The sequence below is a fragment of the Haemaphysalis longicornis genome, unplaced genomic scaffold (assembly GCF_048455015.1).
Source record: "Haemaphysalis longicornis isolate Haplotype H1 unplaced genomic scaffold, Haemaphysalis longicornis Haplotype H1 scaffold_7, whole genome shotgun sequence".
Classification (NCBI taxonomy): Eukaryota; Metazoa; Arthropoda; class Arachnida; order Ixodida; family Ixodidae; genus Haemaphysalis; species Haemaphysalis longicornis.
In genome coordinates, this window is record NW_027526422.1 from 191,838,594 (window position 1) to 191,961,591 (window position 122,998).

A 122,998-nucleotide genomic window follows, 5' to 3' on the forward strand; every position below is an offset into this window, starting at 1 on the left:
AAATAAAAGACAACACCCACATAAAAAACAGATGCGTAAAAATGAACAAAGATGACAAAAAAGTGTACATAAAATGAGCGAAGGTGACATATGCGGCAATAAAAAATATTATTTCCCTTACGAGTTTAGCGCACTTGGTAGAATGTGCATTATATTTGCAACCGTAGTTGGTACGTGTTCGGGCATTTTTCAATTATATTTATTTAGTGTAGTGTAGGCTTTATTTAAGGGTGTAAGGGTCATCAATTCCTGTAGGTACCGATCATTTCTTTTTATACCGGCTGGATAAGGTGGCATGACTATTGTTTGGTACACTTTGTGCACAGGCAACAGTCCAAGTTGATCAAAAATAAACCCAGTGTGGGTGTCATAAAGCGAAGCTGATGTTATGCGACTAGCCTTTTTTGTAGTCAACTAAGGTTTGTAAGGTTAACGACAGTACTGTTTCCCCATACCAAAAATGCATAGATGAGAGTGGAGTGAAAACGGGAGTTATAAATGAGCAATTTATTGTTTTGTGGAAAAACGCTTGCACGGAATAGAATGCTGACATTTCTGAACAGTTTAGTTATAACTAGCGCAGTGTGCTCATTCTAAAGTATAGTTTCACGAAAAAGAACATCAAGGCTTTTGACTACTCCAGCCACTTCCACGCAAAAAAGTACCGAGAATAAGGCGTACGTCCACGTGTATTGATTTGTTTTTTGGCCTAAATAACACTGCCTTAGTCTTTGAAGCATTTATAATAAATGACTTTGTTGTAGTCCAGTTGTTCAGTTGTGCAAGTGCACTGTTTGCTGTATTTATAAGCCATCTTAAGTCCTGTAAGGAAAAAGATGGGCTGGTGCCATCACCATATACAATAAGCTTAGTGTTTTCTGCAATAGTAACAATGCCATTATTGTATATGTTAAAGAGCAGCGGCCCCAGAACGCTTTCCTGAGGAACACCACCCTGGAGTCTTTTAAAATTGAACTGAAACCAATCATTATTACGTATTGCTTCCGGTTCTCGAGATGACTTTGTTACAGAGCTAGAAATATACTGTGGAAACCGTAATGAGCGAATTTATTTAATGAGAGTTGTGTGGTTTATTCTGTCGAATGCTTTTAAGTAGTCGATAAATATTCCAAGTGTGTACTGCTCACGTTCAAAAGACTAAAATTATTTCGTTTTGTAATAGAAGTGCACCTTACGTTCAACGGCCCTTGGTAAATCCAAATTGAAAAGGTGTTATAATCGTCTGTTTTCTTAAGAAGCTTGAATATTACAGATGAATATAAAGCTAGAATATAACACATGGCCTGCCAGACGGTCAAAAGCATTTGCTGCCCTAATAAAGCTTTATTGTGTACTGTTCAGATTTGCTTAAGGTCTCGCCATTCACACTGCAGGCGTTATCGTTGGAAACAATGCTACTGCACTCCGAAGGAAACCGACGATTGACTGAAACGCACCGGGACTGAAGGTCAATGTGCAGTGACAGCGCAGTCGTTATGGCTATTAGGAGGCCATTAACAGTGTCACTAAAAATGTTCCTTTCAAGTAGGGATACAGAAGCATGAATTCATGAATTCTTAGTGAATTCTTGTGTTTTTTGAATGGTTGTGTTTTGATGATTTGGCGTGTTGTTGTTGAATGTTTTCAATAATGTTGTATTTATTAGTTATGGAAGTTGCACAAACTGAGAAACGAATTTTCATATAACTGTATTCGCAGTCTTTATAAGTAATGCTGCTTAAAACCAACAGCATAATTGAAAATTCCTACACCATGGAAGAAAATGGAGGAATAACAACTCATTTCTACTCCTCTAGCAAGCAAGACGCGAGGTCTAGTAACTATTATGGCGTTCTTCAAGGCTCCATTCTTGGGCCTATACTTTAAACATTTCCTATGAACCCTGTTTCCCGAACGCTAGAAGTGAATGTGCTGCCCATTTCGCTTGACATCTGAATGATGTAGTCGCGTGGACTGAGGCTGCTGACTACGCATGGAAACAAGCTATGCAGGTTATTGTAAGGCTCGCCTTTTCAGCAGCTTAGAGCGCACGCTCTTCGGCTTGATTTCGTAATGGTCTGAACGCAATGCTTCATTTACTGGACAATAACAAAGTATCTCGACAGCCAATTATATTTTCCGCAAATCAGATTGCTTTTGGGAAAATAAATGAACCGAGTTTGCTTTAATTGCAATGAAAGATAAAATAGCCGATACTATTGAAAAGAAAGTTTTTACAGTGGCCATTTTCCTGGCCACTTATTCATACTCCCAAAACGTTCTTCATGCTGACCGTCACCACATTTGGTTAAGGGAGCCTGATGTATACGCATACAGAGTACATATTATTACGTCACTGAAACGTTTTTTTATGTAATGGGAGGCAACTTATGGAATTTCGCTCATGTCTATTTTGACCCTGAACCATCGATAGAGATCTCACAGATCGCTCTACTCTAGGGTCACATCTATTATTCCTCTAAATGAACGAGATCTGTAATTTTGCTCTCCCTCAATATATTCTAATATGTGGGGACAATACGAACGTGTTTTTTACAGTATTCAGGATAGACAAACTAGAATTTACTTCAAATATTTGGCTGATGCAACTATCTAACTGGTTATTTGCAAATTATTTGCTAATCAACACAATGAAAATAAAATATCTAAAGTTTATAGCTAGAAATACCCTTTTAGACAATGATATAGCCACGGTGAAGTTTCTTGTCGTGTATGTTGAAGAATGTGTGTGTCGGAATAAGCCTGTAACATCTGTGACTCTCTGTGAAGCATGTAACTTATGTAAATGAGCCTGTGACTTTCCGTATATAAAGCCTTTAAAGCGGCATTGCTCGAACTTTGTTCTTTTAAAAGGACCCTGCAACACTCTTTGAGCAGTGCAAGTACACCTGCCCGACGTTTAGATTACACTGCCAGGAATACCTGAGCCAAATATTACACGTGCACGTGAAGCGGTGAGCGTGCAAATCAAGGTGAAAGACGTGGAAAAACCAACCGCTCTCTCTTCAGTTGTCCTCATTATGCAACCCCTGGCATGGCCTAAGGGACGTCACATAGGCCATGGTTGCCCAATCGGCTGTCACTGGTCAACTTCGCGGCTCGATTCTCCAATTTCCGTCGTCGTCATCGCTGTGTACGAACCTGTTCTATGCCTGAACCTGCAGACACAGTTTTGCCGTTTCTTTTGTGTTTTGAGTGCGCGCTGAGTTTGAGTGATGAGCGCAATACTTCCCTTTCAACGGGACTACTCGACTACAAATGTTTATTGCTTCAAAAACGCCCTACCAGCCCGAGCGCGCACTTGCGAGCAGGCACCCATGTCTGCTTTTTTGTGGCACCAGACCGGAAATAGGCCCCTCCGCGTTGCGGAGAAAAGGAGAAAACTACCCGGCATGGGATATATCCAAGCCCGCCGAAGAGAACGCCGCGAGCCGCTCCCCTCTCCGGGAGAAAAATTGTGAACGGATTTTCATAATTTTTACGAAAGGGGATTTCTGGGACAATAGACTTCATCCCAAAACACATTACTAGTAGTCGATGGCAAAGTGTTGCAGGGTCCCTTTAAGAAATGCGTAACTAATCACAGCGTGAAACACAGAAGAGACAGAAAAATAACCAGAGGACAGGCGCTGACTGACCAAACTTGAAACTGTCCTATATTTAAGAAATATTGGTGTGTTCTTTTTGAGGCTGTAGTTGGTCATGCACTTATCTCCAAGCTCTTGTGTTCTTTTAGTGTCTTTTTGTGTCGCTTAATGTTGTTTTAGTGTCGCCTAATGTGTTCTTTTAGTGTCCCGGCTCTACGAGTGTTGTGTATGTATCTATTGTAGTTTTCTACAGGACTTAATATTACGTCACTCACAATATCATATTGTTTTATATCTTAGTAATTCTGCGTTAGGTTGCAATAATTCAGCAATGGTCTTCATGTGACATTGATGGTGTTATTTTTCACAATAATTTTATGCACGGTTACAACCCAATGTTGGAGAAATGCTGCTGGTATGTCCTCCTGCTAACGCTTGTATAGGGTTTTGAAACCTAGCCATGTACTGGTGTGTATCTTTTCGTTCGCTTCCGTTGGGTTCCGTTCGTCAAAAAAAATGAAATTATTTTGAATTCAATTCAATTCAGTGGGTGCGGTTTATTCTCACACTGTGGAGAGTGTGTGACCAACCCTTTCAAATTATCTAACTTCAAGTGGACAATACTAAAAACGGTATTACAATGATCCCATGAAGCACCTATAGTAGTACCACTGCAGTATCCGCCATGCAATACTTCATTTTCACCCCAGAATACATTTTAAAACTCGCATTCTTAGTAAATATAGGGGATGATGAAGAACGCCAGCCCTATGCTTTCCCGGCCTGTTGTGCGCGAATGGCTGACTCACAGGTTCCCATTTTATGAATTGCGCCCATTTTATGCCAATAAAGTTGACATAATGAACACACCTCTAATCCGTTCGCTGACGGCACTTCTACACCACGCCAAAGCCGACGTACTGAGGGAAGAAGTCTCGCTTCCTACAATCGATAACCTTTTAGGGAAGCCAACACCTACGTTTGAAGAAGAAGAAGAACAAGAAGAAGAAGAAGAAGAGGAAGAAGAAGAGGAGAGGAGGAGGAAGACGAAGAACGGAGAAGATGAAGAAGAAGAAGAAGAAGAAGAAGAAGAAGAAGAAAAAGGTTTTTATTTTTGACAAATTTTGTTGTTAGTACAATCTGGATCTATAGCCACAAGGCTAGTTTTAGATCCATACATAAAATTCACATTTCTTTCATCCAAGTCAAGAACAAGGACATGTCAGGGAATAAACATCTTCAGTGCGTACCTCAAGTTCAATTTATACTAAATTTGGATCCATTAGGCAGTGCCTATATTCGAGTGTCTATTCCACCCGGAGAGCGAGCTATGCTGCATCATCTCAGATGGCGACCCAGATCTCGCCGTAACCGTCCCGCGCGGAAACAACATTTTCGCACTCTGGCAAAAGACTAGGCTTCTGTTCAAATCTACATTTCACCGACGCAGAAACAAATGGTACAACCTCAGCGTTTGACTGGACATGCACGGAAATCCCGAAGCTTGATGGCTCTTGCACCATCATTAGCCCATATGGTCTCACCGAATAATTCAACCTCTGAAATATTCGGCCCCGTTCACAGCAAGCAAAACGTGTCCACATCTATGGACGCCCAAACGTCCCGAGTTGTCACTGATTCCCAGGTCACTCTTCGGGCACTAAGTAGAGTCTTGTGGCCTAATGCTAAAGCTCACCACATTGTTCCAAAATTTAGAATGAATGAAGAAAAGCTTTCTTTTGTGATCTCATTTGGGTAGAGGTAGCGTCGGTTAAAGACGCGCCACGGTTTCTTGTAGGGGGGGGGGGGGGGGGGGGCGGTAGGTGGCGTCTCAGTCCTGTGTCACCTTGGTTGTGTCAAAGTCGCATTCTTTAGACTTCACTCACAATTGGTTCAAAATAGGCTGGTGTGGACTGCGGTTTAAAGAAGTGTAATGTACGAAAACGAATGCATCATGGGGGCCAGAATATTTTTCAGAATTCTACCACTGTTACCGCGTTAACCTGCGAACAGCCGAGCCACAACACGCATGTGAATTGCAGTGGCCTCTACAGGAGGCCCAGCTATTCGTGTGTTGGGCCTTGATGTTTCCTCGTCTGGGTCCGCGGCTCCATGGGTGAAGAGTGCGAAGGATCGTGCCGCAAGGACAATACACCTGATACCTCGAATAACGGCGAAGGCTGGGGGGTCGCGCACAAGCGTTGCTCGCCTCCTTGTGCGGTAAGTGTTGCACCCCAGACTCGTGTAACAGGCTCAATTCCACCATCTCATGATGAGGGACTGGGATCGCCTCGAAACCATCAACCGGGATGCCATGCGGGCCATTACTGGACTACCCAGAGTGACCCCGATAACAACTCTGATGGGGGAGGCCCAACTCAATACCATTGATGAGCTGGTGCACCAACGCCGCTCTGCCCGGGCCTGTAAAATCTCGATGAGCGGTGCCGCCGCTGCGCTAGTCCGTTACATAGGGTACGTTGTACCAAGTACCACTGTGAAAGGTTCAAACCTTCCTCCGTGGCAGCGAGTACAATTAACAGACAACATACTAATCGATCATCTCCGTCACCCGGTACCTCGCCAGGCCACGGCCCAAGTCTCTCGCCTACATAGCCCAGACGCAGAGACAGCAATTGCCTATGTAGACGCAAGCGTCAAAAACGGCATGGTGCACACTGCACTCATCTGCCCCAGCTACCAGAGGTAGACCAATATTGCTCTTATGAAGCTAACCCGATGCCACGAGCGTATCTTGCTGAAATAGCCGCAATACACGATGGGATGACCGCAATACTGCCTATTGTGCAGGCAGGGCCATACTGTCGACTAATAATACGCACAGACTCTACGCAAGCCATCCACGACATTCGCCGCGTAACACAAGCTGCAGCGTTCGCAGATGCCATTCACCACTTAGCACGAAGCAGTCTACTGCAGATCCGTATAGAATGGGTACCCCGTTCAGCTGTACCCGGCAGTAGGGAGGCAGACATGGCTAGTCACCAGCATACCTTGATGCGACCACTACCACTTTTCCACGAAGATCCAAGTGGAAACCTGGCACAAGAGAAGGAAAATCTCCGCCGCACCGCACGAGCCCTTATACCCCCGTGTGGTTCAAACCTCCCTGGTGACTTAACTCGCCGAGAGGAGGTTGCGCTGCGGAGAATACGCGTTGGGACGGCCCTTACGCCGTCTGTGACTGCATCTTGGCCATCGCAGTACGGCTGCCCATACGACTCTACCTGCCCATTCTCCGACTCCGCCGTACAAAATTCGAATGTGCAGCATCTGCTGTGGACCTGCCCCGAACTGCATCAGATCCGATTACGGCACCTTCGTGCAACCGGCCTCCACCCTGGCCGCCTCCAGACCTGCAGCGCTGGGTTCACGGACCACCTCATAGGCACCTTCTAAACTTTATACGAGAAGCAAAGTTGTTCGTGTACCTGTGAATCATGCATCGTTATGCCGCAGGACAAACATTCGAATAAAAAAAAAAGTCGAAACGCCACTAAAGCCATTGGATTACTTTCTCATCTCCAGCTCCAAGCAAGAATAAGAGAAATCTTTGCAAACGAAATGCACTCGAACCCTGCCTAATCTCCCGACGTCGCCTGCATGTGGTTAACTCTGAGGCACCCTGCTGGCCCTCCGTTCGCGTACACGGGCACTCCGAACCATTTGCTTCATGTCTGGGTGTGTCCCGTGGCCAGTTCTTTACAACCCAACCGCTCTCAACCACGTCTGAAGGACACATCCAATGTATCAAGCACAATGAAATATTACAAAAAAACAAAGTTTTCTATAAAAACGGGTGTCCATAAACTAGTAACTTGGCGCTTCGGCACCCCTTCTCTATATGACATATGACAAGAGCATCCTGTTTGGCTCCCGAATGACTTCCTGTGGATTGCGCACAGTTATCTCAGGGAGTCTACTCTAATTCTACCAGCTTGCTTGTGGTACGCCTATCGGTGTACCCAAACCTGTTGCAAATAAATGAACACTGTAAGCACCATGACTGAACTATATTTTGACCAACTGTCGCTGCCCTTTCTTTGAAAATTCCGCAGCGAGTACCCTTGTCCTCCTCAGTAGGGTAGTTACCAACTCCATTTACAGCTTACATTATAAGGTTAATTGTTGAAAAGCACTTGAAAGCCCCTATCATTCGTAAGTTTACAGTAAGCTATAAAAATATCCGTGCAGAAAGAAAATAATAAACCGAGGTCACACGCTCCCTGCGCAAACCCTTTAACCGCGCTAGCTTTTAAATCTAAGCTTAATTTGGCTCAGTTATCAGTCTGGCTTTGTATCGTACCCCGGCCGAACAATTCCCTTCAAGGCAAGGCTGATTTGCTTGCGAATTCTCGGCAGTTCTTACTAATGTGCATACCACGAAAAACGTCACAGTTCAGTTCTTCAGTAAAACAACTCTGTTATTACGCCACGTTTCACCCACTTGTCATAATTAGTTGAATCAGCATGGAGTTGTGAACCGCTCGGAGCTCCACTCTTCAGTTAATACATGTGCTTGTAACAATTCACGGTGCTGTAGAAGAAAGGTGGAACAAGCGGTAAATATAGATATTCTGAAACAAATTATAAACCCATGTAACTAATGTATAACCGAGGAAAGGTATATCCGAGCAGGTACGCTGAAAGAGTGTCGAGGCTGGTGAGATAAATATAGACATGACGAATGTGTTAGTACATCGTCTGTCCTGGTAATTTTTATTTCCTCTGGCGTTTGCTACTCCCGCTGCAGTTTATCGGCTCTCGTGGACCAACATATGCTGACCATCATCCGAGCACCTTCCCAAAACACATATACACTGCATCTACCTCTTGTTGGTGTGAGTCCAATCAAATTAGACAATTATTTCGGGGAGCCATCGACAGAAAGGACGACACGCACAATAATTTCGTACCTAGCCTAGTTTTCATTTTTTGGAGTATCATTTAGTTAGCTTGACTCATTTGTTCATTAAAAGAACATTCATACTAAGGGTTGGTTAACTTTGACATCTGTGAAGATCGAGCGAATTTTAACACAATTTTTGGAGCTCACACTCTTCTCGTGAGCTTCATTTGCTCAATAAGTATATGCGTGTTGATGCCCACGTACGTAATGAGTCTGTTCTTTTAGTGTCATCGCTTTTAGTCTGAACATTTTATCCGCGCTCATGGTACGCGCCTTCAGCTTATTCTGGAGGTTTACGCGCCTCCCTCTGCCGCGCCCCCCACCCCCCCCTCGTGCGGTCTCCAAGAGCTGGAACGCAAAATAAGATTGGGAAAACGTTTCTCGTCAGAAAATGCAGAACGACGCAGGGGCCAGGTACAGTTGATGTCTTGTTTCAGTTATTTGGAATAACCAGGTCTAGGATTCCCTCATGTTTCTTTTTTAGGGGGGGTTCTACATTTAGATGCATGCTCTAGTGGCCATGTTTCGCTAAATCGAATGCGCTCAAAGTTGAGCACTCGCATAAAATGGTTTAAGCATGGCGAATTTTATTGTTTGTCATACTGTATCAGTTTGCTTTATATTTTAGAAAGAAAAAAAGGCATAGCAGTCAGGGGAAGAAGACAGGTAAATGAATGAAAAAAACAAAAGCAATTCGGTTTCCTTGCCTATTCTTTAAATCTACGGAAAACAGAAAACAGGAGAATATCAATGTAGTTCATGTAAAAATCTGGCATAAGAAACGGAAAGGTGCAGGTCTCGACCTAGTGTCTTGTGCAACAGCACTCTCAATTGCTGCCAATAGTTATCTCCATAAAAAAAAAACTACGTTGCTAAAATGTAATTTCGGCGTCATAACAAAAAGATCCGATTGCACAGTGTTTGAAAGTGACCAATGAGCTTCGCGGGCATATTTAGACGTGGGTATCGTGCACGAGCAGTATTCCATAGCCAGCTCGTAGCTGAGGGAAGCGACGCCAGAGGACGCGAATACCGGGAAACGTGTTTCAGTAACCGATAATATAGGCGCACCTAGTTTTATTTCGTTGAAAAGCGAGCGTGAGCTTTGTTTTGTTACAAATATACTAAGACACAACAGCATTTATCTCACGCCAATTTTAAAGCTGTGGTAGAATCAGTGCATGCATCTCACAACTACTTTATTTGACAGGGCTAGCACAACCATGTTTTCTCTACATACCTTGAGAAATGTTTACACGAACGACAAAGTTAACATGACATACCAGCCGGCCCTTCTACTTACGGCATGAACGTTTCTGATCAACATTTCAAATTACCAGGTGCAATTCAGTGCAAATAAACTTGGTGCTTTAAAGTACGCCCTTTTGTGGTTAGACAAGCGGAATATAAAATTTGCTGCTTTTACCCGAACGGAACGTGGAGCAGAACTTTCCCTCCAAGGGCGTCGCAAGCAACTCGGTGCGGCTGAAATAAAGAAGAAGTGGTTTGCTAGATGCACTGCTATAATTGCGGCAGCGAATTCGCGTAAGCGTGAACGTTAAAGCGGGTTCAGATGTGTTAAAATCGTTTAAACCTGGCCGCATCTCGGCACAAACTATGACGATTTGTTGAAGAAATAGCAAGAAAACTGCAACCGACAGAAATTTACGAGAGACGCAAAGCTTCTATCACCAAGAAGGGGACGCTATTTTATTGTCTGCAGATTTTGCTGCTTCTACAGCACAATTGCTAGGTTACACGATTTTAAAGCTGAGAATAGACAAAGACAGCAATATAAGAAGAGTATTTTTTAAATATTTGGAGTAACTTCCAGCAAACTACTCTCGCGCTTTTAGGTGCGGAGTACCTAAAGACCGCACAATGCCAGTCCGAGTCCGTGCGCATAGCATTTACAATCGCGAAAAATCACACATGCACCAGCAGGATTCGACCCTGTGTCTGGTAGACCAGACAAAGTTAGTGTCACTCGTCTTACCCATTGGGCTACGACCATGAGTAATTACCGCAGATTCAAACGGCTCCGTGTAACGGTGCGGAGTACCTTAGGACCTCCAATTTTCCGTCCGCGCCCTTCCGTGCCCACATTACCATCAAGCGAATATCAACCAAAATTTGATTTGAGCCGTGAGTTGCAGTTTCATTTAGAGAATAATGAAGGAGCAACTCCCGACGGCTCAAATCGAATGACGGTCGGGCACAACTTGGATGTCATTTCGGGACCCCGTACACCGCACCCTCGCCATCATCCACGGCGTGGAGAATATGCCGTTTTTTCAATTAACAATTACTTGATGCAAGTTTTATAGTTTGATTTGTATTGTGTCTTCTTACCACATGCTGCGCACTTTAATACCGATCATTAACTACTGCATCGACGTAAAAGATCTTTTGCATAAACCGTGCCAGGACAAAGTTATCTGAGTGAAAAGTGTTTTCCACACCGTACGCACTCTTCCTGAGGGTCTTAAAGTTCACTCTTGCCCCCAGGAAGCGTATTTCTTGACGGGGTGCCCTAGTCCGGTTTCCGTTTGAATGATAAAACATCATTGTACAATTGAAGGCAGAAATACTCAGACGACACCCATTCTTTTAATAGGTTTTGAATGGAGACGTCACCACTTACGGTTATTGCGAGTTCATGAGGCTTTCAACTCCTTAGCAGGCAGGCCGATTTGAGTTTGCGTCAAAAGCTGTGTTTCGTATGACTTCGCGTTCTGTATCGATTGATTCACTTGTCTCTCATCACAAATTGTTAGGTATGACTCCCGTTTCTGCCGTTCACGGGAGCTGTCATCGTGTGGTAGGTGTGCGACCTGGTCGGAAGACCATTCCGACCTTTGTGCTGAAAAGCTACGGATCTTTTGTCCTACTTTCGTGAAACCACCATAACACTCGAGCTTTAGCTAGAATTATCAACCAAGGAAACTATGTGGTTTACGCATTCAATGTTCGGGAGCAGCAATAAGTGTTCCTCAAAAGCTGTGTTTAGAAGCGTCGAGGACTGGGCCAGGTGGTACAGATTCAAAATAGCGGAACAGCACGAACAGCGCGAAAGAGAATAATACAACTAGACTGCTGGTGCTAATTTATCGTCCTTTTTGTCCAATTGGGTCGTCCTGCTGCCCCACTGCGACGGTGTGTTAACGCCACCGGCCCAGCCCGTTGCATGGCTATGGAACCAGTTTCAAGACCGGCCTTGACTTCGTAGAAAGAGGTTACTAATCTGTATTGTGGTAGCTTCGCGCAACCAGCATGACATAGATATTATGTAGCACTACGGTATTGTCAGTTAAGCCACGTTGTGTTCGAATTCAAAGCCCGTCAGCAGACCTAACTACACCTAAGAAACCGTGTTTTCCTGTAGAGTAAGTGAAGAGTATTAGCTAATGCCTTGACCGGTCCGCCAAAAGCGACACAGAAAACCGTTGGAAGGGGCCGAGTAGGCAGAGTAGTATTTTGTTTACTTGAAAAACTACCCTATGTCAATCCTCTGGACTCTATTTGAGCTACGAAATGCGTTGATTAGGTGAAAATATGCAAAACGTAGCGAACAATGTTCTAATTCTACTCTACCAGACGTCAAAAAGGACTCAATAGATGAAATAAAAAACTATAGTTTTAGGAATGTCAACTGCGTGGTAGTATGTAAGCCGTACGAAGAAAAAGAATTTGAAACCCCAGTAAAATCATAAAGTCATGTTCGTTGGTAGCGGCATTAGTTAGGGGCGGCCTACCTTACGAACCAGTTCCTGTAACGCCATCAAGAACCTACGGGAAGGTGGCTGATCAGTTGCACGGTTTTATTTCCTGCCCTTATTGGCCCGCATATCTGTTGAAACTTTGCTACAATATCTGTATGCTTGTGAATTGCACCAAGCAGTCTTTCCAAGCGAAGCGTTGCGTGGCAATGCAAAGGAAAAATCCGGCGGTCCAATGTAGTGCAGAAAACTCCTCTGGCGCAGCCCAATGCCCCTCCGCAAAAAAACAACCAGTTTGATGACGAATTTTAAGTAACGAGAGAGAGATTGGCTGGATTGTTAGGTGACATGGGTACAGTGTGGTATCTGCGGACATTGGTGAGCCGGAGCGGCTATTCGCAAAAAGAGAAAGAGCTCCCTTCGCAGCAGAGCACGCCAGCAGCAATCTACTAAGTGAAGCGAAGCTCAAACGATAGCGGCCAATGCGGGCAGAGCAGAGCCAACGAGGCAATGGAAAACACCGGCTGCAGGTTACTTAGAAAATGGGTAGGCCGTGCGTAATGCGTACAACCCTGGCCGAACTTTACAGCCTCACTGGTTAACCAAATGCACCGATTCGATGGGCCAATTTTTATTCATCCGATGCTGTATTCTGTCTTCACGGTTGTTTTGGGAATTGTTAGGTCTCTTCTTTTTTTAGTTTATTTATATAGCTTAAGGGAAGATCGTGTGAATTTTCTAACCGGGTTAGAAATACTTTTTCAGTGTAAAAAACACAATAAAGGCATACACACTTTAAAGAAGTAAAAATTTGAAAAACATGCAGTACATTCAAAAAGAAATGCCGAAGAGTACATTAAAAGGGCTGGGAGAGAGAGAGAGACAGAGAGAGAGAGAGAGGGAGAGAGAGAGAGAGAATGTAGCTTAGTAATACTGACAAGGTTTGTCCAGCAAAGAGCCTAACATGCTACGTTAGAGGAAAAGTGAAACTACTGACAAAACAACGAAAAAGAAGAAAAGCAAAATGGAAAGAACACATGAAGAAAAAAAAAACAAGAGAAAAAGGACGGAGGAGCATCGGAGTCTCAACCGATTTCAGTAGTTCCGTATGAAAAGAAATGTCGAAGTATACCGGAGGAAATGTTCGCTTCAAATTGAACAAAAATCTGAAACCGCGGAGTAACCACATGCGAGCACGGATCATTTACCGCTAGCATAGCAGCTATGGTGAACACACAAACAGACACTAAATGTTCACTTTGACGGCCCACGGAGGTGAAGAGTGTAAAGATGAGGAACGTGGTCCTACAGCACAAGTATCATCGATGTTCAGCACTGTTAAAGCATGTTTCCTATTCCTGAACAGCTCAAAAAGCTGTGAAAGGCTTTCGGTTCATGTGAGGCCACTGTAGTAACATGGCCAGGGGCTAAGCACTTCATGCAACGTAACACGATTATGGTAGTTTGCCCAAAGTCACCGTCAAGGAGAGTCTGCGTCACCATATCTGACACACTCACAAGACATGCTGGCTATCTTCTGGACAGTTGCAGTCTGCGCAGGGGTGAGCTAATCTGCTGAAGCGTGGAACAGAAAAGACTTGTGTAGGCGACGTTCAGGCGTATGTAGTGTATCACAGCTGCGTCATGCTTGTTTAGAGCCGGCGGCAACCTGAAGCTACATTCTGGGTCGATGGAGTAGGGTGGTGCTAAGCGACGTGATGGATCAGCCTATATGGAAAGCTGTACTTGCCGGGCAACACGAGACGGCTATGCGGCCGCATCTTTCCTGGAGAACGGTGTGGCCGCAATACGAACTTGGTATTTGGGAGCCTGGGATGCTATAGCCTGTGCTATAAAATTGCCCGATCCACCGAAATAGGCGGAAATCCAGTGGAGTTCGATGATGTGGTGAGCACTGAAGGATTTGTAACGTAAAAACCGATTGCCCTAGACTAGCTCTTGATTAAGAAAAGACGGAAGGCATTGAGGGGTCGTGCGCGAGTCTGTAAAATTAGCCGATTGGCTGGCTGACTAGGTGGTAATGTATTGAAGAGCCGCACGCTGGGCGGCAAGCTCAGTCGTGGTAGATGAGATTCCGTGATTGGGTTTATTGGTGAGCGACACCGGAATAAAAACTCCAATTCTGTAGGAACCTTCGGTGACGGAGCCATCGGTATTTATGTGGGTATGGCCGGTGTATTTGGAGTGTAGTAGTTGCGGAGTAAAAACTTTAAAGCTGGAGGGGGAAAGACTGCCTCTCGCGTGATTTTTCGTCCGGTTGCGTAAATACGTATCGGCGGGTACACCCATAGCGGGTACGAAGGCACAGATGGGACCGGGTAATGTTGCGGTAAGAGGTCTTATGTATCTGGAGCAGAGGTCTCATCCAATGGGTAGTTTTGATGTCTCGTCACAATACGTAAACGCGCACGAAGGAGTTCCTCTTTACGCGGCGCTATCGGCATCAAACCTTGACATTCAATGATAGTCGCCACAGTGGATGTCGCTTTTGGCATTCATATACACACCCGTATTATACACGCCTCCATGCTTTCTAACGCCTTTAGATTTCGTGCTGAAAGAGGAAACAACGCAGGAAGGCTGCAGCGTAGAAGATCTTCGCAGAGAGCGTCATAGAGACGAAGAAGCAATTAAACCGCTGAGCCACCAGTGTTTCTAGAAAGGATTCGAAAAATCTTAAAAAATGATAAAAATTTCCTTCAAATTTCAGAGGTGTGGTGCCCATGTCAATAATCGGTCAAATGTGACGCAGAGAAATTCGTGGTTTGCGACCTACAGTACCGGGATTCCCATTAGCGTGAGCGCCCGCCCTGTAACGTCTGGCTTCGTGAAATCGATGGCTCCTATATTTGTTGCGGAGATTATCAGGCCGCGAGGAGTGAGGAACACTGAGATCGAATCCATTCCACGCTGAAGCCTCAAACATGGAACACGTCATTTGCGCCCGGAGCACCATTTGCAAATATCATCAGCGCATAGGTAAGTAGCGACAAGTGGTGGCAAACACATTTCAATGAAGGTCCGGGAAATAATAAAATGTGCCGGACTCAGTACTCCAGCTTTTGTAACGCCGCGAGTTACACTTGACTTTGTGGCATCACCGTCTGAGGTGATCACAATGATGGTTCTGTCGCAGAGACAGTTCGACAGTCAATCATACATACGGCGTCCAATCCCTAACAACTTCACTCGAAAGCGGATAGCGTCATGCGTGAGAGAGCCCTACGCAGCACTGGCATCCAAAAACACCGCTATGACGGTGTTACGGGTTGCTTTGTCGCGCTTAACACAAGTTGCAAGAGTGATAAAATTGTCGACACTGCTTTTGTCTTTTCGGAAACCGGTAATCTATGGTGGGTAAACATTATGGTGGTGAGATCCTAATCTAGTCGAAGCAGCACATTTTTTCCCATGAGCTTGCCTACGCAGCTCGAAAGTGCAATAGGTTGGTAGGACTGAATAGGGGTATTGTGAAAAAATTGTGTCCTTTAGGGGTATTCTCAATAAATAAATAAAAAAACATCTTCTAATGTTACGGCAACAAGCACTGTCTTGATTCGATACCTCTTTCACTGCACTCATCAATCGTAAACAGATATTGTACGTTCTTCCTGAGTTTTTGACCTCTTTCACAGACTTACCCACCACAGTTTATTCCTATTTACTCCCACCTGGCAGCGCTATTTCACTACACAAAAGTTGGTATGCGACCGGGTATTTTCTTGATGTGGATCATTCCGGATTGCCAGAAAACAATTTACAACTAACCTCCAGGAAAGGGCAAGTCCTTACGCACATTTTTTCCACTTCGATGAATGGTGCACAGAGCTTCAGTGCAAGGCGCCAACTAGTGCTTTCGAGAGGGCTCATGTTAGCCAACGATTGTAACGCTGTCATAGGGGCGTTATAAGGCGCAGCATGTTCCAATCGTACTGTGTTAATCGTGCTCCCGTCATGTGCTTACTATGCGCCAGCAAACATAATGTCTTTGCAGGTCCATTTTGTTGAGAGCTGTTGACAACTCCTTAAAATTCACATGATCTATAATTTTTGGTAGCGCGAATGAAAAGGAGGACCAGCTGGTAGAATGTCCGAACAATTGCGAATCTCGATTTTTTCACGCAACATGAACTATGACTGACTGCGAGACAAACGCTGTCCGCACATGCATCAATGGGCACTGTTTTTATTATGATGTTCTTCTGACAGCAGCACCTATAAAACTAGCGTTCGACAAGTCACGCTCCTGGTAAGATACACAAATGGTTTATTCCTAGCTTGATGTGAGGAGACATAAAGGAAGCCCACAGCGCACTTTAATGGGCTACACAGGTGTGAATTCTATCTGTACAGGAGGTTCATAAAGATACGTTTCTTATTGGTGGACACCAGAGTTTGTATTCAGCAGAAAGACAGCAAAATACTTCTTTTCATCCAGAGGAAAATGCCTTGTTTCCGCTGTACCCGTGAGTCCGCCTTCAACTCAGCACATGTGTTTCCACTTATTTTAAAGATGTTCATACGCTCATAGCTTTGCCTATTGCCATTGTACGTATTCCTTTCATCTTACATCCAAAAGAAGAACAAACAGCAACCGTAGCATTGAACTAACAAAAACAGGCAGAAAGAAAAATCTTTCTAAACCGACGCACTCACCTGTCACGAGTGACGTAGTCAACGACACAACCACGACAAATTGTGACAACATTGCATAAACAATGCTTTTTTCTGTGGGTTTCAAATAGCTAAGCCTAAACGCTTAGCAGGAGAAAATGTTGGAATGTCTCTGCTTTGCCGTTATATTTACTCCACGTGCTTCCAAAACACTAAGCGCCAACTTTGGCAACTGTTCGTACTGCATGAAGGTCGTTCATCGTGCGGGGTCCCTGGAGAGACAGGAACAACGACGCCACTTCGGTGTGCTCAATTTGCTTCTCAATTCGTTGTTGCTAAAAGTGGAGGAAAGTAGAGGCATGTGCAGTGTTTTTTTTTAAAGACCGGAAAGAAGCCAGAACCTCGAGATAACTTCTAATTGTTGAAAGGATGTGAACTATGCAAAATATCTGCTGCAAGAAGAGCACCAAAGCAGCGCTTCTGGCATGAAAACAGAACTGTATTAAGCAATTGCTCAACTGCTACTTCTTGAACATGTGACTTGATTAAGCAAAAGGTTAATTTGAAACATCATGCGGATGCGTGCGCGGGTATTCTTGTCATTCACGAAGGGTCGTCGAATGAAACAGTTTCTAGAAAACAATAACAACTTCCAACTTCCAAATCTGACGTCGTGTCCTCTGTGGAAAGTCTATAAACATAGATAAGTTTGTGCCACCGAGAAAAAGGCAAACACAGCCTAAAACCTTTCCCGTCATTACATCCCCGTGCTACCGTATATTGTTCTTGTGGATCAATCTTAGCCACAACCTAAGACTACTCAGAGAGATTGTGTAAAGCAGCACTTTAGAGTGTCTGGCCAGTACAATGGTTACTCATAAAAGGTTCTACTGAAGGGGTTCTGCAATTTAGCCGGAACTGTCCAGTGTACCATGGAGGTAAGCTGAATAAAAGCATGCAGGAAAGTCGTCATATGCTGTTTAATGCAATATTTGTAAGTGAAACAGATTTAAGACCCTGTTCGAATATCCTTTGCAGTTTTGTTGTTGTTATACTAATCTCCTATTTAGTTGAGCTTTAATGATATGGGTAGAGTGACTCCAACCAGTTTAAGCTTAGTCCCACTAGTTTTATTTTCCAAATGATTAGCCATGTGATCGTTCGATATAGCAGCAGTGGATTATGCTAATGCTTAGTATCCAAAAACATTTGTGGGAGTAGGTTTGAAACCGGAAATTTTTCCGGCAAAGTTATGGAAATATCGGCTGCCGGCGAAATCAGGGCAATCGTGCTTCCTGCTTATACTTTGTAGAATGTAAGATTTAAAATTCTGCGATTTCTACGATGTTTGTACAAGCAATTCTCACACGCAGAAATAGGTTCGATTGCCATTTACGTTTTTCGGTGCAGGGCAACCTGCAATAACACGTTGAATTGTGTTACACTTTTTGTACTTCGCAATCGGGTGATTACTAAAAATCAAAAAGGTTCTTTAGTGTCACTTTTATCAGTATGTCTAGGCGCAATAAAGAATCAGATAATTTTCAAGAACTCGGGTGTGCATAGGGCCATCTTTTATTCGTTGTCTTTGATATTGATAAAAGCATGCAGACATCATTGGGAATTATTTTTTAACGCATAAACATGTTTAACTATTTCACCTCTCTAAATTGTCCTTCGGGGACATTTTGCGAGACAGTTAATTTCCACATTTCTCAGAGCACTTTCTTAAACGCTCCGCACGATACATGGGGGTACACCATTACAACTAAGAAAGGTGCGGATGTACATAACGCTGCACAGGAACACCAGCTTAACCTCTGGACCAACCCCACACTGGCCACTCGCATCGGTAACAGCGTTTCCCGTGACACAACACCCGACCTTACCTTCTCCAACAATATCAAGAACATCCCATGGACAAGACTGGACGAAACCATGAGAAGCGACCATAACATCCTTAAAATCCTACTAACACATCATCGGACCCCCAGAGAATCGGGATAGCGAAGATCACGAACTGGACCGCATTCGTGAGTACGGGCCACCCACAATTCTGAATCATATCGAGGAATGAACTAATAATGGCTAGATTTTCTGAACAAGCGCACTAAAACAGTTCAACTTACGTTGGACAACCCAGCGGTGGACGCGTATCTGCTTCATACCAGGGAAGCCCGGCATAATTCGATACGTCGCTGGAAAAAAACAAAAACACAAACTCAAGCTCAAACTGCGAATAGCACAGCTGGCTGTTGAAGCTGAGGAATATGCAGACACCCTCAGCCGACAAAAGTGGAACCAGGATTGCGACCAATAACAAGGTACCTTAGGTTATCGCCGCACCTGGCTCATTCTCCGGTTCCTACTCCGACGCACTAAAAGCAAATAAACTACAGGACAACACCTCTAGCGGCTCGTCCACAACTGTCTCGTCACAGATGAAGAACTCCTCCGCGACCTCACTGCCCACCATATCGGCATCTATTTAACGCTCCTTTCCCGACCACGGGCCTAACCGATTACGCTGGAATACATAATTTGGACCTAAGTGCCCCTGTCACAACGATATAAATTATCGCTGCTATCGGCAAACTGAACCGGGGTACGGCGCCAGGACACGATCGCATCAACAATGAAAACTCCGAAACCTTGACTACAAAATCACTAACAGCCTCCTCCAATACATCAATAAAAGCTGGAAGCGAGGACAATAACTGACGCGTAGGGAACACGCACACATCACCGTGGTTCCTAAGCCAGAAAAACCAATTAACCTCCGCAACTTGCTCCCCATTTCTCCTACCTCTTGCGTGGGCAACCTCTACGAACATATGGTGCACAACAGACTATCACCGTACATAAACAAGGAGTACATCGCGCAAACAATGTTTGGCTTTCGTCCCGGGCTTTACACACAGGACATCCTTCTTAACATTAAAGAAGACGTATTGGATAAACTCAGCAGCCAAAAAAAGAGCGCCATCCTCGCACTTGATGTCAAAAGCGTGTCTGACAATGTCACCCATCAAGCTTTTCTCGAAGGCCTGCAATCCACCCACTGCGGAGACAGCGTCTATGGTTATGTGCGCGACTCGCTCACCGGCCGCACGCCCACGATTGGCGTGGGACAGCTCCGCATGGCACCTCTACCCGCCCCCCCCCCCCTCCCACCCAAAGGTACCCCCAATGTTCTGTCATTTCTCCACTGCTTTTTAACCTAGCAATGCGAGGGCTACCGTTACTGCTGAACAAAATACCAAGAATCAGCCATGCGCTGTACGCAGACAAAATCACTATATGGACGCATACAGGATCAGTAGGCGAACAAAAAGACGAACTCCAAATAGCAATAAACATAACGGAAGAATACCTCCGGGCTGGCGGGCTTTCCTGCGCCCCTGGCAAATCTGAACTTTTACTGTTCAAAAAACGCAGCACAGGTCGCTCACCCTCCTTCATACTCGACCGAGAACTCTCAATCAATGGTAAATCCATACCCCTGGGTAATACCGTACAGATTCACGGCTTAACCTTACAGAGAGACGGAGCAGGCGTTGCATCGATACCAAAAGTTCACGAAACCGTACTTAAAGCCACCCATATCATTCGCCGCGTAAGCAACAGACGCCATGGTCTCAAAGAGCACGACACTGTACGCTTGATCCAAGCTCTCATCATCAGTAGGATTACATTCAGCACTCCATACCTCAGTCTCAAGAATAGCGAGCCCGACAAACTGAACATCCTTATCTGGAAGGCCTAGAAGCTTGTACTTGGTGTACCTCGGAGAACTTCCACCGACAAGCTAATAAAAGTTGGTCTGCACAACACCTGGGAGAAACTCGCTCAAGCTCACAAAAGCCGCCTACTCGAAAGACAACTCACCGAAACGGGTCACCATACACTATGTCGCCTTGGATACGCACAAGAGACCTCATATATTTAACAGCGCATCCCCATAGCTCTATACCAACTTATCACCGTTGTACCCATACCCAGAAATCTGCATCCCCTTTTCAAAGCATACTGAAGAATAGCCAGAGTCATCACCCTCAGAAGATCCTGCGGAGACAAGAAACCAGCGGTCCGCTACACAGATGCTACCCTGTACCCTCGAAAGTATGCGCATGCCATCATCGTTGTCAACAACCATGGCACAGAACTCACGCCGGCCACAATCCCAATCCTGGACACAGAGTCAGCAAAGGAAATCACCATCGCTCTCGCTGCCACCACGGGCTCAGACTGCCTCAGTGGCATTTCAGACTCGAAAACCGCCAGTCGCAATTACCAACTAGGTCGTGTTTCTCGTCAAGCCATTCAAATCCAGAGCACTCTACAATGCCTCACCCCCGAACTCTACACAGTATGGACCCTAGGTCACGCATCCATGGAGGGGAATGAAGCGGCCCATGCCGCTGCCCGCGAGCATATCTTCCGGGCCTTCCCCTGTTGGCATACCGATCGTTGACCTCCAGCGATGATATTCCAAGAAGATACACGGACGTCGTCGCCCATTTCCACGTGCAGCGTCACGTTTACCCCCCCCCCCCCCCCCCCCCCCACGCCCAAAGATGACCAGAGAGGACGTCATAAACCTCAGACAGGCTAAAAACAGGCAGCTACGCCCACGGAACACTACTCCGTGCCATCTACCCAACAATATAACCATTGGCTTGTGAACACTGCCCCACACCCAAAACTATCTACCATATCGACTGGCAGTGAAGAGTTCCACCATCATTAGCACCCCAACCAAATCCCACCCAGGTGCAGTGGGAGGACCAGCTGACCAGATCACGCCCTCGAGACCAGTAACGATTGGGGGACAGGGCCTGCCGGGCAGCCAAGTACCAAGGCTTCCAGGACTGAGGAGGCCTTCTACAACGGCAATCATACAGTTGAATAAATGTTTATTCCTCCTCCCGCAACTCTCCAATTAGTTCGGTAATTGTGTAAGAATAATCATAGATAGCCAAAAATGATTGCTGGACTTTTCAGACCTTGGATGTATGTATTGCATTTGTTGGACTTCAATCCATACTTTTAAAACGGTAGCTGTGAAGATTCGCTTAGCACCATGCAGGTGAGTGACGCGTAGAAACAAAAATCGGATTGAAAAAATGAAAATTCGTTGTAGTTCAAGCGCGGCAAAATTAAAAAAAAACGAAACTACAGAGCAAAACAGAAAACAACGGCCAATGGTAAAGTGCTCTGCTGCAAGTTGAAATGAGAGGCAAACACAAACGTTCTCAGTCACGTTGTTGTAGTCGCGGCTCAGCGATGTGTGAGGCGGACCGTCGTTGGTCCAGGTTGCGTGAGCGCGTCGGCCTCCGCGAAGTAGGAGAATCTGCTCCCTGCTGGTCGCCGCTGCTTCAGCGGAGTACGCAACGGCAAATGTATTGCCGTATTCCTGAAATACATTGAGCGTTTAGGAATCGAATTACATCATACCCGTCTTGGCTGCGAAATGCAAACGACGTGCGCCCACAACGTGCATTCACACGCTACCGCGGAGCGGCCCACCCGCGGGTGCTTCCCTAATTCCAGCGCGACGCCTCTGCCACTAATTGGCCCATCTCGCGCTGAATGCAAAAGGGGTATGTGAACCTGCGATGCAACAGTCACGGAGAAAACACGACCCATTCACCGAAAAAATAAAAACCAAGGTCGTTCAAACATGACTAAACATTCACTCCTACTATCCCCCAACCGTCAATGCGCTAAGATGCTGCTTTAAAGATTTTAAAAAATTATAGAGAAGACAAAAGCAGTGCCAGTGAAATACGCAACCAAGATTACTCAAAACATCCTAAAAACCGACTCGTACCTTCCAAAAATTGTCAATACCCCGGCACTCTAAACACTTCAAATATTAAACAAGAAGAGTAGATGTATTAGTAAACAACAATACCTCCTTTAACGTATTCTTAAAACACTGAAAAACAAATTCTCGTGCACTGATTTTGTAGCACCACCAAATTCCTTTAGACGAGAATGCCCGTTGTTCACGGTGTAAAGTAGTAACACTCGTTAATCTTAAACTCGAGATGTTCGGTGCGCTATCTTCCTGTGTTTCAGGAGGAATTAGTTATGGGAACAATATTTGGGCTCCCTCTTAGGCGTCGTTTGAATGCTTTGCACAATACCTTGTATTATTCGTAATGTATTGTATTATATAAAATGGATTATTTGTTTTATTTCCGTGTTAATTTAGGAGTGTTTGTTTCGCATTGCACAGGTGTAAGCCGTGATAGAGACATTATAGGCAATCTAGATGAGCCTTGGTACTAGTCTTTGGCAGGAAAATGCTGTTCTTTGCCCTGCAACGGATGTTGAATTCATTGAAGTTCAAAAGCGCTTAAGCAAGCAGTAAACAATCGTCGCTGAAGTGAGTGATAAAACGTGCGTTCAAAGCGCATATAAGACACAAAAATGGTGCGCAGTTGCGCACAGATGCAAACGTGTTATTCTCCGGTGTCTTAATATTATATCGCTCTTAAATTTTCACACCTTGCCAGAAGCGAACTGAGAATATGTGGCAGTTCAACGCAGAAATCGGAAGCTATAAACTGTACGATTGCACTCTACACAGTTTCAGGCGTATGTGTTTCAGTTCTCTAATTATGTGATCATTCTTTTTCGTGCAGTTTAGTACAAACCTATCTGAAAGAATTCAAATGGAAAGCTTTATGCCCTATTATTTAAAGATTTTTGCAGTTTCTATATCTCGCTGTCAAAACAGGCCGTAAGCGAAGAGATGTTTGGCCGGTTTCTGTGGCGATCGGGTCAGAGAGGTCCAAATAGTCTGGGCGCCGGCCCACTGCGGTCTCCCGGGGAACGAGAACGCGCACGCCGCGGCTCGAGGTCTAACCAACCGAGCCGACGCCGACGATTCCACCGTCGACGCGCACTCGTTTCGCCGGTCGGGGCGGGACAGGCTGGTATCTTATCGGGAAATACTAGATCATTACAGCCTTGAAAGAGCGAGATACCCTGCGCCACACAGAACTTTAACTAAGTGGCAATCGGTGGCTTGGCGTTTGCTCCAGACCAACACGTTCCCCAACCCTGTAGCCTACAGCCGCTGTTACCCGGGGCTGTACACAGCTGAATGCAAAATTTGTAAAGGCAGAGCGGACCTCCAGCACATGGTTTGGTCGTGTCCCATCAAGAGTCAACAGGTACAGCAGAAAGGACGCCCTTTCTTAGAAATTAGAACCGTGGAGCAGTGGGAGACCGCGCTGCTCAGCTCCGATCCCGAAGTTCAAGTCGAACTCGTCCGGATGGCTGAAGACGCCGCCGGGGTCCAAGGACTCCTGGCTGCCGCCTAAAAAGGGGAAGAGGACCGCGGAGGATCTCCAACCTCTTCCTTTTCCCACCGGGCACACAATAAAGTTATTCTCTCTCTCTTGCAGGCATTATTCTCCATATGTACAAATATGAGTCCCTGTCTCCTTGGGAATAACGTTTCTTCAGGTTATGCCTAACTCCAGTAGACAGTCACACAAAACAGTTCGAATTTTCTACAAACCGACGTACTCTCATTCCTTAGCTGACATCATTAGCCGGGAATAACGTGTACAGCTACTTTTCACCATTCTCCTAGATAATTTTCATGCAGTTCTATGCGAAATAAGTATCCTTCATTGTGAGTTATCCCATGGACCCAAAAAGCAACAAAATTGTTCAGGTAGGATTCTGTCGAACAATTATTCGTTCTAGTTACTTCATTTGCATTGTTCGCTCAATTGCAGCCCACGGTGACGCTACGCTTTCGTTGACCTCACTTCCTCGAACAAAGCAGCAATAAACAGCCTCATGCACGCAAGATATAACCAAGGAGCGTGTGTGTTCTGCTACGCTCCCTGCATACAAACGCCCTTGAAATGTCCAAGGAACTGAGCCTTTCCAAAAAAAGCCAAATGCGGAACGAGCCATATATGTGTATACAATAATGGGAGCTAAGCTCAATCAAAGCGTAGGTCACGCCTGTATAAGCGGGGTCCTCGCGTTCATTTAGGGTTTTTCCAAAGGTGACAAGCTGCGAAAGTTTCCAAGTGAATATTACCCACGGCAGAGGAAGAGGCCGCACTTCGAGGGGCTTGGCGTGCAAAGCATCCGCTAGAGACGATAAGTCGCGCTAGCATAGTGGCGTATAAGAATGTCTACCAAAACGATGAGCTCACTCGGGCCTTGCTCAACATGAGGTACTTGAAATGACATGCCGCCGTCGGCAACCACGACAACACAAGGATACGAAAACTCAAAGTTCTGTTCATCAGTGATCACCAACAACATCTTCGACCGTGAAGCCTTGAGCCCGAGCGCAAGCTTCCCTGAAGTTTTTTCGGCACTTTCAGTTGCGCATTGTATCTATGGAACAAATATTTATTCCACTTTATAATCAGGAAAACGTTTGAGAAAACACTCTTCATTTCTCAAGTATGTAGTGAATATGAAACATTTATCATTGATGTCATTTATCATTTATCATTTATCAGATATCATTTATCATTCATGTCAATTCTTTTTATATATATCTCCGTGCTCCGCACTTACTACATGTCCTGGGGCCGAATTCTCTAAAAAAACGGGCGTCGCTTTGAAACGACGCGGTCAAGCCATGCAAATGCATGTGTTCTGGGGTTGGGGCCGTCGCTTTGAGTGCAGAAGAGGAAGCAGATCCGCCATGAAATGCACTGTGGCAAGGGCACAAAGGGACGGACACTGTCCCCCGTCATTTTGCTTGTCGCTTTGTGCCCTTGCCACAGCGCTTTTCTTGGCTGATCTACTGCCTCTTCTGCCCTCAAAGCGACGGCCCCAACCCCAGAACACATGCATCTGCATGGCGCGACCGCGTCGTTTCAAAGCGACGCCCCGTCGTTTTAGAGAATTCGGCCCCTGGCTTACGTAACACCCACGTGTTAGGACAACACATGAATTTCTACCTCCTGCCAGAGTCCTGAGCTGCACCGTTACAATACGTTGACAGCATAAATTCTATTAACCGGGTTATTTGACGTTAGCTTTTATTATGTTCCTATAAATAGCTCTTTGGATGACTTTTCTACTCTCCGTTACACTGTTCCCTGATAACTTCAGCACACAACGGACTTACAAAAGAGGCAACAGCTTTTTAATGTCGAGCTCGGTTAATGTATACTGTTGTATCGCCAGACAAGGGACGAGTACATCAAAGGGTAATGGCTGTGCCGTTTTAACCCTGGGACGTGCTGCTACTTTCAGATCACGTTTATAAACTAAAATTGCCGTGCCTCGTAACCTGTATTTGCCTTCTTTTACAACTAATACCGAATAAGACTCATCATTCTTAGCGTTAAACTATGGCTTCAAAATGATATTTTTAAACCCAGTTGCCACCTTGGTCGTTGCATCAAGGTTTCAAAATATTACACCACGAGTTTGCTTTTTTTTTGGGGGGGGGGGGGGGGGGAACTGAACTTTTACGAGGCACGGTGGTCACCACAGGTAAAAACCTTTTCCTGATTTTTTGCTGCATAAAGTATGGCCCTTGCTCAGTTGATAGCATGGGATAACATGTTGTATCTATAACTAATACTAAGCAAGCTAGAAAGGAAGTGCTACAATGAATTAGCAGTGAGAGTGGTGCCACTGAAGTTGGTGACCACCATCAATCTGCGCATGTGCAGTATGAGAAATTGCGATATGTGCAGTACAAAATCTCAGCCATTCGAGGACGACATCGATGCGTGAAACATGCAATGTGTGTACATGCGGGGAAACAAGGACTCTTTTGCGGCTTTCTATTGAAAGTGACTGGGGCGCCCCTTCCTGCATTGTGGTCACCTCAGGAGACCTGCTCATGTTTTCTGAACCAAAAGGGCCAAGTTTTTTTATTGTACGCCAATCATTTTTTCGCCAACATTTTACTCTTTTTTCGTTAAAAAAACGCTTCGCTCCCATAATGAAGTTCTGTGCATAAAAGACTTAAACGACATGATTTGCGATGGTGCCGACTATGTTGGAAATAGTTTTCTGCTGGTGCCGAATGCGCAGGACAGAGGCAGTGAAGTGCGCACATCCTGTTTACGCTGAATGCACGCTAATAGGTGGAAGTGGCCGCGAAAGTCACAGCGTCATTGGGTGCCTCAACGTTTCACGTGAAATTCGGGCAATTTGCGTGGTCGGCGCTTCTCTATACATCACGTGCAGACTGGTGCATGCCTGCCACCCCATTTCATTGTTTTCTGTGGGCACGCTCTGCAGCTGTACGAGAAGGGGCACGACACGTGTACAGAGTAATCCCATGCCTGCACCTGCTTCATATTTTCCTCTTTCGCTGGAGCGTTATAGAGCTCAACTGTGCTACTTTATTTAAAACACACATGGACGAAATGACAGCAGCACTATTTGAGCAGAAACTTGGAAATGGAAATATTCCCGAGGGCTGTAAACTTGTGTGCCAAGGACTGAATCGTTGTTTCCTGCCTTTTATAATTTAATTGTGACCAATGCGTTAACGCGAAGGGACCAAATTAAATTCACTATTTTTTGTATTTATTGACAAGCTTCTTCACTAACTATTTTTTTATATAACTGGAAGATTTAACATCACAGTCAACGGGCATTCACAGCAGGGCACGTTTTATTGATGAAATGAGCTATATCTGCCCAACAAGCAAGGGTCTCTATAGAGGGGCGACTTTGGTAGGTTCATCCCAATACGGTATGACGAGTGCTTCAAAAAAGCCCTTTTCAATCAGACACCATTTTCATTTTAATAATTGCAGCTCACCGAAGATTGATTGATTGATTGTAGGGTTTAACGCACCGACGCCAGGCAGGCGATGAGGTGCGCCGTAGTGGAGGGCTCCGGATGAAAATTTGACCACCTGGGGATATTTAATGTGCGCAGAAATCTCGTACACATGGGCGTTTTCCTTTTCGCCTGCATCACAAAAGCGGCCGCCGTGGCCGATAATCGAACCCGCGTCCGTGTACTCAGCATCCCAACTCCTTAGCCACTGAGCCACTGCTGCGGGTCCCACCGAAAATTCAGCGAACTACCCGGTTTTTATTAACTGGCTTTCATGCACAGTTTTGTATGCTTAAAAATTGGTAACTGTACTCGGTGTCACACGTTACATTTTATACACCGGTATTAAGGTGCGCTTTCATATTCGTATGACGAAACGTTTTCGTCCTCGCATTCAGGTGCGCGTTGTAATCAACATAGAACGGTAAAGTAAAATATTTGGCAACCCAACTTTCCTAAATAAGATCGTCTTCTATCTTGTAACCTGAAACTTTATCAGGCTCGGTGCCCAAGAATGACTGGTCCAGATTGTAAAGCCTGTTTTTTTCACAAATTCCCAAGAAGCGAAAGCTGCAGTGAGTCGGCAGTTGCGGTGGATGAGGCAAGGGAGGTAGCAGGCTGGGCCTCGTGCATGTGGAAGGTGAGTGGCGGAGAAAAACATTGCCTTCAATCAATGCTGGGAATTTGGTTGGACTACGAAACTGTAAAGGACGCCAATAAGTATTACCCATGCGGCGTCACTTGGATTCACACACGTGGCAACCGTTTTCTGCTACACGCATCACGCTCTTCGTGCCCAGTCTCACTCCTCTCTTGGTGAATTGAACAGGGCTTATGGAGGGCAATTCAAATTTCTCGCCTTCGGAATGCCCACGCGTTCCCTGGCTGGAACAGCCTGAGAGGTAGTTGTGTTCTTTTTCGCTTACTTTTATGCCGCACGTGCCAGTACCTTCCTGCACAGTGTGAAACGCGCGGTTTATAGTGGCCACTTTTAGCGTGTTTCGAAAGTGTAGGAGGGGGGCTACGTGGGCGTCTTTTGAGGCAACTCTTTCCCTGCTTCCCCCTCACTAGTTTAATACGTCGCGGACAAAGAGGCCCTCCCTCTCCCCAAACGCTGACGCAGAACATCCCTCTGCATCTTCAGTCTCCACGTGTGAGCTGGCTTAGTCGGCAATAATGCGGGGTCTCGCTCGTCTTCTCTATGCAGGCCCAGGTTCGATGCCTGGCGGTGCGAGTAATTAATTTGTTTGTGTAGCCAGTAGCCTGGGGTTTTCTGCTGGTGTGGAAACGAAAACTTCCTTGGCTGGTTAAAGGTATACTGATGCGCAGTAAAAATGGCCTCTGTGAGAACGGGATGCAGACAACAGTTCTCACACGGAATGCGCGTGTTGCCATAGTTTATAGGCCGATCACCGCTAGCATAGCATCCTGTAGTCGCAGTAATGTTCAGGTATGCTAAATGAGTGGCGTAGAAAAACCGCCAGGTTAATCGACCTCCAAACGCCAGCCCGCCCCCCTCCCCGCCCACCCTCCCCCAGCCAATAACGTTACTATATATTTTTTGGTTGGCAGGTTTTAATCCAACTCTGCTGAGGAGACCTCCCCCCCCCCCCCCCCAATAAAACATATGTTACATTCTTCGCTTGCCTGAGTACTTTGTACATTTGAAATTTGCGATACACCGGTAACCACAAGTTATTTATTCATTTATTTCTTTGCAATACAGTGTCTGCATTTATACATGACGTAAAGCATGAGACCAACGTGATGGACGTGTAAGAGCGTTGTAGACCAACAATTGCGCCGATATTTTGTCTCCTTTACTGGAGCGTCAACTTAACGCACAAAGGTAAAACAGCAGCGTAAGAAAGTGCTGTGCTTCGCGCAGGTACTACCGGCGGTACAAAATTTTGTTAAGTTACCTTTGGTTTTTTAAACATTGTAGTGTGGACGTCCCGTAACCGGTTTCTTCCCCCGTCGGTGACTCACAGGTCCAGTTCGATAGCAGAGAATTACTTCAAACAAAAGTGGAATGAATCAAGTCTTCACCAAACAACTTCCTTTCAAAGGCGAATGAAATAAATGATTCAGAAAGCTTGAACTCGAGCGCAAGGCTTGAATGGCGAAGCTGTTGTAGGTGACCATTCACGAACACACACTTAGTGTTCACGAACACATACTTAGATTTAGTATCCTTGTGGTGCCGTGGTTGACGACGGCGGCATTCCATTTCAATCAACTCATGTTGAGCAAGGCCAGAGTGAGCTCAACGTTTTGGTCGACGTTCTCGTGCGCCACTCGGCAAGCGCAACTTATCGTCTCTAGCAGATGCTTTGCACACCAAGCCTCCCGAAGCTTGGCCTCCATCTCGGCCGTGCATACTATCCGTGGCCGGGCCATGTGTAGTCAATGATCAGCTACAGCAGTTCCGACATTCGATTCGCGGCTCTTCTGCGGTACCGCTTGCATACGCGCGACGACACGAGGACGAATAAACCAAGTTCGTTATCTATAACGTGTCTTTCTTTTTCCGAGCAAGTGTGCCAATGATACGGCGAACGCTGGAGCTTTTTTGTGGCCAATATTGGCCAATCTCCCTAAGTGGGTATGCTGGACCGGATGACAGTGACCTCGAAGCACACGTGCACGTGCGCTCGGCAGTTTTAGGTATTTTTAACTGCGAACACAATACAGAAACGACTTTCTCAACAGGTGCGCTGTTAATGATAACCAAAGCCTTAATGGCCAGTGTTCAACGCATTTTTTTGTTCCGGGAAACGAAAACTCTTGAACTCCGCGTGATTTTGAAGCTGGAGGGGTTCTACAGCGCGAGGAGTTTAGAGCTAGTGTTCGAGTGTGTGCGCTATTAGCAAGCGTTCTTCACCAAAGTGGCACGCCCTTGATGGCATGATTGCGGCCTTAAGCTGATACATCTCACCAATTTGAAATGATGCTTCAGTAGATTCGTTCAATATTCACCAGTTTATATATCTTCTCTACAAATAGGGGAAGAGCGCAACACAAACCAAACACATCAAGAAGAAAGTCACAACCACGACCGCTGACAACGCCTTTTGTCACGAGTGGCAGCGTCTTTTCTCTTGGATATGCATTTTGATCACACAAGTTATCCATAGGCGATTTTTTCAAGAAAGGTATCAAAATGTACGCGTGCGTGTGCAGGTAAGGGCCTTCCTTAGGAATAAGCACTCTGCCGCGTCCACACAAGACAGAAATGAAATGTGTTCGTACCTTTCACCTGAATGCGGGGAACTTCAGTGCCGTGTGCTAACAGCTTAGCTGGTCATGCGTGTTCACAGAGTAGAATGACTCATGAAATTTTTGAGGATGAGGTCGAGGGGGTCGTTAGCCCTCCTTCCTTCCTGACGAGCCAAGCAATTCGTAGGAGGGGCCGCGGTACCCACGCAACCTCAATTCCTGCGTACAACACTACTGCTATGCCTTAGAATAAAGCTACTCTTCATATTACTTAAACAATGGGTTTGTTATTTTTTTGGCTATTAGAATGTTGTGTCAGAAGGAAACTTTTCACTGAGTTTGTGGGAAACTTTGGGTGCATACATATTTTTTAGTGAGCATGTTTAAGGCGTACTGCATGTGCTTTCGACAACGAACTCAGGAAACGATTTGAATAATGGCTGTATGAATAATGAGATCTTCTCGAGGCTGAAGGAAGGATGGTTTGGCTTTAAAACAACCGAAAGTAGAATAAACATTCCTATATGTAACAGAATGAGCTTTTTGAGGTAGACACGAGGTTGGGTCACAGGAGAAGTTAAGGAGGTAAGGTCTACGGTGCCTATAGGGTGCTCGGGTTATCTTCCCTACTCACCGACCATCTCAGCGCTCATGTAGAGGCTGAGGTGAACTCGAGAAAGCAGAAATGTGTTTGTGGTCAGATCAAAGCCTCTTTGGTTATTCGCCCACATCTGCCTACCATTCACAGCGTGTTTCGTATGCCTCTTCTAAGGTTATCTTATTTAAAGGAGGCAGGTATGGCGTGGCTGGTATTTAAAGGAGGCAGGTATAGGTTCGCTGGCGTGGCTGCCTAGCTTGTCTTGTATCCGTACAAAAGGATCACAAAGCTTACACCGTAAAAAGCGCCCACCGCAGTGCCTCAGTTCAGACGGCGTTGTATTGTTGACCTTAATTAGGCGTTTTAAATGTTAGCTGCGGTGGCTGTTTCTCTTGTGAGGCGAAAAACGAAAGCTCCCCTGTTCCGAGACTTTGGCGCAAGGCCATGATACAAACGTTTTCGAACTTTTCCCTGAGCCCTCCGCGTCAGTGCTCCTGACGTGTATTTCTCCACAGAAATTCTCATAAATTAGGTTTGTAACAGAAAACAATCGGTGCTGCTGTTCCTCGAATTTTGCTTTTTCCTTCCAGATAACAATATAACTGGGTGCGGTGGATGGTGAAGCCTTGCTTTTTCAGTTTGACGCGAAGCCTGCAAGTAACAGTAACATAGTAATGCTCTTGTGGAGTTTATTACAAAACATAAGGCTTGCGTACACTGCACGTAATGCAGGGACCTTCCATAATCCAGGGGCTCAGCAAGAGTCCTCATTATTCTCGTATCGGGAACAGCGATATTTAGCCTTGTCATCATAACCGAATGAATGAATGAATGACTGAATTTATTGTAAACAAGGAAAGGAAAGACCACCAGCAGGCGTAGTTTGTCTCACGTAAGGGTGGACACCGGAACGCCTGCTGGTGTGGGGTGTGTGGGGAATGGGGAAAACAGTTGTACAGAGAAGGGAGGATAGAGAGAAGAAGAGGTTACATATATACAAATATACAGGTCTAACAGGACATATATGTACAGTATATACAAGGTAAACACTTTTTTAAAACACGAAGACAAAAAAAACACAAGAAAAAAACGAAGCACCCACACACACACACCGTTTAGTTTATGTGGGCAGAATGCGGAGAGCCGGGAGGACTCCTGAGGCATCCAGGTGCGACCCCAGGGCCTCATGGACTCCGTCCCGCTCTCTGGCACTGCATGGCGGCCACAGAAATTCTTCGAGGGGCCGAGCCCCTCCACCGAAGGCGGCCAACAGTTCGGTCCTCCCTGCCACAAACTGGGGGCACTCCAGGACCAGATGTGGCAGGGTCTGGACAGCCGCCCGGCAGTGCTGGCACGACGGGTCATTGATGAGTGCCAGGCGGTGTTTTTGCTCGGCTGTCCACACGCACCCCACGCGTAGGCGCAGGACAGCCGAGCGTTGATGTATCAGCATCCGTGTGGCCCGGACGGGTGGTGGGGCCTCTCCAGCTGCCAACCTCGGGTCCGGATGCTGAGCCCGTACATGTCGCTGTATCAGCAGGCGAGCGTCATCCGCAGCTGCGTGGGCTGCCGTGGGCTAAGGGGGCAGCTCGTGGGCGTCGGCGCCCAGTTCGTCTGCCCTCTCATTGCCCTCCAGCCCAATGTGGCCTGGCACCCACTGCAGCCGCAGGCGAGTCCACCGCTTGGCCAGCCGTGCCACCTTGTCCCGCAAGGCCCGCACCAGGAGGGAGCGCGGGTCGCCCTCCTGGATCCGGAGTAGGGCCACTCGAGAGTCACACAGCAGGGGGGCGGTTCCAGGTGTAAAACGTGTTTTGGTGCGCGGAAATGTACCCCTGAAAGCATAAACACAAAAATGAAAAAGCATCCGTACTACCAGCAGCAATGAGAACCTAAGCGTTGGGAAAACTGCTGCAAACATTTCAGTATACATAGATACTACGTTCAGACACCTTACATCCTTCATGTAATCTCTCTACCCGCACACACTTTTACAACGCGCTAATTGGGCTACTGGTCCCATGTTCACTATCTTGGGAGATATCGTTTGCAATAAAGCTTCACACACAGCGGAACACTTTTTTCAAACTGCTGTGAGAATGAAAATCTTCTAATTATTGCTGGTAAGCCTTCCGTACGGCGACTACATTGAGGCGGAAAGATATATCGCCAACCTCCAGGAACCCTGGATAGAAATTTGTTTCCTAGGTAAGTTCATGGTCGGAAATGGCAACGATACGCTCCCGTTGTGGTGGAACGTTTGACTGTAATACATAAAGCGAAACGAAACAGTCGCGTGTACAGCAAGTATTCATTATTCACTGCAACACCCTAACCAAGAACGCAGATCCGTAAGTACTTTCTTAAGACCTTAGTTCATGATTTTGGTATACAACACTGGACCTCCGCGTTCAATCGCGTATGTTGCCGCAGTGCCGTGCTTTTAACCTCCGACGCAGTCTAGGAGGCACAAAAAGTGCATCGTCTGTTTCGTCACTTTATTTCTGGTGCTGTTTTCATGAATATTTCCTGCTTGTATGCTATTTTAAAAGAAAATTTAATAGGAGTCTGCAACGCTTCCGATAAACGCTTTCAGTCTTTCTTCACGTATGACTCCCTGCGAAAGCTATAGCTATTGCCCGCATGGAACGGCACTGCGTGATTTGCTCCTAGAAGCAGAAATGCCTTCCTTCTCTACTTCACTGTTGTGCCTATGTTTTAAAGTGTCCACGTAATTCGTTTATTGCTGCAATTGAGGAAAAGCTGGCCAATGGCCTCTACACCACTGTAATGACGTAATTCCAGTTTTCGAAGGACACCAATACATTGAAAATGATAAAAGTTTTTTATGAATTTCCTAAGCTATCTGCGTGACATAAAGCAGTAATTTTTGGATGAGGTATTTTTGAACCTCTATTTTAACTGCTGGATGTGTTGGGTGACTACGTTTTGCAAGAATGCACCCTCTTGGCTCTACAAAGAGTGAAACCGGAGATTCAGCCAGCCCTTACCTGGAATGCGCTGGGGCGGCGTCCCGAACACAGCAGCGTCGGTCTCAGCTGGGCTAGAGCTGTGCACACGCCGCCGTATACGGGCCGTGCGTCGGCAGGAAGAAAACAGAGAGGAGCGTCTTTCGAAGGGTGACTCGCATCCCACCCAGGGGATCGAGTCGCAAGAAGCAAACCATTCGAGACTGCGACAAAATCCGCATACGAACGCAAGGGGGGCACATCATCCCCGAGGTAACCAAGATTAGAGTTCTGGGCATGATCGTCGAGCGCAGCAAAGTCAACGGGGCAACGGTCTCCAAGCTCGAAGCTAAGACTGGCACGGCACTGCGTCTCATACGCCGCCTCGCCAATAGAAGAAGCGGGATGAAGGAAGCACGACTCGTCAGGCTGGTTCAAGCCTTCGTGATCAGCCATATCACCTACGTCGCCGCCTTCCATAATTGGCGGCAGTGCGAGCGGAAGAAGATCGATGCGATGATCCGCAAAGCTTACAAATCAGCATTAGGGCTCCTAGGGTGCACGAGCACGCAGAAGCTCGAAGCCCTGGGACTCCACAACAGCCTCGAAGAGATCGCCGAGGCACAGCAGACGGCGCAGCTCACCAGACTGTCGGAAACCAGGACCGGCAGATCTATCCTCAAACAACTAGGCATCGGAGCCAAGGTTGACGACCACCGCATGCAGGAGCAGATACCGCGGGAGCTCGGCAAGCGCATCGTCGTGAGCCCGATCCCGCGGAACATGACTCCGACGTTCCACCAAGAAAGAAAGAGAGGCGAGAGCCAAGGCGCTGATCGCGCTACACGCCAGCGATGAAGAAGCCGTGTTCGTGGATGCGGCCAGTTACAAGAACATCGGCGACGCCTTCAGCGTCAGCGTGATCGGAGCCAAAACGGGTGAGACCAGGCAGGCGGCAAGCGTACGAACCGCGGTGCCCAGCCAGGCAGAAGAAGTGGCGATGGCCCTCGCCATCGCGGACCCCAGAACGAAGACGGTGTTGTGCGACTCGCGAACGGCAGTGCGCAACTTTGCGAAACACCGAGTGTGCAGTGCGGCCGCGCGCATCGTGCGCAAGGCCGAAGCCAACGGAGTCATCACCAGTGCAGTGATAAAGTGGTTTCCCGCACAAGCGGGCGAAGGAGTGGCGAGCTCGCTGGGGCTCGCCAACCACAACGAGACGGCCAACGCCGTGGCGCGTTGACTCGCCGGCCGTGCCCCGGTAACGGCCGCCGCCGAAGTGGTGGATCACCCCCAGAAGGACATCATGGACTCTTACAGCGAGGTAACCCTGCGGTACCGGTTAGCCAGAAGAATGATGGCGCTGCCCCACCCTCGTCTGACGCGGGAGGAGGCGGTGGTATTACGCCAATTGCAGACTAATTCCGTGATAACCCCAGTGTTAGCAAAGCACCTGTGGCCAGAGGTATACGTAAGAGACTTGTGCAGACTGTGCGGGAGGGAGAGGGCCACGTTGGCCCACATCCTGAAAGACTGCGAGTGCGCGAACGCAGACAACAGTGCAGACGTTCTCCCGCCCCTCATGGAGGAGGCGAAGAGATCCAAAGACTACCGCGTCCAACACACGGCCATCCAGCAGATCCTAGCGGCGCTCGAGAAGCAGCGACGGGATGGGATGGAAGCAGAAAGGGTTAACCCGAGTACGCTGAAGCCCGCCGCGAGCGGCTCTCCCCGCTAAGAAGGCGTCCGGCCACGTCGCCCCAAGAACCCGCCTAAGAGGGTGGGATGATAGGGGTTACTGCAGGAGACCCATTAAAGTTGCTCTCTCTCTCTCTCTCGAAGGGTGAGACAGCGGAACCTATCCACCCTGATGTGCTAACTCGTGGCTACACCACCACGCGACATAGGCGCAGACACTGAAACAATTTGGCATCTGAGCTTAGTGATTCCCATTTATACCGATTTAATCTAGTTAGTTTAGTAAGTTTGAGAATTGCGAGAAAGCGCTATTTATCAGATAAAGTTGCTCCTCTCGCATTTTGCAATACCTCTTAAACCACAACCGAATTTCTATTCACCAATTTAGAAAACGGAATCGCATTCGTGGCAAGCAGTCTGCAAAAGGTAGCGTTTATCTAGCGGCTTCATGCCTGTATGTGGTCTCTACATTTTGTTTTCCCGCCCTGCAAACAAACCATTAAGGTATTTTTCCTGTATGCTCATTTAATTCCGTTGGGTCCAGCAGGTGCCGTCGAAAGAATTAATCAAGCCGTACCAGGCAAGCGCGTAATGGACGCGAAGTAGCGCCAAAACAGGCCCAAAACGACTGCCGCTTAGCAAACGACAAACCCGTCCGCCGACGCGCCCGGTGGTGCGAGCAGTCACCTGCGTGCGGGGAACGCTGGGTAATAGCGCCATATCGCCCGCCATCTACACTGTGCTCCGTAAGTGAAAAGCACCCTCCGCATTCCCAGACACCTTGGGAGTTTCTTGTCCCTCACGCCACGAAAGAACCCTCGGCAAGTAGAGGTAGAAAGCTTTGCTTTAAACGTTTAAAATGCCTTGCAGGGTCCCTTGAAGGTTCTCCCATAATCTAGAAATCTAGCCTGTCTTTTGTCAGTGTTGCGGAGCACATAAAAACTCATGATAAGAAAATGAAGCAGTTTCCTACTATGCTTCGATCGTTTTTGTACGGCCATTGCGTCAAGCAATGCGGCCCACACACTGTTTGTAAAGCTTGTGTTAGTAAATCCGAACTGTGGAACCCTGTGTACGGAAGGTTGGTAGTTCACAAAGATCATTTTTTGACGTGTAGTAGGTTGGAGACATATGTTCTGTAAGGGAGAAAATGGGATGCTTGCTTTGAATTGAAATGCCGAATCATGAAGAAGGACAAAATGTGCATTCAGGCAATGCAAGTGAGGGCGAGCGCACGCTGCAAACGAAATATTTGCTCTCTTTGCTGTTGTTAAGGGATCGCAGGTTATAACAATACTGCAGCTTTGGCCATGCAGACGGAATAAATCATCTGCCGTCTGTCACTTTTGTTTGGGTTCCATTTGTGGAAACAGGGCTAACCGCCGTAATTGAATGTAAAAATTGTTGAATGTAAGAGTTTTCATAGATGCAAAGTAAATTATATTCGAATAGCGTCGCCCAATAAAGGCGTAGCAAAATTTCCGAGTAACAATTGCCTGGCTTGGTGCACTCTGGAGCCATGCCATAACAATGACAACTGAATGCTTGTCCTGTTCTATCACTTTAAATTGCGCTTTTCACTCACCGAGTACAGTGTAGATGGCGCAGTGATAGGCTGCGCCATCTACACAGTGTTCCCCGCCAGCAGGTGACTGCTCGCACCGGCGGGCGGGCAGGCAGGACGGTTCTGCCGTCTGCTTTAGCAACAGTTCGTTTGGGGCTGTTTTAGCGATGTTTCACAGCCATTGCGCGGTTTCTTTGCATGGCTTGATTCACATTTTCGACAGCACCTGCTGGGTAACCCAGACCAGACGGAATTAAGAGAGCGTACGGCAAGGATACGGAAAGGATTGGTTTGCAGGGCAAGAAAACAAAATGCAGTGACGACATGAAGCCATCTGGTCTCTAGGAAAACACTATATTTGGTGCCCTGCTTGCCACCAAAAGGGACTAGGTTTTCTAAATTGGTGAATACCAATTCGGGTGTGTTTTAAGAGATATTACAAACTGCGAAAGGAGCAACTGTATCTGATAAATAGCTATTGTAAAAGTTCCCTCAACTTTCTCGCAATTCTCAAACATACTAAACTGAATGGTTGAAATCAGTATATAAGTGAATCACTAACCTAACATGCCAAATTGTTTCGGTTCCTGCGCTTATGTCGCGCGGTGGTGTAGCCACGAGCTAGCACAAATGGATGGCCAGGTTCCGCTGTCTCACTCTTCGAAAGACAGTCTTCTCTGTTTTCTTTCCGGCGACGCACGGCCGGGCTACAGCGGCGGAGTTCGCCGCTGTAGCCTGGCCGTGCCCGACGCTGCAGCGTTCGGAACGCCGCCAGCGAATTCCAGGTAACAGCTGGCAGAATCTCTGGAGTCACTCTTTGTACAGCCACGTGTGTGTATTCAACGGATGGCCTTGGAAATTGTGTTGGGTGTCGTTTAAAGCTTTCTTTAAAAACCAGCTTCACGGCGTGGATTGGAGCCAATTTTTTAGTTCCTCCCTGTGATAGAGTTTATGGATTTCTGTGCACCTAAAATGCCTCCTAACCCTATCACTTCTACGGATGACATTTTGTGGCTGACGAGTATCACGTAACCGAAAAGTCAATCGCTAATACTCTATAAATATACTTTATTTTATTTCACGATTCTGCCAATACTGCCCTGCCAGATGGCGTTTCATAACACAGCAACTGTTCTGGTTGGGTATTTGCGCTGTTACCCAGTGTGGCTATGCGTAGTTCCTGACCACATTTAGTCATTTTGCGCACGCGCGCACATTAACGCAGTCTGGAAATCTACATCCTGAAAATGCGGGAAACTAAAACTCTTTCCGCTCTTTTTCAACGTTTTGCAATCATACTGCTCCACAACCGAGGCCAACCTCAAGCAGAACTGTTTGCTGTTCACATTACTTCTACTCTCCATGATGAAGGCACCCACAAGCTTGTAGGGATAAACTCGCGCAGTGGTTGCTTTTTTCTTGAGGCTTTTGTATTCTTCAAATTCTATCTAGCTACCAGTTCAAACTTTGGCGTGCACGCCACCACACTGGCAGGCTCCACCCTATTTCCTTGAAAGCAAGTCAAGAGAGAATGCATAAAAAAAGCTAAGCAGGTGAGTGTACTACTCTCACAAGAAATGCGAATTTGACACGGCTGATTTGCTGCACGCGAAATATCGCAACCGCTCTTTTCTTCAAATACGCGGGAGATCTCTTGTTTTCATGTCGTAAAGAATTGAATTACTCGTTACCAAAACACCGGTTTTAACCGCCGAAGTGCCCCTACACAAGTTCTTCTCTTCATACTGCTGTTTCATCCTTGCATTCGCATCACCCCTGCAAAAGTACTCTATCAGCTGCTCGTTTGCTAGTAATTATTTCTGTTTTTACCACCGGAAGTTTTGCGTTTATGCTTTGTAAAGAAGAGTAACTGTAACAACCGCATTTGTGCCCCTACAGAGTTGTAAAATGCCAGTGGTATGTAAATGAGTACATGATTGCTAGCGTGTGCACACTTTAAAATTTGTAATACTATTAGAGCAGCGACGACCGTTTCGCCTGTCAGTGCCTTATAACGGTATCCAGCGGCAAAATAGGCAAGAGTACGCGCGCGCGCCGAACGCTCTTCCTTGTATGAGCATTGTCTGCTACGCTGTTAACTTGAGAGCGTATGGCTGGGTTCAGACTCTTGCCGCAACTCTCGTAATAACTTTAAAGAATGACGTCATGTTACGTCTCAGCCAACCGAACTGCGTGATATGCCGTTTCTTTTTAAGTCCATAGATCATGATATGGCTTTTGCTTCGGTAATCTGAAGCTATGTTCAGATTACCGATGCAAATGCGGTATTGCTATCTATGGAAGTTAAAAAACGGCATGTCACGCAGTTCGTTTGCCTGAGACGTAACATGACGTCATTTTTAAAGTTATTACGACAGTTGCGGCAAAGGTCTGAACCAAGCCTAATACACCCGTCACGGTATCTCCATAATTTGGTTACGTGGAAGAAGGGGTTGTTTAAAGCGCATGAGCATCTTCATTTGGTGCTTGATTTTTATTGCATCAAATTCAACAGCGCAGCCCGTTCGTCATGAACGTTTACGCTGCGTAGCTACTTTTTGCGACTACCGAGAGGGCTTTCGGCGATAAGAAAGGGGGGGGGGTGATGTAAGGATAACCGCGTAGCATACGACACTCATGCAGCAGATAATCAGTTCCTGTTTCCTGTTTCGCCGCTTGACACCGTGCTTAGGTGCTGATATTCCGATTGGTCATCGCTCCCGTGATATTACTAAACATTGTGGAGGCTGTACAAGACAAGAAAAGGCACAACTAACGCACGCTTACATAATGTTTCATTGCAGAGATGCACTAATACGTATTCCTACGGCGACTACAGCAGAGGGGCACAGTTAAGACCGCTTGTTACCAAAAGGTTGGTTAGCATCGATCTTTGTAATGTGGTTGCAAATCAGAATGAACAGACCCCTGATCGCGGGGTCCAAGGACTTAGCGGATAGAGGGACAAATAAACGAGAGGGAGGGAGGGAGGAAGGCAGATAGGGAGGGAAGTAGGGAGGGAGGAAGAACAAACAAGTATATCACCAAAACGCATGGAGAAAGGTTTATCAGTGGGGTTAAATGTGGTGAGAGTTGTTACCTAAAGATTATAAGACCATCGAAAGAATTCTGCCAATATGGCAGCGCGTGTTCGCTGCCTTCTACTATATCAAAGAGAGGACTCGGAACTCCACAGAAGCGGTATAGCGCTGAATATAACGTGGGGTTTAACATATGGGCTTTAAATGGAGAGGTAGTGCACTGTTCTGAAACACACGAAGCGGCAGTGCCTGTTTCGATAGGTGTTGATGGTTGGTAGGTACGTTTGACGCCCTAGTTTAAAATGCTTTGTTAGCTCATCATATGTGATGTAATGGCTCAGCTTCTCCTGCTAGCTTAGCGGAAATGTGTCGTAATAACTCTTCGGTCAACAGGAGGGGTATTTAGTTTCCCGGGATGGGAAATTGCGCGGGTGGCCGCATATTCATGGCGTATCTGTCCGGTTCGCGTTGGCCAATTTGTCCGCACTGGAAGTTAGGGCATGCTTGCTGCGAATCAGTGATGATGCCTCCTCTTTTGCGTTACGGCATCGGCGATGGCCTCTCATTCCGCTCGTAAGCGATCGTATTTGGGTATCGTTATGCTACTGACGTTTTTAGTTCTTATAGGGCTGGAGGAACATGGGCGCCAGTGCTGTTGTGCCGGGACGCGTGTTTCCAAACGCTTCGCTGCACACCGTCCACGTGACAGGTGTCATGTCACTGCCCGTGCTAATCTACCGAGCAGCGGCTGTAACGGTCCCACCGCTGGGGTTCTGTGGCCGCGTGGTACAGTTCTGAGTTCTTCCCCAGACTGCGTGGGTTCTACCCCTAATTTTTTCACATTTTTTTTTTCTAAGCTCAATTCTTTTCTATTGTGGAAGAACTCAATTTTTCATGTTGTTTTTGTTATATATTAAGTTTTATATATTTTAGTTCGCTCGAGGTGCGGAGCCCACTCTAGGACGACGTTTAATTAACGTTCTCTGTCGCGCGCCGTCACGTGTTACTTGGGGCGCTGTGCAGCGAAGCGTTCGTAAATATGCTGCTCGGCGTCCGTGTAAGCGGTTCTTGGTTTCTTCCTACAGCATGTGTAGGCAGCATTGGCTCTCCCTTCCATGTACTCAGTGTGATGCACGTGGCGAATTTTTAGTCTGTGGTGAAATGAGGAGTTGTCACGTAACGTGAGGGAGACTTCAGATTTCCGATGGGTAATGCTGTGGAGGTGTTGTCAGCCCCAGACCAAGGAGGAAAATGCTACCTGCCCTCTTGACTTCCAGCGGAAATCTTTGGCTGAAAAGATGTGCTTCTATGAGCTCGTCGGACTTGTTGTGAAGGCCGAGCTTTAGAAGCGTTGCGGTGGCCGTGCTCACGGGAAGTGCGATGGCCTGTTTGTAGGCATGCCTGAATACGGTAACCGAGACCATAAAACAAACGATAAATTTTATCAAGGGTATAGACTAGTTCAATTCTCTATATGTGAGAAATTGCACAAGTTGGGCAAATGGCTATTCAGAAAAAGACGGTGAAACGAACAAAAGGCAGAGAGGAGGGCATAGCATCAACGGGGCTCTCAATATGGTTCTGAAGGCTACGATTTTTACGCGCCGTCGTAGGAGTAGTGTTCAAGTATTTGTTCACCCATGCCCCCCCGCCGTCTGGTGCAGCGGTGGCGTAGTGGTAGAGCACCTTTAGACCTTGCGTGCAGAAGGACGGTGGTTAAATCCCGATGCCACAGAATTCCCGCCGGAAAAAAATCCGTGCGGTGATAGAAGTGCACAAGGAGGCTTTAAGTACGGCCTGATCTCGGCGACCATCCCCGGTAAAGCACTCCCTCACCAGAGCAGGATTGGCCGCCCTGGTGTAGTAACGGCCAGAACCTTCCACGGTTACGCCTATCAACCCTCGGCCTTCAGTCTTCAGCGGCTGTGAAACAAGTGACCACGGCAGCGGTCAGACCTGCGACGCAGCAGAGGGTCTACGAATCTCTGGATCAGGAACTTTATTTATTGAGGAGGCGAGTCTGGAGGTGTTGATAAAGGAATCAGAGGCCATTAAACGAGATGTTATAGGGCTTAGCTAGGTTAGGGGGACAGGTGAAGCCTTTAAACTGATGAAAAATGGACAAGTCCTATGTTACCGTGGTCTAGTAGAGAGAAAAGGACTGGTAGGGGTATTTCTAGTGAATAAAAGCATAGCTGGCCACATTGAGAAATACTACAGCATTAACGAATGGGTAGCCGGTATTGTAATTAGGCTTAATAAAAGGTACAAACTCAAGGTGGTACAGGGCTTCGCGGCTACATTCAGCCATGACGACCAGCTAATTGAAGGCTTCTATGAAGATATGGAATCGGCAATGTGGAAAGCAAAAACACAGTATACCGAAGTTATGGGAGACTTTGATGCCAAAGTAGGCAACAAGCAGTCTGGAGACAAGGCAGTTGGGGCATATGGTCTGGGCTGTAAGAAGGGACTCATAAGCAGAATCCGCAGAACGGAATAATCTACGCATCATGAATACCATCTTCCGCAAACCGGAGAGCCGGAAGTAAAGCGGAGAGCCGCCCAATTAGCAGCATAAAAATGAAGTAGACCTCATATTATGCGATAAACCTGGCGTCGTGAAGGATGTTGAAGTGCTCGAAAGGGTGAGATGTAGGCTCCACCTTATGGTAAGATCTCGAGTTAGGCTAGATTCAAGGAGGGACATTTGTCCTGCAGTGGGCGTAGATAGGCTGGTGCTGCTGCTGCTGCTGATGATGATGATGAGGAGGAGGAGGAGGAGGATAAGGAGGAGAAGAAAAGAAGGTGGAGGAGAAGGAGGAGCATTAGGAGTACGAGGAAGAGGGGCAGCTGGAGGAGGAGGAAATGGGGAAAAGAAGAAGTGCGCGCAGTAGAAGTCGCAGGTGCGATCGCAAGACAGGATGTTTGTAAACTTTCTCAGGAAAAGAAATAGGAAACGGCAGCGCCTGACAGCTTCCACCCCACCTGACAGAATAGAACTAGATGAGCGTTCCAAGTTAATCAATAAGGGCAAGACACCTGACACACAGAAGTATACTATGCACACGTATGAGCATCCTGCAAAACTACGGAGGCAGCCTGAAAGCAATGAAGAGGCGTCCAGGCATGCGGAAAAATCAGATGTATGCACTAAAGACAAGCAAGGCATTGTTAACAAAAATAGGGATAAGATAGTTATGCCAGACTAGGCGTTCTACAGAGATCTGTACAGTAGCCGCAACATCCAGGACAATACCGACTGAGGAAGTAGTTCACAGGTGGTAAACATCCCCCCAGTAACAACAGAAGCAAAAACGTTAAACGTTTTTCAAAGACATGCAAGGGGCAAAGCACCTGGTGAGAATCAGATAACAGCAGACCTTTTGCCGGATGGCGAGAAAATTGTTCTAGAAAAACTGGCAAACCTGTATGCGCATTGCCTAATTTCCGTGAATTTACCGGAATCTGGAAAGTACGCCAACATCACCCTAATCCATAAGAAATGAGACGTGAAGGACTTCAAAAATTACAGGCCGATCAGCATACTGTCAGTCGTCTCGAAGCTACTTAGCAAGGTAATCGCTAATAAAATTTCTGCCACTTTAGGTGTTACCCAACGTAATGAAGAAGCAGTGTTTCGTGAAGGCTATTTAACAATGGACCATATTCACACAATCAATCTGGGGACAGAGAAATTCGCAGAGTATATCTACCCCGCGGAGTATATCAACCCCAATATGTAGCCTTCATAGATTATGAGAAACCATTTGAATCGTCAAAACCTCGGCAATCATTCTGGCACTGCAGAATCAGGCTGTAGACGAGCACTACGTGAGAATGCCAGAAGATATCTACAATAGGTCCACCGGTTCCATCGTCCTCCATAAGGAGAGCAGCAAACTACCTGTAAGGATGGGCGTCAGACAAGTAGACACAATCTCTCTAACGTTATTCACAGCACGTCTACGAGAGGTATCCAGAACATCGGATTAGGAACAGGTGGACCTTAAGGCTAATAAAGAATAGCTGAGTAACCTCAGATTTGCTGATAACGTTGCCTTGCTACGTAACTCGGGGGAGGAATTCCAAGGCAGGATTACCGCACTGGGCAAGTGGAGTGGAATCGTAGAACTGAACATAAATCTGCACAAAACTACAGTAATGATCAATAAACTTGGGGCAGCAAAGCGGTTTGAGATAGGTGGTGATGCAGTTGAACTGGTAAGCGAATATATCTGCTCAGGCCAAGTCGTGACCCCAGATCCCAACCATGAGGCAGAGGTTATTAGAAGGATAGGAACGGGGTGCAGTGCATTCGGCAGGCATTCTCAGATAATGAATTCCAGCCTACTATTGCCCCTGCAGAAGAAAGTGTATGACAACTGCATCTTACAGGTACTCACCTACAGGGCAGAAACTTGGAGGCTAACTAATAGGGTTCAACTTGAATTGAGGACGACTCAGCAAGCAATGGAACGGATGATAAGTGTACCATTAAGGAACAAAACGAGAGTGGTGTGGGTCACGGAACAAACGCGTGTTAAGTACATATCGGTAGAAATTAAGAAGAAAAACTGGGTGCAGTCAGGGAATGTAATGCGAAGGCAAGATAACCATTGATCATTAAGGGTAACAGAATAGTGCCCTTCAAAAGGCAAACGTGGCAGGGGGTGGTAGAAAGTTAAATGGGCAGATGAGATCAAAGAGTTTGCGCGTATAAATTGGTCGCCGTTAGAACAGGACCGGACTAATTGGAGGTCTATGGACGAGCCCTTTGCCCTGCAATGGGCGTAAACAAGATGGTGATGATGACTGTCCTTCCGTGAAAATGGTTGGAAAATGTTAAGTACTGGCTGAGTTATCGCGTATTAAAAAGGGCCGCCCTTATGGTATAGGGCTTTCGCTCTTTTGTCGCGCCTCAAAGGCCTGCGGATGCTAAGATCGAACCAGTTCGGAGTAAGCCCACTTGAAACGGATGTCAGCGCTCTCGCACTCTGAAATACGCGCAGTCATTTCTTCTGCTAGTCGGTACGTCACGCTCGGCCCACGCCTGTGCTCCGTCTACTACTGGTTGAGTGCGGCCACCACCAATCGCTGCTTCTCGCACATGTCGTGATTCCGTCCGCACCCTAGTTTTTATATTGGGAAACCGAGAGTTTTTAGGCCACACAGAAGGGGAGGGCAAGCACGATACGGGCGCTCTCGACAATTTCTGAAGATTATCACCAATAACTGGCGCCCCGCTTGCGTTTCTTATATATGGCGCTGTTGCAACGAATCGGTCCAAGTTTATGTAGAGAAGACAAAGCCTTGAGCCAATTTTTCGGTAGCTGCTTTCACACGCCACTGCCACGACAGTCCCAAGCCCAGTTTGCTTCACACATTATCATCCCTTTCACGCGCGTGTAAATATTTTACCCCCAATACGGTTGTTCTGGCGGTGGGCGACATTATTTAGCAGATGCGGCGTGCGCTAAGTCTTGCCCGCACTTAACCCACCGTGCGGGCATACGCTTTCGGCGGTCACGCGCAGCGTTTCCACCTGCCGAGGCTTTATTTTTCTCAGCGTTATGTATTTCTTGCAAACAACACGCCATACCTACAATCTCAGCTAAGCTCGTTCCCCGGTTGGCCGGGATCGACAATGGTCTCTACAAAGATACGCGGGCTGGAAAAGGGTCCCTCTCCAGACGACCGCCAGAACCGCCTGAATTCTCAGCACGTTCGCTGGGAACCGGAAACGGTGGTTGGCTTCAGCATTTCACGGCACCCGCCAATAGCGGCGCCCTAGTGTTCAGCGCCAGCTGTGTTATAGAGGCTGCGTCACGTCTCCACAAATGTTGAAATCTGACGTCAGTGTTTTAGAAACGGCGGGCAGGATACGCAGATAAACACGGAAGGAAAGGAAGGTCGTTTCTGAATTTAAGTGCGGATCCTGCATTACGCATTGGTGTAGTGTTTGGTATATGGGCACTCTAGTGGTTACGCGCGTACACCGCGGCCTTTGGAAGCCCAGTTCAGTTCAGTTATTGCCACTGGCAGTATTTTTACTTTGTGTTTGCAAAGCTTTGTTATTGCGAAGGAAAGTCTGACATCCACTTCAATGAAGCCTCACGGCTACAAAGGAAAGCTATAGAGCTTCTTTAGCAACTTTGTACTTGAAGGAAAATTCGTCCTGGTCCAGGATTCGAACCCGAGTCCACCTCTTCCCCGGAGAAGTCGCTTCACCAACGGAGCTAACAAATAGGATAGTCGTTTGTAGCGCGAGATCGAATTGATCAACTCGAAGTGATGGGCAGGTCTTAATCGACCAGATTTAGGGGAAATCCCCAAGGTGGAGTATGTTAGAGCGAAGGAAAGTTTGAAAACTTACTCCACCTTGGGGAGTTCCCCTAAATTTGGTCATTAAAGCTCTGTTATTGTCAGGAAGTGTAGCGGTTTTGTTTTTGTGTCGCTTTCGCTGATTATAGAGAGGGCGAGTGGCGTACGTTAGGTCCTAAAAAGGTGCCGCCGGGTGTGTAGGTACCCCAGTGTCGACAATAATGGCTGTCTTCCTCTTGAAACACGTGGGCAGTCTGTCGAGCCGCGATCTTCAGACTCCTCCGTTTTGAATGTAATGCATAGTCAGAGAGGCGAGAGGTGGTTGCTTTCGTTCGACGAATGTATTCCGTGACGCGTGTATTTGGAGGTGCGGGTAAAGACACCAATATGCACATAGGTGACTTCTTGAGTATTCACTTTGACACTGCTGTCTCTTGGCCTTGTATACGGAAAGCCTTAGCTTCATACCTTCTCGATAACGGAATGTTTAGGCTCGTCTTTGATGAACCAAACGGGAGAGAGCATGCGCACTTTCTCGACAATACCGTAGAGAGTGGGAGACCACTTAAATGTAATTGTACATGTGGATGTGGCATTTCTTAATAGGCGATGGTGGTAATTCCTCTTCTCACTCACGTCATTTCTTTCTGCGTCTCGGAGTAAGGTATCACAACCATTTGGTCAAAAAAAAAAATTACCTACCCCCCCCCCCCCCCCCCCGTCAATAAACTTAGACGCGCACAAAAAATTCCCGGCCCATCTACACTAACGTGAAACCTGGTGACGGGAGAAGCATTCAGTGTATAAGTGTATTCTTTGCGGCTTGGCGTTTTTGCCAACGGAAATGAAACCATGGGGACGGGGGGAGGTAGACACCTTTGCTGTAAAAGTCTCTGGTCTTTGAAGCACGAAGCTCCTTTGCGCGAGACGTAAACGAGCGGCCTGGTGTTTTCTCAGTCCGCATTACGTACTAGCGCGGGCGTAAAGGACTTTCCCGGTGTTTTATTACCGTGCCAAGTCGAGACGAACGACGATTGCTACGGCGACGATGGCAACAACGACAGGAGACGCCAACAGCCCTGCCCCGAAGGGGCATCGCCCCTAATAGAAAGGAAGACGCAGTGATGGTCATGCGACTTTAGAGCAACTCTATTCTTCAGCCACAACTTCACAAAGAGCACAACAACCCATTTTCTTTAGATAAACATGAGCATCTGACGCGGTGTTGTATGACGCGAATGGGGAGAAAGAGAGGATGTGTTTTCAGCCTATATCCACAACTATGACCTTGACGATATCATAAAATAAGTCGACGAAATAACACTGCGCGTTTGGTTAAAACACACAGCTTTTTGCATCGTTGTTTCTCAGTGAGCATCCCTTCAACAAACGTCAACTTTAAGAAAAGCCAACCACCGTTAGTGTACGCACTTATAGGTAACTTCAAAATTTGAAGTGAACGCAGCTACCCTAGATACACGCTTGTGCAGCAAAGTGGGCAGTTATGACACCTGTACTGAATATAGTTAACCGGTTTGTCATCTTGATGCGTAAAAATGGGAATTTTCAAATCGTGTTAGCGAAAACGAGTTTAAAGAATTTAGCTCCAGGTTTCTCATCTTTATCTCTATAAGGCTTCTCATCTCTATCTCATGCATCTACAAGAACGACTGAATTTCGCTCCCATTTTAAAGTGTAGTTTGGCGAGTGTAAATCCTTCTGGCGTTTCGGCGTGGTAGTCTCCAGATCCACAAGCATCCGCGTGAAAGAAACCGTTTTGCCTTTCGGGGAACAGACTCTAGCGTATATGCGCTGACAAGAGAAGTACACTGCCCACGATCCCTTGTGCCTGTTGCACCCAGACTTACAGAAACAAGAGAAACAAGGCCATCGATAGCCGGGTAGCTTTTATAAATAGGAATGACGATCTTGCCGAGAGAACAAAACAATGAAAGCTAACAGTAAAGGACATCAAGTAGAGCATAGTCATATAATGAGATGCATAGAATTCCCAGAAAGTAATAAGAATCGCAAAATCTGTTTACGTTCTCACTAATACGCGTTATTTCAAGATGCGGATGGAAGTATATACAAGTTGCGCCACCCAAGTCTGACACTGCTGATTTACAGTGCGCCCGTTTTTGCACGAATACCGGGCTCTCCGTTTTGCTACAGTCCACCTTTGTTGTCGGATTCGTACTACTGTGGCCCAGTGCGCCACATACACTTCTTCCGCTCCCTAACAGAGCATAACGCTCCCAGGTTAGTATTTTGAGTGTACAAACGGAATTGAATATTTGCGAGTCCTAATGAAAGTAGAATAGACAAGCATACAGTTTATATTTTGACAATTGTTTGTCGAAATTGCAAAAAAACCTGTCATGACAGAATAAGCAATTAAGAGGCGACTAAGATTAAAGGGAGCATTGCCAGCGTTGAGCGTTGGAGTATTTCCACTTTTAACGCGAATGCCTTCAGTGCCGCTTTGTGCGCAAAATCGTCATTGTTCATCTGGCACTTACTGCTTGTTGTAGAAATCGCTGCAAGTGCAAAAAATAAATAAAAACAATTGATTTTTTATGAATACTAAATTATGTCTTTAGAGAAGGAGCCGAGGGCGCTACTGCTTCCCGTATCCAGCACAGGAACAGAAATTAGCGTAGCGCGGACCGCGTCACAGGTGACCTCGTCACTACTCGAGTAGAACAGGTGTTGCCGCTCCACTGAGACATGTGATTCCGGGGAAGAAAAGTTGACTTCAAGCTTAACCCGAAGGCCTGTCGCTGTAATTGGTCGTAAAAGACGAATAAACGACACAATCGGACTGAAATGTTTCTAGCGTGAGTTGAATGCTGATTTTGTGGCGTAGCAATTGTCCGGGAAGCTCATGGGAACACAAGTGATACTCACCGCGCTTGGTACGTGCTATATTGACCAGTGATTGCATCTGGCGGTCGTATTGTACTCAGTGCAAAGGAAGAAGTTTGGGAGTGACGAAGGGTGCGGAGCTCAAAAATGGAGGTTGTTAGGTGCTAAAGGTGCCAAACTTGAAGCAGCACATCCAATTCTGGGGAGGCTCATGTGATTCCTGTGACATGTAAATCGGTCATTGGACATGTTGCAGTTTATACTCGTTTCCAATAGAATGGCAAAACCTGACCACAGTATGTGAGGCAACCTATTTCGAGGCGTCAAATTCACCGTTTAACACTGTTCGGCGAATCAAATTCAAAGTTAGTTCAGCGCTCCTAAGTATCCCGTCTTTTTGACAGTATGCCAGCTGCACTGTCTTTGCCCTGATCATGTTCAAACAACAAGCCAAGATAGCCCCTTTAGGGCATCAAATTAGCGGCCGTATATAGGGTTTTTAATTTATATCTCGAAATCTTTTTCTATGTTGTGAAGAATCATTCCAAAACTAATATTCAAGAAATAATTTGACATAGGAACACCATACATATGCTGCTTGTTTTAAAATTGGCACTTTGTGTTTAATTCTTTTTTCCTACAACGTATTATAAAGACACCGCACCCAATATTATATACTGAGTAAGAGAAACTGTATTAAATAATAATTTATCATCCCAGAATTTAATAGAGTATGCCTGGCACTAACCAAAGTGCTTTGCAGCTGATTGTTTTTCAAACTTTGTCGCTGTACATGTTTCAATGTACGTATCAACATGGCGACCAACATACTTTCAGAACTAAAATTTTAAGGTAAGAAAGCAAAACTTTAGACGGTTAGGAAGTGAAAGTAAAAATGCCGCGACATCGCGTCGGCCTTTCATTACCGTCACCGTTCACACAGATCTCACATGCCTGCAACTGATTACTTTCACCAATTCGACTCAATGTGCAAATAAGAAATTACATCGTCGGCAACAAACCGTTTTGTTCTTATTGCTAACAAGGTAGTTTTATTACAGCTCGTACTAGCAGTCGGTGCAAGACAAACGCGGACGCTGTGGTCCTCTTTAGATTAAAAAAGGAGAATGTGACAACCCTTTTGCTGGCGCGCTAAGTGTTAGGAACTCTCAGGGTTACCGCCATCAATTCTCCGCCACTAAATCAATATTTCTTTACTGTTTGCAAGGGCACAAATGTCACTCGGGACATCTTGTGGTAGAGGAGCCAAGTAGGGCCCCATTCACGCGAAGTACGCCCTTACGGACCCGTCAGCCCAGCCCTATACTGAGCCCCGGCCGACGAGCCTTCCTAGAAGCACCCTGAACCTGTACCAACCGGCGTCTGCAAAGCCACGCACCGGAATTTGGACAACTTACCACAGGCCCCAAAAAGGACGCATGCCACCATGACGTCGCAGCCACAGCAGACTCAAGCTTTGTAAACGTATACCACGTACTGGCCCACAATGCCCCTAAAGCCAGCCTCGTTCCATGTTGACGCCTTCGAGGACTTCGAGGATTGGATGGGTCAGTACGGGCTTGTGGCTCTGCACAACGGTTCGTCTGAAGACCACTTTCGCCAGAATGTATGCTTCTCTTTGGAGGGAACGTGTGGTAGCTGGTTGGTCAACCACGAAGCGGCTTTCACGTCATGTCAGTCCTTAGATTTTTTGCCAACCGATTCCGACGTGATAGACCCGAAGGTCTCTTAAAGACCAGAATCCAGGCACAGAACAGAAGCGTTACCTGCTTTGTTAAAGATTTTTTCCGGTTGAGTGGTAGAGCCGATCCGCAGGCCACTGAGGAAAGTAAGGTGCGCGCCCTGACGCGCACCTCCACCCCCCTGACGTGAGTGTTGATGAGTTTGTGACGGAGGCCACAAAAGTAGAACAAGCACGGGTAGCGAGGAGTGACCACCAACACCGTTTTGTGGCCACCCCCACCATCTCTACATGTACCACTTCACAGCTTGACCTGAACAGCTCTGATCAAGAACAGCCTACGATAGGCTGTCCGCGAAGTACTCCGGGAGGAGCTACAAAGGCTGTTCCCGGCCCATGAACGAGCAGCCTCAGTATCGCGTGCCCTGGCTATCCTAGAATATCTGTACTGTCTCTCACCAATGTAACGTTCACCTTTATGATACCCTCCCAGGAGGGCCTTTAGGGTTATTGTGAAATAAATAACTAAAATAAAATGCCACATCAGATAACCTAAAAGTGCGTGATCTCTTTCTTCCTGCTGTAATAATGAGAGTGGCCAGGCAAGTTAAATGTAAAAATACTTCTATAACGGTTGGGACGCCTCATCCTGAGTAACCGGATCCGAACGTGATTTCTTTGACCACTGTAATACATATGTTTATTGCTGGAGGTGGGGGGGCGGAATTTCTTTTAAAAAATTTGTCTGTATTTCCTCGCTTTGCTGCAAGTGTCGTCCAAATACGCTGGACCCCTGCAGCAATGCCTCGTAATAACATCTCCTCTGTCCCCAGCTAACCCATTATTCCGCTCCCCTAGCGTCTAATTTTTCGTATAAGGAACGCTATGCAGGTTCAGTGAATGCAATTGTCCCGTGTTAGCACTGCCAGTGAAACATCTTTAGGAATTTGTTGTTACTTTTTGGCGTATTTGGAAAGCCGCTTTCATAGAAGGGAACAGTAAACACGCCTATTGTTTTTATATTTATGCTATTTGCTGTGGTTTCATTTATTGTAATTGCATAAATATGTGTTCTCTTAAATAAATCATCAATTAAAAGTAAGCGCTCTCTGTGTGTGCGTACTTTCCGTCGATCGCTTATGGCGGCACTATTAACTCAACAAATATTCAGACAGTCTTCATGACTGATTATTAGCCGTATTGCCCATGCACTACGCAATTTTTGTCAGCCATGGTACTGACGCCACTTGCAGGTTACCGACCCTGCCGTAACGCAAAATATATCTTGAATGGTAGTCTACATAAACATCAACGTGTATTCCTCTCGAATTCCTTTCAGAGCGTGGAGATAATGAGTGCGAGTAAAATAGCCCGTAAAGTCAGGAACGATGGCCACGATTAAATACATCTCACAGTGGGGAACCAGATATCCGATATCTTTCGATGTGCAAAGCGAAAGCAACATCTTCGCATTGGTTGCTTCAAGAAAGTTAATCTAAATGTAAATAAATTATGCAGTTTGTGCTGTCCTAGTACACTGTGCGAGCTTTCAATTGAGCCCGTTCTGCCATATGTAGCGATGCCACCAAAAGTAATTGAAACACGGTCTAGAAACTTTACAGGAATTTCTCCTTTAAAATACTGTCTGGCTGCACTGGTGTGCGTTCAAAGGAGTCTTTTCAACAGAAAAGGACTCCTGTAGACCAGCAATGGCTGTCGTAAGTCCAGATATGCAAATATTTTGTGTTATTCCCAAGTATTTGTTCCAGAACCTTATGACGGCACTTGTATATATTGTGTGAACAAAATAAAAATGACCTAATGGGTTCAGGCAAAATCGATTCATTAAATCGTACACAGTAGCCGTCGGCTATAAACACCAATCTAATTTATTTGCGACAACAACAACTATGGAGTACACATAATATCATTTCAGAAAGTACTTCACACAGGTAAAGATATGTCATTTTGGAATTACTTAAACAGAGAAAGGACGTAAAATTGCAGCTGCAGCACCACCCCATTTCCGAAGAGGCGGCATATCAAGCGAAGGGATGGGCTTCTTCAGCTCAGACGACTGTGCCCTAGTGATTCATTTTTCTGCTGTGGGTCTTCTGTAGCAGGCCCTGCTGATTGTTCAGTGCTTGCCGATATAACCTCAACAGCAATTTTAGAAGTGGGCCCCTTTCTTTCTGTTTTATTTCGCTTTCTTAAGCCGTTGGAGTCGTGCTCGGAAGGTCGTTTCCACCAGCCATGCTCACTCCTGCAGTAGTTACTGCTGTCTCATTCCCACCAGGGGACGTGCTCGAGTTCGCATTTTCCACAGTGAGGGGCGCACCTTCGGATGTTCCTGCTGTTTCTCCTGCGCTTGTCGACGTGCTTACAAATGCATCTGTACTGGCTGTTGCGTTTTCAGAAGTCGCTGCTGATGCATTCCCACTTGTTGACGTGCTCATAAATACATCTGTACTGGCTGTTTCTCCGTTTTCAGAAGTTTCTGCTGACGCATTCCCGCTTGTCGAACTGCTTATAAATGCATCTGTAGTGGCTGTTGTTGCGTTTTCAGAAGTTTCTGCTGACGCGTTCCCGCTCGACGACGTGCTTTCTACGGGGTTCCCATCTAGTGTGGTCTGTGCATTAGTTGTGGCTTCTGATTCTCCCCCGCTGATTGATGTGCTCTCAGCAGTACTTCCGCCATCCGTCGTTCCTGCTTCAGACGTACCCATCCCACCTTCGGCAGAGTTAGCCGATGACGAAATAGTGATACTGTCTTCAGTTGTCACTGGGTCCTGAGAAGGTGTGTCTCCTCCCGAGCTCTGCTGCGAAGTAGCTGCAGTTGATGCCCCACCGGAGCCAGTGCCGGGATTTTGATTTTCACACAAAGCAGCGAAGTTCCCATTGCGTACATAGCAGATTTCAGAATCCGTAAAGATAATCTGCAACATAACCGAACGACGTATGTAAAGAATAGCTACACGCGCGACTTCTTATTTTTTCGTGTACTTGATTAGCTTAGACATTTTTTTCAGAGAACCGCCTATTTTTCCTCTTTTTTTTGATGAGTTAAGGTATTTGCCACCAACAATTTCAATGATGGCAACCTTTTTACACATGAGAAGGCAGTGCTTCAAAGAAACATCGTTTAGCACTTTATTTCCCTACCAAACGGAGTAGATATTTAACTACGAAATGCCAAATTTCTGGTGTCAGTGTATTCGGACGAGTACAAACAGCCCCATCTGTACCATAAAGAAAGTTTAAAAAATTGGCGTAGCTTGCAATAATCGTGCAAGGCTCGTGCAAGGCTCGAGAAACAGCAGAGCTGGTGGCCTTTCTCCCATCGTCGGAGACCCTGCTGTTGCACCTCACAATTAATTCTGAACTTGCTATGGACCTTCGGCTACTCACAGTTGGGACAGCCAAGGTTCAATTAATAGAGGCAACAACACTCGTCCTGTTGCCTGTATTCGTCATTTCTCGCTTATGCACGCGGTTAGTAGCATTTAAACTGCAAATAGCCAGTCAGCACGGCACAATCTTTCTGCGCGAATCCGTTTTACAATGCTTGGTTAATTCCAGCAAGACGCGCACGCACATGGAATGGCCGCTGGTAAGTTTCAGCTTCTGTTTTTTCCCTTTATATACGATAATTAGGTCTGCATTTCCCTTTGCAAGTTCTTGTAATCGCAGTGCTTATTAGTTCTCTTGTAGTCAGTAGTGGTGCGAAGATGGTGGTAGCAATATTGACAACCCTAAATATGCTGTTTCTTGCTCTTCTCATGTATATCTTGGATCCGATTTTCAAGCTGTGTATATTAATTTCTTCACAAAATCCTTATATTTGCCAGAGCTGTCAAATGTTTGGTTAGGCTATGCATTTTTTTGCAAAACCATAAATGTAAGAACAATTCTCTCCGCTTATTCACGAAGTAACTTTTCTTAAGGGAAGCTGACGTGGTAATTTTGTTAACAGCCTTTCAGTAGTTGCTTATCGAGACAAATTTCATTCCAATTCCATTGTATCATTTTTTGCTTATTTATTCAAAGAAATCATCACTGACAGTCCGAGGGGTACATTATCTTCGGGCGCCTCCGTCGGAAATAATGGCCGACGTTTTGCTGAAATTGGTGCAGGATTTAAAGCTTGGGACATGTTTATATGTTTTCCTCGGTCTCCCGATAATACAACTAAACAGTAAATTGTTTAGAAAACCTAAAGCACTTCGTTTGCAAGTATCTTACAAATTTAAAATGTTTTTATGGGAGAAAACCGCTTATTTGTTAAATTGGCCAAAGTTAAAAGAGGTAGAAGCATGCCATCTCATTTGTGAAAATAACGTTCATAAGGAATAGAGTATTTTGCTTGACGGAGCTTGTCAAGTCAACAATTGGCGACGAAAAGACCAAATTCAGTTGTGAGTAGAGAGTAATATAAAATTGGTTGTTTTTACCCGAAAGCAACCTGGAGGCGATCTTTGCCTCAAAGGACGTTCGAAGCGGGTTGGCGCAGCTGAAAAAGAACAAAACGGTTACGCTAAAATGGCTGCCTTGACTTTTGAAGCAATTTCGAGAAAGTAAGTAGGCGCCTCAAACACCATTTAACCTCATCAATATTTCGGGCTGCCCCCCTACTCCCGAAAAAAAAGTAAGTGAGAAGCAACAGTCGCGCCCGCAAGCCTATGACAGGTTTAAAGACAATATAAAATAAATAAACCGGGCTGGAGGCCATTTTTGTAAGAAAATACAATTCGCAGGGTAAAAAATACCCTGCACATTAGCACCAGACACCCGCAAATATGTTTGATACTGCAAAAAGTGGCATAGGGTTCCTGCCTGTGCAGAAGCAGAAGAATGTCGCAAAGAAAATTCTACGGACCAAGCTGTATGTAAGGAAAAAAAACCTTGCGTCCCGTTGGTTCAGCGCTCTTTCACACGACTGATAATCTACTATAGCAGCTCATCTCGTAATCTTTGAATTGTCATTAACGCAAATCGTTTGACGAAATATACACCACACCACCCTCAGAGACAAGTTCTACAAAGTGAAAATACCTACATTTTGCCACAACCCTAGTATAACATTTTCTTATTGACTTGGGTGATAAAAAAATGTCATGGGCACATTTGTCAACTACATCAAAATCAAGGTGGTGTTCTGCAGTGTGTATTCTTGTTTGAAGTCTTTGTTTGTATAGCTGAAGCTTATACGCAACTAGCTTCCAACTTTTACCGAAGCTCAAAAGGTCATTTTTACCAACAGAAAGCGTTATTTTTTGCAGGCATTACTAATGTAGTGTTAATTTTGCTTTTTTCTTTTCGTGCGTTTGTCCTGTCAGCGGTACTCAAAACGTTGAAAATACACGTTTATTTTCATTCGCGTTGCGGTAATTTAAGACAATTTCAAACAACCTGTAGCATATCTTGCGCTCCCGAGATGAAATAATGAAAGGGTGTGCATGGCGCACCTGTTTGTTCCGCGGATATTAGTGGTGGTTGATTTGTCTTCTGCGTGAATATTGATAACCTACTTATTTAAAAATGAGAAGAAGACTTCGAAGCACAGAACGATATGAGCTTAGAAGCGGAGTTGTGGCACCGCGTTTAAATGATGAAGTACATCGCTGAAGTAGACTTCATGAGCACTAAAGTTAACTGCATGCGAATAACGGAAGCGGTACTGTGAAGCCAAAAAAAACCTTTCTTGACAAAATGACTTGTATGAACAACCTCTAGCCATACGCTGCCCACACTAACATTGTTAAGGAGTGGGATATCATGAATAGCTCATCACTTTGGCATGGTAACCCACTTCTCGTTGCAGATCTGACTGCAACTATTAGGGCTTTCAATACCATTAATTATCCTATGGGTAAGGGTTTCATTCGGAGTCAATGTACAAAACTAACAGAATGCGGAATTGCGCTCGTCCTTTTGCTGCTGTTATAGCAATATTCTTTTTCAGGAGAAAGATCACCAGACCATTAATAATATGGTACACATATGTTCATATTCGGTGTACAGGGTAATGGAATAATGGCGGCCTCCTCCTTAGACTACTGGAGTGACTTGTCATTCGCTCCTCTTTTAAGACAGCACTGAACTCAGCGCCGAAGTGTTACCTGCTTTTTGAAAACTCTATCGTCTGTTACAATTAAATACGCCCATTTGAATTCCTGTAAAAAAAAAGACTTCACCTAACGTTACGTCTAGGATGCAAAAACGAAGGAAGAGAATTAATCTTTTTGAACCGAAGTGCTCACCTGCGACCAGTGCCATGGTCAACAGCAGAAGCAGCGGAAACTGCGATACCATTGCGAAAATTAGCCGGCTCGGGACAATCTGACACAGATTAACCTAACTGGTTAGAAAGAGCATTGGTAGAACTGTCTCTGCTGTGCTTTATATCCAAAACTACGCGCAAACAACATCCGCTGCTTGCATCCTACGCTTATCATCTCGCGGGCTCTGTCGAGGACGCATGTTTTTACCTACCATAAAAAACGGCGCACCGTCGCTTCTAAAACTCCGCTAAAAATACGGGCAAGTAGAGAAAGTTGTAAAGATTTCGCGGGAAAGCAAACAGTGCTGCAATACCTAGAAATATAGTTCCGGCTGCTGTAAGCACAACAGCTGCACGTCCGTGTAGGCGCAAAAGAGAAAAACAAGGCAGGGCACCCAAAGGCTATAGAAATCGGGGCTGATCCTGTGAACAGGCAAAAACTTCTTAAAACAATATTTTATTTTTTTCGCTGAGCAGAACTGTCATTACGAACCATGCTCGAACTGTCATGGCACGCGAAATTCGGAAAGAGGCCCCAAAGGCACCTGAGTGAAGGGTCAAATCGCATAGGTTTTTTTCGTCACATGTGCGGAGTGTTTAACATGACCCTGTTATTCGTGCCTGAAAATTATTAATTTCATGAACTGGTTGACTCTTTGGCGCAACACGTAGTCAGCTAAAGTCAAAAGTTGCCATCCCAAAATACATGACCGCGTTAGCCACGAATCACGTTTACTGGGAATCGCGCTTTATATACGTACAGGAAACTTGGTAGCGGAGCTTGAACGCATATTTTTAGTTCGTGGCAGGCTAATAAGAAAGCGCACCAAAACGCGGCACAGCCACAGCAAAGCCCCGATTAGTTCATGTTTGTATGGGCATGCTGGAAATCTTTAAGCATGCATTTCTTTCTGCTCACCAGAACCTCAGTCCTGCTTGGCCCTTACTTTTGAAACATTACGCCAGAAACGTACATATTGGCTATCGAAGAAATTCATGGAGGCTGTTCAGACCACTTACATGCGGGATTGCGAAGCCTTGCATATTTCCATTTTTAATTTTTTTTTTCAGTTAATAGGGGGTATGGCATGTTGAGCGATCTTCTATTGCGACCGTGGCTTCGTCAATAGATGGGTATATGACTGGCGTGTTCTCTTTGCTTTCTAAAGGTTGTGTGGTGGTGGAGGCTAGTGGTGGTGATAGGTGCAGTGGGCAGTGGGGTATTTTTGTTTCTTGCTTACATCTTTTCCTGTGACGAACTTGCGTGAGTGGCAAGATTTCACTTCGGGCGCTTATCTGCACGCTTCCGAATTCATGGCAGTAAATACTGCGCAGACACACACAAAACAAAGTCAATGGTGCTATTGTCTTTTTTTACCAACGTCGATAATTTGTTCGACTCCATCGTTTTCGTCTTTGTGTTACGATGACAAGAAACCTGGACTATTGTCTGTTTATTACAATCGTCGTTAGTTCGTTCGACTCCGCCATTTTATTTTTTGTGTTACGATGGCAAGAAGCCTTGTCAATTGGTCTCTTCAGCAATACGTATGCGCTATTCAGGTACACGTTCTGTTCCACCTTTGTAATTAGGATGCCCAAATTACTGATGCATGCGTCCCGTGATGTGGCTGTTTTTTGGTATCCGTTCGGATTGGATTGTTTAAAAGCGATGCTTGGTCTAGCTTATCGCAGAATCGTAAACAGACCGCACTGCATAAAAACCAACTTTACTCTGTGGGAGGGCACACAATAATGATGATTATGATGATGAGGAGGATGACGATGACAACGACGATTATAGTAATGATGATGAAGATGCAAGATAGAAAGCTTCCCCAGGTGGAAATCATACAGGGGTTCTCCTCGCGTTATAAAGCTGACGTCTATACGATTGCGGCGTCATCACATTGTTTTTTCAAAAGCAGAGCTGCTTAGGCCGGCACAAATGTGTCCGGCATAGGCAGAAAACCCCGAGCGCATGTGAGCGCGGGCCTCGCGGCGACCGGCCGGTGTCATTCAGGCTTGCGCGTGGGCCTACGCACATGAGGAGCTCCAGCCTTGGTCACCGTCGCGTGTAGCGACCGACGCTCCACTGGTCCTCCCCAGCGAAGACGTTGACGACAATCATGTCAAGAAGTGGAAGCCCAAGGAGGCGACGACAGGCCAGAAAAGGATTTGCCCGACGCGGCTCTGCTATCCGAAGACGATGACAAAAGGTATAACGGGACCGAACAAAACACTGTACATACTTTAATATTATTTGCTTTTCAGTGCCGTCCAAACCGGTTTTTCACTGCTGGGGTCCGGCTGCTCCCTCTCTCCTGGGACACGGTGTTACTCTGGGGTGCAGTAGGTCGACCCCCAGCTCTGGTGGTTCTCAAGCCTTGCACTACTAGTGCAAGCTGCGCCAATTTTTCGCCATTATTCCTTAGAATTTCAACATCTCTCTTAAAACATGTCGTCACGGCTAAAGGTAGAAAATTGATCATACTCGCAACACATCCATATATTTCGTCTAGACGTGAAAGGTAACATGGTGTTTGTGCACACAAGATTGTGTGTAAAATGCGGAAAAATATGTGTAACATTATCGTGAAATTATATATTAACAATTGTGGTGCGGCCAATATATGAGGTGAAATGTATATAAACTATGCTGTCGGGTTGGGCGCACGGGGTCTTCAAGCTGCGTTGTTTGCAGCCTTCTTCCACAGCATCCTCTATTTACTGTACCGCAGCAAGAGAGAAATAAAGTTGAATTTCATTTCATTTTATTCCTTCCTTTGTAGTGTAGCTTAGTAAAAGATTATCTAAGACAGTCATGCTGTCAAATGGCCTGGCGATTACGATTTTCCTTAATTCAATATTGAGGCGCAAGTGTTTAGCTGTTTTGAATGCAGAAAATATGTTAAGGCAAAGAATTTTAGACGGGCATATTTGTATGGTTACAAAAAAACTTTTATTTCCAGTGGCTGACGAAGCAAATGCACCGGTTTTCTCGGTCATTGTGCAGACCTCACTCGGGGTTGGGGCGTCGACGGTGCTGAGCCTCCACTCTGGCAGCTCGTTTAGCTGCAGCGGCAGGCGAAGCGCACGACCGGTTGCCCCACTCGCAGTTCAGCATTCACTCGATGGCCGCAGTGCGCTGAACAGCACTCACTCGTGGGTTCTCTCGACTGCAGCTATGGTGAGCCTGTGCGTCGGCAGTGCGAAGTGCATCTCAGGAAGGGACCGCTAGCTGTGTCTTAGCACATCACACATCATCCTCACGTGCACGCCCTCCGGACGTTTTCGCCCACCTTCGCGCAGTCCAGCGCCTCGTGCGGGCATAGCATACTTCACCTTCGCCCACGCACACTTTCGCAGAAGCGTCTCCCGCCACGGCGGCGAACCGGCCTCTACTCACAATTTCGGGTCCCTCTCCCCCTTTGCTTTCTATCACCATCCCGACTTACCATCGTTCGCTTGACGAAACCGACGGGGACGCGCCTCAGCCCACGGACGGACGCCAAAGGGTGCGCCGTAAAAACCTTTTTGCACCGAAATTCGTAGCCTTTCTTTGTTTGCAAATATTTCTCACAAAGCAGGCTCTAACCAGAAACATTTTCCTAAGATTATCACGAATTTCAAAAAGTGCGCTTAACGCCTGCATTGTGGCCTAACTTCTAGTAAATCGTGCTGAGCTCAGGTACACCACAAAAATTCCGAATTTGTCACACAAAGGTGTTCTTATATCTTAGCAGACATTATTGCCCCGCGAACTAGTAGACCGGGCCACCACTTCAGCTACGCTTACACGCGGTGCTTCTCCCGGTAGCCCGCTCTTGCATTACAGGGACATCACCTTTCACTACCGCCTCCTCCACCGCCAGTACGCTCCACGACATCCCCAATTCACCCTAGACGCAGCTCACTGCCTGCGCCTCCTCCACATCCACACCTTCCATCACCGCTCTCAGCGCATTCACAGCCACCCACACCTTTATGACTCCCCAACAAGCCTCGCGTGTGGGGCCCTCGACACGCACTACAATTCTTTCTGCGAGTGCCTACCAGACCCCTTTCTCCCATTCCTTTCCCCTCCCTCTGGGAGCAGGCGCTGTTCGACCCGGAGGCATCGAGTCAAGACTTGGTGACTACCCGGGTCCTGGCGGTCGCGGCGGCCCTCAGAACCGCCCTCTACCCCTCACCTGATCCCTGACTATCAATAGAGTTGTTTTTATCTCTTATTTCCCGGGAGTCACACAGGTGCTTTTCACCACTCCACAAGATAATTTTCCGTCAAGTCACGTTTGAAGATATTCTTCTTCCTTAAATATCGCCCTGCATACCCGTAGCGTAACAAAGCCTATCTGGTGAATGTTGTCGAAGAAGTCGTTGTTCGAGTTGCATTTGACTGTATTTTTCTCTTAATTAGAGTCCACAATGCTCATTATCATGATCATTAGCCTATTTAGTTCTACTGCAGGACGAAGGCCTCTCCTCTTTACCTTCACCCGCTCCTGTCCTGCGCGCCCCTAACCAAATGTTTCCCTCGGAGTTTTCTTATTTCGTAACTGCCTTGATTCAATGGCCTTCCCCATCTTCGGGTCCCGGCTCTCGGTATCCACTCTGTATGTTTCCCTTGTTGTCCACTTCTCGTAATTTTGTCTCCCTGAATGACCACACAAATTTCATTTCTTCTAATGTTTCACTACAAGATCTTCCACTCGTGTTTGCTCCCTGATCCCGGATGCGAGGTTACGGTCCTCAAGTGTTACCCTCTTCACTATTCGCCCCAAGGCTCGTTGCACCGTCCTAAATTTACCTACCAGTTGTCTAGAATGATGGGGCTGTAGTTTTTAACATCTCTGTTTTTACACTTCTTGTTAACGAAACTAGGATGGCGTTTTTCTTCCAGGCTACGGGTACTTTTAGAGTGCTTAAGCATTCTGAGAATAGGTTAGCAAATTTTTGCAGTAAAGTATCTCCACCCTTTCTAAAAGGTTCATGATTGTGATGTCCTCGCCTGCAGCTTGTGCTTTTTACATGCCCTTGAGGGCCTTTCCTAATTCATTTTTGGTTTCGATCATTCCGCGCCCGCCAGGAAAGCGTGAGTGACCGTTGCCACGCAGTGCTTTAGTGATGCCTCTTGTTTTATCCACTTCTTGCTCAAGTCACGTAAGCCGCACGAACATCTACTTTCAAATCGTGTCTAGCGACTTCATCGCGTGTTCCAACAAACAGATTTCAGCCGTTGTTGGGTAGCGCGCTAAAAAGCGCTCAGTTCACGGATATTTATGTAATTGAGAAGCGCCGCAAAGTAACTGTCACAAAACTGGATTCATGCATGCTTATCTCGTTCACGGACGACAGCCCTGGCCGGTATTATTTGCGAACTTGCTCAGCCTGTCCTCGCTCTCAGACCATGTAAGACACTAAATATGATACCGGCCAAACAACCACAATTTTGTTAGGAGAATACCAAAGCGCCAAGCTATATACATCCGCGACAAGCAACGCTCGCGATTATAAGGCTGCCAAGTAGTATCTGGTTCAGTATAAAAAAGCGCGTGCAACGTTTCTTTGATTATTTTGGCTTGCAGAATATGCCAGGTATAGAGTGCTTCCTGGTCCGGAATTAACCACCGCCCCGGATACATAAGAAGCTAAAGTGGATAGGTGCAATCATGCTAGCAAGGCTCTTGCGGGCACAAACAGCACTCCTTCATGAAAGAAGGATCTAGCCACTTTGGTGCAGTAGTTGGCCCCCACCTCCCATGGTTGGCCAACGTAACCGTCCCCCCCCCCATCAGCTGTGGAGCACGTGACCACGGCGGCGGTCATGCGAGCGATTGAGCAGAGGGTCCTAAGGATCTTTAGGTCCACACAAGCCTTCCCGCGAACATAAACTTCGCAACGTTAACTTTGCCCGCGAACTCCGTCGTTTGAGGGAAGCTTAGTTGTGCTACTAGAGGAGCTTTCTGACATTAAGCCGGAAATCATAGGGCTTTGTCAGGTTATATTACTTAAAAAAGTTCCCGCTACTCAACTCCTCGGGGAGTTGAATATCGCGCATATTTTATGCGGCCGAGGATCTCACGAAAAGAATGAACACAGGGTTGGATTTTTAATCCACAGAGAAATAGCAAGAAACGTAGAGACGTTTTTCAGTATTAACTTAATTGTCGGACTTGGTTTAATCAAGGTGAAAACGTACAACACGTTCAAAATATACACCGTAAGCACCGACAGCTAGCTACGCTGAAGATGCGGTAGATATTTTCTACGTTAACGTCGAGTCAGGAATCAGTAAGGGAGCAAAGCAACTTACTATGAGATGGAGACTTTAACGCAAACTTAGGTGAAAAAAAGGAGAAAAATCTTTAGTGGCAATCTTTTCAATAGGTGCTCGCTATTATCGAGGAGATACACTGGTCGTATTTGCGGAAAATATACCATGATAATAATGGGAATATCCTTACGCAAACGAAAAAGTAGGAAATAGACATGCAAAACTTCCACCAGGAGAACAACTCCCGAAATTGCATTCATTTGAAGTGACAACCCAGTTCATGACGTGGCTGTGCTAGGCATGATTTGGAGTAGTGACCATAGCATGGTAAGTTGGAAAATAAGCTTAAATCTTCAAAGAAAACAGGCGAAAGTAGGAAACCCAACATGGATTCAGTCAGAGCCACGACGCAGGAGTTTGAAGTAACCCTTCAAAATAAATTCGCGCTCCTGACCAATCACAAAGAAGGCAACGTTGACGCGCTAAATGACAACTGAACAGCAGCAATCACACACTCTGCCGCATCTCTCGGAGAAGCAGCATGCAGGTAACATAATGCCAAACCAATGTAGAGAACAAAGCAATGTTTTGGGAAATGTAAGCACACTATCTTACCAAGTACGGTAGATAAAACTGACTTATGAAAGCTGTCAAAATTGATTAGTAATAATAAAACGAACGACATTTCAGTGTACAACTTGACAGTGATCGAGGAAACGCTGTAAACAGGAGGGAGCTTGAAGCAAAGAAGAAAAAGCTGGCTATTGGCATAGACAAAATGTACGCACTTAGACTCTAGCTGGATAATACGAGCAATATAGACGAAAAGAAAACATGTATCAGAGTCATTCCACACAGGACTATAAGCCAGAGACGTTGAACCAGTCAAAACTACTGAACTTACAAGCGTAGCTTGTGATTTCTCGCTAGCGACAAAATGACCGTCTGATTTTATTATTTTCATTTTTCAACAAAGTATCAATAAATGCTCGTATAAAACATAGATATATAAAAAGCGTCAAGCTTTATGTAATGCCGATTTCAGTTAATTGTCCTGAAATGTTCCTAGAAACTGTGACTTCACAAAAAGCGCAACGTTGAAGAAGCAATCTTTTCTACGCAAAAAGGGAGCCAACATCAATCGACGTGTAGATTCCACGAGCCTGAACACGGGTGCTTGCGTTTATTACGGTGGCGAGTTTTATAGTGACAATCTATTCTGGAAAGGACAGACGCAAAAAAGAATTGATATTGTATTCCTGAAATTTTTCACCATTTTATTGCGCTTTCATTGTATGCCACAATCCATTATTTTGTTTTAAATGTAAAAAAAATTGAAACATAATTCGCTCATATACGATGTCGCGAATTGAGCGGTACCCTATAATCAAGCTAAGGCTTTTGTACAATTCTTTTATATCACAACATGTCCGCAGCTTTCATCGTCGTGAGGCGTACGTAACACTCCTGTGTTAGGGTAAAATTTTGATACATAACTTCTATAAAGCCGCAGTGTTCTATTGCGTTCATTCCTACCGTCATAAATTCCGTCCTCAGCTGTTTTCCCATTTATTGGATGCGAAATGTTTATTGCACCTATACCACACCACCAATTTCGATAAATTATATTTTTATTTGTTTCTTGTCCTCTAGTTTTAGCCCGTACGAGAGCGTACAAAGTGAACCAAAATTTCACGCAGAGCTTGATTCATGTCTTTTGCAGAATGACAAAACAAGTGTATAACACATTAGACTCTCTCCGACCGAGTGAGCTCGCCGCTATAATGCCGGTGCGCTTGTAAACTGCTGGGGTGGGGAGCTACCTTCATATCAATTTAAAAACCAGCACAGCCCTCTAAAGTATTCCGTATTTGTCTTCATTTCACTAGCATGTGCTAGCGTTATTACTATATCTTGAGATTTTCATCCTTAGAGTTGCGATGCCCGTGCTGAATAGTATTTCTAAAAAAATCTGATTCTAAAAGATCTAAATTTCTAAAAAGATCTGATTCTATTTCTAAAAAAATCCTTTTATTCAAACTGTGACTTCCACAACGCAAACTGAGATGTTGCCGCTGATATTTCAAATGTTTTTGCCCTGGTGCGCAGTAGGGGTAAACAGGGAAGGCAGAGCGCACATCCTGTTTTCTCAAAACAGACACGCAAGTAGATAGGTTGTGCCGTGATAGCCACAGCGTTATTCAAGGTATCCACATTCAACGTAAAGCGCCTGCACCTGCTGTGTTCTATCGTTGTGTCTGCGTCACGCGCAGGCTGGTGCAGGCGTGTCGCACGTTTTAAGTGCGGAGCATTTTAAGGTCCCGACTTGCCGCCGTAGCTCGTTTGCTGCCACGCTTCCTAGCCACCGTTGCACCGAGGTGGCGTAGCCGACCCTAAGAGACCTGCGCTGCGTAGCGGCGTAATGGGCCCAAACAGAGCCTTCGAAAAGATACCAGCTTGTCCGTCCATTCAGCCTTCCGGGCAAGAGTTAGTGTTAACTTCTATAAGGGGTTTATATGGACATTAACATTCGAAACTCCTGCACCACTTGCATTTGTGATACACCTCCCCATTATTTAGCTCAAATAAAGCTGAAGGTACATTTCAGGCATAGGTAGACTGAGGTACATTTTAGGTACATTTGAAAAAGGAACAGGGCTCGCTAGAATTTTAAATTGCATTGGACAACTGTCTGTCTAATTCTTCAAGAGATTAGCGAGATAGGAAGGGGAAGATCGAGAGGAGAGGTAGCAATGAGGGAATGGCACCAGAGCCCCTCTTGCAGATAAATCAATGCTCCGCACTTCTGACCGCTTTCACGCTGAGTGGAACTGCTTAATTTTTTTTTCTGTGCGCGCACGCACAACAGCCGCACGGGCAGCAGGATGCCACATGCACAAAATAAGCGAATAACAATATCCTTTTTATAGTTTTGTTGTTTCGCTCGAAATTTTGCAGACCTCACCTGTGCTACGTTATGGAACACAAACATATGCAGGAAGTGACAGCGCTGTTCGTCCGAAAATTCGCAAATGAAATATTTTAATCCAGCGTGAACTTGAGTGCTAAAAACGGAGCAATCATCCCCGGCGTTTACATGCAAAGCAAAACGTCAAATTCAATATTTTTTCATACGTTGAAGACTTATCTTTGTCGAGTTCGTTTTGTTGTAAATTCGAAAGTTTGCCCTGCGGCATAATATATGCAGGCGCTTACAGAAACACGAACAAGTTACCTTCGTGTGTAAAGTTCAGGAATTGTCGGTGACACGGTCTATGCACACAGCGTTGCAGGTCAGGAGGGCGGCCAGGGTGGAGACCGGTTGCACGAAGGTGCCGCAAGCGAACTTGATGCAATCCCTGGCAGGCCCAGAGCAGGTGCTGCACATTCACGTCCCCAATGGCAGTGGCGCAGATTGGACAGGTGGATCCGTATGGGCCGCGGCATTGCGATGACCAGGATGCAGTCACGGCGGCTTAAGGGCCACCCCAACGCGTAATCTCCGCAGCGCAACCTCATCTCGGCGAGTTAAGTCACCAGGGAGGTTTGAACCACACGGTTGTATGAGTGCTTTGCCAGGCACAGAGCGTATGGGGCACCCATTCGATGCGTATCCGCAGCGCCGTGCTTCTTGCCAAGCGAGGAATCGCATCTGAGAAGGATGTCGATTGTGCCACGCGACGAATGTCATGTATGGCTTGTGTAGAGTCAGTCCGGATGATTAGTCGTGAGTACGGCCTCGCCCTGCCAAAAGGCAGAAATTAGACCTGTCCATCATGTATTCCAGAAAATTCAGTTAAATACACGGGTGGCAGTGGATTGGCGGCATACGAACAGGTTTGGTCAACCTCCGGAACTAGCCGGAAGTCTTCACGCGAAAATCCACAGTTTCATTCGCGCGAGGGGGACGATTATTCGTTGGAAGATATATTCCTGGGGCTATATATTGTCACGAAGACAAGGACGATGCAGTTGTGTTGAATGAGAAACACGTTTATTGGAGCGAACTTGTGCTCCCCTAACAACTCAAAAGAATACAGAGGCGGCGAAGCAGCGGTCAACAAAGTGACTTGCACAGGCGAGTGTCGTCGAATCGAATGCTCCGGCGTCCGCACTGCAGGCTTTTTAAGAGCGAATGCTCTTTATTGGCGGTGAGCGCGAACACAGGCGGCGCTGCGAAGCGCGCATCTGTGACGTCAGCTTAGGGATTCTCGCATTTGTCGTCTGCTTCATTCAGTATCGCTCTCCCTGCTGTTTCTTTGCGCTCGGTCAACGTCTGATGCTTGTCCGCACCAGAATTGGCGTGTGGGTAACTTTTTATCATAATAATAGGCTTAAAATCGCATACACTAGCTCATGGTGTCAATTAAAGTATAGTTTTGGATACCGCTACGAGAGAAACATTGCCGGCGCCACCCCATTCCTTGCGAAGCCGGTCCTGTGCGGAGCGCGCGAAGAGTCGGAGCTAGGCGTCAGCTTCTCATGTAAGCATTCGAACAAAAGGAACAGTCAGCTGCTAATAACCGACAACAGCGAAAATGGAAGACCAAAACAAATTCTAGGCCTTCAGGGCTGTCGACTTTGGCAGAAGGCATCACGATTCCCGGTAATCAAAAGTAAGGTAAAACAGTTTTTGCCACCTTGCCGAACGCTCGAGCGCGTTTTGTCACATCACTTTACGTTGTCAACGCATGAAAGTTTGCCGACATGCACTATAGACTGCAAAAACTGTAGGTTGAGTTCCAAATAACCCAGTGTGTATATACGCGCGTGCTGATTCTATACCAGGCATCTAACCAGTATCGAGGTTTATTGAGCAAAACGAGTCACGTCTTCGTTAAATTTATAGTAACATATATATGTTTGTTAAGACCTGGAGGGATATTTCGGAACATTTTGCACAGCCATATCTTCCCGATATTCAGATATGCGTTATAGGAAAACTGCACTTAAGAGGAGGAGGAGGAGTAAGAGGAGGAGGGGAAAACTTTGTTTAACAATTAAATTGATCTGGTTGGTGGGCCGGGTCCTCACTCCAGGACAAGAGAGTAAAAGCAATTTTCTTCAAATCATAGAACGCCATCCCGAGTAGAATAGGATTTGTTAAGGGTTGAAAAGCAATAAAGAGCTACTTGGAATTCTTCTTCGGTTTCGAGTCTTGTAATATATGCAGGTATACTATTTATTACGTTAGTTAGCGAGTATATCGTGCCTTCAACACCGTAGTCATGTCATCATTGTTCGAGTTGAGAGTCAGTTCGTTATGATAACGATATAATTACGACAGAAATTCGGAGCACAAAAGCCGCCTTCGAGTACTGTGGACCACGTTGTTTAGGGCGCGATCGCGGTGGCGTAGCACCAACCTTCTCATTGTATTTGCAGGTGAATAAACAAAGCACGCTGCGGATATGCACCTTCTTGCACGCAGCCGTGATGAAAGCCAATTTGTGAAGAAGGGAATGTATGCCATACAAAATGAAGGAAATATCCACACGACCTTTGTGAGGCTCCCAAACATCCCGAAATCTCCTAATAAAAAGTTGGTGACAGCGCAGAAAAATTATTGCGTTGGGCAGAAAAAAAAAAGCAAGAAACATTAATCCGATACAAGTCAACAACGAAAGAAACAGAAAAAAGCCGCTTTATTGCCTTTTGTGCGATGAGCGTGTAGAGCCTCTGCTTGGTACGTAGTATTAGACTGTTGAGTCTTCATAGGAGCATCTCAAAAATACTGCAGGGAAGCCTACGCATTTTGAATACTTATCGAGAAGCTCTGATCGCTGATCCTCGCGAATAAGCAAGAAAGGACGAGTTACACACGATCTTCTGACCGATACTCTGAAGAGAGTTGTTCTCTATCTCTTCGTGTGTTGCAAACTTGTGGGAGATACAGCTTCAAATTATTCAGATGCATCAGCAGCTGGCAAAATAACTGAGTCGCTAGAAATACGCTTTTTAACGCACTACAGCAACGAAGCGGGCGATTTCTAGCCCAGGCACTGTTGCCCCTCACAAGCGGAGTGTAGCAGACGACAGCGGCGCGAATCCCTAAGGCGACGTCAGAGCCAGGGGGCGCCACTCAAACATCTCACCGCCAATAAGCGACCCCAAACCATCCACCGCCGGCGTCGGCGGCGGCGTCCGCAGTGCTCTTTAAAGAAAATAAAGAAAAAACAGCATCCGGCGCCAGGTTTCGATCCGAGGACTTTGCGGGCCGCAGCGCGACGCGCTACCGACCAAGCCACAGACGCGACGGTGACATCAGTGTTAGACGCGCCTTATATCTTTAACGCATTCAAACTACGTCGTCAGCGGCGTGCGTTGGCGACTCAGCGGCGTTATAGCGGCTTGATAACTGCGTGGTGTACACGTGATACTACAAACCCGATGGAAGAGATGGAAGAGAAGGCGGCGAGGGGGTGGGCTGCGGGGGCCGAGCGCAAGCGCCGCAAGCGGGCCGACAACCGTGCATTCGCACTTTCACATTCTCCCCCTCGGGGAAATGTGGGGGAATTTTTATCTTTCGGCGCGCGTGGTTCTGGAACAGTCGATTCGCATCGAGAACATTGTAGATGCAAGAAGATTATTCTGGGCTGTTCACGTTAGATCGGAATGCTCTCCCTATCACGACAGATAACACATGCGGCACAGAAAGAAACAATGGAACACGCGCTTCCCTTGGCGCAGAGATAACACAGACCGGCGCAGCCGGGCGGTAAAAGCAAAACACAAATAAACAAACCCAATGTATGGTTCGCGGCATTACCCCCCCTCTAAGAGTGCATCGACCCGATTCTAACATAAGCGACAGTCCGAAAATAAAAATAAAATTCGTTATCGACCGTAGAAAGGTTTTAAGCGAACCACGTGGACGACTTCGGGCCGCGAGCGTCGTCGTGATGTTCCGGAATCACCATCGGGGATCACCTCGTAGGTAAGTTGGCCGACACGTCGTAGAATCTGGTAGGGTCCGAAATACCGTCGCAGGAGCTTCTCACTGAGTCCGCGTCGTCGGATGGGAGTCCAAACCCACACACGATCCCCTGGTTGGAACTCGGCGTCTCGGCGTCGCAGGTTGTAGCGGTCCGCATCCACCAGCTGCTGGTCCGTTATACGAACTCGAGCGAGCTGGCGGGCCTCCTCCGCACGTTGAAGATATCCGTGGACGTCGGCGTTGAGGTCGTCGTCTTCTACATGCGGAAGCATGGCGTCGAGCATCGTAGTCGGTCTTCTATGGGGAGACAAGCTCGAACGGCGTCAGCTGCGTCGTCTCCTGGATAGCCGTGTTGTACGCAAAGGTGACATACGGGAGCACTTCGTCCCAAGTCTTATGTTCAACGTCAACGTACATTGACAGCAATCTGCGATTGTCTTGTTCAGACGTTCTGTTAGTCCGTTCGTTTGGGGGTGGTACGCCGTCGTTCTTCGGTGATCCGTGTTGCTGTAGCGTAATACTCCTTGCATCAGCTCCGCAGTAAATGCCGTTCCGCGGTCGGTGATTAGGACTTCCGGGGCTCCATGTCGCAGCACAACTTGGCTTATAAAGAACTTTGCCACTTCTTGTGCAGTCCCCTCGGAAGAGCGGCGGTCTCTGCGTAGCGCGTCATGTAGTCTGTCACTACGACAATCCACTTGTTCTGTGATCGTGACGTACGGAACGGGCCTAAAAGGTCCATTCCAATCTGTTGAAATGGTCTCGAAGGGACGGCGATCGGTTGCAGAAGTCCGGCGGGTCTTGTCGGCGGCGTTTTTCGTCGCTGGCAGTCACGGCAGCTCCGGACGTAGTGGGTGACGTCAGAGGTAAGGCCGGACCAGTAGTACCTCGACTTGATTTTTCCAATAGTGCGGGCTGTGCCGAGATGTCCGGAAGACGGGTCGTCGTGGCACGCTTCCAAAATTTCGTCACGAAGGTCCGCGGGGATGACGAGAAGGTAATTCGCTCTTGTTCCGGGGCTGAAATTCTTCTTCACGAGGACGGAGTTTCTGAGGCTGAATGCTGTTAAGCTGCGTTTGAAGGTCCTAGGAACGGCAACGTTGCATCCCTCGAGGTACTCGATTATGACGCGTAAGTCGGGGTCGGCACGCTGCTAGGCGGCTAGGTCGCTCTCCGTCACGATCCCGAAGAACGCGCTGTCTTCATCAGCGTCTTGTGGTGGTGGGTCGACGGGGGCGCGGGACAGGCAGTCGGCGTCGGAGTGTTTCCTGCCGGATTTATAAACGACTGTAACGTCGAACTCCTGCAGGCGCAAGCTCCACCGCCCAAGACGGCCAGAGGGGTCCTTCAAATTGGCGAGCCAACACAGCGCATGGTGGTCTGTTACAACCTTGAATGGTCTTCCATACACGTATGGGCGAAATTTTGAAATCGCCCATATAATAGCCAGGCACTCTTTCTCAGAGGCAGAATAGTTTTTCTCCTCCTTCGACAGACCACGGCTGGCATAGGCGATTACCCTTTCGCAGCCGCTTTGCTTTTGGACAAGGACGGCACCCAAGCCTATATCACTGGCGTCCGTGTGCATTTCCGTTTCGGCATTTTCGTCGAAATGAGCGAGCACGGGCGGGCTTTGCAGGCGTTTTTGCAGCTCGCAGAATGCTTTTTCTTGGTCGTTTTCCCAGCTGAAAGGGGTGCTATCTTTCGTCAAGCGCGTGAGTGGCTCTGCAATGCGTGCGAAGTTTGCGACGAAGCGCCGGTAGTATGCACACAGCCCGAGAAATCTTCACACGCCCTTCTCGTCTTTCGGCCTTGGGAAGTTCGCAATGGCTGATGTTTTTACCGGGTCAGGTAGGACTCCCGCGGCGTTGACGACGTGGCCCAAGAACTTGAGTTCCCCGTATGCGAAACGGCACTTTTCAGGCTTCAGCGTCAACCCCGACGTACGAATGGCCTCGAGTACGGACTCGAACCTTGCAAGGTGTTCGTCGAAAGTCCGGGCGAATACCACTACGTCGTCGAGGTATACGAGGCAGGTGTGCCACTTAAGGCCAGCTAGCACAGTGTCCATGACTCTTTGAAACGTCGCTGGTGCTGTGCACAGCCCAAACGGCATCACCTTGAACTCGTATAGGCCATCTGGGCTTATAAATGCAGTCTTCTCTCGGTCTCTCTCGTCCACTTCAATTTGCCAGTAGCCGGTCTTCAGGTCCATCGATGAGAAGTACTTCGCGTGGCAGAGGTGGTCGAGGGCGTCGTCGATTCGGGGGAGGGGGTACACGTCCTTTTTCGTGATTTTCTTCAGTCGCCGGTAGTCAACACAAAACCTTAATGTGCCGTATTTTTTCTTTACGAGTACGACGGGCGCAGCCCAGGGGCTTTTCGATGGCTGTATAATGTCATCGCTGAGCATGTCGTCGACTTGAGTCCCGATGGCTTCCCGTTCGTGTGAAGAGACGCGGTACGGTGACTGTCGGGTAGGTCGTGCTCCATCTTCGGTTATTATTCGGTGCTTCGCTAGAGGGGTCTGACGTAGTTTTGCGCTCGACGAAAAACATTCGTTATAGCGACGCAGCAAAGCCAATAATTTGTTCCGTTGTTCTTGCGGTAGCGCCGGATTCACGTCGAAGGGCTGCGGGAGCTTGAAGGTTTCGACGGGTGTGCGTTCAAAGTCGGCGACCGCGATCACGTCACTTGCTTCTTGCGCTTCTTCGAGGAATGCAATTGCCGCGTCTTTGTTTAAATGCTGGTACTCCTCGGTAAAATTAGTAACCAAAATGTGGGATTGGTGTTCCTTGAAGCGCGCAATTCCTCTTGCGACCGACACACCACGGTCGAGAAGCACCCTTTGATCAGTGTCTACGATAGCGTCGACGTCAGGAGCAGCATCTTCACAGTAGACTGCGACCATCAAGCTTGCGCGGGGTGGCAGGGTGACATGATCATCGGCAATCCTTACAGCAGCCCGTCATTCGGGGTTCGGTTCCGGCGTCATGGAGTGATTGGGGGAAAAAGTTATTGCCTTGGTCTGCAGATCGATTATTGCACCGTTGTCCATCAAAAAGTCCATTCCAAGAATTACGTCGCGGGAGCAGTTAGGCAGAATGACGAACGCCGCAGGGTACGTTGTGTCGTCTATGGTGACGCGCGATGTGCACGTTCCACTTGGCGTCACGAGGTGGCCTCCTGCTGTGCGTATGTGCGGACCGTCCCATCTGGCCATAACTTTCTTCAGTTTAGACGGAAATGGTCCGCTCATTACCGAATAGTCAGCTCCCGTGTCTACGAGGGCGACTACGTCAAAGCCGTCGATGGACACCTTGACGCCAGATGCAGTCTTCCTCGAGTTCCGGGTTCGTCGGGGCGTCGTATCTCTGCTTGTACGTGTTGACGGTCGGGCAGTGTGCATCGTCGTTGTCGTCATCTTCTCAGCGGACGTATCGGTCAGGTCGGGTACGCGTCACGCCGTGTAGCTGTCGTCGTGTTCAGGAGTCTCGTCAGGGTTAGGTCGGGTCGTCGGGATGAGGGCATGTTGTGAATCACTGTCTTCAGCGCGTCCTTGCGTCGTTGGAGGGTTTCTAGTTTTTCGCCGTAGAGCAACTTCACCTCCAGAAGTTGCCGCCTTTCGTTTCCCCCGCGTGGGCTGGGGGACCTTCCACGGGCGAAGTCAGCGTTGCTACGGCGGTTCGGCGATTGGTAGGGGTAGGGCGACGGCGAACGGTTGAAACGCGCTGGGCCACGGCTGGTTTCAGATAGATACTCGTCTATCTCACGTGGTCGTTGGCCAGGGAGAGGGCGAGGTGCGTCGATGGAGAAACCACGCAGTCGGAGTCTTTTGTATGGGCAGCGACGGTAAATGTGGTCGGCCTCTCCGCAGTGGTAGCACAGAGGACGGTTATCGGGAGTTCGCCATACGTCCGTCTTCCTCGGCGTCTGGTTTCGGGCTACCGGGGGTCGGGCGGGTGACAGTGGGTGGCGGTACGGCGGGGCCTCTTGACGGCGTGTTGGAGCAGGGCGGAATCTACGAACAGCCGCGGAGTATGTCATAGCTTGTGGCTCTCGGGGTACCTCGGATGGCGTAGAAGTTCCCAACGCTTGTTGCACTCCTTCTCTAATCACGTCGGTGAGGGAAGCGACTTGGGGCTGCGGCGGCGTTGGGAGAAGTTTCCGCAGCTCCTCTCTCACTATTGCGCGGATAGTCTCGCGTACGCTGTCGGCCGGGATCCGCGTGCTGCTAAAGTCGTTCGCATTGGCCGTGCCAACAAAGTTGCGGTCATACTGCTTAGCACGCATTTCGAGGGCTTTCTCAATGGTGCTGGCTTCGGTCACGAATTCGGCGACGGTTTTGGGCGGATTTCGGACAAGTCCAGCAAACAGTTCCTCCTTCACTCCACGCATTAAGAAGCGCAACTTCTTTTCTTCCGTCATTTCGGGGTCCGCGCGGCGAAATAGCTGCTTCATCTCCTCAACGAAGATCACGACACCTTCTTTGGGGTGTTGCGTGCGCGTTTCCAACAAAAGGGCGGCTCTTTCTTTCCGCACGACGGTAGTGAAGGTCTTAGTAAACTCGCTTTTGAACTGAGCCCAGTTTGTCAAGGAGCCCTCGTGGTTCTCGAACCAAGTGCGAGCCGAATCTTCCAAGTAAAAGAAAACGTGCCGGAACGTTTCTGCGTCGTCCCACGTGTTGAATTTCCGGACGCGCTCCAGTTTCTCCAACCATTCTTCTGGGTCTTCTGCGGGGGCTCCTCGGAACGATGGCGGTTTCCGGGGCTGCTGCAGGACGATTGGCGACGTTGTTTCTTGCACCATGGTGTTGGTTGCAGCGTTCCTTTTCTTGGGCCCTTCTGGCATCAAACCGAACTCGGGCGGTAAATCTTGCAGGTGGGGGCTGGCTCTTGTTGGACTGGCTTGGCGGCTTTTCGAGGTTGTAGTGGGCATGAAGGGTGCGTACCCCGCACCTCACCAGATGTCACGAAGACAAGGACGATGCAGTTGTGTTGAATGAGAAACACGTTTATTGGAGCGAACTTGTGCTCCCCTAACAACTCAAAAGAATACAGTGGCGGCGAAGCAGCGGTCAACAAAGTGACTTGCACAGGCGAGTGTCGTCGAATCGAATGCTCCGGCGTCCGCACTGCAGGCTTTTTATCTTTCGGCGCGCGTGGTTGTGGAACAGTCGATTCGCATCGAGAACATTGTAGATGCAAGAAGATTATTCTGGGCTGTTCACGTTAGATCGGAATGCTCTCCCTATCACGACAGATAACACATGCGGCACAGAAAGAAACAATGGAACACGCGCTTCCCTTGGCGCAGAGATAACACAGACCGGCGCAGCCGTGCGGTAAAAGCAAAACACAAATAAACAAACCCAATGTATGGTTCGCGGCAATATGCACACAAAGACAAACTTCTGTGGAGCGACCACTCTGTATTAGTTCATCTCAAAACTGCTTCAGTAGTGCTCGAATGTGGTCTTCTTATTTTGACGTCACTCTCATTTAATGTTTGTTACTGTGCACCAAGCAGTACGCGAACGACTACGTGGTTTTCATTGCACGGATTTCGTGCACGAATGTTTTGTATTGTACGCCTAAAAAACTGTTAACAGGACCTGTTCGAATACGCCGTAGTTGCACACCTGTAATAAAGTTCGGTAAGACAAACGTTTACTTTTTTTGTTCTGGCATGCAGTTTCGAAATGTACTCGAGAGGGAACCGCGAAGCAGCTAGCTGAACGTTTTCTTACGCAAACGTTTAAATAGGACCACCTTCTCTCTTGTATGCTGAAACATTTTTACTGTCGCTGCTTATAAATTAGGGGTCAGATTGTGAAGGACACGTTTTTCAGAAGCACAAAGAAGCCAGGCCTGCAGGCAAAGTCAGCATGTGCGGAGGACGAGAATACCTCCTTGTGAGACCAGATATGGCAGGTTAGGCCTCACAAAGCAGGACAGCGTGGGTGGATAACAAAGTGTTCCTGCAGAACGCGACGGAATGAAAAGTTGATAAAATAGGAGTATTTTTATCAAAGTATTCGAACCTATTTATAACATCAGAGATTCTAAGGCAATTATCGGTGGTGTGGCAGCGTTCACGTGCCTTTTAAGTGAATGTCGACTTAGTGAGTGTTCGGCTACCATTGAGAGAGAAAGCGGCATAGATAGAAACTCCAGGTTCGTCGGGCTGCCTGTTCTAAAAGGGACCGGTCACCTGCAGAGCACAACTGCCCATCAAGTAATCATACATTTTCCTTTCATGGGAGTAATCATTGTAACACAGTTGAACCCGCCCCCCCCCCCCATCCAACTTCTATGTTACATCCTGCGCTTGTGTGACCTAACCATATATTTTAATTCGGAATACACTGTAAATCGTAACCTATTTGAACATGCCTCTTCAAGAATTAGTGTCGATATAATTAAACATGATGTAAATATCTGGTCCAATGCCAGGAACCTGTAGGAAGCGTACTAGCACTAACAAGGGCAGACAAGTCTTGTTCCTATTTTGAGTGCAACCTGTCCTATTACAGCCAACACACCGTGGTAAGGAGATGAGAAATTTGAACCGGTACTACCAGCCGATGCAAACGTTTGTCGCACTGCTTGTATTTAGCTACTTTAACAGAGCAGCACGCGCGTCTTGCCACCACTGTCGTTTCACCTGTCACTGATTCGGGGAGCCGTACAGGCAGCCTGGAGTGACCTGTAATACAGAAGCGGTATGAAGAACGCCATAAGATGCCATCATAATTGGTGTACCTGCAAGTTCATTTAATGTAAATGCCATCTTCATTAAGCGAAGTTTAAGGAGCGTGTGTTCCATTTATAGTCCGTGTCAAGGAACAATATCTTCGGACGCTCCGCCTGTCTTTGAAGTTGGAGGCGTTGTACACCATCAACCTTTGGAAAACCAATGTCTTACTGTGGTTGATATCCGCAAGCGTTTACCGCCGTAATCACACGCCATTGAAAACATTATTTGGATCTCAGCCTTATATGTCTTCTCTCTTAGAAGTGCCTTTTCAGTGCATTTAGGTATAGTGAGCACAATTTTGAAAATAAAAACAAGACTTAAAATCCACGTTTTTACATCTTATAGCTTTATATGCCCCTTAAACATTTTCAAGATCCTCAGTGTTAAAATAAAATGTCATACGTGTATTTAGGCATCTTTCTTACAGTTGGTAACTGTCAATGCTCATGAATGAAAGGTACTCATACCTATCCTGCCATTATCTGTACATACTAAATTATCGAAATACAAAATTGTTACATTTCCTGACCCACCGCCGGAGTAAAAATATTACGCCCGCCTCCCCTCGCGGGAACCCTGGTGTGATGCGACGCTGAGGGGGTTCAAGCGCACTCGGAGAGCAACCGTCTACCGAAAGGCCGCTGGAGAGCGACACACCGGTTATATGCGCAGCACGCCCGAAGGAGAGGAGGCCGCGGAGAGAGAGAGTACTGCACATGCGCATCACCGCGCACATGCGCATCACCGCGCGCAGCGCCGCCCACCAGCGGAGTGAGAGCGCGCTGGGCCGCACACCCGCAGATGTTGAGAGATAGTGTTCGCCCTCACCTGGGCACGCGCCGGCGCCAGTGCGTCTGCCGCGGCTATGACGAAACACAATCCAACACAATCCACTTTAATCCAATCCAAGTCAAGCCAAGCAAGCCAATCGAATCCAATCCAATGCCCCTCGCGAGAGAGTGGTCGCTATCGGAGAGGAGAGGGGTGGGCGGAGGAGAGTGGGGACGCCAACGACGGACGCACGCAGGAAGGACAGGGCCGCCGATAAGAGATGCTCTCAGCGTCGCATCTAAAAATCCAGGGCCATCTCCACTAACATGAAACCTTATGGCGAGGGGCGAATCATGCACTTTATAGTGTATTCTTGGCGGCTCGGTGTTTTTGTCCATGGAGACGTTTGGGGGGGGGGTGGCGGAAGGCGGCGGCGGGTGGCGTTCAGTTTTGCTTGAAGCACGAAGTGCTCTAACGCGAGCCATTTGAAAACGAGTGTTTCAGTGTGCCCTTTTATTTCGCGTTACGTTCTAGCGCGAGCGGTTAAGGAGTGTCCCGGTGTTCTAGTACAGGGACTACATGAGATGACGACATAAGCCGTCGGCAGTCCGAGCCTCATAGGGCTTCCCCACTAACACCTGGATATGGGTGAGCAATGAAAAAAGTACGGTAATGCGTTGAAAATTTTGCAACCGGTTTTAGGTCTGCAATACCATCATGGTCCGTATGAATGGAATGTATGCCGAGTATACAGAGCACATACGGAAAACATGTGATGCTGTATTGCGCACTCCAAATAGCACACAAACACAAAACACTCTGTCCAACCTTTTTTTATTTCGACAAGTCAGTTGATTCTTTTGTTTTTATAGAGGTTATCTTCCTTAGTTACGCCTGGGTGGGTAATACTCCGCATAGATACCGTATTTATATGTTTCTATAGAGCGTTTCAGTAGGGAGCTTTCGCCTAAATCCGGTGTCACGTTTCTATCGTGTGTTGAAAATATTTTCTTACCATGCACCTGTACAGAGCGGATTGGCTCATGGCTGTTGTTATGGTAACGATTGGTGGCTTTGCCCACTGTGCATCTTCTCTAACGAAACAAATGTTTCCGAGGGTGAGCCGAACACTGCAGTCGCCGCGTCCGCCATTGCTACACCGCTTTAAAAATACACTTGTCGCGGCTATGACGAAACACAATCCAACACAATCCACTTTAATCCAATCCAAATCCAATCCAATCCAACTCAAGCCAAGAAAATTTGTCGCTTATTTAGCTTGAAAGAGTTTGGGTTGGGGCTAGTTGGGATCGGTGATCTATGAATTCGTGTAGCGAAAAAAAAAAACAAATAAGCACAGAAAGGGGAAACGGGCACAAGCGCTCAATTGAAAGTTTGGGCTTGTTCCGCTCTCTCCGTTCTGTTCGTGTCAATTTTTGCGCTGCACGTAGCCATGTTTGTTTACCGTTGTTCTTCTGAACATATATTTTCTAACAATGACTTCTTCTGAGCGTTTTTAGTGCTCTACTTTTAATTTCTTCGCCCATGTCTTTTTTTTTAAGATTCCGCGTTCTAGTGTAGTGCCCATACAAGCGGTTTGGTAAAAAACACCTGGAATTCGAACACAATCGTATAAAAAAGCAATAGGTGGCTCCACATTAGTGTGCCGTCAAGTTAAAGTTAAAGTGTGGGTAAAATGACGTCCAAGGTAACGAGCAGGCACTGAGGTGAGTTAACTTATCCAACAAACCTTCGACGCTGAGGTTGAGGTGCACTTGAGAAAGATTTAATGTGCTTGACGTGACGTCGAAGCCAGGAAGGAAGCTTTTTCATCCCTTCCCGGCATTCATAGCAAGTATGGGGAATCTCTTCTAAAAAGACCTCGGGCAAGAGTCCCTTCGTGGGCTGGCTAGCATGGCGTTCGCGAAGCATTTCGCTCTATCTTCCAAATGATCTTAACAAAGGTACCTCGGTAGTGGCTCAGCGGACAAGTCGTCCTGCCGCTCTGCCCAAATTTGCAGTATCGATGGGGGATGCAGCGGCCGTGTATTTGATGGGAGCGAAAAACTAAAACGCCCGTTTGTCAGGATTGTGGTGCACTTTAAAGATTCCTAGGGGGTCGAAATCAATCCAAAGCCTGGCACTACGGCACTACTCTGTCCGATTGTAGGTTCGGCGCGCAAATCCTAAAATATTTTTTCATAGCCAACCATTCCTGGAGCGATTTGTTTTTGCTTTTCACATGAGGTGACGATTAGGTCTATTGCGTGTGTGGTCTGTTGGGTAGCACCGCGTTTTCAGTTTAAGCCAAACTCTGCAAATTATTTAGAACTAATATTAGCATTTGCCATTTCGGAACAGCATATAAAGCTCTCGTAGACTACGTCGCCAATATGCTCCCTTAAATGGAAAGGGGTGAACCAGGAGTGTTTCTATTCTCGTACTGCAATCCGCAATCTCACCCCTTTCATTCCAGCGATGTTCCATCCTAACCGATAAACGTTCGCTTTAGTATGCTTCGTGGATATATCCTGAGTATACTAAAAATGCTTCCACATGCAAGAACGAACTCAAGAAATTGAAAAAAAAAACAGCACTACCAAAACGCATTTACTGCCTCAAGTTTGGAAAAGCGGGTAGCAAAGCTTTCTGGGAACCAGGTTCTTACTACTGTCAGGCACTTAAGATGCTCACTATTAGTCCTCATCTCCTCCCCTCAAAATCAATTTCATCATCATCGTCATCATCAGCCTCTCTACGCCCTCTGCAGGGCAAAGGGCTCACCCATAGATATCCAATTATCCCGTTCCTGTGCTAACAGCGACCAATTTATCCTCGCAAACCTCTTGATCTCATTTGCCAACCTAAGTTTCTGCCACCCCCTGCCACGCTTGCCTTCTCTAGGGATCCACTCTGTTGCCCTTTATGACCAATGGTTACCTAGCCTTCGAATTACATACCCTGCCGACGCCCATTTCTTCGCCCTGATTTCTAATAATATGCCCTTAACACGCGTTTGTTCCCTGACCCACTCCTATGTGTTCTTGCCCGTTAGCGTTACACCTATCATATTCCGTTCCATACCTTGATGAGTCGTCCTCAACTTAAGTTGAACCCTCTTAGTCTGCCTCAAAGTTTCTGCCCGTAGATGAGTACTGGTAAGATGCAGCTGTTATACACTTCCCGTTTCGGGGACAGTGGTAGGCTGCCATGCCTGCCGAATGCAATCTGAGAATGCCTGCCGTATGCACTCCATCCAATTATTATCCTTATAATTATCTCTTCCTTATCGTACTGTGGTCACTACGTGGTCTAACCACATATCGCTATCCGTAATCAAGTATATCTATTTAGAACACGCATTTACGACATAGCAAATGGCCTCTTCACCCTGTTGTCAGTGCGTACTGAGACCTAGTGAGGAATCAGGCTTCACTTACACAGATATACGCGTTTCTCAAAGGTGACATGAGATTCACCCTTGCGGTACCTATTGCACTTAAAAGATGCCTTACTTACAACGACTGTGGGAGATCAAAATTCAGTCATCTTCCAAGAATCCTGTAAACGAAGATTACGGCATTATGGGGTCCACAATGCGAGTGACAATGATAGAACAGTTGGTGACTAATCTCCAGGTAGAATGTCGGGTCATTAAAATAAACAAAAACACGAGATTCGCGTGTGAAGGAACCCCACTTTGAGGCCGCTGCGGCTGCTCATACCAAGAATGCACTTCTGTAGTTCTTGTCACAGTGTACTTTATGCCTTTTTTGGTATACAATGATCGCACTCGGCACTGAATTGCATATGTGGCCGTAGTACGGTGTTTTATGCTCTGCGGAAAAACCATGCAGGAAAAAAGGGTGCGCGCTTTGCTTTCTCGCTTCGTTTCTATCGTTGTTTTCATTGAAGGTCACGTCATTCAGATAAATTTTGACAACAATACGCCTATATTTCACAGACACCCATATTTCATAGACGTCGACTTCGGGTTGTCAGAGTTTCCGCGCCGTAGTAGGAACTGGTTCATATCAAAATGACAGTTTTTTTATATTTCGAGCCATATTTTACGACGTCATATCGCAAAACAATACGCCCCCCGGCTGGCTGCACAGCTTCCGGCAATAAATTAGAAAATTTGGACCTTGTGCCCATAAGGTTCGTTGGTACACCTGATAAGATCATTTCCCTATGTATGCGTGCTAGTTCCTTTGAGACATAAAAAAAACGAGGCTTGTTTTGAATGGAAACGCGAAATTGTACAGATGGTCGAACGTTTGTTTTCAGGCATGGAAACTGTAATATTATCTTAGTACATTCGGAAGCTGTAAAACATCACTTGCCCTTTTCTCCGTTATGAATGCGTACCTTAATTGTCTTGGTGTATTGTAGCCCTGACCCTCAATTACAACTCAATGCAAGCTCGTGTTAAGACAGCCAGTACCGCCTACAATTACAAGATTTGCTTGTTTCATTGTCTAAAAGCCTCCTGACTGTCCTATCGGTCATTGATGCAAATTTTGCACTTACAAATACTGTCGAATGTCGTTCATTCGACTTCGAAGGAACTTCTAAATTCTATAAATTAGAAGAAGGTTGAATTAACGAAATGAAATTCACCAACACATAACCTGCCGCTAGCGCAGAGTCAGTTCCATTGAAACTGCAGCTCGAATTAAGCGAGTTCGAATTAGTGCGATACGGCCGTGTAAAGAAATTAAGTAAGCTCCCGTTTGTTTGCTAGGAACTTATCTTATTGTACTTCAGGATACTTTAGAAATTGGAGCTTTCAACACGCAATAAAAATTCCGGCTGTCTCCTAGCAACCGTTGCCCAGAAAGGGTAGCCATTTAAACCCTTCCACAATTACCTTGCCTTCGCATTAAATGCCCTGTCCACACCCATTTCTTCTTAAGTTCTACTAATATGACATTTACACACGTCTGTTCGCTGATATACTCCACAGTCTCGTCCCTTAATGTCACACCTATCATCTACCGTTTGATTGCTCGCTCAGTCGTTCTTAATTTAAGTTGAACCCTTTCAGTGAGCCTCCAAGTTTCTGCCCCGTAGGTAAATACCAGTGAAGCCAAGATAACCGTTGGTCACCAAGGGTAACCGAGTAGATCCCTAGAGAAGGGATGCGTGGCAAGGGGTGGCCGAGAGTTAGATGGCCAGATGAGATCAAGAAGTTTGGGTAATAAATTGGTCGCACTTAGCACAGGACTGGAATAATTGGAGAACTATGGAGACGCCTTTTCCCGCAGTGGGTGTGGATTGGCTAATGATAATGATAATGCTGCTGCTTATGAGGAGGATAATTATGATAGGGGTGACGATTATAATTATGATAATGAATATTATGATGACCATCATTATTATTACGACCATTACCTAGCACAACTAGGAACTTCCTGGCTTTTTGCATTCTGGGGATCTGCCAAAGATGATAACCAAATGCTTGCTTCCTTTAATTCGTCAAAAACTGTAATAGCATTTACTTCGTAGAGTACTCCTTCAAACGCGTGCTAACCATACCGCCACTTGATGTAAAATTTTTGTAGCCTACAAATATGAAGTATTTGAAAAAAAATACGCTTTTGTCAATTCCTTCTCACGCTACTTCAACCCCATACAATAGATTACCCCTGAGCAGAGGGCGCCTGTGGTGACCTGCTCGGCACGGGAAGGTCCAAGTCGTGAAACAATGAGCCCTGAAACAAGCAAAGGTTCGCGGCTTCTTGAATGTAGGAAGCCGACCACCACCCTTTCTTTCAGTACTTTTGCTCAATCAATGTTTATTCCTCCTCGTCTTCGTGCACCGTGAACGTAGTTGTATTATATTTCGTGATAGTTTCGGTAGTGGTATGTAAGTAACCGTTTCATTACGTAACTAGAGCTTCAATTTGGTCTTTGCAACCCTAAACCAATGAGGTTAGCCGTAGTTCCTAACCACATTTATTCCTTGTACAGGCACGTGGGCCCGAACGCGGCGTTGATATTCACGTCGAGTAGTTACAAGGCAAGAACGCCATTTCTCCTTTTGTTTAACGCCCACAAATCGTTTCCTATTCCACCCGACACCCGTTTCATACAGGAATCGCTTGCTATTTGCGCTTCCTACTGTCGTTATTCCTCGCCGTTCACACTAGTTCACAGCGTTGATGACATGGTGAGAATACTCACGAACTGTCGATGCCACTCGCTCACAATCCTTTTTTCTGCCTCGAATTCGTTTTGTGCACTTGAACTCATTTGCAGCAACCGAATGTACCTGTTAAGAGCCGAGCTGTTTAGGTCGAGACAAATCCGTTCGCAGTAGACAGAAAGCTCTGAAGCCTCGAGAAAATAATGTGCTTAGGGAGGCACCGAAAAATTGAACCCGGGACCTTTAACCCGTTAAACTGGCATCCAAACGACTTGGCCACCCCAAAGGAACGAGGGGCAAGGGTTAGCAGCCGTGGGAATCAATACATGTCTAGCCAACTGGAACGAAAAAGAAACGCTTCCCTTGGTTGGAATCGAGCCTGGGCTCTCGCATTATGAAACCGCAGTCCGTCTAGTTGAGTTATCATCCCATTCGTAGCGCACAGCATTTCATTTGGGTTCGTAGTGCGGGCGTTGGCTTAGGGCGTGGCCACACGTTCTAGCTCCTGCTAACGCGCACCACTTTGGGTTAGAAGTGAAAATCTGCGGACGACATTATCCAGTCCCGCCAGTCACGGCGAAGTTTCAGCTGGAAGTTCACAAATAAATGTGAGGGTAAGGCATATGGAGCGGAAACGTGGTTTCTTGCTAAACAACTAGAAAGCAAACATAGGTCGACTGAAGGGACCGCGGAGTGAATAATTTATCGGAGTAACACTGAGAGACAGGAAAGAAGCTTCCTCGATCAGAGCACAAAGTAGAACAGAAGATATCATGGTTCAAATAAAGACAAAAAAATGACTTGGGATGGCCACGTATTTAGGTGAAATGACAATCTGCGGACTAACAGGGTGAGAGAGTGGACACCAAGACAAGGGTCTTGAAAGAGAGGAAGACCAATAACTCGGTGGAGGGGCGAAATAAGAAAATTTCTACGCACGTAGTGGACTCGAGCGGTGCTGAAAAGGAATGGTTCGATGTCGATGGGGGAGGCCTTCGTTCTGCAATGGACCTACGGACTTGCTGCTGCTGATGATGATGATACAACATACCGGTCTCCGACGAAGGGAGAAGTGCCGCCAGTTCTGCTCTTTCTCCAGCCTTGCACCCCTTGTGCAAGCTGCGCGAATTTTATTACATGCAGAATGCCCCAGGGCGATCTCCCTCCGCCCCCCAGGCTTGTCAAGTTGTACAATTGCAACTTTTCCCTTTTGTCCTCCGTAAACTTGTTTGTAGAAATAAAAAGTCATTCATTTATTTATTTCAATCACTTAGGAACGCAACTGAAGACTAGAATATTGAATGGCTGCGCAACAGGAAAGGAGAATCTTTCTAGAAATGTGAGAAATACACGACGATTACTGATATCCAAACGACGGTAAACGGTTCTCTCGTTTTATAGGCGCCAAATATCGGATATTCAGGCCAGAAAGGATTCAGTTTCCCGTACACAGGTTCAAGGCTTTTTTAACACGTGTCCTCAGAGAATTATTGGTAATAATGCTGCTCTTTTATATTGGGGGCACTATTCCAGAACTGCCGAATTCCGCCTACTCCCGAGCTTCCAGCTGCTTGGGTTATGAAAGTAGAGATAGTGGAGCATTCGATACACCTCGAGCGAAACCACCGGAATCGCGCACAGCACGCATCGCATATTCAGCGCGCTGTATTGGGGCCCCTTACGTTGATATATTACAGCTTGTGATCTCTCCCGCATGCAGCACCATCTGAAATCGATCTGCAATGCTCATTCCCTTGCATAAACTACATAACCTCACTGCTACTTTGAATTACCCAGCCTGGCTGTTAGCCGCGCCCGGCGTGGGTTGGTCCGTTTTTCTCGGTGTTATGTTCTTCCACTGAATTATGTTTGCTACTTGGTTTGAGTGTAGTTGCAGTGCAGCTTTACGCAAGCGCAAACCAAGTAATCAAAGGAGTCAATGGTAGCGAACGGTAAACGCCCTGCTCCTGACCATGAAATATGGCTTTTGTTTACGGCTTGGTTGAGTGTCCACAGTGGGTGCTTATCAGAATGGGTCTCGTATCAAGAGCGTGTTTGAGCATTGGCGAGTGCGTTTTAGACGTTGACGTTGCGTCATTTGTCATCGACTGTGCTTTCACGGTGCATGAAGAAGGCTCCCGTAGTAAGATCGTGTCGTCTTGGCCTCTCCTATCGGCTCATACAACAATAGCGAACTGCAGTTCGGACAAACACCCGCGCGACGGTGGCACAATTGGCTGGGGACTTAATTTTAGTTTTGTGCTAAGTTCTTGTCGCTGCTTGCGCGTATAAAATGACAAATTCGTGGCCGGGACGTGACGTTGCGCCCACACAAAGTGGATGCCATGGGTGGGTGTGGCTCCGGTTGTTACGCCACCCCCACCAATGGTCTGGCTGTGTTTTACTGACATTAAAACTCCGAGGAAACTTGGGCATTGTTTTTGCACGGCCGAGTTGAACTCGGGACGCCCGTGGTAGCCACTGCTGCGGTGTGGTTCATTCCGGTGACATGCAACTCGGCTCGGGCAACTGGAAAGTGTTTTCACTGGACACGTCGCATAAATGGCATCGAACATGCAGCCCAGTCTAGGTCACATTATTTTTCCGTGCTCACACGCCGCGGGGCACCAGAATTTGGGGCTTTTACTCAGCGCCAAAAGAAGTCTACTTTTGCTAAAAGACTAAGAATTTCCCCTTATATTCTAAAAAGCATTGCTTGCAGAATGCCCACGCGTGATCTCTCGCCCCTCTGCAAAGTGTTTACATAGAAAGGAGTCTGCTTGTTTGGAACTTAGGTGTTTGTGTTACATTTGTTTGTTTAGTCATGACATTGTATACCTACACCTCACACAATATTTAATGGAAGGTTAGAAGAGACACCTTGAGATTTCTTACTCGGTAAAACGCGAATTAAATAAACTAAGCCCCTTCCTTACAAGTGCGCTTTACGGTTTACTAACCCATCAAAATTTTGTTTTTAAGAATTTTTCGCCACAGATATGGCAGTGCCTGGAGCAACATAGCGACTAATTACTTTTCAGACGTCAGTTGCCAACGATGAACCGCAAGAATTGCTTTCGAACAAATCAAAAAACAATTTCGGCCTCGTCGACACGGATACACTTAAACGGTGACACTTTAAAAGCATCAATTGTTTAGGCGAAGCTAACATATGAGGCACGTCAAGTTTCGAACTTCAGAATAATGAGGACAGCACGATATTTTCTTGGCTGCGAAAATTAGTGATATTCTTAGCGCTAACAAGCTAGCTTTTACTAAGTACTAGCCAAGTGAAACCCCCAAAAAGCTAGGGCCAACTGACCACCTATTCATTTACTGCTAATGTTAGGTCGGGGTAGCTAACATCACCTTGGCACTGATATCATCCCACGTACACAGTTTCTTCCGTCAAAGCACATGGGCGCTCGAACTGCTTAGCGGCGTTCCGATTCAAAATACTAAAAAAACAAAACAAACAATTTATCTTTTGGGAAGAGCTTCAGAAAGAGCATACTGGGGCAGTTTTTTCTTTGAGTGTGCCATTTCCAAAGGTCAGATAATTCTAAAGAAAAGCGCTTTTTAAGAAAACGTTTGTCTCAGTCTACCTCCTGTTCATCAGATTCAGGCACGCGTTGAAAATACAGATGCATTTACAATATTTTTCTTTACACGAGGGCCAACCCTGACTTCTCACACTTGAATGTGTGCTTGGTCTGTTAAGAAAGCGTTCAGAAAAAAAAGTTTCATAGGCGCTTAAAACACCCTAAACATTTATTCTTACTTTTAGCCAGTGTATCTCACTGCCAAAAGCAAACAGAAGGTTGGAGTTTAAGCTTAAACCAAACGAGTAGAGACATCGCCGAAGCAATTCAAATTTCCCGAGCTCGCACCCAATGTATTGTTCAAGCATCAATTCCATTATCTTCAAATATGATAGCGTGTTTAAAACCAGTCGCCCTAGAAGAGGACGATAAACGCGTGTACTCGAACTCCACCTTGGTGATTTTTCTTGTTCTTGCATAAAGTACCTTGATTGTGTAATGATGCCCTCTTTTCAATAAACGAGTATTTGAAAATTTGCGCTTGGTCTCTGTGCGTACTTTCTACGCGTCGTCTCTGGTTGCACTATGCACTCGTCCACAATTCATTCCATATTTCTACGAAGTACGTTCGTTCTCTTGCTTAATAATTACTGAATGCTTGTCCTCTAAGACAGTTAACGCCTGTACCGTAACGTCAAGTGTTCTTTCAAGGCTAGTCTACATTGCCCGGCCGTGTATTCCTTTTACCCATCCACTACATTTTTGGGAGGGTGGGGATCACGCCTTCAAGTGGAATGACTGCTAAATCGAGCAATAGGCCGCCAATTAGGCGCATCGAAATGGTCCGGACAGGCTATCCTTTTGTGTGGAAAGCACGTGGAATTGCTTTGCCTAACACCCCTAACACCGTCATTCCAGGTGTAACTAAGTGAGGAGGTTTGTTTTGTCCTGACCGTGACCGGCTTTATTATTTATAAAGCCGGTCGTGGTCTGTTGGTCACATCCAGTACCTCTGTACGTGTATCTTCTGGAAAAATTCAAAAATGCCTTTGTGAATCCAGGTGGCGTTGATTTAGTCCCTAAAAAGCAGGGTTTCTCATACACCAGCACCACCTGGTTCATTTTGGGAAAACCTTAACTAAACAGTTCACTTAGTAGCATTCGAGGAACCAAGCATGTATACATATATATGAAAATAAACAAGTAATCTTTATTTAGTTTTGTAGCGTGAGCTACACTGGTTGAGGTTGAGCAGCTTCGCGTGGCTCCTGGAGAGCCGTGCTGCACATGCGCGAGGAGCAATGACGCCACAAGGCGCACAGAACGTTGCTCGCTGCCCGGTGTCTCTAACACACCCCACGCTCCCAGCGTCTTCGCCGACCTCCGTTGCCCACGTGGCGGCCCGGTCCACTTGATGATCATGCGAGGGTTGGCCGGGTCTGGAACTGATAGCTCGTGCGACGCAGCAACACCGGCGTGCCCCTGCGGAATCACCTTAGCCCTGGGGCGAGTGGTGACGCTGCGCCGGAGCAGCTTGATAAATATACATGTGTCACAAAATGCCTATACCGTGTGTGTGCCACTGAAGCTGTAGTAAGCGTGATAATCAAGCTAATCCTAAATAACAAGGAAAGCTAAGAATAACCAACTTAATCTAAGCTCACGCTACATATATCCTGACGTAGCCGAGCTCAGCCACTGCTAATTTTTTTAGTATTGCCAACAACCACTCTGTAAAATACTGCACAAGAACGAAACTGTTTAAGATAACACAGACAAAACATGATATCACAGCTGCCGTTGCAGCGCCTGCCCGAACAGGCTACTGAAGACATTTGGTGATGCATTTTTTCTGCTCCAGCGAACGTAGCGTGGCCATTGCTCTTTCCGTGGCGGTGGTCATTGTTCCTTCCGGCTAAGCCGAAATCTGTGTGATCGGTTAGTGCTTGCGAAAATAATCTCAAAATAATTTTTAGCAGTTGTCATTTCTAACTGAGTGACTGCTCTTAAGCGGGAAGAGACGTGCTCTTAACATCTCCACTCGCCATCGTCACTTCTGGAAAGACATTCCCGCTGAGGAACGTACTAGTGTCCGCATCTTCTACAGGGGCGAAGGGCGTTCCTTCGGATTTCCCTACTGCTGCTTCTGCGCTTGTCGACGGGCTCTCAAATGTATGTGCACTGGGCGTTGTTTCGATTTCAGAAGTTTCTGCTGACGCCTTCCCGCTGGTCGAAGTAATTTATGCAAGGTCCCCAATCACCATGGTGGCGTCACCAGCAGTTCCTTTGGCTATTCAGCGCTTACCGATCTCCTTTCATGTGAACTTCATTATTAACAAAGCAATGGCAGAATAACATTTTCTGAGGTGTTCCTATGAATATTTTTCACTCGAGATTAGGATCTTGATATACAATTTTATTACTGAACCATTATTGTGTGCGGAAAGATTTCTGAGGATACTTAAGCGAACCTCAATACTCACAAATTAAAAATAATTTAATACAAGACCGGACGATTTATTTTCACTCAATACGGCCCAACCACATTTTGCCAGTTAGTTGAAAAACCGGGATTTGGATGAATTTTATAGAGGAACAGAAACTAACAGTTTTGAGGAATATTAATAAACCAGAGTAATAATAAACAACAATACAGTCGTAATTTAAAATTCACTTCCTGTTACTCAACCGGATAGTGTCATTTAAATTTATTCCGGCCAAAAAGTAATGTCTTTTAGGTATTCTTTTATTCGGAAGACTGCCAGAAAATGGGTTGACCTTCATAGCAGAATAATTGACGCACTGGTATCTAGGAATTAAAGAAACTGATCTAGAACTAACTAGCAATTGCTCGTAAAGCAGTTTCTTCTTGTTCTCATTGTATTCTGCTATGCAGCGACTCCGGCATTGTAAAGTTTTTTTTTTGTAGTTGTGCTATGTACCTCTCTCTGCTATGAACCTTTGAAAGGACCAGCGGTATTGTTAAAAAAACATTCAATTGATATTTCACCTTCCGTCTGTAGGTGGGTCACGGGTTATTGGTTCAACCGAAAAGCTGTCTGCTAAGGCCATGCAGTAGTAGCCTACCTTAAGGAGCTCTACTACTGATGATGACCTGAATTTCCATTTGTTCAATGGTCAGACCACGGGTGATTCATTCGAGCGAAGAGCTGTATACAAAACGCTGTACAGTAAATCCAACTTTGAGGTGTTGTTAATTTCGATCTGAATTCTGCTTCACAGGTATATTGCTTGGCCGCAGGTGATTCGTTCTGCCGAAGAGAAAGCGGCCATGTGGGCACGCGCCCACGTGAGTGGAGTCATGAGCATGCTCGTTAGCGTAATCGTGATCGTACTTGTCAGCTTAAGGGGCGAAATACATGAGGTTAAACAACGCGCTATTCGAATGTGACGGTCTTATAGGACCGGACTGGTTTTGTGCGATCGTGGGAGGAAGCTCCCGACGCGCGATTGGCGAGCCAGATTGTTTGTACCACCATCGTTCGACCAATACGAACGTGTCCGGCTGCAACCAATGAGAGCACGATTGAAGGATTCCTTCCCCAAGAGAAATCCCAACAGACATTCAGGCTGTTGGACCGACAGCCAATCCGGAAATTCGGCATATCGGTCTGTCGGTCTGATGGCACCCTGTTGGCCTGATGGCAGTCTGTCGGTCTGATGGCAGTCTGTCGGTCTGATGGCAGTCTGTCGGTCTGAATGCAGTCTGTCGGTCTGAATGCAGTCTGTCGGTCTGAATGCAGTCTGTTGGTGAAGCTATAGGTCCGATGACGAGATTGACTTAGGACACATGCTGTGAGGTGTGGAACTGGTTTACAAGTTTGGCAAGTATGTAGGCCTTTTAGCAAAATAAAAATAGAGAAGTTCATTTTGTGCTGCTCACTCATTTATTTGTGCTGCATGTCGCCGTGCTTTTGCGAAAGGTGCTTTCGCACCACCTTTAGCCTGGCTTCAGTGGGCTCCGCAGACGCAGCCTGGCCACATAGATCTGAAAAAGAGCTGTAGATAGAGAGAATTAAGGGTTCAATGACCTTGTGAACAAAAGACCATGTGGTAAAAGGGTAACAAATATTGCCAAACAGGTTGCCACTAAAAAGCAACACTTTGGGGAATAAACTAATACCCTGTAGCATTTTTTCTTGCAAGCTAACCCATGCTGGGCCTGCAGCAAACCATTATTCATGAATGGCATTCAGGCACAATAGAGAGTTTTAGCAGTCCGTCGTTCCGTTGGTTACGTTGTTACAGGGTTGCCGGAACCGGTCTGCGCCTGCGCGCGCGGAAGGGCGAGGAGGCACGGACATGGCAAAGGCAGGCGTGCGGAACTTGATTGATTGATTGATTGTAGGGTTTAACACGACGACGCAACGCAGGCGATGAGGCGCGCGCGCCGTAGTGGAGGGCTCCGGATTAATTTTGACCACCTGGGGATCTTTAACGTGCGCCGAAATCTCGTACACACGGGGGCGTTTTTGCTTTTCGCCTCCATCAGAAAAGCGGCCGCCGCGGCCGGCGTGCGGAACTAATCCCCCCACTGTGAAGAATGCCTAAGTGCCCAGACGGGTCCCGGTAAACACGCTAGCTACGTACGTGACGGAACAGACGGACTGCTAAAACTCTCACATGTGAGACCATTTATTGTGCCAGAAGTTTCATATTAGGGGATGCTTGCTTTTGCTAAATTATGAGTTAGCTATGAGTTCTGATGCCAGCTATCACATGCAATACTTTTCAGGGATGTGACCTCTGGTGTCAGGGCTGGTTTGGGCTTCGTTTTTGCATGGCCCTTGTTCACTACGTTCCGGTGCTACATTAATCTTCTGTGCAGATTGCCTGTTTCGCCAATGTACACTGATTTGCATTCGGCGCACGGAATCTAATAAACAACACCTGGAAGCTTGAAGCGTGAGAGGGGGTCTTTCACGCTGACCATGTCAGAACGTAGCTTGCTAGTGGGCACGTGACCGATGTGCACACTGTGTTTCTTGAAAATGCGTGCAAAAGCTTGATTGATGTGTAGGACGAGAATCGCAGCACGTTTTGACACAGGCCTTGTGGACGCTTCTGCCTGCTAATGTCAATGCGGATTCCTGCTAGTCGCCCTCTTAGCTTCTTTTTGAATACAATGCTTTAGGCAGCCACAAGGACTGCATCCAAACGTGCAGTAATTACCTACGTCCCACACATCAGTGAAACTCCCGCACGCATTTTCAAGAAACGCAGTGCATACATCGTGCATGTGCCCACTAGCAAGCTGCGTTCTGACATTGTCAGCGTGAAGGACCCCCTCTCACGTTCCAAGCTTCCGGGTGTTGTTTATTAGATTCCATGCACTGAATGCAAATCAGTGTACATTGGCGAAACAGGCAATCTGCACAGAAGAGTAACGCAGCACTGAAACGAAGTGAACAAGGGCAATGCAAAAACAAGTGCACTGGCAGAGCACCGTGAGAGGACGGGACACGTGGTCGACTGGAACAAGGCGAAATTACTGACAACTGAGTGCAATCTATCTTCTCGATTACTGGTAGAGTCCCTCATTGTTCAGACGACGCCCAACATTATCAATATAATGGATGGCAATCCGCACCATATCTATGCAAACTCATTGCACTGCGTAATGCAAAATATATAGCTTCGTTTTCCACGACACATGCTCACCGTGAACAAGCACCAAACCGTTAAATGGGTTTTTTGACTTGGTCAGTGACCTACGTTTCATCATTGCAATAATGCTTTTACCTGCCTACACGGCATTTTGTCAAACACTGGACTACACTACATGAGCCATTGCCGTTCTTAACCTGCACCAGAGTATATAACCTTTCACTACTGCTATGAGATAGACCCATAAACGCACTTCAATATGGCCTTTATATTTAGCTCTTGGAAACATGCAAAATTTCACCTTTATGTTGCACCTGCTACAGCAGCAGGTAATATTCCAAAAACATGAAGAAAGAAAAAAACGGTGGTTTAACACGCCAAAGCTACACTCGGGATATGGGGAGCACTGTAGGGGAAGGCTTCGCATTAATTTTGACCACCTGGGTATTTTTGTGCGGACCGAAATCTCAAAACACGGGCGTCTTAACGTGTTGCCTCCATCTGAAAAGCGGCCACACCAAGCGGTATCTAACCAACATTCACCTCCACAGGACACCACCCTAGCCACTGCAGTCAGTTAAACATATGAAATAAAGCGAGCTTTGGAGTGCAAATGAAAATATTAATCACACGTCTTATTTTCCCAATTGATCTACCTTTTGAAATCCACCATGCAACCCCCCTCCCCTACCGGCCTACCAAAACACCTTTGTCTCAAGAGGTAATCAGGCTGTTGTTAATGAAGTGAGTATTTACAATTAGAGACTTGCAACCGTTAAAGTCATGCACTTTGTTTTAGAGATAAGCGACATTAGCCATTTGCAGCACCAGGAGTTAAAATTGTGTTAAGATCAGATTGAAAGCATTGACGGTAGTAGTTGAAAGAAATTGTGTGATAAATTACAACATCATCTGCAAATAGACCTACATGGGAGGATATGCAACATGGAAGATAGACAGGACCAAGCAACCTGCCTGGGCGGGCAACAAAGTGGCACGACCAAAAGTATACAGTTACAGTTATTAGGAGAAGTAAACTGCATTTGAGAAGAATGAAAATCTTTCGCTCAAGTGAGGACATTAGGGTGAAGTTTGAAAAGTAGTCTGTGGTGTGCAATGCGATTGAATGCTTTACAAAAATCAAGAAAAACTACCGCAGTTTGTAAGCCTGCGTCAATGGATCAATGTCGATCGTGAACAAATCCTGAAAGTTGTGTTTCTCAAGTAACCCTTGTGAAAACCGTGGTGATATTCGAATGTGATATTGTGATTTTATAAATAATTAGCCACCTGAGAGTGGATGAAACGCTCCCCGACCTTGCATATGGTGCTTGTTAGGGAAATTTAATGGTGAAGTACAGTCTCCTGATTTAAAGATTGGTGCTACCTCCACTATCTTCCAATTATTGAGAATAGTGCCTGTCATGAGAGACTGCGAAAAAAGCGCTGTCGGAATTCTACAGACTGCGGGATGTACTTTTCGGTATAGTATGAATAATAGCAGTATGATCTGAAGTAGATAAAATTGTTAGCTTACTTAAAATGGAAAGTAGTTTCACACGAGTTTTTGTTGCAAGTTCAAAACCATATCGAAAGATCCTAAATGTTTGCTTGGCTTGATTACATACGAATACTTGCTTCAAAGTCAGTCCAATTTCTCTTTTTGCCCTTTAGTCATCGGCCCCAGATTCTCTTCAATATCTCTGCTAAGCAATGACACACTCCAAACGCACAACACTGCTTCATGAAAATGTTTCATATAATCAGAGGCCACAGCTCTGCTAACAGGTATACATCATGGCAGGTTCCACAACATGCAATAACTAACCTGAAAGTACATAATCGGTGGGTGCACCGGTATGGCAGCAGTGCCTGGACCGATGTGTCGAGCAAATGCACTGGCTTCTGAACGGGTGGTCCAAGCGGCCAGATGATGGATGAAGGAATGACCATTCCTGGCAGCAAAGCGTACAGAGCACCAACGAAAGGCCAGGCAGTACTTGGGTACAGCAGGTGCAGTGTCGGTTGGCCAAGGGAGGCCCTGGCAAAGGTTTTGAAACTGGATTGGAAGGCAGCCCACCCAGGACAGCCAGCAGCAGCACCTGCAGGTGCATAATCTGAGTGTGCGGACACTTGTTGAAATACAAGAAGAGCACACACAAAGCACGAATGCTTACATCAAGTAGATTTTTAATCGCTTAAAGACAGTAACCTCCAAGGCACTAATAAGAACAATCCCGGAACACCCCAAGTGAAATTTGGTCACAGTAACAATGTATTTAATAGACCCGCAGGTACTGTGAGTGGGGTATGCATGATATATGCAAAGCTCACTGCTGAGATAATTTGCATGGAACGCATGCTAGCAGCTAATCTGCATCCCTTGCTTTCAATAGGTTCTGGTGAGTGATAGTTGAGGCTCCTCCATTTCAATGTCTGACTTGTATCTGCACGTTCAATTCTCAAATATAAATCGAGTTGAGTGAGTGCCTACAGCTTTCTTGTTAGTCTCTGTATGGCCTGCGGTTTTGCGAAAATGAGAACTTGCGAATTCGCTCAATTTTCTGCACTAATTTAAACATTAAATATGCCTCTGATATCAAGCCCCAGACTTCCCGAGAGCTACTCTGACGGAATCGGCAGGCGCCTCGTAGGCGTTGTGAAATCTCCCCAACTACCCCGAGACTATGCAGCTCCCTGCGAGGCCACATGCGCGCATTTCACCTTCAATTTGCACGTATGTGAATTCTATATCTCTATGAACTCTCAGACGGGCGTCGTCATATCGTGCCGGACTCGTGAAGCTCGGCAACTTCAGGCGTCGTGAAATCGCCGCACTCGCTCGCTGGCGCGCGGCCCGAACACTCACCGTTTCCTGCCCTTGCATACTATTTTCTCTCACTTCCACTTTGTAAATTCTCATCTGTTTAACTACACCTCCTGCGTCCTCATCTCTTGCCTGCTTTTCTTCCAGCACAACTCCGCCAGCACCCGGTCGACGCGTACGCTGTCGGGGTGCGTTGGCGAGCGATTTCACGACGCTGTGGCCGAGCGTCACGAGAACAGCACGCATATCGCGGCCCGAAGACCGCAAGGTCGCAACGGCGGCAGCCGGTCTCGCGAGCGCAATAGCTGCGAAGCGCAGTGCACGGAATTCGGGTAGGGGGGGAGACTTCACACCACCTACGAGACGCCAGCCAAAGAATCAAGTGTACGCTTTCTTTTTTTTTTAGCAGCCGTGTACTACAGCGCGAGCACCGTAGCCAAGGTCTAGCTTCAGCGTAAATTGATGCTGACTTCTGCGGAAACGGTGGACTGGGCGCGAAGCAAGTATGCTAAATCACCTAGGCTCTCAGAGTAAATGAGATGGGGGTCTAGTGAACCCCTGAACTCGTTCCAACCAAATACAGAATAATAAAAAATGCGTACTTACCCTAGCAAAAACGATGTTTCCAACGTACAATTCTCCTTCACTGTCGTCTTCATCTCGCGGACACGAACAGGCAGCAGGCTTTGTTCGAACGCAATGTCATCCACTTTTGACGCGCACTATTTTATGCGGCGATGATCGTTCTTCCCGGGTCTCCATGTTCGACACACGCGTAGGTTGGAAGCGTAGACATCACCCATAAAGCTTTTATAACTACGATTTAAGCTTGAAATAGATAAAACTGAACCAGCAACCACCCGGCAAAACACGCCATGAACAAACACACAAAAAGTGAGAGATAGTTGCCAGACTTCAATAGCAGCACCTTTATGTTTGACAGAAATTGTGTTAGTGCTGTAATATTGGTAACTATCTTTCTGATTTCAAAGTCTGAAAGGTGTTTATAACTTGAATTTGAGGTTTTTAAACGCAAAAGTGAATACACATATAGTAACTGACATATATACTGATATTGTAAAGAAGTTTCGACGTTTGTTTTGGTTTTGTTTTCACGGCGGGCTTCTCAAGGGAGAAGGGGCGAGACAATAAGCTACTTTGGGTTTAGGAAGAGGGTGGTAAATGTCGGCGTGATGGAAAGCAAGCAACAGACGCTTACCCTGGTCTTAAAAAAAAGAGCTAATAAAATCCTCGCCCGGAAAAAAACAAAAAACAAAAAAAAAACAGCGAGGTTCGACGAGGAATCGAACCATGGACCTTCAAAACAGTAAGCGGACGCGCTACCACTGAGCTACCTTGACAAGCGGTTCGGGCTCGCCTAAGACAACTGTTTACTTACGTAAGTTGTCAACGAATCTTGTCGTTTGTGTCTAGTTTATGCTGCATTTTTGAAATTCTGGCTGTCCTAACGCTTATTTCTCACGCACCGATCTTGCAGACGAGGCCACATTGCTAGCGCTGCAAGCGATTGAGCCAAAGCTCCCTTATTAGCCTCAAGAAAAGCTATCGCAGGTCAACCCGACCTTTTCTGCGCAAGCCACGGTAGCCACGAATGAAATGGAATGTGCCGCTAGAATTCTGGCGTTGATAACGCTTGTTTGTCCGGCACCGTCTTGCAGACAAGCAACGTCGCGCTAATACTACAAGCGATGTCACTCCGGGCATGCCAGGCGCATCAAACCCGTCGTGTAAAACGACTGCTAACAGTGCGAAAAACTCTGAATTTGTAACAAGTGGGGATAATGCAAGGCAATATTAGATAGCGACCGAATCATGCAGTGGCGGCGACATAATAGGTACAGCAAACAGGTACCGTGGACGGCAGCGACGAGCGAAAAAGATTTTACAGGGGCCGCCCCGGGCGGCCTGCGCAAAAAAGGAAGATAGAACCCCTGCATACACGCCCTCGAAGAAAGCTGTACAGCCGATTCAGTTTGTTCTTGACGAAGGGCAACCGAGGCTGCAAACAAACTATTGTGCTTGCCGTGGTATGAGCCAAAGCATATCTTGACATCGTTATGTTATCGTCCGTCTGACTGGTATACTTATTGAAGGGAAAAATCTGAACACAAACGTTGACGTTTAGCGTCTATGCCAGACAGACGCTGCTGTTTAGGCCCTAAAAACACCTTCAGGACGTCTGTCGGTTCTGTCTGATGGCGCGCTCGCGCCGCTGATTACCAACAAGGCGTCTGTTGGCGTTCACTGATCGTGTTGGCGAGCCGGTAAACGCCATCACGCTTGAACTCCCTGTCGGAAGACTACGCTGTTGGGACGATAGAGTGCCGACAGAGCTTCTTATTGGCCCCACAAACGCCATCAAGGTTAAGCTCCCTGTTGGAAGACTAGGCTATTGGAACGATAGAGTGCCGACAGAATTTCTTATTGGCCCCACAGGCGTGCTGTCAGCCCAACAGGAAAGTCTTGTTGGACTTTTTGTCCGGGTTAGCTTAGCACAAGGCCCCGAGGAGGCGTTAGTAGCAGCAGAAGCGGAGTACCAGCGCACTGCGCTCTCTCCGAATAGACCCGCTCCTGGGAAGGATGAACGAGCTCGCAACACATCTCTCTACAACACATCTTTTTGTGCCTCCTCCATTTTTATCTGGAAGTGGTTGGTTTCGGAGGGTTAGATGGGTTAAACTTAGTCCCCAACTTCGTGTTCGTCAGGGTAAGAAAAAGCTGGCACGTAAAAATGTCAGCAACCAACGTCAATTTTACCAAATCATGGCACCATGTCTCTTCATTTTGTACTGATATCTCACATGCCTTGCGACGAGGTTTGCTTATATCAAAGAACGACCATTTATAGCGGGCCCTACAGGCCATCATTCATTCTATACTTCATTTCGTGTCCCGGGTAAAAGTGTGCTTCAGTTTTCTTGCTGCATTTACACTACTACCTTGTAGCTAACCGGCGTAGCTTTTTGGTGCAGTAGCTGGAGACATCTGTGAAACGAAAAAAATTGTCTTCAATCTACGCTTTCAAGGTGGTTGGAAAGCAAAGCTTTGAAAGATACCCACAACAATTGCCAATGCGACGTCACTTGAATTTACACACGTGGCTTTTTAAAGTGTGCTACCACAGATGCTGCCAGTCGTTACCTGGAATTCGCGGGGCGGCAACCCGAACGCAGCAATGTCAACCACGGCTAGTCTAGAGCGGTAGGCGCAGCCGCTGCAGCCACGCCGTGCTTCGGCAGAAAGAAAACTGAGAGGAGCGTCTTTCGAAGGGTGAGACAGTGGAACCTAGCCATTCTGATGGGCTAGCTTGGGGCTACACCTATGCGCCACACAAGCGCAGACACCGAAAAAATTCAGCATATGCGCTCAATGATTCCCTCTTATGCCGACTTAAACTAGTTACTTCAGAAAGTTTGAGAATATCGAGAAAGCCGAGGGAACCTTTATAACCGATAATCATCAGAAGCAGTTGCTCTGTTTGCCTTTTGAAATACCTCTTAAAGCACAACCGAATTGGCATGCACCAATTCATAAAACTTAGTGCAATTCGTGGCAAGCAATGCGGAAAAGGTTGCGTTTCTCCAGCGGACAGGAGTAGCATGCGTGCAGTCTCTAAATTTTGTTTTCACGCCCTGCAAATTGATCTTTTACTTATGTTTACTGTACGACCGCCCAGTTTCGTTGGCTCCGTCTTACCCAGGAGGTGCTATCAAAGAAGTTATCAAGACGTGGGAAACAAGCGCGCAATGGACGGGAAGCTGCGCCAAAGCAGGCACAAAACAACCATCGCTAAAGCAGCCGACAAAGTGGTCCCACTGGCGAGCCTGCCGATATGAGCAGGCACCTGCGCGTGGGGAACGCTGGGTAACAACACCCATTCGCCGCGCCATCTGCACTATGCTCCGTGAGTTGAAACCGCCCTCCTCCTACCCAGCCGTGTTGAAAGTTTCATTTCGCGCACGCCATGCAGAAACTATTGGCTGCTAGAGGCAGAAACAGTTGCTATAGAAGTTCGAATCTGACGTGCCATGAATTTGTGAATGCTCCTAAAGAGCCATGGTCACTTAAGAAGCTTGTGTCAACTGGAGTTTCATTCGCACTAAAAGCATTTTTTTGCGGAAAAATAACGGCGACATCACGCGCAAAATACTGTCGTTGCAGCTGTTGTCACTTATTCAAGCCGTAATGTCACAGTTCGCAGGTGGGTAAATGGGCTTTACGCAAAAAAGCTGGTTATCCTTGATTCGAAGCCAGTAAAGAATCTTTATTGAAGGCAAATTTTCTGAAATTGTATGCTAGTTCGAGCATGCAACCATGGTACCTGTGCGGTTCATTTAGGCACATTGACGTTTTTATTAGTAAGAGGCCTGCCCGAATTAACCGGTAAATGCTAGGTACTGACCGGCAATTCAAGAACTGATCACTGTGGTGGGTATTGTTAAAACCACTACAATTTGATACAAGTCGCAGGTCGCACTGCGTGCGTAGCGAAGCTACGGAGGGTAAGGAATAAATTTATTACCACCTGGGAGGGGATAGGGTCGCAACGTTCCTAACCAGAGAGGTTTTAGCGCGATCGCTCCCGTTGGATCTGGCTCCTACGGGCAGGTTCTACAATACTGCTAGCCGGTAATTGTCGTGGGCATCTTACGAGGCCGGTGCTGATACTACTAAAACTGCCTCCTCGGCTTCAGCTTAAGTGGTGCCCGATCACCATATCTTTCACATGGTGGGTGTAGTATTGAAAAAGTAAAGACAAGAAATAAACACTAGGAATCTCCTACAGAAGCGCATGCTTTTACCTCTCGTTTTCTTTACTTTACTCGATTCCCGTAAACAAAGGTAGCCTGCCACAGCTCTTGTAAAAACATTTTTTTTGAGCTGGTAATGCAGGCAGTATTTTTGAAACACAAGTGCGAAGCGTCTTCTAAGAGACAAAACTTTTATATGACAGAAGGCTGCGACTTTAGAGCGAACGTTCTACTACACCGCATCATTTAACGTCATTCAACACTCCCCACTTGACCTTGCGATGCCGTCCCGCAAGCGGCGCCTTTATCGCACGTGCGGTACCAAAGGACCAGACGAAATTAAAATGGCTGCTTAGCATCCACTGGATAGCTTAGTGCCGGGGCGCCGTCTTTGCGCGCGATTTAACACAACTAAATCAGGTAAGTAACCGACTGTTCACTAGCAGCTTCGCTGACGCTTCTTTCCTCAGTGTCGCCATCGATGGCGCGCCGGGCTGTGTGTGTGTGTGCCCCTGAGAGCAAGCGAAGGACTGCGTCGAAACATTCAGTAGATATCAGAAGACAGCAGGCTGCGAAATCGCAAGAAAAGGAAAAGTTTCAGAAAACGCTGTGTGAATATTCTTTGTTTTCGCTAATGATAACTAGGTTTTGAATTGGTCAACGTAATCAATTTGTTTTGTTAGTCAGTAAGTACGTTTTCTAATTGAACGCAGTTTTAATTAGAATAATATTTGTTTGGATAATAAATAAAAAAGAACAGACCTATCTACGACACTTTATGCCGGCAGAAACACTTTCCCATTTGTAAGCACAAAATCAGGCGTCCGCCGTGACGAAATAATTAAGGGAAACCTGCCTTAGGTACGGCAGAATAAAGGTTTTTTCGCACTATAGTTGGAGTCGTTCCCACTAGTTTCAAAACGTTTGACGCTGAAGGTTTATTTTTCAGCACAGTAGAAAAAGCACTTTATCGTCTGCTTATTTTTCAAATATAAAGAGTGCATGTTTGGGAAGAACGTAACAAGTGCCCTCAAATGCAGTTTTTATTCCTTCACTTGCCCACTCTGTCCCGCAAAAGCTGAATAACAAAAAGCACCATCACCGCCACAGTGTAGAGTGCACGTCGCGTTTAAAAAGTTGGCAGTGAAGAATATTCACCACTACATGGCCACGTCTCTCGCTGACCCTTCTCTCAACAGAAGCGTCTACGTTTGAAGCAGCTACTCATTTTCCGCACTTTCGGACGGGCTGGCCACAGCCCAGTCAACCGTAGCAGTCGCAGTGGTTGCACGCACTGTCCAACGTTTCACTGAGGTGCTATCATCGACCCCATCATCCGTCGGGGTCGCATCGGTTGAAACCGCACCCGAATTTCCTTCAGAGGTGCCCTCAACATCCCCATCATTTATCGGAGTCGCATCGTTTGAACTTCCATCCGAATGCTTCCCTGGAGTGCTCTCAGCCTCCCCATCATCTGTCGAAGTTGCATCTGCTGAAATCACACCAGGATTTTTGGCAGGGGTGCTCTCAACCTCCCCATCATCTGTCGAAGTTGCATTGGTTGAAATCACACCAGGATGTCTGGCAGGAGTGCTCTCAACCTGCCCGTCACCTGTTGAAGTTGAATCTGTGGAACTCACACCCGTATGTTCGGCAGGGGTTCCCTCATCATCCCCAACATCTGTCGAAGTTGCATCTGTTGAAATCACGCGAGGATGTTTGGCAGGGGTGCCCTCAGCCTCCTCATCATCTGTCTGAGTCGTATCGGCTGAAATCACACCAGGATGTTTGGCAGGGAAGCTCCCAGCCTCCCCACCATCTGTGGAAGTTGCATTCGTTGAAATCACACCAGGATGTTTGACAGGGGTGCTCCCAGCCTCCCCATCATTTGTTGAAGTTGAATCTTGGGAACTCACTCCCGGATGTTCGGCAGGGCTGCTCTCATCATCTCCATCATCTGTCGAAGTTGAATCTGTGGAAGTCACACCCGTATGTTGGGCAGGGGTTCCCTCATCATCCCCAACATCTGTCGAAGTTGCATCTGTTGAAATGACACCAGGATGTTTGGCAGGGGTGCTCTCAGCCTCCCCATTTTCTGTCGGAGTCGCATCTCCTGAAATCACACCAGGATGCTTGGCAGGGAAGCTCCCAGCCTCCCCATCATCTGTGGAACTTGGATTTGTTGAAATCACACCAGGATGTTCGGCAGGGGTGCTCTCAGCCTCCCCATCATCTGTTGAAGTTGAATCTGTGGAACTCACACCCGGATGTTCGGCAGAGCTGCTCTCATCATCTCCATCATCTGTCCAAGTTGTATCTGTGGAAATGACACCAGGATGTTGGGCAGGGGTGCTATCAGCCTCCCCATCATCCGTCGAAGTTGCATCTGTTGGAATGGCACTAGGATGTCTGGCCGGGGTGCTCTCAGCCTCCCCTTGAACTGTCAAAGTTGCATGTGTTGAAATCACACCAGGTTGTTTGGCAGGGGTGTCCCCAGCATCTCCATCATCTGTCGGTGCCGTACCACTAGAAATAGGACCCGAATCTTCAGGAACGGTGGACAGCGGGCTCTCTGTAAGCATGTCTTTAGGCGTGGATGGTTCAGCAGAAGTAATCACATCAGCCTGGGTATCTTCAGAAGCATCGTTCGTCGGCGTGGTGGATGCGCTGTCCCAGTCATCGTCGTCAATTGGGGTTTGGCAAAAACGAGCGAAGTTGCCTGCCCGCACAAAGCATACTTGAAACCTTGTCAAGGGAACCTAAAGCAGAAATTACAAAGAGAGATATTCATGGCATCAGACTCCCCATATGATTATACGACTACTCTCATGTCTAAGTTAGACGTAGCAAAAAATTTAGTATCTTGTATGGATTTCTAGTTATTCTAGTTTTCATCTCCGTGCTATGCTGCTGATAGTTCGTAATATCCCCAAGTATGCGTCATCGGCGGAACTCTCCCCGCTACCACTTACCAAAAACATGTTTATCAGTGCACCACATTAAAAACCAAAACCGCTAATTGTTTATTCGCTATCCAGACGGTATCGAAATTGCCTAAACAATACCAAATGTACATTGATATAGACTTATTTATATGCAATTCGTAAATTCAAAGCTATACCACAATTGGAGCTCAGAGTGTTTAATTTAGGCTCGGTTCCAAACAATGACGAGGAGGAAAGCAGTTATAACAACCTGTCAGGCGAAAGTACGCGCAAAGTTTATGAAGTGTAAGCATTTTTGTTTGAAATAAAAACCTTAATTTGGTTTGAAACCACTTCACAAGCAAATTTCTTCGTAGTTTTAAATGTACAAAACTGTGCTTATATTACGTAAAAGTAATTGAGACTACTTTTTATTTCAAGCTAAAGTAAGCATAAAATACGCAATATTTTACTCGGAGGCATCCTGGAGCTGACGCTTGCCGTGGAGAACGCTTGAACTGGGCCGGGGCAGCTGAAAAAGTAAAAAAATATAATGAAGCAGAACCCGCTCTTGTGAGGATAAAATAAATCCAACATCTCTTTACGGAAAAGAGGATGTTCAATGTAAATTCAAACAGCAAAGTTGTATCAATTCAGAAGTTTAGACACGTGTGCAAGGAACAAACCCACTACCCTTCTGTTGAAATGACTACAATGAGGTAACGCCAAGCTTTACAAAGTCGTCTAACACCATGCGAACCAACTCAGAAGCAAATTAGACAGTATTTAGCAAGACTGCGCTATTTTTTGCGAACACATGTATCTTATCGGGAAGATTTACTTCACTGCGATTGACTCTGTAGTTTTTTACTAATACGGATATCGCATGGCATTCCTTAGCATTCAACAATATTTCTCATTAGAAGGAAGGGCGCAACCCGCCGAGGTGCCTCAGTGGCTAAGGCATTGTGCTGGTGAGCACGAGGTCGCGGGTTCGGTAGCCGGTCGCGGCGGCCGCTTTTCTGGCGGAGGCGAAAAGCAAGAACGCCCATGTGTACGAGATTTCGGCGCACGCTAAAGATCCCCATATGATCAAAATTAATACGGAGCCCCCCACTGAGGCGCACCTCATCGCCTGCGTGACGTCGGCGCTTTAAAGCCTTCAATCAATCAACCAGACAGGGTGGCGCATTTGCTATATAATTTTGCTTTCCATGATCCCATATCCACATAAAACTTGTTTCAAGCGCGCCCGATTAGTGGAATCGGAAGGACGTCGGCTTTATAGCGTGATAGACCTAGGGTTGATTCACCGCATGGGAGGCGCTTTGATTCTCACCTCATCCACGCTCATAATAATAGTCAGAGAAAGTTGGCTTTCCTCCAGTGCATTTTTGTGGACTGCAGACGACATCAGTGAGAGGTTGAGAGCTTCGTTTTAAAATATAACAAACATTGGAGCATGCTGAATGCTGAGCTTGCACAGGCCCACACTACTGGCAATCATGGCCCCAGGGGCGCCAGTGTAGCTGCACTTATACTTATTTCACAGAGTGAGCCAGGGGAGTGACTCTCCTAATAAAAACCCGGGACCAGATTTAATGCAGTATCTTTAGCGGCATCTTGAAGGTAGCGCATTTGGACACGGACAGTAGGAAAAGAGACGACAAACCACTGCGCTGACTCAATTCAAGCAAGATGGCGCAAGCAACGATTCAATAGACGACTGACGAAGAAGGCTGCAGAACTCAACCGCAAGATAAAGGAACACGCGCTCACACTCAACACTCAGAAATGGAACGAGATCTGCGCCCTCACAGATGGTCCCATGCGTATTGGTGGAAAGTGTTATCCAATCAAGAAGCTCATCGACGAGAAACAGTCGATAGGCAATCAACAACTCGCACTCAACAAACTCGTGCACAACCTGCGAACGTCAGGCATTACGGACGAAAATATTTTCTATAAATTAGCTAGCATCTACCTCTCTGTGGGTCAGAGCTCAGACCAAGACTACCCGGAATACCAAGGAGAAGAGAACGAGGTTCTTGACGGTTCAATCACGGAGCAGGACGTATGGGTGGCTCTGCAGGAGCTGAACAGCCTTTCTGCCCCGTGGCCTGGCGGTGTTACGAACCGCATTCTGCGTTAACCTCAACGCCAAATCGGTCAAGACCCTCAAGGAAGAAGCGAACGAGGTCTGGAGAACTGGCCAAGTTCCCAAAAGCTGGAAAGAAGCAACGGTCGTCATGATTCCAAAACCGGGTGAGCCCCTAGCGCCCGAGAACATGTCTCATGTTTTCGAGCGCTGACGTCTTGTGTCGGCAAAGTCGTTGAACACGTGCTCAACACAATTATCTCACGTCCCATCGAGCAAGAAGAATGTTCTCACACAACATGTACTGCTTTAAACCCGGACTGTCCACGCAACACGTCATGTTGCTTCTCAATAACGAATTCTTGGAAGGGTATTCGAGAGACGTCAGGGGCATCCCAGCCCTCGACCTCTCTCGACATTACCTTCGACATTAATTCGTCACCAATACATGCTGAAGATGATATCGAAACTCAACCTCGGAAGAAACTTGTACTCATACCTAAGAGACCGGACGGCCTTCTTCAAACTCGGCCATGTGCGGTCGAAGGAGTATGAACTCGATCCGAGCGGCACTCCGAAGGGGGCAGTACTGCCACCGCAGCTCTTCAATCTCGTTATGCGGGACCTGTCCTTGAGTTGGGATGTATCCCCGGAATCAATCACTCCCTGTATGCGGACGACATCACGGTCTGGAGCCGTGGTGGTTGGAAATCTCATACGGAAGAAGCCCTGCAAACGACGCAAGTCATCCCAGAAGAGTACCTTCAGGACACGGGACTTAAACTGTCGCCGGGCAAGTCAGAACTCCTGCTATAGTGGTCGCACCGTAAGGGTGGAGCGGGGCAACCGCACCCCAATCAAGCGGCCATCGAGCTGGGCACGAGAGACGGCTCCATCATACCGAAGGTAGATGTCATCAGGATACTCGGTATGTTCATTCAAAGTCGACGGAACAACACCAAGACCACCGAGAACCTGACTGGTAAAACGGAAGCGACGATCCGACTGATGATGCGCGTCTCCAACCACAGGGGAGGCCTCTCCGAGCGCAACCTCCTGCAACTGTACAACGCCTTCCTGATGAGCCACATTAACTACGCGGCGGGTTCCCTCGACTGGTCCCGCACGGAAGAGAATAAAGTCAATACGCTCATGAGGAAAAGCATAAAGAGGGTGCTCGCTATCCCCTTATCCGCGAGCACTGAAAAGTTGGAACAAGTGGGCATCCACAATTCACTCGTCGAAATCGCAGAAGCGCAACGACCGCGCAAGAACAGAGGCTGCTCTCAACCAGGGCCGGCAGGAAGATTCTTAGGGACGTCGGCTACATGAACGAAGATTTTGTGGATCACACTGCACAGGTCCCCGGAACGGTGAAGGAAACGTTCCAGGTGGACCCGTTACCGAAGAATGTACATTCCCAGTATAGCGAGGGAAGAAGGCGAGCCAGGGCCCGAACTATCTTACAGCTCGAAAATACGGGATCGGCCCAAGCTCTGTTCGTCGATGTCGCCCAGTACGGCTGCTCGGGCAGGTTTGGCTTGGCAGAGATGGATGTCAAAGGAAACCTCGTCACCTCGGCGTCCTTCTATGCACCACAGGCCACTACGGCCGAACAAATCGCCTTATCCATCGCCATGATGGAAACCCGGTTCAAGCAAATCTACACGGACTCCCGCTCGGCGGAAAGAGCCTTCCTCAAAGGAACTATTGCCAAAGAAGCAGCCAAGATTCTACAGGAAAGAAAACAGGAGATGTTCCATAACATCACATGGTTTCCGGCCCACATGGGCCACGGAGTCCACGACACTCTCCCCAACGACGACGAGTTCGCTCACGATCCCGCGCGAGAAACCGTCAGCCGCGTTGATCGAACAGGCCGAGCTCTCGAGGCCCCCAGAGAGCTCCGAGACGCGTTACTCACTTTAAACGAGATAGTCACACACTACCAACTTACGTGAAGAACACTCCCGCTGACCCACCCTGCTCTTACACACCCACAGTCAGCAGCCTTTAGAATACTCAAGATGAGTTCCTTCCCAACCAGGAGCCGGTTTAGCTTATTTCACCCGGACATTGACCCTCTCTGTCCCCTCTGCAACGCAGCTTACTGTAACTTAGACCATATGCTATCGCAGTGCTCGGTGTTACAAGAGGACGCCGAACTCATGACAGAGGAAGAATGCACCTTGGCTCTCCACAGCGAAGACTACTAGACTCAACTCCGGGCTGTCCAGAAGGCCTGCGCTAGGACGGAGGTCCTAAACCTCCCGCCATCCGCGCAGGTGCGGCCCGCGTCTACTCTGGATGGTCCTCGGGGCCGCTAGGTTAGACCTTCCGGACTGAATAAAGTTCAGTGTCTGTCTGTCTGTCTCACTCAAAACTGATTTTTATAAGAACAGACACACATCTGAATGCTTCAACCTAAACCAAGGTGGCCACGCATCATATACACGTGGCCACCCAGCGTGCTATTTCTAAAACGTGACGCGCATGAAGAAACTGTGCGTATGAAGGCGCGTGTTATATATTTACTTTCAAGCTTTAAAAATTCAAACGCACTCTCATGTAAATAAATCGACGGCACACTAAACACCACTCCACCTTTTATATTATATGCCTAAATAATGTCGGGTGTCAACTTGTCCCAGTGCACAGATATCACCATTTCCTGTAACGCAGGTTCGCATTTCAACTTGGAAACGTATTGAGGCACGTGCGAGTAAGTGTCCCTCTTGAGGACCTTTTCCCTTTTAACAACCAGACAGTAATACACCGACTTGTCTGTCCAATATACACATCATCATCACCAGCCTATCTACGCCCACTGCAGGGCAAAGGCCTCTCCCAGTCTTCTCCAATTACCTCGGTCCTGTGCCAACCGTGACCAATTTATCCCCGCAAACTTCTTGATCTCATCTGCCCATATAATTTTCTGCCGCCCCCTGCAGCGCTTGCCTTCTCTAGGGATCCACTCTGTTACCCTTAACGACCAGCGGTTATCTTGCCTTCGCATTACATGCCCTGCCCACGTCCATTTCCTTTTCTTAATTTCTACCAATATGTCTTTAACACCAATATACACATAACCACATAGAAATGGTAGAAGGTAGACAATACACTCGTTGCATGGTACAAAAGGAGACACACGCTTCATCCCGCCACCCTTTCCGGTGCCACACGACACACCTTTGATCTTTCTATCAAAAGAACCACACATTTTGCTAAGTCTAGTGTGCTGAAAAGACAACCCTCAGACCAAACCGACCCACAACATATTTCAAACCTTGGGGCAATCTGTAAACATATGGCAGCACCGCAGGAAATTTCTTCTCCGCCGGTGCTATATTGTCACGCATTGCGCATGCGCCCATCTTTACCCGTTTTATGAGCTTCAGTACCGTGAGGCGAATGACGTCACTTGGAAACCAGGCATCGTTTTACCTTTCTAACTGTTTAGGAAAAACTAGTGCCAATGGATTCAACACAGGACTTAAAGAGTGCCGACCGCATACAAGAGAAAGCAATGCTGTTCGTGATCACTAACGAGTGTCCTGAATTAAAGTTGAGAAGCGGCTTTTTAGAACGAGGGCTATACATCCAACACACGTGATCAGGATTCACTTCTAACTTCTACTTCTAACTTCCAGGTTTCACTTCACTTCTACTACTTAATGTACTATCACCTGCCGTAAGCCACCTCTGGGGAGCAATGATTTATGATGTTTTGTGAACGATCCGTAGCTAACGCGGAAGTTCGCTATAAACTTTAAAAATGATTTTTTATCAGCCTAGGAAATCTGCGGCGAAATCCTAACTCTCTTTAGCTCAGGCTGAGGTACTGGAGAAAAATATTACCATGTCCTTTTGGTCCTGTACCACGTTTTCCGATCTGTGCCTTTACGAAGTCATTATTCGTAATGTATTCATGTCATCTGCCTGTGCGCAAGACCAGCTGCTATAAGCATACCACAAACTGAAGTTCATTTGTTTGAACGAGGCAAAAAGTCGCTAACGTACATATCGAAGTACAAATAGAAGCCACAGATGCGTAGGTTCATATAGTGCGATAGAAAATTTAACAGATTTGTCATGCGTGGGGAAAGGGGTAACTAACAAGCTAATCAAGGGTTTCGAACGAAGTGACGCAGCTTGGGACTACACTTACTGGGGGCGCTGAAGTCTTGTTAAATGGTTTCAATGTGAAATCTACACTACAGGGTGGTGGGGCTATCTGCTGGGAACCCTTTACACTAGCTGTAATCCTCTCTGGGTTATCCCATGCGTGCGTACGTTGGAAATGGGGCGGGGCTATAAGTACGTCGCAACCAGATGGGAATCAGTGAGTCGACCATAAGCTCCTGAAGGCAGCTGTCATTATTGGCCTTCATCATATACTGCTTCAGTAGAGATCGGACCACTCGAAAGGCTATTCGGAACGCCGTACTGAGGAGCTTTGGATTTATATTATCGTAGCTTCGTGAAATAGAATGACAGACATGCTGCGTAGCAGTAAAGTATCCTGTGTCGTCACTTCAGCAGCGGCGTGTCATGGGCGCATTGCTCCTTTTCTGTGCGCCAAAGCAGCGGTGTGTCGTGCATTTTGACTGAGTTGTAACTTGAGGGCAGCGCTTTGTGGCTCATAGGCGTAGAGCACTGGTTAGGTGAGTAGCTGTCACCCCTCGCTCCTGTGTTTGGTACCTCTATCGCCTGGTTGTTGTCGGTACCAGCGCGATAACGGGGGGTGCGTGGAACATTCTTACAGTGGAAAGAGAAAGCATAGTTTCGCATTCACTTGATCATCGGCAAACTTCCTGTTGAACTTTGCGGCAGCGGTCATCGCACGTAACAGTCCTTTCAATGCTCACTCAACTCGCCTGCCCTCACCGGCAACCTCCACTTTTCCCCTGTTGGTGTCTCCATCTCCAAAGGTGTGTCATACTGCACATGCGGCAATGGGCTACACTCATTTAGGGGTGACCTTTTATCTTTCCTGGCGCGCACTGTGTCGCCCTCTTTTAAAGGCGAGATCCCCTTCCAATCTCTCTACAAGCTAGGCCTTTCCTGTAAGACCTGGCACCGTTTACTGGTTTTCTTTATATATTGCTACTGTTATCTTGAGAAACTCCTACATTTACCCCTCGTCCGCGCATTTCCGGCGTGGGGTAAACCCCTGCGGGACATAGCGTTCTTTTTAAGGTGTCTTTTTTTCCGTCAAAAACGTTTTCTAAGACCAAATATGCGCTTGTGTTCTTTGTTAAGGGTTATTGCGTAGATTGTGGTCGATTTGTTCGCGGGGCGCAGCTTATGACAACGTTTAATTACCGTTCTTCATCCCAGTGGAAGTGCCGAAATTGCACATACAAATGAGCAGAAAGTCGTTCCTCAGAGCTGTTCTCCGACCCTTGTCTTGCACAGCTGTTTCTCCTTCCGGTGCGCGATCCCCGCTTCGTGCACCCTGGCTCGCACTCTCTCCAACCCTAGCTTCAACTTCCTGCATCGCCAATTTTTTATTCCTCAGTATCTACGGGTTGCAACATTGATATCGAGGCTTTTGCCTTAAAGGTAAATACATGACGCCAAAATAGAAATAGCTAACTTTAGGCGTGAATTGGGTTTTCATCGAAGGGCTCCACAAGGCAAGCCAAGATCGCATGCCTAACTCCAGTTCAATCCCATAACTGCTGCATGTAAAGAAGGACACAGTGAACTTGTTTGTACATTTCGATTCTGAAAATGTCTACAGCCGATAAGTGAATCTCGATGTACTAAGAGTTAATTGTTGCCTGGAACGTCGGCAGGTTGAATATTAGGGTTGTGTCGAGGAGGCGGTGGCTGACGATAGGGCCCGGCGACAGCAGCGAGGTGAGGCGCGACGTGCACCGGCACATCAGACCTCGGCAGGAGCAAAGATCATGAGACCTGACCCGGTCGAGCCCAAACAAGCGACTGCGCCTACAAGCGGTCGTTTATTTACGGTGACCCGGGACGACACGCGTACACACCTGTTTGACTAAATGCAATCACGTGTGTCGTTTGACAATGACATATATCAAACACTTTCCAGCACAGAGGCGCACCTAATGCGGGTACAGTGCGCAGGAGGGTGCCGCTGACCTACACCACTGTTAGGGTAACTGCGGTTTAAAGATTACTGTACGTATAGCTGAATCCCCCCACAGTGACCTCGCAAAGAATGATACTAGCTGCTATGAGAAACTCAAGTTCATTCCAATAATTTCATTTTGGGTACAACACCAACATACATAAAATTCTCATATGCCCGAGGTTGATTATCATGGTCCATTGCACCGTACATCATTTTGAATTGCGCTGGGTTTACTACGAGAAATTATACCAAAACGGAAGGGGAACGCAGTATAGAAACGTAGTAAACACAGCGCAATTCCGGATGAACCAGTACCAGCTAGCCTGTTTCTACCTCCTTCTCCACCGTACATTACTGCGTCTGAATAATGTATCCGGTTTCTACTAGCCCGTCGTCTTGTATTTCTTTTATTCGGTGTCCACCTCGTTTGTACTGCCGTGCAAAGCAATACATGAAAAAAGCAATGTGAAATTTACTGTGCTAGGTCTCGGAGCCAGAGAGCCTGTGTACATTTAAAAGCGTTGGAACATGGATGTAGCAGGGTTGGGACAGGTCTTTCGCATTTTCTGTGCACGCTTGAAGTTGAAAGGGGGCAAACACAATTGGAGGATTGTGAAGTTATCGTCCGCGTATCGTATGACAGCAGTAGAAACCTTTAGAAGCAATGGACTGGAAACTGATGCACGTGGACGACGTGGTGTTACTACCAGATAGTGCCGAAGGTTTGCGCAAACAGACCAGCATTTTTGTAATAAAAGAAACATATCAGAGCCTTAATTTCATCACATTAAAATTGCCATGGAGCCAATACCCCGCCAGTACGGATTGAACATGAACTTACAAGTTGTAAGAGCATTAGAACTACTGGGGGACCTGAGTAAACGAAGGAGAGGGCTTCCTAATGCTAACAAAAATACTTGAAGAGCGAAAGAGCCAAACACGGTAATCATAAACCGTAGAACAAGTTTGTGTGAGTTGGTATGAAAAAATGAGAAACATTTTGAAATGACTCAGGTGTCCGCGCTAATATTCTCGACTGCCGTTTAATTCATAAGATTTTACCTTGGATTGGAAGTGAAGAGAAAGTCAATCTGCCGATTAGCATTGAACTGTCCAGGTAAGACAATCACTAAGGCAGTACTAGCAGTGTAGCTGGTGCGTCTCTTGAAACCAGGGGAGCACAAAATTATGTCGTTCTAAGCAGAAGGTCCGACAACGGAGTGAGGAGAAAGGGACAAGTAGACTGCGCTGGCACTCGTTTTTGAAAACTGTCGACTATTAAGAATGTGAAGAGAAGGAAGAGGGTGATTGCAAATGACTAACCAACCGGCTAAAATGAAGAATCAGGACCTTTAGGACAGTTATTGAAGCACCTACTATTTGTGTGTGAAAAGATTGAAACAAGTCAGTTGTAGCCTATGATCAAAAAAAGACACACCAGGGCAAAGATACTTCTCGATACCTTTCAGGAATTGCATGGCTTTTTATGTCTCGTGGTGGCTACAAATGTAAACATTCCCAGTATACGGGAAAAAATAAATTCTGGCGTACTAAGCTCTATCAAAAGGAAAGAAAAGTCTGCCTTCCTGCAACATTGGGCTTTGCCATTGAGCGAAGGAATAAAAGGCGTGTTTATGTATAATTGAAAAGTGAGTAAAATACTGGTGAAGAACAAAAGCAGAGAAGGACTTTTAGAGGGCCATCGCTGCGATAGTTAGCTCGAAGGATTATATAAAGCAAGTAATGGGCGCGAATTCAAAGGAGATAAGCAGTTGTTTATAGGGTATCATGCAGAAGGATGCCATATGAGGGGCTCAATGGAAATGGGAAGCTACTAGCCAACATTATCATCACATCACGTCTTTTTCCAGGTCTGATGAAGCATTATGAGTAATCTCTACGCGATCATCCTTTTAACTTGTATTCTGGACTTGTTAGCTCCACATCCGTAATGGTTGATTGATTGATTGATTGATTGATTGATTGATTGATTGATTGATTGATTGATTGATTGATTGATTGATTGATTGATTGATTGTAGGGTATAAAGTGCCGGCACCCGCCGCGGTGGCTCAGTGGCTAAGGCGTTGCGCTGCTGAGCACGAGGTCGCGGGTTCGATTCCCGGCCGCGGCGGCCGCTTTTCTGATGGAGGCGAAAAGCAAAAACGCCCGTGTGTTCGAGATTTCGGCGCACGTTAAAGATCCCCAGGTGGTCAAAATTAATCCGGAGCCCTCCACTATGGCGCGCCTGATCGCCTGCGTTGCGTCGGCGCGGTAAACCCTACAATCAATCGATCTTATAAAGTGCCGGCGGAACGCAGGCGATGAGGCGCGCCGTAGTGGAGGGTTCCGGATTATTTTGACCACCTGGCAATCTTTAAAGTGTGCCGAAATCTCGTACACACGGGCGCTTTTTTTCTTTTTGCCTTCATTAAAAAGGGGCCGCCACGGCCGGGAATCGAACCCGCGACCTCCTGCTCAGCAGCGCAACGCCCTGGCCACTGAGCCACCGGGGCGGGTCACTTCCGTAATGGTGATTTTTTTTCAGTGTGTTACAGTATGTTTCTTACTTTTGTTTAGGTTTTTTAAATTGTCCCCCCCCCCCTTATGTAATAGCCCTTTCCGGGGCCCTTAAGGGTACGTTCAAAGAGAAAAAAAGGTAGTATTTCATTTTGGAAATATTTGCAATAAATTAGAGAAAAAATAAAAATGATCAACAACAATACACGCGTGTGATGACCTCGTAAACATTCGATCCGACGTAAGTGGTGTATAATAACTCCTTACACCTGTAAGGACTTTTGTTTCTTCCTGGATGTTCTAAAGCGCCGTGCATGCAATGTTAAAATGAATAAACTGCATGTTGGTAATCCACTTTGCGTCGACAGTGTCACAGTTTTACCACAAAAGTGTCTGCCCTCTTTCATTTTTACGCCAACATTAAACTGCCTTTTTTGGTGCTTTGAAGGAATATTAGCTCGGTTAACTTATAGTTTGGCGTGCATACGCAACTGCCCTGATATTTCTCATGTCTCTCAGAGTCATCTGTCCACTCGATGAGTATGAGTGTGTTGTCATCTTTTATGCTCTTTCTGTTTTGGCGATTGTTGATTTGGTACGTGCCTCTAAAACAGGATATGTGACCTCCGTCATAGGTGAAGTAGTAGTACCAGATAGCTGTGCAATGAGAGTAGGACTAAGGCGGGTGGAGGTATAATGAGAGCCTTTAGGATCTCCCAAACCCAACACACTTCGAAAGCTTGGCATTATAGCGCCCGTTTATATGGCGGATATTTCTCAAAGCCTCATCTACACGTGATCAATTCAACGCTCCACCTGATGTTAGGTGCCAAATAAGAAACATTTCATTAAACGGTTTGTATAAAGTTGAAGATTCGTTCGCATATGTATTTGTAATGCAGAAACAAATTCATCTCCATAGAAACACTCACCTGTCACCACTCCCGCAGAGATGAGCAGAACTAACAATACCGCTTGGGACATTGCTCAGATCAGACGTATACAGCCGCTTTCTGGACGGTCAACCTACGAGCTTCAGCCCGAAAATTGCTGGGACATCCCTCTGTCGTCTCTCTTATTTATAAGCCGCAACCCGCGCAGCAAGGGCGGTCTCCCGGCAGGTGTTCCAAATATACGATGTCATATCTGGGGCAGACGTATCGCAGCGGCAATATTTTTTCAACGTGAAACAAGTTCTCTTTGGCTGCAAAAATATGCAAAAATCTACTTCGACTTGTTGCAGTAACTCAAAAGATCCACCGCTGTCATGCCCTTATTATGAACTAAATTCCTGTGAGTACTGTGCTTTGCGCAGCGTTGTGCGAGCGGTCCGTTGCGTGAACAAGGACATAGACTTATACTGTAAATGGTGTAAGTGCGCCGTGTTGTATCAGGAATATTTTTACGATGTTTATTCGCCCTATAATGTCTCATAGGGAAATATTTTAGCCTTGGCTGACTCGTGTGAATAGAAAGGAAAACCTCTCAAAGCCCCCGAAATGGTTCGGTCCAGCATGCTGGCTAGTGGACAAGTTGACCAAGCGTTGAATTTTGTCTTCTCGACGCGTTCTCCAAAGGAACGAAGCTCGTGTTTTCAACGCCCACATTGGGCCCACATCCAAGGCTAGTGTATCACCCATAGACTGAAACGGATAGCACAGCCCTCTTACGAATCATTGTTTTTTTCTAGCAATTAGTTCAACTCTTCTGCATCCCTTATTCTGTAGGCTCCTCTTCTTGTCAACCCGTTATAAGTGGGTGTTCCAGTACGAATTTCCCGGATTGAAGCCGTCTACCTGAGACTCCCGCCTTACCTACATGTGTTTCACTTAGAGAGTGGCACTTTGGCGTCGACTACTGTAGTTTGACGTCTGCGTTGTCCTCGTTAACGAGCGAAATAAAGGAACATCGAAGAGGACAGGAAGGCAGAGAGGTGAATGACAAAAGTGTGAGGGGGAGGGTAGTATGACAAAGCGGTGCAAGGTGCTCCTCGGCGGCGACTACGGCAAAAGTGTGAGGGAAAGCAGTGAAACAGTGCTGGGCGGTGCCGATGTGCTGTGCGATGGCGCTATAGCAGCGCGTTCCGTCTTAGGGTCGATGATGATGTGCGCTCACTTCCTGAGACGCAGTTAGCGATCCCTTCGAGAGACTCAGATTGCAATACCTTCTGAGACACCATTCGGAAACCGACGCGGAGGCTTACCATTGCTCACATTTGCGCAGGAGGTTCAAGTTCTGTTTGCGACAACTCGCTCTGCGCCGGCCATGCGGTGCGAGATAATGTCAGAGTCGGGTGCGCCGCCATGCGGTCGCAGATTACGCGCTCACTTCCTGAGACGCAGCTATGCGCCGTGACTGGGAATACTGCTGTTCGCGCTGCGTACAAATTTCGCAAAAGGGAGTATTGTGATCATCAGCCATTTTCATGAATGTCGCACACCCAACTTCGTTACCTAATCCGTGAAGTGATTTTGCTATCCTTGAGCGTATTACTTATGTATTACTTTCCGTATAACTTCCTGATTAGTGTAATATATTCTGTGACATTTATGGGCAAAGCATGAGTAGATCGGAAAAAAGTTCTGCGTATTAAGGTTCCAGGAGAAGATTTCTTTGCAGAAATTTCAGTTCAACCCAAACGGTTTAGTTTTATGTACATCGCCATCGAATACCTGATCTGCGAATCTGCATTCAAATGTGTGGCTTTAAGCACCTGTGGGCTTTATGGGAGGTAGTAGGAGATGTGGAGCACTAATAGATGTGCTGTATTCAGTATTCCAGAGAGCGGACTACACTGCTATGGGCAAGGCGTAAGTTAACGGCCCCAACCACAACTCTGAGAGTCCTGTTTCCGGTGGGGTATGAGACACTTCACAGATTTCGCTCCTCCTGTCAACTTACCTTCTGACGTTCAACTTTCAGACCCATGGTGAGGAAGGCATATATCTGACGCATACGGTGCCACTCGGATGAAGCGATTTCCAGCATATTATGCAAAGCTAGCGGCACCTGAGCACCGTACCCCACTTCCAACCTCTTGTAGTTCTAGTCGGAATCCCCTTTATTTGTATAAATACGCCAAAACAGTGAGTTTGCTATTGGCTGTTACGGTCTTCCAGTGCCTGACATGGCCGTTCACATGGCTTGACCGTATTGCTTTTCTATTATTTTCCATCTTGTTTTTTGTATTACTCAACGTATTAGTTCCTGTTACACTTTTTAGGGCAACGCCTGAGTCAGTTGGGACAAGGATTGATGCGTAAGGCTTTAGGTTTGGTGTGAAAAAATCAATGGGGTCAATTTGGTTGACTGATATAACAGCGCCGGCGATTAGCTTCTGTAGGAGTATCTAATCTATTCCGGCGTTCTAAGTTCGCGGCAGGATTAGTCGGAAGACTCCAAATCTGCTTCGTTTGTACAATTACGCCTAAAGCAATGAGTCGTATATAAGGTATCGCTGTCTTCCTGTGCCTGACATAGCTGCTGCGGATTGAAATACCGTCGTTTATGTTCACATTTCCTAGGTATTTTATTTTGGAGTTTCACATGAGAGAGCAGGACGAAAGCATTGACAAAAGGTTACACTGCGTATGAAGTAGGAATGAGAAAGGAAATACTAGGGTATGCAATGACAAGTGGTTGAATGAAAGTTAAAGGTTAAGCTTTGTCGTTCTGCTAGATTATGAATATGTTGTTAATATACCTTTTGCAGTACGGTGGCTTTAAATTTTGAGTGTGATTGATGTTTGACTACAGACGTCAGGGAGCATATTGGCGCACGTAGCCTCAATCAGGTGTACATTGACGTTCCGTTGCCTCGCACGTAATTGACAGGGATAAATTTTAAATGCTGAAGTTCAAGGATAATTGCATAAGAAATGTTCTAAAAGAAAATAAATTGTCAGGACTATAACCTAATAGCTGCTCATACGCAGATAATACAGCGCTGATGCTACTTGTAAGCAGGATGCCAGTGTACAGTTCTTCTTTCCTTTTTTTTCTTTTCACTTGGCTGTTGAGAACCGTCCGAAGTAACTATGGCGATATGTTAAATCGAATAGAAAGGACCAAGTGTCGATTCCTACTCTGGAATGTAATGGTGCATTGGTGTCTGATAGTCACAAGAAACCTACATGCTTCAATGCGTTTTTTTAGTTACGATTTTAGTGAACGGCGGCCTGGTACTGAGAACTTTAACTTTGGCTTCCTTTGTACTGAACCCATGGGTCATACTGAGTTTGATATACGCGAAATCACGCAGCTGCTCTTACGTTTGAAGCCGTCCAGTGCCATGGGGCCCGATGAATTACCTACAGCGTGGCTATCGTCACGTGCAGCGGTGTTATCAAAATATTTTCGAATTCTTTTTTCGAGGTCACTGAAAGAAGGAGTTCTACCTGATGACTGGAAACTTGCAAACTTTGCGCTGTTGCACAAATCGGGACCACGTAGCCTAGTACCCAATTATAGGCCTGTTTCTTTGACGAGTGTAGTATGTAAGGTCTTCGAGAACGTGCTTTTCACTCGCATTATAAACCACTTCAATTCATTCTCGCTGCTTAGCCCACAACAACATGGCTTTCGCGCTGTATTTTCTTGTGTGACGCAACTAACAGAAATAACTCATGGTATTGCTGGTGCATTGGATTAAGGTTTCTCTGTGGACTCTATTTTTCTTGATTTAGCAGAGGCGTTTGACGTTGTTCCTCACTCACTCCTCCTAGAAAAATTGTCGTTGTATAACATAAACCCTGAAATTGTGCGTTGGATACAAGAGTACCTGAACTGCCGGAAACAGTGTGTTGTCGTAAATGGTCAGCAGTCTGAAGATGTCGATGTAAGATCGGGATTACCGAGGGTTTTGTTTTGGCCCCACTATTATTTTTAATTTTCATGAATGATATTTGTAATGGTATTTCTTCTGCAATACGATTGTTTGCAGATGACTGTGTAATATATAGAATAAGTAATCACTTCGACGACTGCACCGCACTTCAAAAAGGTCTGAATAGGCTATTTGATTAGTGTAAAACTTAGGGAAAGCAGATAAACCTACCGAAATCTGTGTACATGTGCTTAACGAGAAAGAAAACGCCTCATGTTTATTCCTATACAATTAATGCTACATGTCTTAACCAAACGTTCGAACATAAATATCTTGGTGTGTATCTTACCGCGGACCTGTTTTGGCGCCATCATGTAAATTATGTGTGTGCGAAAGCTTGTCGTGTTTTGGACTTCCTACGTCGCAACGCGAAACATTTTCCAGTGACGACTAAAAAGTTGCTGTACAAGACCAATGTTCGCCCCATACTAGAGTTTGCTTGCACGGTATATAACTCACGTTTCAAATCTGATATCGAGAAACTAGAAAGAGTTCAAAACTTGGCTACTCGTTTTGTTCTTAAAGATTATTCAAGGGATTTCAGTGTATGTACAGCTAAGCGCAGCCTAGGTTGGGATTCGCTTCAGCATCGTAGGAGAGTACCAGGACTAAAGTTTTCTCACAATATATTTCATAACAAAACCGGGATAGACAACAGCTGTTATCTAATGAGTCTAGACTACGTTTCACGAAGGACAGATCACTCCTGTAAATTAAAAGAAATAAGTTGTAGAACCGAATTGTTTAGGCATTTTTTTCCCCAAAACAATTAGTGAATGGAATACGTTACCCAGAAATGTTGTGACAATTATGTTTCATGATGTATTTTTGTTTTCTTTATAGTGTATCTTCGTTGAAGATGCCGGGTATGGCTTGTCATTGTGCTTTAAGTGATATTTCTGTTCTGCTAGTATTTTGTATGAATTTCTAGTTTCTCCCCGAACCCCACTGTAATGCCTTGAAAAGGCGCTGTGGGTACTATGATGAATAAAAAGATAATACAGTATTTATATCGCGAGGAACAGGGTTACATCGATGGTATATCGTGATGAAGGCTTCAGGCTACGTCGATAGCTACCTCTGCGTGAGGTTCACCAATTATTTTTGGTAGGTTTCTAGGCTAGTTGTGAGGCCGGTAGTGATGATTGTGTCAATACAGATGCACGTAAAAATATTTTAATATTTTGTAAAAATATTTTACACAGAAGATTGCCAGCAGCAGTGCCCAAACCGCAAAACACATATAATAAATTGCTTCCAGATTGAAAACTTTCCGATGGGTTCAAATATTCTGACCGGACATTACCAACGCACCTATCTTTGGGTGGTTCAGATAAAATATTTTAAGCTTCCTTCACTCCTTCCGTGCTTTCAAAATGGCGGCAAAAAGCGATAACGCCCGTGTGTCGAAATTTCGGGAGAGTTAAAAATCCCCATGCGACCAAAACTAACACGGAGCCCTACGCTACTGCGCACCTCCTAGCCCGGGTAGATTCGGAGTCTTAGTTTCTTCAATTTATGTTTCAAGTTTTAATTTTGAAATATTTCTACAGTTCAATGAAGCAGCGCGCATAGGTATACCAGGGTGTTGTGGCGGGTTCTCAGTTGGTTTTAATATCCACAACAATTCTGTTCTGTCACCTGGCTTTTAGCGCACCGGCATACAGTTCCTTTTTAGCTTTGTTCAGCCTACGCGCGACCCCGTGTGAACGCAGCTTTGTCTATACAGGGGGTGACACATGAGCATCCTTCTAGTCGAACGTTGCTGTTTGCCATGCGGCATTGTTTCGGAATGAAGATAACAGGGGACATCTGCGGATGAACGGGTACACTTGCCATCGGCCCTGCGCTAGGCATACCTGGAGTTGTTTTGCGGGTTGAAGAATGCATAAATTAGCGAGCGGTGCTGCGCGAACACACATAAATTCCGGTGTTTCTGTCGGTTGCAATATTTTCCGTGCGTATATGTGGCTATGCAGCAGCTGCCTACGCAGTGCCGATTTTACCGGCCCCGTCAGTTCTTCGAACTGCGTTTTTTTTACTCACAACGACCGACGTGTTCTTGGCGGCCAGCCTAGAGTGATGGGCGACCTGTGATACTCGCAGTTTCATAGTTGCCTTATTGTAACATCTGACATCCGTTTCGTAAACGTTACTCCACCTAAAGGCTAGAAAAAATATTCTTCGGTACTGTAATGAAGGAGTGACGTGACCTGCACACAGCTGCACGTGTCGCATACTGACCTTTAATAGACGTTGCATAAATATATACATACACAAGGACACAGTGTTGCAAACCCAAACACTGAAACCGAAACTGAAACTAAGTAACTATGTAAGATACCACATATTTCCCTCCCTCAAAATTTTACCAATTGTGTTAGTACGTTAGTAGAGGTTAATCGCGCTTAGTTTATACAAAGCAAGAGAAAACACCGCGAGAAAGCAATATGTACACCTAATTACAAATACACATAAAAATACTGCATCAGAGAATACACTGAAAAAAAGGCACACCAACACGGAGAAAATCCCTGCACACATTCACAGTTCGTGTCCATATCTAACCTGTGGCCGTCTTTCTCGGTGGGGTTGAATACGACGGCCGGGTGGGCAAGACACAACTGGTTGTTGTCCCGTAGTGTTCACGGGCGGGTGTGGCACAGTTTCCGATGCAGAACACTGTTCTGCCGCTGACCTAGTTGGCGAAGCGGGAGCGCATCCTGCACTAGGCACAGGTTGCGCTGCGGAAACATGTGCCTCGGCAGACGCTGGCGGCCATGTGGCAGCGATAAGTGTGGCATCGCCGGGGTCGTGATGAATCGACGAGTCACGCCAAACG

At 46.6% G+C, this 122,998-nt stretch overlaps 1 protein-coding gene and 2 long non-coding RNA genes across 3 annotated transcripts; all 3 read right to left on the minus strand.

Annotated features, from left to right (window-relative positions):
- Positions 1-53,547: 53,547 nt before the first annotated feature.
- LOC144147350 (uncharacterized) lies at positions 53,548-58,160 on the minus strand. Its single transcript, XR_013317899.1, has 3 exons — positions 57,937-58,160; positions 56,128-56,186; positions 53,548-54,612 (listed from the first exon to the last, which is right to left on the minus strand). It is a non-coding gene; the product is annotated as an uncharacterized LOC144147350 (long non-coding RNA).
- A 34,146-nt stretch (positions 58,161-92,306) lies between these two features.
- LOC144147351 (uncharacterized) lies at positions 92,307-97,882 on the minus strand. Its single transcript, XR_013317900.1, has 3 exons — positions 97,455-97,882; positions 95,850-96,123; positions 92,307-92,413 (listed from the first exon to the last, which is right to left on the minus strand). It is a non-coding gene; the product is annotated as an uncharacterized LOC144147351 (long non-coding RNA).
- Positions 97,883-102,645: 4,763 nt separating this feature from the next.
- Positions 102,646-116,349, minus strand: LOC144147352 (uncharacterized). The gene is made up of 3 exons (XM_077679464.1): positions 116,204-116,349; positions 105,018-105,076; positions 102,646-104,379 (listed from the first exon to the last, which is right to left on the minus strand). Exons 1-3 carry the CDS (start codon positions 116,253-116,255, stop codon positions 102,841-102,843), a joined length of 1,650 nt encoding a protein of 549 aa, XP_077535590.1. The 5' UTR covers positions 116,256-116,349; the 3' UTR covers positions 102,646-102,840.
- Positions 116,350-122,998: the final 6,649 nt, after the last annotated feature.

Coding starts and splice junctions, on each gene's coding strand:
- LOC144147352 (XM_077679464.1), bottom strand. CDS start 116,255: ATGTCCCAAGCGGTATTGTTAGTTCTGCTCATCTCTGCGGGAGTGGTG. Junction 105,077..116,203: donor CTCTGCGGGAGTGGTGACAG/GTGAGTGTTTCT, acceptor TTACTTTTTCAG/CTGCCCCGGCCCAGTTCAAG. Junction 104,380..105,017: donor CAGCTCCAGGATGCCTCCGA/GTAAAATATTGC, acceptor TTTCTGCTTTAG/GTTCCCTTGACAAGGTTTCA.